Source organism: Cebus imitator, unplaced genomic scaffold (genome assembly GCF_001604975.1).
Source record: "Cebus imitator isolate Cc_AM_T3 unplaced genomic scaffold, Cebus_imitator-1.0 Scaffold158, whole genome shotgun sequence".
Lineage (NCBI taxonomy): Eukaryota > Metazoa > Chordata > Mammalia > Primates > Cebidae > Cebus > Cebus imitator.
Genome location: NW_016107473.1, coordinates 3220032 through 3359516, shown reverse-complemented (window position 1 = coordinate 3359516; position 139485 = coordinate 3220032). Strand labels below are relative to the sequence as shown.

At 40.3% G+C, this 139485-nt stretch overlaps 2 protein-coding genes and 1 pseudogene across 5 annotated transcripts in view; 1 reads left to right on the top strand and 2 right to left on the bottom strand.

The window, feature by feature from the left end:
* The first annotated feature begins 18843 nt into the window (after window positions 1-18843).
* DCT (dopachrome tautomerase) lies at window positions 18844-61868 on the top strand. 3 transcript variants are annotated; one of them, XM_037743891.1, is made up of 9 exons: window positions 18844-19308; window positions 19343-19656; window positions 29293-29592; window positions 32324-32424; window positions 33174-33340; window positions 36487-36666; window positions 39053-39188; window positions 54882-55083; window positions 59029-61868. In XM_037743891.1, exons 2-9 carry the CDS (start codon window positions 19362-19364, stop codon window positions 59205-59207), a joined length of 1560 nt encoding a protein of 519 aa, XP_037599819.1. In that variant the 5' UTR covers window positions 18844-19308; window positions 19343-19361; the 3' UTR covers window positions 59208-61868. The 3 variants fall into 3 exon arrangements, with proteins under 3 accessions (XP_037599819.1, XP_037599820.1, XP_037599821.1); XM_037743892.1 differs by lacking the exon at window positions 29293-29592 and having other exon boundaries at window positions 18845-19308; XM_037743893.1 differs by lacking the exons at window positions 18844-19308; window positions 19343-19656 and adding an exon at window positions 22520-22611.
* A 19348-nt stretch (window positions 61869-81216) lies between these two features.
* LOC108314597 lies at window positions 81217-83133 on the bottom strand (annotated as a pseudogene).
* A 13523-nt stretch (window positions 83134-96656) lies between these two features.
* GPC6 (glypican 6) overlaps window positions 96657-139485 on the bottom strand; it is a 1185705-nt gene continuing 1142876 nt past the window's right edge. For both annotated transcript variants that reach the window (XM_037743890.1, XM_017543582.2), the window contains 3 exons: window positions 118513-118649; window positions 102946-103121; window positions 96657-98553 (listed from right to left, as the gene is read on the bottom strand). In XM_037743890.1, coding sequence (XP_037599818.1) covers window positions 98351-98553; window positions 102946-103121; window positions 118513-118649 — 516 coding nt within the window. In that variant the 3' untranslated portion in view covers window positions 96657-98350. The remainder of the gene's footprint in view (window positions 98554-102945; window positions 103122-118512; window positions 118650-139485) is intronic.

The following is a 139485-nucleotide window of genomic DNA, read 5'->3' as shown; positions in this document are numbered from 1 at the left end:
TCCTTTCCTCCCTCCTTCTCCCTCTTTCTTTTTTTTCTTCCTTTCTTTCTTATATCTCTTTCTTTCTGTTTCTCTCCTGCCTCCCACTTCCCCTTTCCCTTCTTCCTCTTTCCCTTCCCTTCCTTCTTTTTTTGAGATGGGGTCTCTGCCACCCTGGCTGCAGTGCAGCGGCATGATCTTGGCCCACAGCAGCCTCCACCTCCCAGGTTCAGGTGATGTGATCCTTCTACCTCAACCTTCTGAGTAGCTGAGACTACAGGTGTGCACCATGTATATCAGCTAATTTTTTGTATTTTTAGTAGAGATGGGGTTTTGCTATGTTTCCCAGGCTTGTCTTGAACTCCTGGGCTCAAGAAACCAACCTTGGCCTCCCAAAGTGCTGGGATTACAGGCGTGAGCCACTTCACCCAGCCTAACTGTATTTTCAAAGAATTTATTTCCAAATAAAGTGACATTCACAGGTCCCAGGGCTCAGGACTCTACACATAGTTTTGGCAGGCATTATTTAAACCACCACAGTATTTCTAACAATATTTTATAATTCACATTTTTGCTGGTTAAACCAGGCTTTCCTTGCAGTGAACCTGACTTTGGGAAGGCTCACTGTGTCACAGTGAGGTGGCGACCTGGGGTGGCTGGCTCACGGTGGTTTGGAAGTCAGAGGATTTGTCTGCATGAGCAGATGTGGGCTGGAGATACAGATTTGGAGAGAGTGCAGCAAGGAGAGGAAAGGACAGCCACAGGTTGAAGGGCTAGTAGATGAGAAAGATTCATAAAGCTCTCTCTCTCTCTCTTTCTCTCTCTCTCTCTGCATAAGTACGGTGACTGCAGGATCCATGGCTGTCTTCTTCCCCATCCTTGTGAGCTTGGTGCCCAGTGCAGGGCCAGGTATACAGTGGGTGCTTAATAAACATTTGTTCAAGGAATACATCAATAAGGAAGGAAAGTAGAAAGGAGGAACAGGTGGCGAGTAGAAAAGACAACTTACTTTTTATGTACTAGATGCACTAACTTTTTTGATCAGAGAGAGGTACTATGAACAACATCCACTTTTTATAAACAATGAAAATACAGGCTCGGAGAGATGAACATGTCCAGATTGTTTTAAAACCTATAAAAGAACAATTATTTAGAAAAAGGGCAGCTAAAAATAACTGTGTGAGGATGGCAGTGGTGGAAAAGTCTGGAAGGATCGTCACCAAATGTTAATGGGGTTGTCGCAGAGTGGTACATTGTGCTACTCAGCTTTTGTTCTGCTTGCTTATCTGAATGAGTTTTTAAAAATGAAAATATATTTAAAAAGTGAAGAGCAATGTTTATTGCAGCATTATTCTAATAGCCAAGAAAAGAAAACAACCTAAGTGTCCATAAACGGTTGGATGGACGAAGAAAGTGTGGTACATATACACAATGGGATATTATTCACCCTTAAAAAACAAGGAGATTCTGTCATTTGCAACAGGATGGATGACTCTGGATAATAATATGCTAATGGAAATGAGCCAGGCTTAGACAGACAAAATTTGCATGATCTCACTTATATATGGGATCTAAAAACATACTCTTAGAAGCAGAAAGCAGAATGGTGGTGATATGGGTTTGGTTGTATCCCCACCCAAATCTCATCTTGAATTGCAGCTCCCATAATTCCCACAAGTTGTAAGCGGGACCCGGTGCAGGATAATTGAATCATGGGAGTTGTTTCTCCCATACTGTTCTCATGGTAGTAAGTCTTACGAGATCTGATGATTTTATAAGGGGATCCGCATTTTGGTTGCCTCTCATTTTCTCTCCTGTCTGCTGCCATGATCATGAGAGCTCCCCGGTCACTTTGATCTGTAAGTCCATTAAGCCTCTTTTTCTTTTTTCTTCTCTTTTGTTAACCCCATTTTGCAGATAAAGGCTCTTTTTCTTTATAAATTATCCAGTTTTAGCTATGTCTCTGACAGCGGCATGAGAACAGACTAATACAGGTGGTTGTCAGGGATGGGAAGTGAAGGAAATGGGGAGATGTTGATGAAAGTGTACAAACCTTCAGATATGCAGGATGAATAAGCTCTGGAGAGCTAGTGTATAGTCCAGGGATTATTCTTAACTGTACTGTATACTTGAAATTTGCCAAAAGAGGCTGGGTGGGGTGGCTCATGCCTATAATCTCAGCACTTTGGGAAGCTGAGGCAGGTGGATCACCTGAGGCCAGGAATTTGAGACCAGCCTGGCCAACATGGTGAAACCCTGTCTCTACTACAAATACAAAAAATAGCTGGACGTGGTGACGTATACCTGTAATCCCAGCTACTCAGGAGGCTGAGGCAGGAGAATCGCTTGAACCCAGGAGACAGAGGTTGCAGTGAGCTGAGATCACGCCATTGCACACCAGCCTGGGCAACAAGAGAGAGGCTCCATCACACACACACACACATACACACATACACATATCTCACACACACACACACACATACACACACACACACACACACACACACACACACACATCCCTCCTTTGTTCCTTTTATTGCTTTGGGAATGGAAGCACGTGTCTTTATGCTTTTAGTCTTCTTTATGCTAAATGTTTATGCTAAGTTTTAATCAGGAAGGTAAATGCACACAGCTCCTGTCTTAGTTCAGGCTGCTGTAACAAGTTACTGTAAACTGGTTGGCTTCAACAACAAGCACTGATTTCTCACAGTTCTGTCTGGAGGCTGGAAGTTGAGATCAGGGTGCTAGCTGGGTCAGGTTCCTGGTGAAGGCCCTCTTCCCAGTTTATAGAGGAAAGCTCTCTCTCTGGCCCCTTCTTATTAGGGCACTGATCCCATTCATGAGGGTTCTACCCTTGTGACCTTATTATGACCTTATTATTTCCCAAAGGCTCCACCTCCTAATACCATCCCATTGGGATTAGGGCTTCAGAATGAATTTGGAGCAAGGAGAGGGGTGCCAATATTCAGTCCATAGCAGCTTCCAAAGATTTTCTGCTTGGCTGTAATTTATTTGTTCACTTCTTTGACAATTTTAACTGTGGGATCATAGAGAAAATCTGTAAAGTCCCTCCCATTATGCTTGGTCTACCTGTTTTCCCTCACTGATGGAGTAAGCAGGGCACTTCATCTGGTGGATTGCTCATATATAGGTGACACACATATAGGTGACACACATAGGTGACCCCTGAACAACATAAGTTTGAACTGCACGGGTCCATTTATACATGGAGTTTTTTTCAAAAAAGTTACATGGAGCATGCCTGCCTCTCCTGCCTCCCTTTCCATCCCCTCTACCTCTTCCACCTCTACCACCCCTGAGACAACAAGACCAACCCTTCCTCTTCCTCCTCCTCCTCAGCCTACTCAATGTGAAGATGAGGATGAAGACCTTTATGATGGTCCACTTTTACTTAATGAATAGTAGGTATATTTCTCTTCCCTGTGATTTTTCAGTAACATTTTCTTTTCTGTAGTTTGCTGTATTGTAAGAATACAGTGCATGACACATATAAAATATGTGTTCACTGACTACGTTATTGGTACGTCTTCCAGTCAACAGTAGGTTAGTAGTTGTTAAGTTCTGGGGGAGTTAAAAGCTATACTTGGATTTTAGACTGCGTGGGGAGTTGGTGCTCCTAACACCCATGTTGTTCGAGGGTCAACTGTTATATACCTAGAAAGACAGATTTATTTTAAGGAATTGGATCACTTGATTATGGAGGCTGGCAAGTCCAAGATCTGCAGAGCAGGCTGGCAGGCTGGAGACCCCGGGAAGCGTTGCTGTTCAAGTCCGAAAGCAGTCCGCTGGCAGAACTCTCTCTCACCCAGAGGAGGTCATTCTTGGATCTATTCAGGCCTTCATCCGATTGGATGAGGCCCATGTACATTATGGAGAACAGTCTGCTTTACTTAAGGCCTATCCATTTAAATGTTAATTTCATCCAAAAAATACCCTCAAAGAAATAGCCAGAAAAATGTTTAACCAAATGTCTAGGTGCCCAGTCAAGTTGACACATAAAATTAACCACAACAGGAGATTTCCCAGAGGCTAGACTGAAGAACGTTTATGAGAAACAATTTGGTTCCACTCTTAACGTGTTTCCTGTGGGTCTGGAAAGAGGTCCAGCACTTGGGTGGGCACAGCAAGGGGCACTGAAGCCTGCAGTTTTCCTCTCTCCTCTGCTCCGGGTGTATTCACAGCTCACTAGACACCCTTTCTAGAGCCTGCAGAAGCTGCTTATCCATTGTGCTCTGAAGTCCTGGTATCCAGGAATGCATTGCTGCCTGCTGTTGTGCGTTTCCCAGGCTATCAAATGTAAACTATACCTCACATAAGTATTTTCTTCATATCTCATTTTTCTATGCCTTAGCATATCCAAATTATGTCCCTTACCACCAGCCCATACTTGAAGATCGATGACGTCTGTACGTGCCATTGTGAGTTCTTTGAGATGACTAGAAATGTTAATAATGCCAGACTCTGGCTGAGTGCGGTGGCTCATGCCTGTAATCCCAGTATTTTGGGAGGCCGAGGTGGGAGGATCACTTGAGGCCAGGAGTTGGAGACCAGCCTGGCCAACATAGTGAAATCCTGTCTCTACTAAAAATACAAAAATTAGCTGGACATGGTGGTGCATGCCTGTAATCCTACTTAGGAGGCCGAGGCAGCAGAATCACTTGAACCCAGGAGGTGGAGGTTGCAGTGAGCCAAGATCATGGGACTCTACTCCAGCCATGGTGACAATGAGACTCCATCTCAAAAAATAAAAATAAAAAATAATGCCAGAATCCATTCCAAAAACAAATACAGACTATAGCTCTTCAGCTCTGAGTTGATTAAGCTGGATCATACTTTATAAGCTTCAGAATGAGGTCAGAAGAAAGGGCTGGGTAACATCAGCATGTTGTTGACAATAAGTGAATACTGATGGCACAATGAATAGGGTAGGGAGAGGCAGAGAAGCGTCAACTGGCAATGATCAGAGGCATGCAGGCACGTTCTTCCTTTCTGGGAAGAGCCTGCTCTGTAGACTTTTATGCACCAGGCTTAACATGCAGCTTCGCCAGCCCTGCAGAGTCATCCCTTCATGAATTCTGAGGGGGTGCCATATCAAATTATTTATAACCAGATTTAAAAGAAAGCCCTCATAGTTGAAATATGAAGTTTTTGTGTTCAACTTCTTATTACTCCAAAAAGCTTATATAGTTAAAGCATGTCTCTCTCTCCCTTTGAGATAGTACATCCTCCAAAATTGTGGAGTGATTAATACAGTTGGAGAGAGGGTAAAAATTAATATTTTAATGGAAATATTGCAATATTAGTGTCATGACATCTTCCATAAAGGTATCGTGTTATATTTCTCTTTTCTCTTTGAATTTTTGCATCTTACATTTTGACAAGTGCCACCACACTCACTAAAATTTAAACTTTGATAATACATAGAATAATATATTTTGTTTAAAATTTTGGCTTAAAGATGAAATTGTGTCTTGGGTGCTCTTCTTTTGGGTGTAGAAGTAGTTGCATTCTTTCCGGAAGGCAGTTTGAGCATGTAATAAGAGCATTAAAAATAAGCATGTAACATTGGTTGTGGTGGCTCACATCTGTAATCCCAGCACTTTAAGGGTCCAAGGTAAGTGGATTGCTTGAGATCAGGAGTTCGAAACTAGCCCAGGCATCATGATGAAACCCTGTCTCCACAAAAATTACAAAAATTAGCCAGGCATGGTGGCACGCACCTGTATTCCCAGCTACTCAGGAGGCTTAGGTGGGAGGATGGCTTCAGCTTGGCAGGCAGAGGTTGCAGCAGTGAGCCAAGATCGCACCACTGCACTCACGCCTGAGTGACAGAGCCAGACCCTATCAAAACAAAACAAAACAAAACAACAGCAACAAAAAAATAAGCATGTAGTTGAACAGTTTGCTTCTTGTAATTTAACTCATGGAAAAGATCATAGAGGAGGGCAAAGATTAATTGATAAAGATGTCTGTTGCAGAATTATTAATACAAGTGACAAACTGTAAATAACACTAAATATTTGAAAACAATTAAATGAATTATGACATCTTAATTAAATGAATTATGACATCTTAATTATCTATTATACAATAAGCGTTCTATAGCCCTTCAAAATCATATGAGAAACATTCGTAATGTATTGTTAAATGGAAAAATTATGCAGAATGTAATATAATCATAATTTTGTTTCAATTATGTATATGCACAGAATAAAGATTGAATGTATAAACATCAACATGTAAGCTGTGGTTATCTCTGAGTGAAGGAATAATAATTAATTACTTTCTTCTTCCATTTCTTTAACACTTTAAAAACTTTCTATAATGCAATGAATCATTCCTTCATTGCATAGAAATATGCAATGAAGTTTTCAGGGTAAATGATAGCTTAGTGCTAGGGAAGACCTGCAGGAAGCTAGACAGTAAAGGATTAACCAAATTCCACACATTTATTTCCTAATTTTGCTGCTGAAAGGAGAATGGGTATACAGCAGGAATGAGACAAAACAGTGAAAGAAGAGGAGATCAGCAAATAATATCAATGAGGCATTTCCTGCCTGGTAAATCCCTGAAGATAGAGGAGAAACTAGTCTCAGAGAATCCCTAGTGAAACCCGTGAGGCAGATTACACCTAAAAAAGACTTAAGGAGCCCAGAGAAAATGATTAAAGGATACAGACTGGGGAATAGTGACAAAGGAATGAAAGTAACCCTCTAAGGAAACTGATTTCTGGGCTCTAGCCAGGAGCCAGGATGGCGGAGGCCAAGCACTGAAGGTGGGTGTTAAAAGCTGTGTGGCCTGCAGGGCCAGGTGGCGGTGTATGGGGACAGGAACACTAGCTGTAAGACCCTGGGGAGCCATCAGTGGACTTAACGCAGGGTTTGCAGAGTTTCTGGTCTTTTGGGATGAACTTGAGATCCAGACTTTTAGGTGGAAGCTCCTAATTTTATAGCTATTGACATCTCTAAACATTATAAAAAAATAAATAGACTTTATTCTTTAGAGCAGTTTTAGCTTTACAAAAAGTTGAGCCGAAAGTAGACAGGGTTTCCAGTTAGCCTTTTCCTGCCCCACTGTTTCCACTGTTGATGCAATTGTTAACTTAGGCCCATAGTTTACATGAGGGTTCACTCATTCTTTGTATTGTGCATTCTGTGGGATTTGACAAATGTATAATGACATGCATTCACTGCTGCAGTATCACACAGAATAGTTTCACTGCCCTAAAAACCCGCTGCATTCCACTTATTCATCTTTTCCTCCCTCCCTAAGGGCTTGGGCAGCCACTGATCTTTTCACAGTTTCCATAGCTTTCATGTTCCCAGGATATTGTGTAGTTGAAATCATATCGTATGTAGCCCTTTCAGACTGGCTTCTTTTACTTAGCAATATGCATTTTATTCCTTCCATGTCACTTTGTGTGTGTCACCATAACTTCACTGAGGTATAACTGATGTATATATAATATACGGCACATATTTCAAGCCTACCACTGGATGACTTTTTACCTAGGAATTCACCAGTGAAACCATCACCACACCCAAGGTAATGAATGTTTATCTATCATAAGTCCTCATATCCCTTGGGAATTCCTTTCTCACAGCCCTACCTGCCACCCTGTCCTCTGGCCAACACTCATCTCCTTTCTATCACGTCAGATTAGCTTGCGTTTTCTAGAATTTTATATAAATGAAATCATATCATATGTACTGTTTTGTCAGGATTTTTTCACTCAGCATAAGTCTTGAGGGGCAGGCATTTCCCTTGGATTTTGTAGAAGTCTAAACTTTGAGAAGCTGGTGAATCTCCTCAGGATGGTGCCTAATAATATGGAGTCAGAGAGTTGCCCTAATATCAAAAACTGTCTTATAAAGTATATTAGATCTGAAAATAGCCCACAGTGTTCTTTTCTGTGGGGTCATCTTGTAAAAGAGTCTCTCTTGTCCTGAGCACAGATGTGAAGCATTTTTCGCCATGGGATACAATGAATCTTCCAAGCACAATGGATGCCTTGGGTGCTGCCATTCTCTATGACTGCCATGTTTTGATTGAGCGATGGTGTCAGACTTCCTTCCTCTGTACTTTGACAGCTGCAAATTTGGAAAAAGCGCTTTCAATATCTACTTCAACAGGGGGTCAATATAGACTATGAAAACGTATTTATTTATTTATTTTTGAGATAGAGTCTTGCTCCGTCGCCCAGGCTGGAGTGCAGTGGTGTGATCTTGGCTCACTGCAACCTCCGCCTTTCAGGTTCAAGCAATTCTCTGCCTCAGCCTCCCGAGTAGCTGGGATTACAGGCACCTGCCGGCTAATTTTTGTGTTTTTAATAGAGACAGGGTTTCACCATCTTGGCCAGGCCAGTCTTGAACTTTTGACCTCGTGATCCACCCGCCTTGGCCTCTCAGAGTGCTGGGATTACAGGCGTGAGCCACTGCGCCAGGCCCAATTAGGTTTTTAAAAAGCTATAGAAGGAATATTTTCATCTGGAATGATAAACACCCCAAGATTAATTAGAATAATTTCTTGATGGTGAGATTATGAGAGATTTTCTGTGTCTTAACTGCACCTTTGGTTGGCCCGTCTTTATTGTCTTCATAACCCAATTTGCTGATAAAAATGACGGAATGTCAAAGTCCATGGCAGGACTTGAGACATGCCACTCAAACAAAAGGGTCTCATTCTGGCACTCTGGTTGGGGAGGACACAAGATGAATTGCAGGGGGATCTTTGAACATCTTGAAATTGTGTGGAAAAATTAGCATAGGTATCTTTCTGTTAAGAAAATTCATAGATTTTGTTCGCTTCTCAGATGGATTCATGACTCAGCCCTTGAGACACTCAGCACAGGTAGAACCTTAGAGTGCCCTGTGAGAGAACTTAGAGGCCCTGGGTATCATCCGTGCTTCCAAAGGATGTCATGGCCATTAACCACCAGTCTGCTTGTCCACAGTGGAGACACCTGTATAGTTTACTGCCTTTCTCCTAGAATGCCAGAGCCCCTGAGCTTTCCTGAACTCACCTGGGCTTAGAATAAAAGCATTAAATACTTAAAGTAAACGGCTTAAATGAAGCTGTAACCCCATCAGCCTTGCACAAATACAGCGTCTGGCACATAGTAAGCACTTTCAAAATATTTGTTGAGTAAATGAACCTTCATCTATAGTAACCTCCCCAAATTCACAGTCATTCCTAATAAAGGCAGGTCAGTCTTTATCTCATAGAAATACCCAGTCAGAGGTTCCATACCTTGAAGGAGAGCAGAGAAAAGAAAATGGGACAGGGAATAATAACACTAATGCTTGATCAGTGAGAAAGGGCTAAAGTATTGATTATTTAGCTCGGAGAATTGCTAGGGAGTGACTGAATGGTTTTGAAAAAGATAAAGAGATTTACTTTGGATTTGGAAGGATAGGGCTGCAGGTGATGTTTATGTTGTGATGTGCTCAATGTCACTGGGTTTGTCGTCTTTTTTAGTTCCTATGTGTTGCTTGATTGCATGATTTTAAAAGTAAGAAAGCAATTAATATATTAAGTCCCTACTATGCTCCAGGCACTAAGCTAAGGGGTAAGTATGTAATGTTTCTAGTTATTTATTCACTGGTTATTACCTTCACTTTACAGAAGAGGAAACAGAGGCTACCAGGCTTGGGTAAGAAGCCTTGTGACAGAACTGTTTTCTTGACTCCAAAGTTGTAGTCTTTTCACCATGTTGAGTTGCCAAACTCATCATCTTCTTGGGGGAAGTCAGCACAGTGCCTCATACTGAGGGACTGACAGAAACTTACCTTCTCTTATTTCCTACTCCATGCCAGGTACTATTTAAAAATTGCTTTTCTTGCCTTTTGTTATCTCATTTAAATTCCAAGAAACTGCTTCTTGAAATTTCAGTATTTCTAATTTAAGCGAATTGATGTAATATTGCTACCCTAGATGGAAGCCCTAAGCAAGGCAGAATACAATTAAGAAATCTTCATTCTGATGGAGGAGATTGATTGAAGTTGAGAATAAGCGTTGGGCTCCTCCTAGCCTTGCATTGACTAAATTACCTTTTAGTGTTAAGCCATCAGCCTGCATTAGGGCATGGTTTGGAAAAATATCCTGTGAAACTTGTAAGGTATTTTTAATATCATCAAACACATCCCCCAGTGTCATTTTATGGGAACCCAGGAAGAGATTTCTTTCAGGCTTCAGTATCCAGGAAAGCTGTGCTTCCCCATAGAAACCAGCTTATCCTGGCTTGTTGGACCATGTGAATCTTAGGGTGGTGTTTCTTTCTTTACCTTGGCCAACTATGAAGCTTAGAGCCAAATTTGCAGCCCCCACATCAAGCAACTGATTCATGCAGTATCTACTTTAATATTTCCCTTCTCTTATATTCCTGGGTTCTTATTTTATCCTTTTGCAAATTTATGTATTTCTCTAGCTTGTCTCAAATACTTTGAGAAATGAGACAGAAACACACACACACACACACACACACACACACACACACACACACACACACACTCTTCTGTATAAGTGCAAAGGTAATAAACACCCAGCCAAGTTGTTGTTTGCAAAACAGGGCTTAGAGAAGAGTACAAGAAGGATCCCTAAAAAGTTGGTATGAGTGAACACAGATATAAGGACATAAGCTAAGAAGATCTCAAATCATGACTATAATTAAACATGGCATTATTTGCGAAAGAGAAAGTCTTTGTTAGAAACTGAATAGCAGAATCCAAGAGGGGATATCTCCTGGGTGTATTGAGACCATTGGCTACCAATGGAAGCCATCGAATCAAGGACTATTATAAAGAATGTTCTGAAACCCAGTAAAGAGAGGCAGCTGTGTATCATGGAGCTTAATAGTCTGAGAGTAGAAAACTGCCTTATTAGAAAGCAATTCATTTTATCCTCTCTTTTTACAGCTGAGGCAAGACTAAGTGAAAAGGGATGTACTGCATACTTTCATTTTGCATGCCAGCACCTAGCACCAACTTGCGTATATGAAGGATTCAGTGTATGTTCAGGAAAGTGAACTGAATTAGGTACCTTGGAGAATTTGTGAATGGATGATGCATTCATAATGGTAGGCATACATAACTTTGGAGCTAGGATGCCAGTCTATGCCTTCCTGTGTCAGTCTATGTGTTCAAAGGAGGAAAAAATGGCTCAAAGCCTGGAAGGTAGATGTTTCAGAGCCATGGCTAAGATGAATACAGAGAAAACATATGCATCTTTCTTCTGCTTGCCAATAAGTTGCCTGCTCTTTTCTCCTGTGCCTCTGAATGTGAAAATCCTCCCCGTTTTTTTAGCCCCCTGCTCACCTTCCCTGTCTGATGCTTTTTGATCTATTCTTTGCTGCCATATCATGAGGAAAAGATATTTTTTTGTCCCCATGACCAAGTTGTTTCCTAAATGCTGGACATCTGTCCTGACAAGGGTTTTGCTTTCTACATTTAAGAGCCTTTCTTTTATTGGTGGTATGAATTGTTCTTCAGAGGAATTAAGGCTTAGAAATAGGATGTGTGGTCTGTTACTTCAGTTGAGTGCATTTTTACCTCTTGAATGCATTTTCTCTTCTCTTTTTTTTTTTTTTTTTTTTACAGAGTCTCACTCTGTCACCCAGGCTGGAATGCAATGGCTTGATCTCGGCTCACTGCAACCTCCACCTCTGGCATTCAAGTGGTTCTCCTGCCTCAGCTTTCCAAGTAGCTGGGACTACAGGCACGTGCCACCATGCCAGGCTAACTTTTTATTAGAGACAGAGTTTCACTGTGTTAGCCAGGATGGTCTCAATCTCCTGACCTCGTGATCCACCTGCCTCAGCTTCCCAAAGTGCTGGGATTACAGGCGTGAGCCACTGCGCCTGTCCTGAATGAATTTTTTATAGTCCATCCTTAAGTCTTTGTTTATACACCAAACACACTTTTTAATTTCAGGTTTTGCATCATTTATCTCATTTATCTTTATATTGATCTTAGTTCTTTGTTACGTACACTGTGTCCTCTAGTTCTTATTTTATCATTTTGTTTTTTATGCTTCATTCTGGTACATGAGCATTCAATCTGGATTTCTGTGTGTACCCTTACAATTTAATGACTGATTTGGGTAAGCAATAGAGCTACTCCTTCTTCAAAATACAGCTCTGTGGGAGGGAATAACTCTCTTCCTGCTCAATTCTGATCAAATCCAGGAAATACCACCTATACATTTGTAAGACGTTGTATGGGCTGAAAAAAATCTAAATATTTTTAGACAACTTTAGTACTAACACAATTGAGATTTATAGATGCACAATTGAGACTGTTCAGGGCCTAGGAGGATTTCCAAAACATATTGTCTGCCAAGCACAGTGGCTCACACCTGTAATCTCAGCACATTGGGAGGCTGAAGCAGGAGCATTATTTGAGCTCAGGAGTTTGAGACCCAGTCTGGGCAGCATGGCACAATCTATTTCTACAAAAAATACAAAAATTAGCCAGGTGTAGTGGTGCATGGCTGTAGTCCCAGCTACTCAGGAAAACTGAGATGGGAGGATTGCTTGAGCCCGAGAGGCAGAGGTTGCAGTGAGCTAAGATGTACCACTGCACTCTAGCCTGGGTGATAGAGCCAGACCTTCTGGTCTAAATATATATATATATATATATATATATATATGCACATATATGTACACACACACACACGTATATATAGTCAAGAGAAAAACATAAGGTATATAGCTATGAACTCGCTATTTTATGCTAACATTTACATGTAAAGGAGTGGGGGCAGGGAGGATGTGTGTGTGTGACTTGTCTGTGTTTTTCTGCCCATGTCTGTGTATCAATGCATAGAATAAACACAAGAAACTGGTTGAGTGCTGTCCCTGGGAATGGGGCATAATGGGGTGAGGAACAGGAGAAGAAAGAACATTTGTTTTCATTCTATACTTTTGTAGATTTTGAATTTTGAACCATCCTGTACTTAGTTTAAGAACTTATTAATAAAAAAATTCAAGCTGGCCGGGCGCGGTGGCTCACGCCTGTAATCCCAGCACTTTGGGAGGCCGAGGCGGGCAGGTCACGAGGTCAAGAGATCGAGACCATTCTCGTCATGAGGAAACCCCGTCTCTACTAAAAATACAAAAATTATCCAGGCTTGGTGGCATGCGCCTGTAGTCCCAGCTACTCGGGAGGCTGAGGCGGAAGAATCGCTTGAACCCAGGAGGTGGAGGTTGCAGTGAGCCGAGATTGCACCACTGCACTCCAGCCTGGCGACAGAGTGAGACTCCGTCTCAAAAAAAAAAAAAAAAAAAAAAAAAAAAAAAAAAAAAAAAAAAAAAAAAAAAAAAAAAAAAAAAAAATTCAAGCTAAAAAAATTTAGAATGATGAGTACTTGTGAGGATGACATTAATTACATAAAGGAGGAATTTCCTGAAAGCAGTAAAAGAGTATAACCCAGTCAAAATCCCAGCAAGTTACTCTGTAAATAAGGACAAACAGTAGAAGTTTATATGGTGAGGCAAGTAGCTTACCAGTTCTGTGATGCTGATCAAGCGGTTATTCTCTCTCAGCCCTAGATTCCTCATCTGTAAACCCAAAATGAAGATATCTACTTAATAAATTATAATTTAAGGATTAGATATGGCATTGAGTATAAGCTGCCTAGCAGAATCTGGCACACAGTAGGTACTCAGCACATTTTTATTATTTCCATTAAGTAATCCACTAAAGCCACCATCAGCCTCAAATTTCTACACTGGCAAACCATTGCTCTGACCCGTTATATTATTGTTTATTTGTCTGAAAAATTACTATCCTCTTAACCAATAGTCATATGACCTCTATTTTAATGGACAGCCAGGAAGGGTAAAAGATCCTGCCGGAGTGCTGAAAACTCCTCTTCACTGAGAAAATTTTAATTCTAGGAATGATTACTACACACACACACACACACACTCATACATATGTCTAAGCATCTAATTATAAGCACTTTCAATAATTTTTTCTGGAAACATAATGCAGTATTACTACCCAGAAATGAAGTTAACTGTTTTCTTCTTAGATTCTGCTTAATTAGTCAAATGATGGCATGCTATGTTTACAGCTATGCTATTCTGTTAGCCTTGGAACTTAGGAATTGCCATCACTAATTATGACAAATGCATATGAAGACAAGGTTCAGAGAAGCCACAGAGGAGCCTTCTTATTAATTTCAAGAGCTGACAAAAATTAATTCTATCAAATGGGAGCCCTCTTATTAATTTCAAGAGCTGACAAAATAAATTCTATCATTAACAATAAGGAAAAATATCTTTTTCAAAAATTTCTTGACCTGAATCTGGAGCTTTTACACCAAATTCATTACTTTATCATTGCTGTCAAAAACCAACTAACCATGGTGTCTGGGTCTGTCTGACATTCCCTTTGAAAATGGCTCTTCTCATTGAATCTCATCTGCACTCAGTCACTTTTCATGGACCACGTGTGCATACACATATACACACACAGACACACACACACACACACACACACGCACGCACAGCTTAAAAAAAACTTCAAGCTTTCAATTCATTTCATAAGCAATAGAAAAGATATATGTTCTTACAAATCATGGCAGACAGCTGCCTAGTAAATTTTGTTGTAATGAATTTTTCATTTCTAAAAAGTATCCTAGTATAAGAAGGGCGAGACACTGAAAAGTAGTAGAAAACAAGATAATTTCTTAGAGGTTTTGGTTTACCTTCAATTATGAAAAGTTTATAATATGTAATATTTTTGTAGTCACAAAATCTATTGAATTTATGAAAGCTAACTATTTATGCCATGAAAAGGATTTCACCTTGAGCACCAATGATTCAAAGGCCAGGCTAGAGCTCAGCAGAGGAGTATGTAATAATGGAGGGGTGAGCAACCTTCTAGTGGAGACATTTAGTCCTCGCTGCAGACCTGAAGGAATACAAAGATGTCAGTGAACATGAAAAATCAGGGTGCTTTTAGGGACTGGGAACCATAGAGAGTAAAGAGTTAAGGAGTAAAGCTTCCACAATATGAGTGCTTCAAACAATGAAAATTTATCATCTCACAGTCATGGGGCTAAAAGTCCAAGATCAAAGCATCAGCAGAGCCATGCTCCCTTTGAAGGTGATAAGGACAGATCTCTTCTAGGCCTCTCTCTCAGCTTCTGGTAGTTCCTTGGCTTGTAATATAGAACTCCAATCTTCACATGATTTTCTTCTTGTGTTCAAGGCTCTGGGTTTGAATTTCCCCTTTTATAAGGACACCAATATATTTTATTAGGGCCCCATCCAGTATGACCTCATCTTAACTAATTATACCAGCAGTAGCCCTATTCCTAAATAAGGTCACATTCTGGGTTACTCAGGGTTTGGACTTCAGCATATAAATTTGAGAGGGACACAATTTAACCGACAACAGATAATAAATGGTAAAACTGGGCATCAGAGCTCAAGTACTTATTCTCTTTTTACAACCAAGTCATCCTGAACACATCCTCAAACTTTTGGGTTTAGAAGGAGAGCTGGTATGGGTAATGTTGGTGAGGAAGAGAAACTGAGAAGTAAGGGAGTCACCATCATAAGACTTAGCTGCTTTGTGGTGACATGAAGAATTCTGCTTAATCTTATGGAAGTGCCGAATTGAGTGCAGAGGAGCCTACTTCTGTAAGGGTTAGCATTTGTCAATCAGTACCAGAGCTCCTCCTGGAATTCTACAGTTAGTCCTATGCATGGTCTCTGTGAACAATATCATCTCATAAATTTTAGATCTGGATGAGAAGTTAAAGATCATTTAGCCTAATACTCTCAAGTGAGAAAACTAAAGCCCACCCAGAATCTAGAATAACTCATTCAAGACCATAGAGCCTTGGCATCCTGTTTTATAGCGCAGTGCTCTTTTCTCTCACTGGACAACCAGGGGTGAGTAAAATACGAGATCTCTCTTAGCTGTCATGGACATGTTTTTCTCCCCTCATCTTTGTCTCAAGCATCTCATGTGCAAAACTCACTCTTAGCTCATCGTTCTCCCAACTCAACAGTTAGAGGCAGATAGAAAGTGCTCAATATTTATTGAATGAACTTATAAATGACAGCAGAGAAGCAGCAAGCCTTTAAGGATAAACTCTTCAACTGAAATATCCAGATGGCCTCTTGACTCACATGCCCCTCCTTCTCTGCAGAGGAGTCCACAGAGCTCTTTCGCTTCTTCTCAGTTGAAGGTGGTTGGATCTTCTTCTCATAGATGTTTCTTCCAAACTGCGCTCCAGCTTCCTAGCATGGCAGCAGCTCCTCTTCTTGCAGGAGATGTGGACACCTGTTTGTGCTCCAGGGCAACATGGCTGGCTATGTCTGGGGGCTGCACTCCCTGCCCGCTGTTAATATTTACATCCAATATAACTCAGTGCCTAGCACAAGTAACTGAATAAGTGCTTGCTGAAGGAATAAATGAGTGATAGACAATGACTATTGCTTGAACTATAGGATCCAAGTTAGTTGGGGATGGGAACTTATTCCAAATAATTTGCTAAAAAAACCCCAAATTTGAGATTTAATATATTCTTTTCATATTATTTACGAAAGACACATTCATTTTAGAAAAATTGAAGAACACAAAGATGTACAGAAAAGAAAATGTAAATCTCTCATATCTTAACTTGCCATAAACCAGAAACACATCATTCATAGATTTGTTGGCCACACTTTGAGTAGCACATGCAAAGCAGCTTGGATTTTACTTGAAGTGCACTGGAAAGCACACTTGGAGAGGTGGGAAAGAGGAGACTCAAAGATGACTGGTAGGATTATGGTGATGCTTTCTGCGGAGATGGAGAAGACCAGTGGAAAACATATTTGGGAGGAGACAGCAAAAGTTCTCAACTTGGTTGAGAGATATCTAAGCCTTCAAGTAGAGATGTCCAGTAGGAAGTTAGATATATGAATCTGGGGCTGACAGCTGAGGTCAAAGCCAGGGTCATATTCTCAGAAAGTCATGATAGCCTGCATTCAAGGCCTCAGACTAGCTGAGTTATCTAGCAAGTGTGGAAATGAAAAAAAAGAAGTTCTAGGACTTAGACCTGGGGCATTCTGACATGAGAATTATTGACTCCATCAGCTTTAACATCCAAGAAATTTTCTCCTAACATTTTTGGAGCCCTGAGGCTTCACCAAAACACAGAATAAAATTCCCAAGTGTCACAATGCTGGCATGGAGTGGCAGTCAGTAAATATACATGGAATAAATGAATGAGTTCCAAAATAAAGGGTTCAAAACCCCTGAGACTTTGTGATTTTAGAATGCCAAGTTTCTTCCCACCCATGATGTGTTAGGTTGAGCGATGACTTCCCCCTAAAGATATGTCCATGTCCCGGGACCTGTGAATGTGACTTTATTCAGAGAAAAGAGTCTTCTTTGCAGATGTGATTGACTTAGAAATCTTGAGATTATCCTGGATTATCTGAGTAGGCTCTACATCCAATAAAAGAGACACACATGGAGGAAAAACACAGACAGATGAGGAGAAGATCATGGGGCCGTGGCAGACATTGGAACTGCAGCTTCAAGTCAAGGATTGCCAGCAGCTTACAGAAGCTTGAAGAGGCACGGAGGACTCTAGCTTGGAGCCTCCAGGGGGAGTGTAGCTGCCTGGCGGACACACGCCTGTCCTGCCAACACCTTCATTTCAACACCGTCTGGCCTCCAGAACTGTGAGAAAATAGATTTCTGTTGTTTTCAGTCATCCAGTTTGTGGTCATTTGTTACAGAAGCTTCAGGAAACGAATACACATAGTATCTTTTAGCAGATGCTGTTGCAATATTTCTTTTGGAGCTCTGCTGTTTTCCGATTCAGTGATTCTCAACGCTGGTTGCATATTAGAATTGCCTAGATATTTTCTAAGGAAGGCTGGTGTCTGGAACATCTTCAGAGATTCTGATTCAGGAGGGCTGTCGTACAGGCTGGTATTGGTGTAGAGCCAGAACTGTCACTTAATTAGTCAAAACAACTTAACATCATGGGCTGGCACAGAGGTACAGGGGGTGGGAATACCTGTATAATTGTTTTGACCTTAGGAATTTGTTTTGAAACAACAACATGTGTCTTTACATTCAGGTATATTCTTAGAAACTGGCTGAAGCAATTTCGCATCCTTGTGGCAGTAAGTCCTGCTTCCACCATAAAACAGGTACCAAGACAGTGCTGTTTCCACTGTGAAGGAGTAAATGGATGCTCTGACACATGGCCACCATTGCTGACCTGACCACTCCCCAGAAGAACCAAGAGGCATTGCTTGCTAGACTGAAGCTCGATCATGTTTCATTTTAGTCTAATCAAAAGACTTGCTTGCAAGCCTTCATTCCAGATGGTCCCAGTGCCCTCCATACAATCAGATAATGACAATTGTGAGTTTCTAGTGGCATCCTGCTTCACATAATTTAAAAAAATGCTGCATAGAAGTGCTGAATAGGAAAAGAGTAAGTTATTATTTAGAGGGAAGAGGATTCCCAATTGTGGAACAAAGTAATTCCTTGTACCCTGGCTCTAAATAAATGTTTCTTTATTTCTGAAGTTGCGTGACCCCCCTGTCGTGTTCTTTTTTGCACGCATGTCAGAAAGCAGTCATGAGTGCATTGTAGTTTGCAGGGTGAGCTTGTCTGTAAAGGGTCTTTAACGAAGAGCTCACTGCATCTATTGACTCCCCAGGATGTCTGAAGTCACAAGTTTGGCTGGTGCACATGAGCCCAGATAAAGAAGATGGTTTTGCCTTCCTGAAACAAAGCCAGAAACTTGATCTCCTTTATTGTGCACTTTGGGTCATGTGCTAATGATGAGGGTGTCTCTAATACTAATCCCCCTAATGAAGGCTTCTCCCAGCCCTTACACAAACCCACACGGCCCCGTGGCTTGGCAAGCCAGAGAGAATAAAGGCAGCGTGGTGTTTGGCTTTTGAACTGAGTTCAAGGCAATTAAAGTCAAGAGCTAAGGAAAGGAGAGGGTTTAGAAATACCAGCATAATAAGTAGTATGACTGGGTGCTCTGTAAATTAACTCAATTAGACAAAGCCTGATTTAACGGGGGAAGATGGTGAGAAGCGCTACCCTCATTAAATTTGGTTGTTAGAGGCGCTTCTAAGGAAATTAAACCTGTTAGTTGTTTGAATCACATAAAATAGTGTGTGCATGTTCATGTACACATGTGCACACATGTAGCTTCTGTGATTATTGTGGGGTTTTTTTTTTAAGAGAAGAGAAATAGAATACAAAGAAAAAGAAAACATAGTGAACAAAAAGACAAAGAGTGGAAGATAAGGAGAAAAGTGGGATAGAGACAAGGAAAGTCAGAGAGAGAGAGAGAGGGGGCACTCTCCTAATTATAAAGCCATGAGCCCTCTTTGGTGGGGGCTTCTGCTTAGTTGCTTGGGCTGCGAAAACCTGCCAGGAGCCTGGGCTCAGTTCCCCCGAGTCTGCATGACAGTGGACAGCCTGGTGAACAAGGAGTGCTGCCCACCCCTGGGTGCAGAGTTGGCCAATGTCTGTGGCTCTCAGCAAGGCCGGGGGCAGTGCACAGAGGTGCGAGCCGACACAAGGCCCTGGAGTGGTCCCTACATCCTACGAAACCGGGATGACCGTGAGCAGTGGCCAAGAAAATTCTTCCACTGGACCTGCAAGTGCACAGGTGAGGCCCATGCTCCAAGCTTGGTGGGGAGGGCCCGAGCTGGGAAAAGAGCTTTTTCTAAGGAAGAGATGAGACTCTTGGCAGAGACTCTTAGATTAGGCTTTGAAAGACAAACCAGTGATGGTTTTGATGGGAAGTGTATCCAATAAGGCCGATGTGCTGGTTTATTCTTCACACCCTCTAGCACATCTAGTTATAAAAGCTAAATAAATATGACGTGGGCCAAGCCTGGTTATATGAACACATGCCAACATACTATTGGCTTGTTTGTTGGAAGGGGAATTTAAGAGCTTAAATGTGTCAGCTTTGAAACTAGGAGCAAGTCCTTTCAAGAGGGATTCGGTGCCCTCTCCTGAAATGGGTTTGCACTTGTTGAAAAAGGGTAGGTGAGGCTTGGTATTTAGAAGTCAGGAGTCAAAGGCAGGTGTTCTGGTCTCAGCAGTTCTCATGATTTGAACGGATCTCAAGCAGGGTGCATCTTTCTCGTTAAAGCTTATGACTGGGTTGTAACTTTGCCAAAATTGTTGAGACATGGCAAGAAGGAGCTTTCTCAGGGAGCTAGGGCAGGGATGGTTGTTCTTAGGTAATGGTGGCTTTTTGTCACTCTTCTCTGGACTTGAACTGGACATCACAAAATTTGCTCAGCGTCCTTCTTTTAGATCCTGGTTTCTCTCATTACCTGTTGCTTGGACATCTCTGCATATTTCTCATTCCTCTGGCTCTTCAGGGCTTTTTCAAATCCTCTTCAATCGTTTCTGCCTCCAGTTTCCAGCAGCCATGCCCCACGGGGATAAATGTTCAAAGCCTGGCAAGGCCACTGAAATACAAAAAACACAAGTGGCAACCTCAGCAAAGCCCTTGGACACTGGACACTGTTCTAGGCTGGGTGGCTGCAGAAGATATTTTCCTTTTAAAAATACTTTTAAACTTCTGTTCTTGCAGGATGCTAGAACATAGGAGAATATAGGTCATTGAACTTCATGAGGGGTTGAAGAGGCACTACTAAGGGAACATACAAAGGCGTGTGGTGTTGGTGTGGGAATGACATTCAATTTAGCTTTGATTTTAAATTTCAACTTTGTTTTAGGTCCAGGGAGTACATGTGCTGGTTTGTTATATGGGTATGTGGCACAGTGTGGGGGTTTGAGGTATGATTGATCCTGTCACCCAGGCGGTGTGTGTAACACCCCGTAGGTAGTTTTTCAACCTTTATGCCTTCCCTCCGTCCCCCCTCCCCTCTCTAGCAGCCCCTAGTGCCTATGCCTACTGTTGCCGGCTTTATGTCCATGAGTACCCAGACATTAGATTTATTTTTTTCACATTAAAACTTCTGGCTTTAGGCTGGGCACAGTGGCTCGTGCCTGTAATCCCAGCACTTTGAGAGGCAGAGGTGGGTGGATCACCTGCAGTCAGGGGTTTGAGACCAGCCTAGCCAACATGGTAAAACCTCATCTCTACTAAAAATACAAAAATTAGCTGGCCTGGTGGCGGGTGCTTGTAATCCCACTACTCTGGAGGCTGAGGCAGGAGAATCTCTTGAACCCAGAAGGCAGAGGTTGCAGTAAGCTGAGATTGCGCCACTGCACTCCAGCCTGGGCAACAGAGTGAGATCCATCTCAAAAAAAAAAAAAAAGCTCTGGCTTTATAATCATTTTGTAGTAATATTTTAAATTCTGTCGTTTAGAAGACCACCTAGGTCCTAGTTTTGCCCTGGGTATTAATTGTGACAAAAATTTCAATAACATGTTGCATATATATTACACAGTTTTTCTAAGCTATTTAAGCATGTGCTTCCATGGACTTTGTCTCATAAACTATGATGGTTTTTCAGATAAATGAGGAGCAGGTTGTGGTTTTCCATCACACTAACACAGTAACTTCTTTGTTCAAAACCCCAAAATACTTCCAGAACAATTATTTCTATGTCAATCAATGAAAAGGTGCTGGCCCAGCATGGCGGCTCACACCTGTAATCCCAGCACTTTGGGAGGCCAAGATGGGTGAATCACTGAAGGACAGGAGCTTGAAACCAGCCTGGCTAACATGGTGAAACCCCATCTCTGCTAAAAATATAAAAATTAGCCTGGCATAGTGGTGGGCACTTGTAATCCCAGCTATTGAGGAGGCTAAGGCAGCAGAATCACTCAAACCTAGGAGGCAGAGGTTGCAGTGAGCCAAAATTGTGCCATGCACTCCAGTGTGGGCAACAGAGTGAGACTGTGTCTCAAAAAAAAAAAAAAAAAAAAAAAAAAAGCATGGTGATGGACACCTGTAGTCCCAGCTACTCCAGAGGCTAAGGCAGGAGAATCACTTGAACCGGGGAGGCAGAGCTTGCAGTGAGACAAGATCCCACCACTGCACTCCAGCCTCGGTGATGAGAGTGAAACCTCATCTCAAATAAGAAAAAAAAGAAAGTGCCAAAAGTTTTAAAAAGCTGGAAATTTGCATTGGATAGAATCCCGAGGCAGAGGATTTTCGGAAGTCAAATGTAACTGTTGACTCTTTTTATTACCAGCTTCTTTACATGTTTTACCTGACTAGCAAGTTTGTTTGCTTGTTTGTTTGTTTGCTTGGCAGGGATAGAAAGAATAGAGGATGATAGAATAGAAGGGATCATTGCTATTTCCCTTTGCTGAGGAAAGGGAAGTAACAGGCACTTAGGATTATGTAGACCTACTTTCAAAATGGACAAAAAAGGATTCCCTGCTCTAAAAAGGCATTGGGCCAGAAATAGGGCCTGTCCTTTAATTCCAGGTTGTATGGAAATCCCATGTCCGTAAGCCAGGTCGAAGAAGCAGGGCTTCCTCCAGGGAGATGGTTTTCCTCTCCAGTCATTGTCAAGGCTGCGCCTGGCCCTGAAACCCCACCTGCAAGTTGTGGCTCACCTTCCCCTGTGATCTGCTCAGTCCAGACTCATCAGGAACATAATTTTTTCCACATCTACATTTTTTAAAGGTAACTTAAGATTTACTGTATCTATAAATACAATTTACTAGAATTTTAATGTTTTCCAGTTTTATTGAGGTGTAATTGTTACATAAAACACTGCACACAATTAATGTGCACAATCTGGTGTTCGGACATACGCATACAGTTCTGTTACCATCTCCACAATCAAGATAATAATCATATCCACCATCTCCAAAGGTTCCTCGTGGCTCTTGGTTTTTGTTTATTTTTTGTTTTTTGTGGTAAGAACACTTAACATGAGATCTACCCTCTTAACACGTCTTTAAGTGCTGAATGTTTTATTGTTAACTACAGGCGCTATGTGGTACAGCTGATCTCTGAAACTTGCTCATCTTGTATCATTATAACTTTACAACAACTCCCCACAGCCCCTTCCTCATGCCCTGGTAACCACAATTCTGTTGTGTACTTCTATATGTTTGGCTACTTTAGATGTCTCATATAATAAGACTCATACAGAGTTTGTCCTTCTGAGACTGACTTATTTCACTTAGCACAAATGTCTTCCAGGTCCATCCATGTTGTCGCAAATGGTAGAATTTTTCTCTTTTTAAAGGCTGAATAATATTCCATTGTATTATCATACCAACTTTGGATGGCTCTACTTATGTTGCTAGATGGTCTTTTTCTTTGACTTGCAGGATATGAGACTAAGTCCTTAGGTGACTGAGCTGGGAAGTTAATTTGTGTACATCATAATTACCATTCTGTGACATGATTAGCTTTGCCATGATTTGTGGGGCAATCTTTGGAATTTAAACCTAATCCTGAGCCTCCAAAAAAACCTCTACAATAGCCTGTTGACTCTTTTGCAAGAGTCCCTGGGGCACTCCTGGGGTGATCCAAAATTTCTTAAGGAGGAGATGTAAGTAAGTTTCTTGTAACAGACCATGGATGACCCTGAATGTTGTTAATTCTTTGGAAAATAAATACTTCCTAGTTTCTATAATCATGAAGCTGGCAAAGTCATTTCAGCCTAATAAATAGAAACACATACAAACCCTGGGATTTGTTTTTTAAAACCCTACATTCTATAGTGAAATTCTCTGTAGAGAGCTTCTCTATAGCCTCTGTAGGGATAAATTGAAACAAAAAAGCTACTGAGGTTAATTGTCAGGAAGAGCTGAATTTCGGGAGACTTCGAATTTGCTCTTTACCTTATAAGGCTTACCTGCCAGTTGGCTTTACAAGAATATGCCATTTCCAGCTGTGTCTTTTGGCTTTTGAGAAATGTATGCACCAAATAGTTTTTGAACAGTTGACGGTGAACTTCTTGTTTGTACAAGTGACTAAATGCCTCCATTTTCCAATCTCTGAAATGGGGATAATGATGTAACCACTTGTAAAATCCTTTTGAGTACTGTAGATGAAAGGACCTATGTAAGTGTAAAGTATTGTTATTAAAATAATAGAATCTCTGATTAAAAGGAATAGGCTATTTAGAGTTCCTTGTAAATTCACTAATCGGTGGTCTTTAAGCTTATTTAGTCTAATGGTTTTCTGGGGTTGAGCTAATGCAGTTCATGTAGGAATGTGTCATGTTTAGATGTTCTCACTCTTTTTCCATTTTTATCCTAGTCATTTGTCAGCATAAGACTTTGACTCTTTAAATTTAATTTTTACTCTAGGACATACTCTATGGTCGATAGATTGATATTATCTGGGGATCATTTTTTTCCTCTCTCTCCATTTCCCAGTAAGATAACACAGTTCTTTCTAAAATGCTCCTCTTACATTTTTTGCATTGGTAGATTAAGAAGAAAAAACTAACTCATGTTAAATTGAGGTAAGATGCTACTAGGGTATCTAAATTAAAGAAATAAACCTTTTGTGTACTGGGCTTTCATGTTGTTAAACTTTTCAGTCATCTTCAGCATTTCAACAAATTCTTTAGGTCAGGTTTGTAAGTTTAGAAATGAAAGGGACCTAACTTTAGAGCTTTGGAATATTTTCTCTGAAACATGTTGGAAAAGGAATTTTTTGACTGAATAAATTTCTGAGTCATAAATGAGCTCCAAACCAGACACAAGCTTTCTTTTTTCCCCTCTCCCATTCTTTTCACAGGTGTTGAAAGCTTTCTTATTAGAACTTATACATTGCCTTTTAGAGGCAACTCTGGTTACATGAAAGTTTCTTGTTCACTATAATTGTGAAGCATCTCTGATTTTCTGAGTCAGGATTAATCATTTTGTCACTTGTCATCCCATGGAGCTTGGTTTATTCCTCTGTTTTCACTTTTCCCATAGTTTGACTTGTGTTGAAATGTCACTGAGTACGTGTCCTTCATTTCCACTAGACTAAGGTGCTCCCTGACTTATGATGGGGTTATATCCCAATAACCCATCATAAGTTGAAAATACCATAAGTCATAAATGCATTTAATACACCTAACCTATGAACATCATAGCTTGCATAACCTACCTTAAATGTGCTCAAAACACTAGCATTAGCCTACAGTTGGGAAAAAGCATCTCACACATGGCCTGTATTATAATAAGGTGTTGAATATCTCATGTAATTTATTAAATACTGTACTGAAGGTGGAAACCAAAATGGTTACATGGGTATTCAAAGTAGAATTTCTACTGAATGCATATTGATTATGTGCTATGCTAAAGTTGAAAAATTTTATGTTGAACCATCATAAGTCAGAGGCCATCTGTATTTGTATCCACTAATGTCTTATCCCTTTTATTCAATTATTCATTGATTCTTTCACCACCCACCCACCCACCCAACATTTATTTAGCATCAATTAGGCCCTTCAGATACAGAGAGGGGGGAAAATACTGATGTGATTCTTAAGGATTGCACAGTATAGTGATATGTATGATAGATACAAAGACAAGCAATTGATATACTATTTGATAAGCGGTCTTTAATAATATTAGTAATAATAATAACACTTAATATAGAGCTCACTATATACCAGATGTGGTTCTAAGTTCTCCACATGAATGTGCTTGTTTTTCATAACATAAAAGCTATGGTAGCATAAAAGAAGATGTGTTGAATTGTTTATTTTTATTTTTATTTTTGTTTTTGAGACAGAGTCTTGCTCTGTCACCAGGTGCCAGGCTGGAGTGCAGTGGCACAATCTCGGCTCACTGCAACCTCTGTTTCCCGGGTTCAAGCAATTCTCCTGCCTTGGCCTCCCGAGTAGCTGGGACTACAGGCATGCGCCACGACACCCAGCTAATTTTTGTATTTTAGTAGAGACGGGGTTTTACCATGTTGGTCAGGATGGTCTCAATCTCTTGACCTTGTGATCCACCTGCTTCGGCCTCCCAGAGTGCTGGGATTACAGGCGTGAGCCACCGCCCACAGCCGAATTGTTGTATTTTTAAATAGACTTAGTTACTAGAGCAGTGTTAGGGTCACAGCAAAAGTGAGTCAAAAGTACAGAAATTTAACCCTCCCCTGCCCTCGCACACTCACACCTCCCTCACTATCAGGGCATGTTTAGTGTTGGCTACCTTTTAGATAGTAGGTATTCAATAAATTATTTGTTAAAGAAATACAGGAGAGAGAAAATTATTTTGTTTCTGCCAACTACAAAGAATCATGGCAAAGAAAATCGAGTAGTCTTTAGATTCATGGCATGAGCTATGAATTACGCAATTTCAACAATCAGACCCCCACATTCAAAAACAAATGTTATGCCTTTAAATGTAGGAATGTATTAAATTTATTATTACAATATTTAGGGGTGTTATTGATTAATATTTTTAAACATTGAGACTTTGTTATTTCAGATCAGTTTTGGGTTCATATCAAAACTGGGAAGAAAGTACAAAAAATTTCCATCTACCCTCTCCCCGACACTCTGCAATCTTCCACTAGCAACATCCGAAACCAGGGTTACAATCAATGAACCGATTATTATATTATCATTGCCCACATTTCTCAGCATTTTGAAGCAAGGAATCACTCTTCTACTGTAGAGAGGTGACTAGACATTTACCTCCAGTCGTCTATCAGTAGCTGGAAATTTAACTGAGTTTTAATCTGGGTCGCTGCTCTTCTGGAGACACAGCAGTGTGTTCATCCAGTTCTCAAAAAAATGTTCCATTCCTATAACAGCTGCCAGAGTAGGTGATATGTTTTAATCAAGTCTGTTTTTAAAAGTTGCCCCAGGGAAAATAGACTTCAAGGTCCATAAAACTTGAAGCATCTTGCATAGTATCTGATGGGATAGTAACCGCTTCATTAATATTTGTTAAATAAATAATTTGCATTTAATTAGTTTATCTCCAGGAATCCACATATATTTTAATGTTTAACTTAAACTATTCAAAAACATGATTTTTGGTCTTGGGAAGAGTAGAATTTTTCCCTTTCTTCAATATTTTTACTTATGTTCTCATACAGTGCTGAAACAGAAAAGTACAGATAATTGAGCTATGTCAAAGCAGGAGGGCTATATGTTACATTATAAAAAACCAAAAACCCAAATAACCAATTACAGTTAAAGAAAAATTCTTCCTACTTACATTTTAAGGAAATTTTCTTTAACCATCAAAAAAGCCACTATAGAAAAGGAAGCCTGTGCATTTTCCTTACAGAGTGCTGTTCATCATTTTGTTTTCATGCTGTTGGAAAATTTTCCCTTCCTTGAGAGATCCGAGCAACCCTCCCTTCCCTATGGACATAGTACTTTTTACTTACCCCTATTTTGGAACTTGCAGTTTATCAAAATTGTTTATAGAGGCTGCTTTGTCTGCGAATCCACAGAACAGGGAGAAAAAATGTAGGTAGCATCATCCGCTCCGTGCTCGATACCTCTGTTATTCACTCAACACACCCTTGTTTTCAGGAAGGCTCAACAGAGGCCTAGTTAATGAGTTCAGAGCCTTCCAGCTGCCTGGAGCTGAAACATGTGTAGAGATGTTTACAGTCAGTGTAAATAAATGTGAAGAAAGGGGATGTATGAAGTGTAAGGAAGTAACTGACCCGGACCCCCACCTGTGGAATCAAGAATGACCTTAGAGAGGACCAATGTGACGCTTAAAGGAGAAGCAGGTCATGCAGCAAAGAGGAATTTAGGGAGACAGTGAGGGAAAGTGTTCCAGGAAGAAGAAAGAGCAAGCAAATAGGCCTAGGGCATGAGGTAGAGGAGGAGGAGGCGGAGGAAGAGTAAGTGAGCTGGTCACCCTCTTTAAATGCTTTATATAAGGATCCCTTTAATTTTCTGGGAGATAAGCATTATTGTCCCCTTTTGTTTCATTCAATCTCTTGCTCTAATGATATTTCAATTTTACCTTTAACCTAAGGAATGAAGTGTGGGTCATACCCAAAGCAATAAGTTGCCAGGCAAAGAAGGGAAAAGTCTGGGGCAAGCTAAAATAATTTAAACTTGAGATGCTGATCAGACAGATGCCCAGAGCTTGATATGATCAGTCCTGTCCTCCAACCCTGGGCTTTGAAAAAGCAGAGAGCTTTTCGCCGCTGACAGGAAATCCTGCAGTATTTGGCACTTCCTGATACCACGGCTGCTGATTCACCCGTATGACTTGCCAGCCTCCATTCATTTTGTCTTAATGCTGTCAACTTGGTGAAATAAGTCAACTTTTTAAATGTGAGATTTCATCTAAATTCCTGAAAATCAGCTAATTTATGTATTTATTTTTTTGTTTTTTTGAGGCAGAGTCTTGCTGTGTCACCTAGGCTGGAGTGCAATGGTGTGATCTCGCTGCAGCCTCCACCTCCCGGGTTCAAGCCATTCTCCTGCCTCAGCCTCTGGAGTAGCTGGGACTACAGGCATGCACCACCACACCCAGCTAATTTTTTGTGTTTTTAGTAGAGATGGGGGTTTCACCATGTTGGCCAGGCTGGTCTCAAATTCCTGACCTCATGTGATCTGCTCGCCTTTGCCTCCCAAAGTGCTGGGATTACAGACGTGAGCCACCACACCGGGCCACGTATTTATTTTGGTTCCATCTTTAGCTTGCTGTGTTTTTTCTTCCTTCTCTAAATCAATGGACTGTTCTGTGTTATCCCTTTGTACGGGTGTGGAGCAGGCGCAGGAGGAGACACCTCTGCGATCCTGGGAGGAAGGAGTGTGTGCATGAGTCTGCTAGGGCTGCCATAGCAAAGTCCTACAAAGCGGGCAGCTTAAACACTGAAATTCACTCTCGCACAATTCTGGAGGCTGGATGGCTGAGATCAAGGAGTTGTTTCCTCTGAGGCCTCTCTCCTTGGCTTGCAGATGGCTGTGTTCTCCCAGTGCCTTCATGTGGTCGTCCTTCTAAAACTGTGTCCAAATTTCCTCTTCTTTTGAGGACACCAGTCATACTGGATTAGGGCCCACCCTAATGACCTCATTTACCCTTAATTATCTCTTTAAAGACACTATCTCCAAATATAGTCGCATAGGAGATATACTGGGGGTTAGGACTTGGGGGGCGCAGCTTAGCTCATTGCAGTGTGCAACACATTTCATGTCCCGTTTCTTTGCTGGGCATGTTTCTAGGAAACTCTCTAGTGCTTAGTCTACTTGAATATAAAAACATTTAAGAGGAGACCATGGGAAGAAAATTGACTTTCTTTGCCTTCACGTAAGCACCTTCATTTTCCCTTCCATTCAAATTTCAGAGTGCAAATTCAGAAATTTCTTCCAAACAGCATAACCCCACTTCCTTTCCATCTTTCTGTTTTGTAAACTAGGAAACTTTGCCGGCTATAACTGTGGAGACTGCAAGTTTGGCTGGACCGGCCCCAACTGCGATCAGAAGAAACCAGCAGTGATTCGGCAGGACATCCATTCCCTGATGCCTCAGGAGAGAGAACAGTTCTTGGGCGCCCTAGATCTCGCAAAGAAGACCATACACCCTGACTACGTGATCACCACACAGCACTGGCTGGGCCTGCTCGGGCCTGATGGGACCCAGCCGCAGTTTGCCAACTGCAGTGTTTATGATTTTTTCGTGTGGCTCCATTATTATTCTGTTAGAGATACATTATTAGGTGGGTTTTTTCCCTGGCAGAAGGTATATTATTACAGGTTTGTGATTGGGTTGAGGGTATGGCAGCAGGAAGTAATTTCATGCAAGTTAATTAACAAGAAAGCAACCTCAAGGCAGCCTTAGGTTTGTGAAAGTCGTAGAATTATCAAATACTGCCTGGAGTTAGAAAGAAGCAGTTTCTTTCTGCGCATTGGCTGCGGACACTTTAAATGTTCTCTTCTCTACTGTAGGTTCTTGGTTCAAAGTGTAAACTGTGCTCTATGAAGCTGTTAATCATCAAAGGTGTGAGTCGGTGAGATGGAGGCAAATTCCTTTTGATTTTAGAAGAAAATATTTGCAAATCTGGCCTTGGAAGCCCTCTCTGACCTTTTCTCCAAATTAGGGGAATTAACTGAGCATGTGCCAAGGCACATGAAGCTTCTTTGTGTAGAATTAGTGTGTTCATGTTGGAAGTAAGTATCTTGTTAAACTCACATGGTAGATAAACTTTGGATATATTTTAGACAGCCTATCACATGATAGACTTTTCAGATCATTTATGGTACTCCTCTATGGCCCGGAACCCCCAAATTTTTGGAGTTGTATTGTCAAGGAAAAGCACAAGCTTAGCCACAGCCATGTGGAGTTTCTGCTGCTTAGCTCTTTGCAACACAGTCATGTTGGATGCTTGGGAAAATGGTGACCTGCCCTTCCATGTCTTAAATATTGGGGCCTGGGTAAGACTTGGAATGAGGGGGTTGTCTGTTACAAACTTCATGGATCTGCCAGGTACAGTGGCTTACGCCTGTAATCCCAGCACTTTAGGAGGCTGAGGCAGGTGGATCACCTGAGGTCAGGAGTTCAAGACCAGCCTGACCAACATGGCGAACCCCGTCTCTACTAAAAATACAAAAAATTAGCTGGGTGTGGTGGTAGGCATCTATAATCCTAGCTACTTGGGAGGCTGAGGCAGGAGAATCGCTTGAACCTGGGAGGTGGAGGTTGCAGTGAGCCGAGATCATGCCATTTACTCTAGCCTGGGCAAGGAGAGCGAAACTCCATCTCAAAAACAAACAAACAAACAAACAAACAAACAAACAGAAACATCATGGATCAAGTAGGTTCAGCTTTGTCCTTAGTTATTTTTCAGTCGAAAGAAAGCCATAGACAGCAATGTATTCCAGGAGGGCTTGAATCCATCCTAGATTCTTCTCATAACAGTCGTTGAATGCCTGGCTGTATGTGCACCTGTCCCCATTTTTGGGGTCCCTCACTGGGGTCAGGATGAATGAAGACATCAAGCTCACTTTGAAGAGCTAGATTCTGATTTGGACGTACTCGTCCTTGTGCTCATCAGTGTTCCCCTTCACTTGATGCCCTCTTGTTGTCGGGTTCTGAGAACTTGAATCCTTGCTCTGGATTAAACATGAAAAAGGGCTGTGTGGCTAACATCAGCGACAGCAGCTCTTTTCTCAGTGTGAGTGTTTTAAAACTTGCCTTCAGGTAAGCATCCGTCTTTCTTTATCGATAGACGAGGAGGCTCTTTTGGCTATCAACCTTTATAGTTTTCCTGTCGTCACTCTGAGGAATTTTTGCTTTATGAGAGGGTAGTCTCTCAAGAGGAAAAGAAAATGATAGTTTCCAGTCATAGCTAGGGATTGAATTTATATTCATGTCTGTTCAGCTCTCTGAAGTTATTGTAGGTATTTTGAACAAGAACTAAAGTTAGCTAAAGTTTCTACATAACCATCAAAGCTGTTATGAAAAAGGGAAGAAGGATGGACCAGGCAACAAGGAGGTCATTAAATCGTCCAGAGCTTTTCACTGAAATTGGCAGTTCCGGTGGCCAGCCTACTTGGCTTGAATGGATTTTTCTGCCTTCTAGTCTCAGCGACAATGCTTGTCAGCTGGCAGTTATAACAGACTGTTGGGTGGGGCAAAATACATGAAAGCTCTTTTTGGTTACATAAATGCTGCATTAGGACTAAGCGCAGTTGAAGTTATAATATTATTAACTAATCCCTCTCTTTTAAATTTATACATTTGTGAAGCATAGGTTAGCAAATAACTTTTAAAAATACATTTCATTTAGGTCTTAATAATCTTTTTTTAATTTTTATTTTTAAAAATTTATTTATTTTACTTTAGGTGCATACTATATCTGGCATTTCTCCCCATGTTATCCCTCCCCACCCCCCCTCCCTCCCCATCCCTCCTCCCTCTCCATCCCCCGATGTCTCTCCCCGTCCCCACCTCAACTGCCCCCAGTGTGTGATGCTCCTCTCCCTGAGTCCACATGTTCTTGTTGTTCGACACCCACCTATGAGTGAGAACATATGGTATTGGGCTTTCTGTTCTTGTGTCAGTTTGTTGAGTATGATGGTTTCCAGGTTCATCCATGTCCCTACAAAGGACACGAACTTTTGGATAGTCTATTTCACCTGAATGGATTGTTGCTTACAATTAAATATGTGTCAGGGGCTCCCAACACTGAAAGTCACCTGAATTTCCCAGATCTCTGCTAGAAATCAACCTTTTGAGAGATAATGGAGGGTTTATCCTAAAAGTACTATTACTTCTGAAATTCCTTTGTCATTCATGTCATTACTGTTGCTTTTGGAGAGATAAATAACAACAAACTTTTTTTCTTACTACTATGAAACATCATGGACTCTACAGATACAGCCCAGGTAAGGTTTAACATTTTAAAAATTCTCTTCTGTCATCTCTAATATGTTTCCCAATTGTTTCAGGACCAGGACGCCCCTACAAGGCCATAGATTTCTCACATCGAGGACCTGCTTTTGTTACCTGGCACCGGTACCATTTGCTGTGTCTGGAAAGAGATCTCCAGGTAGGTCAAAACTATGCATTTAGTACTTTTAATATTTTTTAAAATTTATTGTATATATTTAAGGCATACAATATGAATTTTGATATACTTATCTTGACATACATACAAGATTAAGTAGAGTGATTACTACACTAAAGCAAGGTAACATACCTAGCATCACGTAGAGATATCTTTTTTTGTGTGTGTGGTAAGAGTACCTAAAGTCTCCTCTCTTGGAAAATTACCAATATACAATACAACCTTAACTATAGTGTCAGACCTCTAGACTTATTTATCCCACATAACTGCACCTTTGCACCTTTCAGCCTGTATCTTCCCATTTCTCCCAGCCCTTTGTAACTACTAGGTGACTGTCTTTCTATGTATTCATTGTTTCTTTTTATTTTTTCTTCTTTTCTTTAGATTCAACAAATAAGTGAGATCATGCAGTGTTCTTCTTTCTGTGTCTGGCTTATTTCACATGGTATACTATCTTCTAGATTCACCCATGTTGTTACAAATGTGATCATCTCCTTTTTAAAGGCTGAATAATATTCCATTATATACAGTATATGTGTGTGCGTGTGTGTATGTGTGTGTAGATATTATATACACATGCTGATCTATGTCACAATTTCTTCATTTATCCATCTGGTACTCCTAATCTTGGCAGACATTTGGTTGAGACACATATCAGTCTTTGCCTTGTATACATTCTTGTTGTACCTGATAGCATGGATTAAATGACTAGGCCTTCCCTTTGCTTTTAGCGACTCATTGGCAATGAGTCTTTTGCTTTGCCCTACTGGAACTTTGCCACTGGGAGGAATGAGTGTGATGTGTGTACAGACCAGCTGTTTGGGGCAGCAAGACCAGATGATCCGACTCTGATTAGTCAGAACTCAAGATTCTCCAGCTGGGAAACGGTCTGTGATAGGTAATGGCTCCCGTACCTGCAATGATATCCAGAGACAGTCTTTTCTGATGTCTGAGAGGTGAAGTCACTTTATACTTCTGTTTATTATGCATGTGGAGCTCTATTTACATGTTTCTGGAAACAGTTTTCCTGTTGGAGGTGGGATTTCAAAAATTCTAAACTCTTTAAAAAATATATATATATATATATATATATCAGAATCACATTTGTGAATTGATTATACTTGGCCATCATTTTGAGATCAGGTTAGCGCAAATGTAATTGCGGGTTTTGCCATTAAAAGTAATAGCAAAAACTGAAATTACTTTTGCACCAGCCTAATCAAATTAAGAGTAGTTCCTGCATTCAGTCAACATTTTCTAAGCACCAATCATATCCTACATGATGTGGTACTGCTGGGAATACAAAGATGAATGAAATAAAACCTCCCTTTTGAATATTATCTTGTATTAGTTAACAAAGATAGATGTCTTGTAAGTAAATTACAATTAAGTGTGAGAAGTACTGTAATAAAGGGAAAAGACTACATACACAGGTCAGTGGCCTGGACTGTAGCCCACAAAGAGTTCTGTCCTCAAAGACTCTTTGAATTTGTTTCTCTTTCCCAGAACACATTTCAGCAAAAGATTTCCCAAGAGGCTCCTCACCTTCCTTTATTCATTTTTTTCCTTTAAAATCCCCATGTTTTTAACCCCACTGCTCTGCCTTGCCTCCCACGTCCTTAGAATGCTCCAGGGCACAGAGCTCTGGCTCCCTCAGTCCCCAGGCTTCACTGCCACCACCCTGAGCCTGGGCAGGTGTGCGTTTTGAGGGGCCCATGCCCAGCTAGCAGGAACTTCGTCTTTCACATGCTGTACATTTCCTGCAGTGCTCAGAACAGTGCTCCATGAGTAGGGACATCATCAGCCCATTTTCCGTGTCTGAGCTTCATCCCATCAAGTGCCATTTACTGCGATACCTTGGGATATTAGTGGATGTATGTGAAAAGAGATTTCTGTCATCAAGTAAATTTAGAGAAGACAGAGTTAATTTTTTTTTTTTAATTTTTGGAATGTCTTCAAGCCTTCCTTAGATAAATGTGTTATTCTTTTTCAAGGGGAGCCTAAACTTACCTGACCCTGGAACTCTTACTTCACGGAACATCCCTTTGGAATCCGCTTTAGGAAATGCTGCCTGGGAGGCCTTGGAGACCTTTCTTTGCTTAGTGTTTAGGTCCTGGCCTCTTTCATCCCTGTGGATGTGCTGATTCTATTCTCACATACTCAGTGCTACCACTAATTCATTAAAACCCTCACAATAACATCTTTCAATTTTGATCTCTACTGGTGAAATAATGGTCTGCATTTTGGGACACTGAGGCAGGAGGATCACTTGAGGCTAGGATTCCAGACCAGCCTGGGCAATGTAGTAAAACCCTGTCTCTACATAAAGTTTAAAAAGTTAGCCCAGCTGGGCACGGTGGCTCACACCTGTAATCCCACCACTTTGGGAAGCCGAGGTGAGTGGATCACCTGAGGTCAAGGATTCAAGACCAGCCTGACCAACATGGTGAAACCTTGTCTCTACTAAAAATACAAAAATTAGCTGGTCGTGGTGGCATGTGGCTATAGTCCCAACTAATTGGGAGGCTGAGACAGCATTGCTTGAACCCAGAAGGCGGAGCTTGCAGTGCGCCATTGCACTCCTGCCTGGGCTACAGAGCGAGACTCGATCTCAAAAAAGAAAAGTTAGCCAGTTGTGGTGATGCCAACCTGTAGTCCCAGCTACTGGGGAGGCTGAGGCAAGAGGATTGCTTAAGCCCAGGAGTTCAAGTCTGCAGTCAACTGTGATCGTGCCACTGCACTCTAGCCTATAAAGCAGGGTAAGACCCTATCTCTAAATAAAAAAAGAAAAAACAAATAAAATAAAGAAATATATTCTGGGCAGGGCACGGTGGTTCATACCTGTAATCCTAGTACTTTGGGAGACTGAGGTGGGTGGATTGCTTGAGCTCAGGAGTTCAAGACCAGCCTAAGCAACATGGTGAAACCCTGTCTCTACTAAAATACAAAAAATTAGCCAGGCCTGGTGGCATGCACCTGTAGTCAGCTATTCAGGAGGCTGAGGCAGAAGAATTGCTAGAACCCGGGAAAGGGAGGCCACAGTGAGCTGAGATCATGTCATTGCACTCCAGCCTCGGCGGCAGAGTGAGATTCTGTCTCTAAAAAAAAAAAGAAATACTATTCTGATGGTGGAATCCAGGCCACAGCTGGCATGTGGGACATAATGTTTTACGGACATGGGACCTTCTGAGTCCCACGCTGAGCACATAGCTATTGATATTCTGCTACCTTGGAATGTTTTCCAACACAGCATTTCTCCTAATATCTCCCCTTTGTGTACTTTCATCTACTTTGAATTTGACCTCCCCTGTTTGCCCAAAATGCTTTCGTAACTTTATATATCACTTCTGTCAAAACTGGCTTAGCTCAGCATGAGATGAACCCCCCTTTTCTCCCTTCAATTACTCAGCTTTCAAATGCACACAATAGGAGTCATCTTGTCTTACAAACCCCCTCACTGTCTTTCCGATAGAATGGTAATGATTATTCATATTTATGCCCATATCTATATTTTGTGCATCTACATTTTTGAAACTTCTCAACCCATAATGACTTTCAGGCATAGTACTTTTACCACATACTATTAACTCTGGTAAAGTAATTATAATAAAATTTGATCATGATTGTGACCCTGATTGGTTTGCTTGACCCAAATTTATAATACCATCCATGAGTTAAGACATATTATTATTATTATTATTATTATTATTATTTATTTTTTTTCTTGAGACAGGGTCTCACTCTGTCACCAAGGCTGGAGTGCAGAGGCATGATCTCCATTCACTGTAGCCTCTGCATCCTGGGTTCAAGCGATTCTTCTGCCTCAGCCTCCCAAGTAGCTGGGACTACAGGCACCTGCCACCATGCCCAGCTGATTTTTGTATTTTTAGTAGAGATGGGGTTTTGCCCTATTGGCCAAGCTGGTCTTGAACTTCTGGCCTTAAGGGATCCACCTGCCTCGGCCTCCCAAAGTGCTGGGATTACAGGTGTGAGCCACCGTGCCCAGCCAAGACATATTATTTTAAATCTTATTACAAATCTTAGCTTGGATGACTACAACCAGCGAGTCACCTTGTGCAATGGAACCTATGAAGGTTTGCTGAGAAGAAATCAAATGAGAAGAAATGGCGAGAAATTGCCAACCTTAAAAGACATACGAGATTGCCTGTCTCTCCAGAAGTTTGACAATCCTCCCTTCTTCCAGAACTCTACCTTCAGCTTCAGGTGGGTGCTGAGCTCTGCTGGACCTGCATTTGCACGACAAGTTTTCATGCCTGTGGCTATAATGATCTGGAAGGAAACCCAGGTTTTGGGGGTTATTTGCAAAGCTAAGTGAGGGAGAAAGGCTTGATAAGAGAAGCTAGCAAGAAATTGGTGTGTGGAAAGTCTTTACCCATCTACCATGACTAACAATGTGGTTTTAATACCTTCTAACTTAGTTGTTCAAAACCATCTTTTGTATTTCTGTATTTATAGGTCCTGTCTTCAGAACCAGGGTACTTCATTAAATATAGGTTTTTTTTTTTTTTGAGACAGAGTCTTGCTCTGTCACCAGGCTGGAGTGCAGTGGCGTGATCTCAGCTCACCGAAACCTCTGCCTCCCTGTTTCAAGTGGTTCTCCTGCCTCAGCCTCCCGAGTGGCTGGGACTACAGGCACACACCACCACACCCAGCTAATTTTTAAATTTTTAGTAGAGATGGGGTTTCACCATGTTAACAAGGATGGTCTCGATCTCTTGACCTTGTGATCCTCCTGCCTCAGCCTCCCAAAGTGTTGGGATGACAGGCATGAGCCACCGTGCCTGGCCAATACAGTGTTTTTTCAATGCCCATGGTCTTTCTCTTTTATTTCTTATTTTTCAAAATGTTGATATTAGAAATTTATCAGCCGCAGACCTTAATAGTGGGGTCTGAGATCTCAGAAGAGTATTGCTGACTAAATTCAACTCAAATTATAGCACAGCAATGACATTACAATACTTAACATTTAAAAACCAACTATTAATCTTCCACTACAAGTTGGGCATACTGCTTATGCCTGTAATCCTAGAGCTTTGAGAGGCCAATGCAGGAAGACTGCTTGAGGCCAGGATTTTGAGGCTACTGGAAAACACAGCAAGACCCTGTCTCTACAAAAAATAAAAATAAAAAAATAGCTGGGTGTGGTTGTATGTACTGTAGAGATAGGCCTAGAATTTAAGCACATCTGACATTTACTAAAGAAAAACACATATTTCATGCCCTGCTCCCAGAGTTTCTGATTCAGTAGGTGTAGGTTGTGTCTTAACCATCTGCATTTCTAACCAAATCCCAAACAATCCCAGTTATGGTGGTCTGAGCATGGCATTTTGAGAACAACTCCCCTACCTCAAACATATAGGGACTGCAATCTATTTCAACAGCACTTTTGTCATGACAAAAAACTAATGCATGTTCCTTTTCAAAACGGCATCAAATGTTACCTTTTGCACACCGTTGACCCTACTCTGAAGGCTGTGTCCGGCCCCAGCAGACTCTGAGCCATGCTACACTTAGCACAACCTCTACATTTGAGTGCAGCCTACCTTGCCCTGGCCCCATATGAATTGTGTAATTTATACACAGTTAAAAGAGAGAGAGAATCCAGTTTTGGAGATCATTAATCTATCTACCACTCTTCTTTTGGACCCATCTTTGTTTAAAATCTTATCTATATGCCGGGCGTGGTGGCTCACGCCTGTAAATCCCAGCACTTTGAGAGGCCGAGGTGGGCGGATCATGAGGTCAAGAGATCGAAACCATCCTGGCCAATATGGTGAAATCCCGTCTCTACTTAAAAAATACAAAAATTAGCCGGGTGCAGTGGCACGCGCCTGTGGTCCCAGTTAATCGGGAGGCTGAGGCGGAATAATCGCTTGAACCCAGGAGGCGGAGGTTGCAGTGAGCCGAGATTGCACCACTGCACTCCAGCCTGGCCACTGAGCAAGACTCCATCTCAAAAAATAAATAAATAAAATCTTACTTATACATATATTTCTCATAATTCTTAAAGTCTTTTTATGGTGGTAGAAAATTTTTTCTTTTTTCTTTTTTTTAGAGGCAGGGTCTCACTGTGTCACCCAGGCTAGAGTGCAGTGGTGCAATCATGACTAACTGTAACCTCAAATTCCTGGGCTCAAGTGATCCTCCTACCTCGGCCTCCTGAGTAGTTGGACCTCCAGTCAAGCTGAAGGTCTATTTGGTTGAGAAATATAAATATCAGATTATATGCTAAATTTAAAAAAGATTATTGATCACAGACTATGTGCTGGGCATGGTACTGAACCCTGGCAATAAATATCTGAAGAAAACACAGAGCCTGCTCTCCAAGGGCATGAGAGACGGGTATGAAGGATGCCATACAGTACACAAAAGAGGTATAATTCAGAAATAGCATTGATGAAGAGTTCTCTCCCCTTACAGAGGATTATCATTAAGAGTTGGGGCTAATTCTATGTTGATTTGCTATGATAGAGCTTCCCATATCCCTACTCAACCTCAAATTAGAAAACTACCATCTAGACTGAAAACAACAAAAAAGAGACCTTTATCAGTCATTGCCTGTTGTCATTGACACACTTGTTTCTCCCAGGAATGCCTTGGAAGGGTTTGATAAAGCAGATGGGACTCTGGATTCTCAAGTGATGAGCCTTCATAATTTGGTGCATTCCTTCCTGAACGGGACAAACGCTTTGCCACATTCAGCCGCCAATGATCCCATCTTTGTGGTATGTTCAAAGACTCAAAATGCATGAAAATTTTCTAGATAATACATCAGATTTATTTTTTTCCATATGATTAAGGGTTGGTGGTGTTTTATTCTCTGTGTGAACAATGTGATGTGTGCAAATGTAAATTAATTTCAATCTATACCCTAGGGATGGTCAGATAGCATTTGAAGGCCCTAATCAGAACGCATACTTCAGGGATGGTTCACTTTTGGATGATCTTAAACAAGAGTTTACAATCCACTGGAGAATTCCTATAATAGCCTAATAATAAATAATTTTTCACTGGCTAAATGAATGTTGTTGAGGTGCATTAGTCCACACAAACCACCTTCAATGTGTTACCTGTAGGAAAGAGAGGTTCTCTTATCCAGAAAAGGGGAGGAGTATGGAGAAGGGGTGCTGGACATTTAAACCTCCTCTGCCAACTTGAGTGAGGTTTACTTGAGAAAGAAGAAAAGTAGCCCCTGACATCCAAGAGCTGGCCTAGGGCTGTCGACGAGGCCTTTATGTCCCCCTGTTGGACATAAACAATCTCACCGAACATCGACAGCAGACAAGGCCACTCTGTGACCATGACTATCAGGACAAAAACAAGATAACTCCATAACCGTGTCTGAGCACAGACAAATTATGCACGTTGTCCAAGCCACAGGATGCATGACATCCCCTTTCACGGCCAATATGAGCAAAAAATGACAAATGCCTTTATCGATGGCATTAATACAGAAATCCACATTTGAGGCCACTTAATTTGTTAATCTGAGTCATACCTCTGACATGTAATAATACAGACAGTAAATAGGATTGCTGTTGACTGCAGGAGCTCACAGTTGTTTAAATTTCAGTGTGATGAATGCCTTTGGTATATCAGTCTGATTTCTGTCTCACTTTAAAACAAAAGAAGAAAACTGCCAGGCAGGGTGACTCCTGACTGTAATCCCAGCACTCTGGGAGGCTGAGGCAGGAGAATCACTTGGGCCTAGGAGTTCAAAACCAGCCTGGGCAACATTGTGAGACCTTGTCTCTGACAAAAAAACTTTAGAAATTAGCTGGGCATGGTAGCATGCACCTGTGGTCCCAGTTACTTGGGAGGCTGTGGTGGGAGGATCACTTGAGCCTGGGAGGTTGAGGCTGCAGTGAGCCATGATTGTGTCACTGCACCCCAGCCTGGACAACAGGGCGAGACCTTGTCTCAAAAACAAAAACAAAACTGAACAAAATTTGACAACGGGATTGTAAAATTTACAATTCTGAGCCTTTTTTTTTTTGGAGGCAGAGTCTTGCTCTGTTGCTCAGACTGGAGTGCAATGGTATGATTTTGGCTCACTGCAACCTCTGCCTCCTTAGTTCAAGTGATTCTTCTGCCTCAACCTCCCGAGTAGCTGGGACTACAGGTGTGAGCCACTACACCTGGCTAATTTTTATAATTTTAGTAGAGATGGGGCTTCACCATATTGGCCAGGATGGTCTAGAACTCCTAGCCTCATGATCTACACGCCTCAGCCTCCCAAAGTGCTGGGATTACAGGTATGAGCCACTGTGCCTGGCCTTTAGTTTTTAAAGTAGATTCACCCCCGGTGAACTTTTCTAAGACAAACAAAATGGGACAGTATGAGTCAAAGCCACATTGTTCAGCTACCCTAGCCAGTGCTATCTAGCCTGTGACTTCTAGGAACACAGTATAGTTGAATACATTGGTCTGTTACTCCTTGTAGGGAGAGAATGGAGGACTGTGGAAAGTCTCAGCCAGTGGGTGTTGAAAAAGACAGAAAGGATTTGGGCTTGTACTAGGTGGTTTAGGGAGGACTTTCAGAAGCTTTGCTCTAAATTGGATGTTGTCAGCAAGCAGGATCACTCTATGATTGGGTATCTTGATAGAGTAATTCATATCTCGATATGGGGCAGACTAGACTGAAGTTAATATAACGGGTATAACAGCAGCAAATGCTCATATGAGCCGGGAAAGGGGATGTCATGCACTTGTGGCTTGGACAACATTCCTAATTTGTCTCTGCTCACACAGACTTATGGAATTGTCTTGTTTTTGCCCTGATGCGTCATGGTCACAGGGTGGCCTTGTCTGCTGTCGATCTTCTGTGAGATTGTTTATGTCCAACAGGGGAACATCAAGTCCTGGTTGGTAGCACCAGGCCAGCTCTTGGATGTGAGGGGCTGCTTTTCTAAGTACAGCTCAATGAAGTTGGTGTAGGAGATTTAGACACATAAACATTCATGTTTCAGCGGCCGATCCCCAACAATGCTTCTGCTTTACAGATACTTAACTCACTATCATCTATTTTAACCCCGTCTGTCTTCTGAATTGTATGCCTTGAATAGATAGTTTTGGAGCAATTATGAGAAGAAATTTCACCTCTTCTCCTTTTTTATTTTGCCAGTGTTTTGAGTTTATATTATTATTCAGTTAGATTGTATGGTATCCAAAGACTCTCTGTTTTTTCCAGAATTTTCCTCACCTTAATGTTAATCTTAGCAATGTGTCTTAGTCTGCCCAGGTTGGCATAATGAAAGACCACAGATTAGATGGCTTAAACAACAGAAATTTATATCTCACAGTTCTAGAGACTGGGAAGTCTAAGACCAAGGTGTCCACTGAGTTGGTTCCTGGTGAAGACTCTTCCTGAGCCTTCTAGCTGTGTCCTCACATAGTGGAGGTAGAGAGCATAAACTCTCTGGTGCCTCTTTTTATGAGAACACAAATCCAGGGCCCTACCATTCTGACCTCATTAAACCTTAATTACCTCCTTCTAGGCCCCATCTCCAAATACAGTCACACTGTGGGTTAGGGCTTCAACATATGGATTTTGGGGGAACACAGTTTAGTCCATATATAGCATTTATACTGCATCTTCAAACCATCAGTTTAGAGAAGTTTGTTTTTCTTTTCTTTTCTTTTTCTGAGACAGCGTCTCACTCTGTTCGCCTAGGCTGGAATGCAGTAGTGCAATTTTGGCTCAACACAACCTCTGCCTCCTGAGTTTAAGTGATTCCCCTGCCTCAGCCTCCCAAGTAGCTGGGATATCAGGCATGTGCCCCTGCGTCTCGCTAATTTTTGTATTTTGAGTAGAGATGGGGTTTCACCATGTTGGCCAGGTTAGTCTTGAACTCCTGACCTCAAGTGATCCTCTGGCCTCAGCTTCCCAAAGTGCTGGGATTACAGGCGTGAGCCACTGTGTCCAGCCAGAGGTTTGTTTTTCTACACTTTTGTGGGGCTTCATGACATAGGAAAAGAGTACTGGATTACAAGTCAATCGGTTTTATCTGGTACAAACCAGGGCAATCTTGGGTATGTAATTGAACCATGTGGAGCTTCTGCTTCCCATTGTGCAAAGTGTGGGTCTCCTGACCTGATCTGGTGGTGATCATAGATCACTGCAGCCTCATACTTCTGGGTTCAAGTGATCCTCCTGACTCAGCCTCCCAGGTAGCTAGGACCATAGCCACATACCCCAATGCTCAGCTTTTTTTATTTTTATTTTTGAGGGGATGAGGTCTTACTATGTTGCCTAGGCCGGTCTCAGAACTCATAGCCTCAAGCAGTCCTCCCACCTTGGCCTCCCAAAGCATTGGGTGAGCCACCATACCCGGACCGCAGTAGGGATATCTCTTCAGTCATATTTCTCTTTCTGCTTTAGGGTAGCAGCTCACATTGTGACTTGATGGAAGAGAAATCTCATGACTTAACATGGTTCAGAGAGATAAGACGTTTAATCATCTTTGTCTTCATTGCTTTTAATGTACTTAATGTTAAAATTTTATTTTTCTTTAGTAGTATGTATCATATACGTATTAACAAACAAAAAGCCACAGCCTTTCTTTAAAGGCACAGAATGAACAATGTTTGGCACTAGTTCCAGAACTCATAGTTACTTTAGGCTATTTTCAAAGAGTTACATGCTGAAGCCAATTCAGCCTTAAATGATTTTTCACATATTGAGATCCAGGTTAAAGCATTTCAGTTAACAGAGTTATAGCTTCTGGAATTTCAAATTCACGAGGCAATTCATGCAAATATACTGTACATGACATTTATTAAAATTATTTTTTTGTGAAATCTCTTCAAGCAATGGAGCTACAAAACTGTATGTGATCACAATAATGAGCAAAAGAAGGCAGAACATTAAAGTGCAGGAAAAACTCTGAAGCAATCTCTAGTAATTCCTAAGGTAATTGAAGCAAATGCACACATTTATCATGGAAAATAAGATTAGGCCAGAGAAATGCTAAGTGCTGTCTTCAATATTAAATTTAGATATAATCCAGAAAAGAAAAAAAAGAAAGGAAACCAACAGACTGTAAAGTTATTTAAATGCTAAGAAAGAAACTGTGTTACATAGTGGTAATTTTCTTCCCAATTCCTAAAGATGCTATTCTTAAGAGTATACTTGGATGTTATCCTTTTTGAAAGTACATTTGGTGAGTTCTAAGTTCCTTCAATTCCTCTGTGGCTGGGGGGTCCATAGGTTCCATGATTAATACAGAGCAGCTAATGCCTATTTTCCACCTTGTACGTTGACATTCTAAATGTAATAAAACATACAATGGTTTTATTACTAATCACTGTAAAAAATAGGTTCATTAATTTAGAAATATGTATCAGGAGAAAATAAATTTCTAAAATCACCCGTAGTTGATAAACTACCCTAAGTTAACCCTGTAAGAGCTCTTCTGAGGCTGTTGGGGTTCAGGGGTTCAGGGGAGCCCTCAGCTCCCCTGAGAGGACGTTTCTCCAAGCTTCTTGGTCTCCCACTCTCTCAAGAATGAGAGAGGGGAACACAGCAGGTGAGCTTGTAAAGTAAATACTGGACTCCAAAAGTGTTTGTAAGGAAGTGACTTATTTAGGTAGAGAAAGATAAAAAAGGAGAGGAAGAAAGAAAGCTTCCACAAGAGAGAAAGAGTATGTGGAAGGGGATCCAAACCTGGAGTCCGAAGGGTTGTGGAAGAAGAGGACTTTTCACCTGGGAGGAACTCCCACCTTCTCTAAGACCCCTGACCAATGAAAGGAGTTCCTTAGAACTTCTGCTGGAGTGATTGACTTTTGGTTGCGAAAATTAAAGCAGAGACCATTAAATCTCCCAGATGGAAAGAGATGGGAGAGGGGCATGGTGCTGGGAAGTTCCTGCCCTTAAAACTACGCCCCCTTGTGGACCCAGAAAAAGAACACATTCCCTCAAGTCTGCTGTTCCAGGCTGCAACAAAGTTAGTGAAATCAGAAGCTCAAAATTACGAGTATAAACAATTCTGAGTTAGAGTGAATTTAGTTGAAATAAAAAAAAGAAGGACAGGTGTATTAGTCTGTTTTCATGCTGCTGGTAACGACATACCCAAGGCTGAGTAATTTATAAAGAAAAAGAGGTTTAATGAACTCACAGTACCACATGGCTGGGGAGTCCTCATGATCATGGTGGAAGGTGAAAGGCACATCTTACGTGGTGGCAGACAAGAAGGAACTTGTGCAGGAAAACTCTCATTTATAAAACCATCAGATCTCATGAGAATGATTCACTATCATGAGAACAGCACAGAAAAGACCCACACCCATGATTCAGTTACATTTCACTGAGTCCCTCCCACAACATGTGGGATTGTGGGACCTAAAATTCAAGATGAGATTTGGGTGGGGACACAGCCAAACCATATCAATAGGGCATTGCTTTTTTCTTCACAAAAGTGAAGCATTTAAAGATAAATCCATTTTGCTTTTCTTTGAATAAGAAAAATCATAATTAGACTAAGATTTTTTAAAATTAAAATAACATTGTTTTGTGTGAAATTTTTATTTTTAGTGGTTTTATGATTTTTAGATCATTTGTAATTACAGAAATATTGGTGAAAAAAGTTTTTAAATGCCTGTAATTCCATCTCAATTTTTCTTTTTGTTTCTTTTCATATTCTTGCATGTTTTATACAGTTGCAATTATAGTTGTCCCTCAATATCTTGAGGGCATTAGTTCTAGGACCCCTCCATGTGTACCAAAATTTGTGGCTACTCAAGTCCCTTATATAAAATTTGCATATAAGATATGAACATCCTTTTGTATATTCTAAATCATGTCTAGATTACTTATAATTGGATACAGAAGGCCATCTGTATAGGCACCTATTACATATAATATTTCATTATCACTTAATTTATTTAATTTTTAGGTTGTTGCATAGTTTTCTGATTTTTTTATCTTAAAATCTTAGTGCATATAAAAGGTTCAAAACACAAAATGTATAAAATGAGGTCCATATTATCACTACCATCTTCCAGCAACAATAACCATTTTTTTCAAATTTCCAGATATATTTTATAAATACACAAATATGTTAATATATTTATCTACATGTTAGCATATTACAGACTCCTCTGTCCCTTTGCCTTCCCCCCACTTTTTAAAAAAATGTATTCCATTTCAGTTCACAAAGGGCTTTCTTATTTGTTTTTTATAGCTTTATTGCATTCTGTTGCATGGATTTATCCTGAAATGTGTTATTTTAAATTTAAATTTAAGATTTTAAACATTTTCTATTGATGGATATTTAGGTGATTTCTGATCTTTTGCTTTGCAATGCTATAACAAATGTCCTTGAACATGCAAGGTAAGTAAAGAGAATAGAATCCCTGGCTTAAAGGGTAAAACAATGCATTTGAAATTTGATAAATGTTACAGAATTGCCTCTAGAAGATTGCACAATATTCTCTCCTAATACCTGTGTATCACCTTCGTGTCAGAAACACAGTTCCCCCATCATTCCCTCTCATTATGCTCTTTGTCTGTGTCATCACGCTTTTTTATCTCTGTCAACCTGATAGGTGAGAAGGCATTTCAGTGAGTTTTAATTTGCATTTCTTTTGTTATAAGCAAAGTCCAGTCCAGGTACAGTGGCTCACACCTGTAACCCCAGCACTTTGGGAGGCCCAGGTGGGTGGATAACCTGAGGTCAGGAGTTCAAGACCAGCCTGGCCAACATGGTGAAACCTCATTTCTACTGATAATACAAAAATTAGCTGGGTGTGGTGGTGGGCGTCTGTAGTCCCAGCTATTTGGGAGGCTGAGACAGGAGAATTGCTGGAACCCAGGACGTAGAGGTTGTAGTGAGCCAAGATTGTGCCATTGTGCTCCAGCCTGGGCAACTGAGCAAAACTGAGTCTCAAAAAAAAAAAAAAAAAAGTGAAGTCCGGCATCTTTTCATACATTAAAAAAAATCCATTTGCATCTCCTTTTCTGTGATCTGTCTGTTCATAACTTTTGTTTGTGATCATGAGTTCTGAAAAAAGAAAAACGTAACCATAAAGATTCCAAAAAAGTTAGAATTAGTGAAAGTAATTTGTTCTCTGTGTACGTGAGTAACAAAATACAACATTCTCTTTTAATATTTTATTTTCCTGGAAAACCTAACAATCTGATCATAAAGATGTATTTTGTAGGTTTTATTAGTTTATGGAAAATGAATGTGATCACTGAAAACATATTTGGCCTCTAGAACAGTACCTGGTTCTTAGGCGATTCTCCATACATTTTGTGAGGACAGTGTCCTACTATTGTACATCTATTCTGTGATGGCCCCTATGCAAGATGTCATGCAAAGCTCGCCTTTTAAATGAACAAAACCGTGTATCGTAAACTACTCTCCTTGTTTTAAACGCAGGGAAAATAAAGTTTAGAGAGGCTAAAAAATGTGTCAAGTTCACACCAGCCAGTAAGTGACTGAGTAGAGATTTATAAAAATAGTTTCCAGCTGGGTGTGGTGGCTCATGCCTGTAATTCCATCACTTTGAGAGGCTAAGGCGGGTGGATCACAAGGTCAGGAGTTTGAGACTAGCCTCACCAACATGGTGAAACCATGTCTCTACTGAAAATATGAAAATTACCTGCATGTAGTGGCGGGCACGTGTAATCCCAGCTACTCAGGAGGCTGAGGCAGGAGAATCATTTGAAAACGGGAGATGGAGGTTGCAGTGAGCTGAGACTGTGCCACTGCACTCCAGCCTGGGTGACAGAGTGAGACTCCGTCTCAAAAAAAGAAAAGAAACGAAAAGTTTCCTATTTCAAAAATCTCCCCGTGTTCAATCTTTCAACTACAATTTTGTCTTTTGTCAGTTTAGATAATTCTTAACTCAATCTCTTCACAATTGCTTTAATTATAACTGAGGAAATTAAGTCCTGTTAGATTATATTAATAGGAATTAACACTAATTGGGGAAGGGCAGATCTGAATAATTTTGCATTGGCTTTGAAATGATAGAGTCATTGGTTTTATCATAAACGTGTTTATGCTTTTTAAATGCCACATTTACTTATTTAATATAGTTTTTAAATAGCAGGTATACAGTTACTACCTCCTAAGTGGCATAACATCTTTATGAGTTTTATAAGAGTTGCGGTATCAGGGAGGGCATCTGGACCCCTCTCTGGTTCCCCAGGGTGGCAGGATTTCTATGGACTAGGCTTGGGGCTGGCTTGTTTTCTTTAATTTCACAGGTGCTAAATGTCACCTGAATGGGTTCTCTTCAACTCTAGACTTTATATAAGGATAAATGCATACTCTACTGAGAAGAACTAAACCTACAAATTATATCCAACTCATTCTTGTTAAAGTATGAATATAATGACAAATCACAACTTACATACAAATATAAGCTGGTTCTAGCATTGAACTGAATTCCTCTCGCCTAGCGTTTTCATGATTCTGTAGCCACGAATGGCCTGGGAGGTAGCTTATTCTCTATCTAGAATCTCTTCTAGCATCACCTTGGTTCTGTCTCTCCAACCTGTAATGTCAGCTTATGATGCATGTTGAACTGGTCAATTCTTTTAAAGTTGACCTAGCAGAATCTTCCTGTAGTCCTCTGCATCTGTTCAGAGTTTAATTCTTGAAGAATAAGCTTTTTTCCTCAAGGGTTTAGAATTGGCATTTCTAATTCTCTTGATATTTCTTTTTGTATGCATGCTGTTAGAGCTTGTATATTGGGTACATTTTTACACACATATAATATACAAGGCTATTATGCAAGTCTGTGTAGGAGGGTGTGTTCCTTCTATAACTCCTCCAAAATGCCTGAGAAATACTTTGTTTTGCCTGCTCAGGGTGCTAAAAAGAATGCGTAAGGAAATGTAGGGAGAGAAAATTATAGCAAAATGGAAAACACGCACCACCCTTGCTGCACCCTACCTGGAAGATGCTATTATTGCTCCAATGTCTTTTTTTTTTTTTCTTCTGTGACTGGGTCCTAGTCCATTCAGGCTGCCCAAACAAAAATACCAGAGACTGTGTGGCTTAAACAACATTCATTTCTCACAGTTCTGGAGGCTGGGAAGTTGGAGATCAAGGCACTAGCAGATTCAGTGTGTGGTGAGGAGCTTCTTCCTGGCTCACAAAGGCCATTATCTTGCTTGTCTTCACATGGCTGAAGGGAGAAGGAGCTCTCTGGATCTCTTTGGTAAGGGCACTAATTCCATTCATGAGAACCCCATCCTCATGGCTTAATTATTCCCCAAAGGCACCATTTCCTATTATCATCACATTGGGGGTAGGATTTCAAAATATAAATTTGTCGGGGGGACACACACATTGAGTCCATAGGAGACTGTTTCTTGTCTGTCACTGAAATATTCTCTCTGTGTAGTACCCAACTCATTGTGGCAGAGCTTAAATAATTAAATAGAGGCTTGGGTGTTGTTTAACCATTTCATGTCTATTACATATGGCCTATTTAGGGCAATGTGAAACCAATGTCCCAATTATGTGTGTTTTCAAATCCTTGGTAGAACAAGACAATTATAAATATTTCCCTAAAATAGCAAGCATGATGAAATATGTTTTTAGAAATTACTATTAAGAATTCTCTCATTTAAAAATTCTGACCCAACTTTTTAAAGTATGCCTTCTACTTTAAGTTTTAGATTAGAGTTCCTGTATGGACCCGTGTGTGTTTGTATCTGTCATGTGGCTTTTAAGTGATCACATTTGAATTGTCACTTAGTTCTGACTCTCAGAGGACCAGAGCAATAGCATGTCACTAGAATAAGATCCAGTCTGATGACAAAGGATGCTTTCTGGGCAGTAACACATGAACTCAAGCGGTGAAAGCTACACTGTGCTGGTCTTTAATGATGTACACGCATCTTAGAAGCCAGCCTCATATTTCCATGGTTCCTTTCTCCAGACGCAGAAGCTTTTCTTATTTCATCAGTGTGGTAGGAATCCGAATTTATAGTCACCTAAGCTAAGGCCCTTTGATAGTAACTCTATCCTCCAATGAGCTGGAAAAAAGAAAGCACACTTTCTTGTATTTTATTTTCTTTATGTCCACAGGTGCAATATAAGTTGATTGATTACTTTCTTCTGCACAGGTTACATTAAAATTTTTTACCTTGAAAGCCTATGTAATCACATTTTTTTTCAATATGGCCTCTACTTTGAAATTTAGTGTTTTTTCCCCCCTTTCTGTACCTATCCTCATTTTGTTGGAAAAAGATAGGTTTATATATCATAATTTGGAACCTCATTTCTGAAGTACTCAATTTCTAACACAAAAATGTGGCTATGTAGCCCTCAAGCAGATGAAAGGAACCAATGATACACATTTATTTATTTATTGAGATGGAGTCTCACTCTGTGGTCCAGGCTGGAGTGCAGTGGCATGATCTCGGCTCACCACAACCTTCACCTCCAGGGTTCAAGTGATTCTCCTGCCTCAGCCTCCTGAATAGCTGGGATCACAGGTGCATCCCACCACGCCCTGCTAATGCTTTGTATTTTTAGTAGAGATTGGTTTTCACCATATTGGCTAGGCTGGTCTCAAACTCCTGAACTCAGGTGACCCACCTGCCTCAGTCTCACGAAGTGCTGGGATTACAGGTGTGGGCCAACATAAGTGGTCCAATGATACACTTTCACTTAACTTCTGCTTTTGCTTCCTACCCTCAAATGACATTTGACCCTTTACAGAGATATTAACTGAGCTCATTTTAAACTTGTATCTAACAAAGATACACTTAATTTCTCAAGAGCAATTCAAGATATCTTATTGAGGAATGATGCCCACAATTTTAACAAAACTACTTTTTCCTTTTAGCTTGTAGACATGTTATTGCTTGCAGCATTTTGTTCATTGTATTCTTTGCATTTTCTCAGCACAAACTTTAAAAAAACTTACATTTTATAAATTGGGCACCCTGCATATAGTTCTTACTGGAGCTTTGTTGTTGTCAAGACAGGATCTAGGTCTGTCACTCAGGTTGGAGTGCAGTGGCACAATCATAGCTCACTGCAGCCTTGACTTCCAGGGCTCAAATGATCCTCCCATGTGAGCCTCCCAAGTAGCTGGGACCACAGGCGCACACTACCATGCCTAGCTAATTTTTAAATTTTTGTAAAAATGGGGTCTCTCTCTGTTGCCCAGGCTGGTCTCAAACTCCTGGGTTCACGTGATTCTCTTGCCTCAGCTTCCCAAAGTGCTGGGATTACAGGCATGAGCCACAGTGTCCAGCCTGACTACAGTATTTATTGTATGTTTTATAGCCCTCTTGAGATCTACAATTTCAATTTCTCCTTATTATTTTCCCCTATTTAAAAAAAACTCTCCAGATTATTAATTGCTTTAGAATCTTGTCTTCTCCTTTATTATTTACAGATTTCCCTGGGTGAATTCTGATGCTTTCTGTAAGTTATTTGCCCTTACAGCACTGAATCTGCATCTTCATTATGTCCTGATAGCCTCTTGTCTCTGTCATCACAATTTGATCTCTGACTTGAACTTAAGACAGTATCTAAAAGTTCATAGTTTAGTATTCATAGATCAGACTATACTGTTTCTGCATTGTTAAGATTTGAGAATATGTCTTCGAAATCAATTTTTCTTACCCTAGTTGGTTCTGAAGGTTGTACTACAGTGTGGTGGTATAGAGCAGGGGTCCCCAACCCCTGGGCTGTGGACCCGTACTGGACTGGGGCTTCTTAGGAACTGGGCCACACAGCAGGTGGATGGTAGGTGATTGAACATTATGGCTTGACCTCTGCCTCCTGTTAGATCATCAGCATTAGATTCTCATAAGGGAATCTAACCCTATTGTGAACTGTGCCTGAGAGGGATCTAGGTTGCAAATCCTATGGTGCCAATCCTATTGTGAACTGTACCTGGGAGGGATTTAAGTTGCACACTCCTTACGAGATTCTAACTAATGCCTGATGATCTAAGGTGGAAAAATTTCATCCTAAAACCATCTCCCTGCCCACTTCCTGCCCCTTGGTCTGTGAGAGTTGTCTTCCACAAAAACCAGTCGCTGGTGCCAAGAAGGTTGGGGAGCGCTGGTGTATGTGGATTAAGAACTCTCACTTTAGAACCAGACTTCCTGGGTTCAAATTCTTACTCTACCATATATTAGCTGTGTGACCTTAGGTAAGTTGCTTAACACTTTTGTGCCTTATATTCCCCATCTATAAAATGGGGTAATAATGTTATAGGCTGAATTGTAACCCCCCACACACAAAAATTTATATGTCAAAATCCTACTAGCCAATAACTCAGAATGTTACCTTATTTGGAAATAGGATCGCTGCAGATATAGTTTGTTAAATTAAAATGTCCCACTGGAGTAGGGTATGTCCCTACTCTAGTGTGGGTTATGTCCCTATAAAAAGGGAAAATGTGGACATAGACACCTGTATGCAGGGAGAACACTACATGAGGGTGAAGATGGAGATCTACAAGGCAAAGAATGCCAAAGATTGTGCCTGAAAGCGTAGGAGTGAGCCTGGAACAGATTTCCCCTCACAGCGCTTAGAAGGAACCAAACCCACTGACATCTTGGTCTTGGACTTCCAGCTGCCTAGAAGTGAGACACACTGTCTCCAGCCGTAAGACAAATGCCTGTTGTCTAAGCCACCCAGTCTGTAGCACTTTGTTACAGTAGCCTGAGCAAACAAATAATATCCACCAAATCAAGGTGTCTGAGGATTCAATATGTCATTATGGGTGATAGTATTTGACATTGAGCAAACACTAATAAATATTCACTAATTTACTTATCAGAAAGTGCTAGCCATGTGCCACATGGATTCCTAAATGCCCAGCTCTTCATTGGCTGTATGTATAGTGTGTGTGATTTCAGAGGTGCTTCCAGGCCATACCCACCCGCAAAATGCAAGTTCCTTCATTTTTCTTCCATAAGACCTTGTCCCAAGTTAATAATAGTACTGATGGTATAGTCATAGTGATAACAACCACTGAATAACCATTTCCTACAAGAAAGGCACTGTGTGCTCGGTGCCTAATGTATATTATCTTCTCCACCTTCCCACTGCCATGTTATTGTTGTCCACTGTTGAGGTTTACAGACCTCTGTGATCCTGGATTATCAGCTCCACAGGCTGTGTTTCATTCATCTCAAGCTGCATCACTACCCTCCTTTCACCACCCCTGCCTTCTCATTGTCTGTCTGGGTCTCTTAGCTTCCCTCCAACCCAGGGGGGTAGCAGTGTGGAGAAGTCTCAGCCTGACATTCCATCTGTTCTCCTTCCTGGAACCCAGAGGGGGCCAGGAGAACGGGGTGGCATCCCTAGTCTCCCCAATACTGAGGAAGAATGGGGCCCTTCCCATTTTACCCCTTCCTTTCTCCCTTGCCTCCGGAAATGGGCCACTTCTGCGTGGGGCAGTGGGTCCCAGTTCGGCTCACACTGAGAATGTAAGAACTACAAACAAAATGTCTCTTAAAGTTTGTGTCTCAAAACAAGAGAAGGGGAACAAGGAACTCCCTTCCCTACATATGCTGGTAACCATGAGCCTGTGAGGCTGTACTCAGCCTTTTTTCCTTTATTGTGCTTATCCACTGCTGCATAACAGATCACCCAAACACTCAGTGGCTTGAAGGTGACCATTTCATTTCTCACCATTTCCGTGGGTCAGGAATTTTGGAAGGGCTTGACTGGGCAGTGCTAGCTTAGCATCTTTCAGTGCAGTTGTAGTCAGATGGTGACAGGTGTTGGAGCAGCTGTGGACTGGCCCACCATCTGTCTTTCTTCCTGAAATCTTGAGCCTCCCCGTTATGGTCACTCTATATAAGTTGGTTTGGGCTTCCTCATGACATGGCTGCCTTAGGATAGCTGGACTGCTTATTTGATGGTTCAGGGCTCAGACACAAGATAGGAGCCACAACACACTTTATGATTTAACCTTAAAAGTCACAAAAGGTCACTTCTGCTGCATTTTATTGATTATATAAGAGTCAGAAACTCACCAAGTTTCAAGGGAATGCCAGTTGAAGCCAACCTTCGATGAGGGAGTGGCAAGATTCCAGAAATGCATCGAAACTAACATTGTGTGGCCTTCTTTGGAAAATATATTTTGGTACATCCCTAGACACTCTGTTTATTTGCACAAACTGTTTATGTAAATAAAGCTGCATGACACTGTCATCAGCCTACACATACCTAGTAAACATTGACTCCGTTCAGGTTGTATGCTAAACCTGAGACTTCAAAGGTGAAAAGTCCTTATCTGAGACCTTAAGGAGTTAGGGACTTGTTAGGGGAAATAGATATATAAACAACAAGTTATAGTATCATTTGATCAGTAAATGAGGTACAGGGTACAGTGGTGAATGGAGGAATGAATACATTGAATGAGTATTTACTGAAATAAGTACCTCCTTTTCTCCATGTGAGACACCCTGGGGTGACAAGCTCTGGAGATCCAGGGAGAATGAAAAAAAGACACTGCCCCTGAGCTCTTTGAATTTACTGTCCAGGAAGGAACGACGAACTCTAACCGCTGGCATTAAGGTGGGGCTGAACTCTCACTTGTGTATCATGTTACAAAATCAAGGCTATCAATGTGGAAATTTTACTGTTAATATTTTAAAACATATAGTAATTGGTAGATTTTAAAAGGACTTTAATGGCTTCCTTGAGAAAATGGAAATGAGCGCTTTGTGCATTACATTTTTAGATTTTCTTTTGCTGGCATAACACCAAGAATCCAAGTGAGAGGTTATGAAATGAGTAGATAGAAGAGTATTCCTGGTGAGAAAAATTTACTGTTCCTTATAGTATAATATTGATGCAGATTGAGTATCACTTATCTGAAATGCTTGGGACCAAAAGTGTTTGGGATTTTGAATTTTTTCGGATTTTGGAATACTAGCATTATACCAGTTAAGCATCTCAAATCCAAAAAAATCCAAAATGCTCCAATGAGCATTTCCCTTGAGTATCATGTTGGCATTCAAAAAGTTTCAGATTTGGGGGCATTTCAGATTTAAAATTTTCAGATTCAGGATACTTGACCTGTGAACACAACCTTGTCTTTTTCTCCTGTTAAACCAAATACTCTCAATACTAGAACATGTATCTTATCATGCTTGCCTTTTTCTGAATTTCATAATTAACACATATATGTTGAAGGCCTCAAGCTTTCAATCTGCAGCCAATGTTAAATTCAACATGAACTTTCATTTCATTTGCTCATTTGACAAAGGGGTTTGTCATCCTGCTTGGAGAGATAGGTCCATACATCGTTGAAAACTTAACTAAAAAATGCTAATGTCTATACCATTGAGGCTGGATTGGGTATACAGAAGATCCCATGTCAAGATGAAGTCATTCACTTTAGAGAAAGCTCCAGTCAGGTTGGTGTGATTGGAACAGACAGATTCATGTTAAACGCTATGCTCCACTATCTTGCAGGTTCTTCATTCCTTTACTGATGCCATCTTTGATGAGTGGATGAAAAGATTCAATCCTTCTACGGATGCCTGGCCTCAGGAGCTAGCACCTATTGGTCACAATCGGATGTACAACATGGTTCCTTTCTTCCCACCAGTGACTAATGAGGAACTGTTTTTAACCGCAGACCAACTTGGCTACATCTATGCCATTGAGCTGCCAGGTAACTAACACAACTTTTAAATGGGTGATTCATTCATCTTCTAAAGGAGCTAGCTTTCTTTCTTTTTAATGTAAACCATGACCTTTAACTGAAGGTTTCAGGTCTAGTTAAGTTTGTTGACCATTTTTCTAGCATATATGTATTTAGCCTAACAAACCTTTAAACTACCAATTAAACATTAGAGGCCAGGCACAGTGGCTCATGCCTATAATCCCAGCACTTTGGGAGGCTGAGGTGGGCATGTCGCCTGAGGTCAGGAGTTTGAGACCAGCCTGACCAACATGGAGAAACCCCATCTCTACTAAAAATACAGGCATGGTGGCACATGCCTGTAATCCCAGCTACTTGGGAGGCTGGGGCAGGAGAATCTCTTGAACACAGGAGGTAGAGGTTGTGGTGAGCCAAGATCACGCCATTACACTACAGCGTGGGCAACAAGAGCAAAACTCTGTCTAAAAAAATATCAGAAAGGGACTAATGAACTCACTCTTGTTTTAGAAAACTGAAAGTTTTTAATAGGTCTTATTGCACAGAGGAATTATATACTCTTACACCTGACTTGATAATTCTCTCTGAATTGATTGGATTAATAAAAAACCACCCTATGGTTGTTTGAAATTTCTAACCAATGAAGTAAAAATGAACTAGCCGCATTGTACAGAAACTAGCTGGATTTAGAGATTATTCCTTGAGGGCAGGACTGGGATTGGGGTGAGGAAAGTACAACATTTTCCTTGAGGACAAAATTCAAGGGGAGGCCAGAAAACTCAGTAATGAAGGTAAGTAATAATATAATATTTTAGAAAATCAAAATTAATGCAAAAAATTAACAATGAATAATAATACACCATCAAAATTTTAAATAAAGGCAGATTTTGTTTGTTTTGTGCACCCACATCATCTTCTAAGTGAATCAGTCATTTCCAGTTTAGCCTTTACTACCCCTGATGGACAGGTTTGTGAGGGTTGTCCTTGACTGGCCCACTAGCAGATTGGTCTACATGGGACTCTATGTGTATGTTTCATTAGTTACTGTCCTTAAAGTCATGTTTTAAGGTTGTGGATTTTTTAAATTAACTTTTCCCACTTGGTTCAACATATAGGAGGATATTTTGATAAGTATATACAGGGCACATATTTTTCTTTTTGGCCCAGGCCCCAATATGGCTCCACAATGCCATTTAAAGAATCTTAGGGGCCTGGCAACATACTGACATCTGTCTCTACTAAAATTCAAATAACATTAGCCAGGCATGGAGGTGCATGCCTGTAATTTCAGCTACTCAGGAGGTTGAGGTAGGAGAATCACTTGAGCCCAGGCTGTAGAGGCTACAGTGATCCCTGTTTATGCCACTGCAATCCAGTCTGAGCAATAGAGTGAGACCCTGTTTCAAAAAATAATAATAATTTTAAAAAAACTTAATTAATCAAGAAGCTGAAAATCACACAGCCTATCTACCCAAAGCCTCAGCCTAAAAAGCAATCAAGATGATTTCAGAGCTCAATCTCTCTCTCTCTCTGACCTGAGTCTTTCAAGTCTGGTTGTAGTGGGATGCTGGAACAGAGGATGACCTCGAATTAGGAGCCTAGGTACAGAGGGCCTTAGATGCCAGGCAGAAACCCCAATAAGATACCACCTCACACCCACTGGAATGACTACTATCAAAAAATAGAAAGTAACAAGCGTTGCTGAGGCTGTAGAGAAGTTGGAATCCTTGTGCATTGCTGGTGAGAATGTAAAATGGTGCAGCCGCTATGGAAAACAGTATGGGGATTCTTAAAAACAAATTGAACAAAGAATTACCATATGACCTAGCAATTACACTTCCAGGTATACCTAAAAGAGCTGAAAGCAAGGTCTAGAAGAAATATTTGCACACCCACGTTCAAAGCAGCATTATTCACAATAGCCAAAAGGTAGAAGCAACCCAAGCGTCCGTCAGTGGATGAATAAAGAAAATGTGGCATATACATACAATGGAATATTATTCAGTCTCAAAAAGGAAGGAAATTCTGATACATGCCACAACATGGATGAATCTTGAGGATATTAAGCTAAGTTTAATAAGCCAGACATAAAAGGACAAATATTGCATGGCTCCACTTATATGAGACTATGAGATAATCAAATTTATAGAGGCAGAAGACGGTGGTTACCAGGGGTTGGGAGGGGAAAATAGGGAGTTACTGTTTGGTGGGCACAACGTATCAGTTTTGCAAGGTGAAAAAATTTGGGGAATGGATGGTGGTGTGATGGTTGCACAATAATGTGAATGTACTTAATGCTACTGAACTGCATATTTTAAAATGGTCGAGGTGGCCAAATTTATGTTACACGTATGTTACCACAATTTCTAAAACATAATTTTTTAAAAAGCTAGGCAGAGGGCCGGTGGCTCATGCCTGTAATCCAAGCACTTTGGGAGGCCGAGGAGGGTAGATTATAAGGTCAAGAGATTGGGACGATTCCGGCCAATGTGGTGAAACCCCATCTCTACTAAAGATACAGACATTAGCTGGGCATGGTGGCACACGCCTGTGGTCCCAGCTCCTCAGGAGGCTGAGGCAAGAGAATTGCTTGAGCCTGGGTGGCAGAGGTTGCAGTGAGCCAAGATCGCGCCATTGCCCTCCAGCCTGGTGACAGAGTGAGACTTTGTCTCCAAAAAAAAACAAAACAAAACAAAAAAAAAACAAAAAAAGGTAGGCAGAAGATTTGGACAATAGCAAAAGGCAACCATTTCTGGGTCTTGAACAGAAATGACAGAATAAAAATATCTGTGTTTTAAGAAGATGAAGTTGGCAATAGGTGCTGCTGGATCGAAGCTGGAGGAGAAAGATTAAAATCCTCTTGGAGGAATCCCATCGGGACAGGTCAGGACGTCCTGTGGGATTGGAGAAAAAGTACTAGAAAGAGAATCTTATATTTAGGTGAGTGTAAGGTATAGAACAAATTCAGAGGAGCTGAATTTAAGAACAGTTGGCCAAAGAGAAGAGAATTTTTAAATAAATGACAAATAGGCATACATATACTAAACATGAAATTCGGCCAGGTGTGGTGGCTCACACCTGTAATCCCAGCACTTTGGGAGGCCAAGGCAGGTGAATCACCTGTGGTCAGGAGTTTGAGACCAGCTGGCCAATGTGGCGAAACCCTGTCTCTACTAAAAGTACAAAAATTAGCTGGGCATGGTGGAAGGTGCCTGTAATCCCAGATACTCAGGAGGCTGAAGCAGGAGAATCACTTGAACCCAGGAGGCAGAGGTTGCAGTGAGCCGAGATCGCACCACTACGTTCCAGCCTGGGCGATGGAGCGAAACCCTATCTCAAATCAAAACAAAACAAACAAAACAAAAAATGAACTTCACTAATTTTGGGGAAGAGTGCTTATAAAATATATTTGAGTAGACTGGATTTATCATGTGGGAGATTTAGATTTTATTCACAACTATTTGAATGGGTATAAATATCACCTGCATTGGTTATCGAACGTCTCCTGTTGTAATAACGAGTCTGATCCCTCTCACAGGTTTATCATCCTGTAAAAAAGGTAGAGACAATAGCAGAATTTCTCCATCGGAGGGTTGTGTATTTTGCAGTTGCCCAGATGCCATTTTAGCATGCAATTTTACAAATGAGTTTCTAACTCACAAAAGTAGTTACATTCTTCCTTTGAGGGTTTCCTCCGCATAAGCATTTATTGTAACAAATTTTTAAAATGCAATAAGCTGTATTTAAGTAATGGGATGCCATTTCTGACTACCCCAAGAAAAACAATTGTGGATATGATAAATGGTGAGAAAGGAGAGATAAATTTTAGTCTAGCAAGAATAGTTTTGCTTTATCAACAAAAAAGCATGAGAAAGGCAAACGTGCCTACTGTTTTTCTCTTCTGAAAGTATTCAGCTGATGAAAATCCTGACTGTAGACCCTTCTCTTCTGCTTTAGTTTCAGTTGAAGAAACTCCAGGTTGGCCCACAACCCTCTCAGTGGTCATGGGAACGCTGGTGGCTTTGGTTGGTCTTTTTGGGCTGCTGGCTTTTCTTCAATATAGAAGACTTCGAAAAGGATATACACCCCTAATGGAGACACACTTAAGCAGCAAGAGATACACAGAAGAAGCCTAGGGTGCCCTCATCTCTTACCCAAGAGAAGAGGCTGGCCAAGCCATAGTTCTGACCCTGACAATAAAGGAACGAATCCTCACTGTTCCTTTTTGAGTTGAAGATCTTTGACATAAGTTCTTCTACAGTGATAATGACCTCATTCAGAAGATGCTTAACTATAGTTTCCACTTTGCTTGTTGTTTAACAAACCCAAACTAAAGTGCTTGGTACTACCTCTATCTTCAAGTAAAGGTAGACCTGACAATTTGTGGTATCTGATAATAATCCCCCATACTGATTAAGTCTCCTCCTGTCGTGACAGCATTTTAAAAGACAAACAAAAAATCCCAAAGCATTGATCCAGGGAAGTCATTTACATTTGCAGGTTGGTGCAATTTGAGACCTGGCCAAGACCATGCATCAATCTTTCTTAGCCTGTGTCTTTATTGGTGATGGCATGAAGGTGGGAGGTGGGAGGTGTTAGATGAATCTCTAGGATCTCTTAATTATAAACATCTCTGCTTCTAGGCACCTTCCTGATTATGTTCCTTGGGCTTCTGTTTCTTCTTTTCTCTATCTTTTCCTTTCCAGCTTGGAAGATGAGAATTAGCCTTGTTTTCTATATAGGATGAAGAATGACTAAATGAAGGATTAACTCTGCTCTACAGTGTAAATTTGATTTTACGGATTTTACTTAAAATCTGCAGTTTTAAACAGTAGACCTATATTACAGGATTCAATAGCTGGATACACATTGATTCTATAGTGATAAATAGAGAAGATAATAAAATTATAGAGCTTCCTGGTGACTTGATATACTATTCTAAACATACTAACAAATATAGAATTACTCTTTCCAAGAAAGGCTGACTGAAGGCTGGCAAGGCTATAAACCTGAACATGAGACAATCTGACTTGAGTCCCATTACTCTGAGGTCTCTTTGGCTAATTCTGAACCAATTTCTTTGCTAGGTAGCCTCAGATGAAAAATAATTCCTACATAATGCACTTGGCATATTTTTAAGCACTGGTGTTAGATTCATTAATGCTGCAGTATACTCACAGTTACTTATGAATGCTGATCAATTAAGTCTTATCATTTGAAAGCAAACCATCCGTACAAAACATGACAATTCAGAATTAAGCGGTTATGTTCTGCTATACAATCATCAGATTATGAGAAATAAGAATAAGGCAATCTTTACTACGATGTTCAGACTTATCATGATGGGTCCCACTTCAGAGAAGTTAATGGCTCTTGAGATTTTCAGACAAATTCCATCTGCCCATATCTGCTATCTGTGCATCAGGAGTGAGACTGAAGTTCTAGGGCATGGTTTGTCTGTAGGGGCCTCTCTCTACTGGAATGAATGTCCGTAAAGAATGGGTGTTAAGAGGGCCCTGGAGCTGCCTTCTACATAAGGGAGGTCCAGAGGTTGCAAGATTCACCAAGAACCAGTTTACCCCTGCAATAGGATTGCTGAAGCCAGAGAAATGGACAAAGCCCAATTGGAACTGAATCTGAGTTTGAATCTCATAAAGTTACAGGTGTATCTGAGAGCATGCTCAGTGGTGAAGATCAAGATAGCCCGGAGTCCTTCTTGGGGGTAAAGCCCTGCTTGGGCTTTTTAGCCACAGCCATACGCATACCTCCCAATTCCTGTCATAAACAGTATTCATGGAAAATACAGCACTGTATCTTTCACACGCTCCGTTCTAGAAGGTTTATGTTCTGAGCTCAGGGTAGTTGGGGAACACATTTTAAAATCTTGCTTTTAAACCGAAAGAGAAATATTTTAAAATGAAGATATAATTGTGCATGGTACATCACTTTTCCTGAAAAGTGATGTATAAATCAATTATGTGTTAAAAGCACCAGGAGAAATTACTTTTCATAGGTAAACAATTATGAATAATTATATAAAGCAAATAACCACCTCCAGCTTATCTTTCAGGTATGCCAGAATTCTCATATATCATATTCTCATAAGATTTGGTTAAAGCAAGATCTATCTTAGGTAGAAAAAAGTAGTAATCAATTATACTTAGCTACTTTTATCTATAGTGTGGGCAACTTTTTACTATTGTGTTTTATAATGTCTTCCTAAGATAAATAATTTCCTAAGGTTGTAGTTCATGTAGGACAAATACAATTTTCTAGCATTTTCTGACCTTTCAATAAATCAATTAGGAACGCATTTTAACAAATATTAAGGTAGGATAAACCAACAGAATAAAAAGCTGGTATTTACATTGAATATAATGCAAATAAACTCAGAAAATGTCACCAAATACTTTGGGCTATATTTCTGAATGATGAGGGAAGAATTCAACCTTGAAGAAAATGAACAGGTCGCTTTATGCTCACATCTTCAGTATTAGAAAAACTGCATGTATGATTTTAATAGATATGCTTTTTATAAAGCTAACACTCAGAAATGGGATAAAATGCAATAACATTTTTCCTTTGTGCATTAAATGTCCTTCTAATCCTAAAATTCTTAGATGTTAATTTGTGCATTAAATTCCCTTCTAATTCTAAAATTCTTTGACATTGTATCTTGCTTAGGATTTAACATTATTAATTATAATACTTTTAATGATTAGTTTTAATCTTATGTTATTAAGAAGTAGAAAACTTATTAAAAAAGAAAGTAAAAATAAATGATGTTTTGCAGATTATTGTTTGTCTTTTGAGGGTTATTGTTTTTTAATTTGTGTGCATTAATTCCCATCTTTTGGGCACTCAATGTGTATATTAAAATATATATACATGTAAAACACATAATAACAACCTCAGTCTGAAAAATAATCTCTTAAACTGACATGCTATTTTCTGCTGAGTTTCCAAACAATTGCTGTTTTCTGAATCTGTATTGAACAGGTAGAAAGGATAGCCGGTCTTTCCCCAGGTGAAGTTACTTTTGATATCCCCACAGTTTAGTGACTAATCCTGGCATGGAAGCTGGTGGCTACTTCACGTGACCAACCAGGGAAGAGAGATCCTGCAGCAGCTAACTTGGTGATCCCCCAGATAAGCCTTCAAGATGAGACCCCCAGAACAAGGAAGTTAAAACCAATGTGGTAACGGTTATGTGAGGTTTGCTTCTACAACTAGACTTGGAAGTTCAAGATCAGGTCGTACGCCCCTCTGTACAACTACACAGTCATTATATCAAAGCATCTTGCCTTAAATACTCAGAGAATGTTGGTGGTTGATATACATGCATAAATGAACCAGTTCACCCCCAAGAGGAGGTAATTCCTTTCTCTAATGCAATGGCAAAATCTAAGGTTGAAACTCTTTCTGTATCTGTAGCATTTTACTTATCCCGAGTACTTTATAAATATTCTTTGAATGAATAAATGAATGAATAAACTAATCTCATAGTAGAACTTCTCATTCAGAGCTTCTGACACCTGTTTTAAGATGTACTGCATAAAACATAAGATCCCTGCCATGAAGTTACCATACAACCTATCCTTCAGATTCTGAATTGCACATATGCTAGGTAGAATTATACTCTATGCACCTAACACAAGGAGACATTCTTCAGGTATATTTTCTTTCTAGATGCATCTTCTTCCTAACATTGGTAAGCCTTCATTCTACCATTTATAGGGACAGGGACAGAAAAGGTTTTCAGCCACCTCTCCTCTAAGCCCTCACACATACCATTTTAGGGTTCTCCACTGTCTGTATCCTAAAAGCTTTGTTTCAGTAGAAGGAGTTAGCAGGCAAATTATTTAGTCAGGCAAACCAATGCCTCTCTCATACTGATGGACTCAAGCAGCAATTGCTTTAGAAACTCTCCAAAGATGACAATACTTTGACTCTAGCTGTAACAGCAGTTCAAGCTGAAAAAATCCCTTATGGATTTAGTTCTGCTTTGACAGGTCATTTAATGAAATCTCGAGAACCATACACAAGAATATTGTAAACTATAAGTTAGTTTTCTAAAACAAATAAAGTTAAAAGGTTTCTATTCAATACCTGCATGCTATATATAATTTTCACCACAGCTACATCTGTTTGGGTAGAAACCATTAACCCACTGCCCCATCAACTTTAGTCAGACTTCTTAAATCTAATATGACTGAATTTTGTCCTTCTTTTAGCCATTTTCTGCTCTTTTGGCAGTTTATAAACAAACTAAAATTATCACAGTGCCTCCCAGGCATAATTCTTCTGGTTGTAATAATGCTAAGTAGAGATGCTAGCGCTTGGCCTTCTTTATTAAAACAACAGATTTCACTGCCAGAGGTATGCACCCTGATTACTCATTCACTTTGTATGTGTTTGAGGGTTTCTGAATTTGCAATTAGCCCAATGACCAATCTTGATTACTAGGGGAGTGGAATTAGGCTTACAATAAAGCAAAACCTGCCCTCTTGTGTTTTATTAGAAAATTGCACAATGTAGTAAAGTTCTCAGAGCTGCTTTCCTCTACCATGGTTGATTTCCTATCCATAGTGGAAAAAAAGGTGGGAAGGTTTGCCATGAATTCAGAAATCAAAACAGTTAAAGTACAATATTTAGAAAGAAATAGTTTCCTACATAGGTTCTCACAATTCCCCTTTTAATCTATTTTGAAATATTAAATGTTTACCAGTAAGCCAGAAAAGTTTGGGGGAACATTTCAGGCCATTGGGCAAAACGCTTTTAGGCGTGGCAAACACACACAGAATATAATTTAGTTAAATGTTATTTAGATGATCAGGTTGCAGCTGGAAATTGGGGGAATTTATTTTCTCTGTTAAAAACTGTCATCAAGAAGAAAATTTGGGAAAAGTTTGTAAAACAAATGTTGATCAATGTATTAAAACTACGTATAAATATTTGAACTCAGGTGTGGGTGTGAGCAGTGTCTAAAGATGTCCTTCAGTGTGGAAAATTTGCTTTTCAAAACTGTAAACCCACAGTGGCTTTATATTGGGTGATTGAAAAAGAAACTCAAATGATAAAGGAGACAGGGTCTCTTTCTAGTTTTTGTAAACCTTTCCCCTCTAGGGAAATACACAGGTAAAGATTAAAGAGAAACACAGGCACGTGTCATTTATTTGCTTATTCTGGCTAGTTTTGTTTGTCAGAAAATTGGGGCTCCAATTATACATCTATGTCCATCTGCTATTATTTTCTGGTGGTTCTCTCTGGAAGAAGATTACAGACCTGATGATAGTCGCTGTTTTTATGGAGAGAAAGGAAAGGGAAAAACATAAGTGAAGAAATTGAAGAGTTTTATTTGAAACACATCAAATGATGGCAGAAGATGCAGTCTCCCCTTGAGAAGAACCATTAGCTTAATTCCTATTGATACATTATATAGCACACTTTACTGAAGACCTATTTTCCAATGTAGTAAATGTATTATCATTAAAAAAATTTTTTTTTTGAAACAGAGTCTCACTCTGTTGCCCAGGCTGGAGTGCAGTGATGCAATCTTGACTCCCTACAGCCTCCACCTCCTGGGTTCAAGCAATTTTTCAGCCTCAGCGTCCTGAGCAGCTGGGACTACAGGCGTGCACCACCACGCTGGGCTAACTTTTGTATTTTAAGTAGAGATGGGGTTTCGCCATGTTGGCCAGGCTGGTGGCCAACTCTCGACCTTAGATGATCCACCTGCCTCGACTTCTCAAAATGCTGGAAATACAGGTTTTGAGCCACTGTGCTCGGGCCACATATTATTATTTAATAGTACTACTTAAGGTTTCCAGTATTTTTATTTGCTTTTTCAAATAGCAAGCTTTGTCTTGATTATTGCCACTATTCAGTTTTTCCTAACTAAAATTATTTTTGTATTTTGAGTCTTGCATTTCGCATCAAGGAGGTGTGTACAGCAGAAAAACATATGCGTCAGTGCTCTAAGTCATTAGACTTATTTATATGAGCAAATGACTGGTCTTGAAAACAGAAACATAATCTCAATAATTATCCGTGCAGTTAGCTCTCACTTCTTTTTCTCTTCTCCAACTGTGACAAGCACACAACTTTCAGCGTTTCCTAGCTTGACAAGTCTGATTTGAGCTGCCCCTTTTCTTTTCATTTTAGGCATTTTACAATTCCGAGACACGTAGCAAAATTTTTATAAACTCAAGGTCGCATATCTCTTCTCCTCACTGATGTCCTCTTATCAAGATGCAGGCTTCTTTGTGTTTTTAACATTTTTACTTGAGATATTTCCAACCCTTTGATTCTGTGCTGACTTTAAATCGTTTGCTGTCAGCTACCCGAGTGCCGACCTGGTGCGTCGCGGCTGCCGCTCAGTCTGCGGAGCTCTTGACAGCATTATCAGGCCTCTCCAAGAATCAAAGGGCTCTTGCAATCCAGTAACATGCAAATTTGTTCTTTATCTGCTTCGGTGTGTCACGGCGCACATTTTGCAGCTTAGCGGCACAAAAGCAGGCGTGATAAATCCTTCTGAAGTTGACTGTGTGAGTAATGGGTGTAAATTCATTGTTTTTAAGCAACAGCTACTCACAACATGCAATTATGATGAACTCACCTTGCAACTAGATGGCTGCCTTAGAGTTGGGTTTCCCCTTGCTAGAGAGATGATACAATTGAGTGGCTTTTATCACAGGGCACTCCACTCACCTTTGATGTGGTTGTCAGCAGGTAACCCCCCTGCTACTCTCTGGGTTTGCCCAGGCTTCTGGGTGTCTGCTAACTACACAGTCCCAGGAGAAAACAAAGCTTCCTCTAGGCGTGGCAGCTGCTTTCCTGTTTATGCCTGTCAGCTTTCCTGATAGAACTTGTTCCTTTCTTCTGAACACTGAAAATGCCGCAAGAAAATATTAATATCAAAGTTGGAACCACCAATAAGTGACTTGACTTCCCTGCATGAAACCTCTGGAAGTTTAAGATAAGGGTTCTTGGCTCCCAGGAGTAACATGGTCTTTGTTGAGCCCGGCGACGAATTAGTTTCAATACACTCTGGCACAATTTTCTCTGTAGACACGAGCACCGAGTCTGTGGTTGGAGATGGCTCTCATGGGCTATTTTCAATGGCAAAGGGGCACCTTCGGAATAAAATATGAACAGGCCTCAGCTGACGTGGAAGTGATACATGTTAGGAGAGTTTTTTCTTTTTCCTTTTCATTAATTTCTTTTTTTGTGGTAAGAGAAATGTAACATAAAATTTGCCATCTGAACCTTTTTAAAGTGTAAAATGATGTGGCATTCAGTGCATTTACAATATTGTACAACCATTACCAACATATTTCCAGAACTTTTTCATCATCCCAAATAGAAACTCTGTATGTACTGTTAAAAGCAAACTTCAGACAAATTACAGTTGTTGGAATTTGAGCAAAAGAATGATTTGTAAATCAGGCAGCCCCTTGAATCACAGCAGACTCAGAGAGACTCCAGGGATGCCTCGTGGTCAGAACAAATTTATAGGCAAAAAAAGGAAAGTGATGTACAAGGATCGGAAGCGAGATCCAGGGACAGCTAGATTGGTTACAGGTTGGTGTTGGCCTTATTTGAACACAGTTTGAACACTCCGAGGTCTATGAGTGGTTGAAGTATGGCCGCTAGCATAGGCCAACACTCAGCTCTGGTTACAGACGCATACTCCCAAGTTAGCTTTTCAATCTTGTCTTCCTATTAAGCTAGGTTAGGTTTGTCCACAAGGACTCAAACATAGAAGTACAGAGTCCTTCTCGGGCCACATTTAGTTGACTTTAACAGTACCTATTAAATGGTAACTCCCTCCCCACACCTCTTCCCACCAGCCTCTGGCAACCTCCAACAAGGCTTTGGAAGTTTCTCTCATCTCGATTCTGAGATCCTCAGCTCTGTGATTTGGACGGGAATCTAAATGTCTTAAACCAATTATTCTATTCCAGACTCTTGGCTGTGGTGTCTCAGCCATGAATCTAAAACTGAAAGCTAAATAATGAAAGGCATCTTTGCTGAGGGTTCTGAGAAATGAAGCCCAAAGACCAGATCTCACCCCTGAGTCACACGATGTGAAGATGTGAGAGCGGGAATGGTAGCAGCCATCTTACCTGCTAAAGAGTTTGAAGTGGCCACTTTTTAAAAAATTTAATTTAGGCCAGTTTGAGTTGGGGGCTTCTCTTACAAGATAAAGAATCTTAACTAATGAACTCATCTTCAGGGAACGTAAAAAGAAAATGAAGAAACAGAAACATTGGCTTGCTTATTTATTTGTAGCCACCATATTCCATGTCTTTACTGAGTAAAAAAAAATTTTTCTTTGTTCTTTAACGATTGCAAGAAACAGAGTGATGTAGCAATTCATAGTGCAGGATGCCTGCAACTGACAGAAACAGGAGCTTGTAGTAGTTCAGCATGGCCTCTTGAGGCAGACAGAGAACAGGCATTTAAATTCTAGTTCAATCATGTATTTACCACTGCAATCTTTCTTTAACTTGTATTTTCTAACTGCTCTGGACTTTAGTTTCCTTGTCTGCAAAAGGATGTTAAAAATGCCCCTCTTGTTCCATTTACACACACACAGAAGCTGTTGCTAGAATATATTGAGTTAATCCACGTAACTTCTTCAGAACAGCGCCTGTCAGATGCGGTGGTTTAAACAACTGACATTTATTTCTCACAGTTTGAAGGCTGGAAATCCAAGATCAAGATGTTGGTGGGGTTGGTTTCTCCTGAGACTTTTCTTCTTAGCCTGCAGGTAGTCACACTTCTGCTGCCTCTTCAGTCTCTCCTCTGTGCATCTGCACACGCCTGGCGTCTTTCTGTGTGTCCAACTTTCCTCTTCTCATAAGAACACTGGCCAGATTGGATTAGGACCCACCCTAACAGCCTCATTTTAACTTACTCACCTCTTTAAAGGTCCTGGCTCCAAATATGGCTTTTTTTCCTGAGCTGCTGAGGGTTGGGACTTTAACATATGAATTTTGGGGGACACAATTCAGCTTGAAACAGAGAAGTTGCACAATGAACATTTAGTTTTTTTGTTGTTGAAGTTTTAGATCTGGGGTTCACGTGCTTGTTTGTTACATGAATATTACATGCATAATGGTGAGGACTCACCTTCTAGTGTACTTATCACCCAAATATTGAACCCAATGGGTAACTTTTCAACCCTCCCTCCCCTTAAACTCTCCCTGCTTTTGGATTCCCAGTATGTTATCTCCTTCTTCATGTCCATGTGTGCCCATTGTTGAGCTCCCACTTATAAGTGAGAATAGATGATATTTGATCTTCTGCTTCTGAGTTCACTTAAGATAATAGTCTCCAGCTCCACCCATGTTGCTGCAAAGGACATGCCTTCATTAATTTTTATGGCTGCATAGTATTCCATGGTGTATACGTACCACCTTTTCTTTATCCAATCAATCACTGGTGGACACTTATTTGGTTCCTTGACTTTGCTATTGTGAATAGTGCGGTGATAAACATGTGAGTGCAGTTGTCTTTTTTATAGGCTTTCTTTTCCTTTGGGTAGATGCCAAGTAGTGAGATTGCTGGGTTGAATAGTAGTTCTATTTTTAACTTTGAGATATTCTCACACTTTATGTTTTCCATAGAGAGTGAACTAATTTACATTTCCATCAACAGTGTATAAACTTTCCCTTTTCTCCACATCCATGCCAAGATCGTTGTTGTTTGTTTTTTTAATAATAGCCATTCTGCTGTAGTCCCAGCACTTTGGGAGGCCAAGGTGGGTGGATCACTTGAGGTTCAAGACCAGCCTGGCCAACATAGTGAAACTCCTTCTGTACTAAAACAAATAAAAAAAAATTAGCCGTTCATGGTGGGGCAGCACCTGTAATCCCAGGTACTCGGGAGACTGAGGGAGGAGAATTGCTTGACCCTGGGAGGCAGAGGTTGTTGTGAGCTGAGATGGCGCCACTGCATTCCAGCCTGGGTAATAGAGCGAGACTCCATCTCAAAAAAAAAAAAAAAAAAAATAGCCATTCTGATTGGTGTAAGATGATACCTTAGTATGGTTTTCATTTGTGTTTCTCTAATGATCAGTGATGTTGAGCATTTTCTCATGTGTTTATTGGCTACTTGCATTTTTGTTTTATAAATATTGGTATTATTTGTGAAATCTTTTTGGAATACCTGGTAGGTAAATCTAGTGCAGCAGGTTAAATTTCACGGATCAAGACAAGAAATCCTGGCTTCAGAACTCAAATATAGGCTCTTCAGAGTAAAGCAAAGTGGGACTTGGCTCTGTAAGCTTGTTGCTCTTTCTTTCATGGCAGAAGAACCTATGTGATTTCTTGGTGCTCAGGTGGGTCACTGAGGTACAGATGGTTCCAGTTGGCATCAAGATCTCTTACCATTGAATGAGAAATAAAGAAAACAAAGAGAATGACAGAGGGGGAAGCACTTCAAGGAGAGCCAACCATACTGCTAAGCCCCAAAGGGCACCATTGCCTTTTCCACTTGGTGGAGAGAGAACTGGAATGTAAATGGTGTGTGAAATGTTAAATGTGAGTGAACTTTAAGCAATCGACATGGTGCTTCTGCTTCATTACCAATTTGATTTTTTCTACTAGTGAAGCCAGAGAAAATGTTCCCAGTTTCCAATTCTTTCTCAGAGATGAACAACTTTAATGGCCAGCTCAGGTTGGACTTATCACAGGTATACTTCGGGACATCAGAACCTCCCCTTTTCTTGGTTTGCCTCTTGGGCTTAGCTTTGGAGTGGAAGAGAGGCAGAAGGGGTTTGGGTGATCAGGAGGAAAAGAGCTGACTAGCTCCTTACCTCTCAATCTAGAGCTTGAGCTATTTACTGCCTTGTAAGACAGGCAAGAGAAATGAAGAGTCTTCTCCCTGCTCAGCATGAGTCCAAATCCTTGGAGGCTTTGATTTAAAATTTTAACCTTCCAGAGGTCGTTTATTTGTCTTTGTATATTTTGTTGTCTTTCACACATTTGACTGTTGTAGTAGAAAATACTCTTTCAGAAATTATGCATTGACACTTTGAGCCTGCCTTACAAATTGCACATTGGATTTGCATATGTCATTGAACAAATAAAAACTGTGAGACGCACCGCACTGGGTGTTGCCTGTCAGGCAGCAGCTCAGTTTCAACAGAATTTTTAGATTTTTCTCTCCTGCAGTATTTGTACACCTATTTGAATATTTAATTTAATGTTCAAATTAATATGAGTGATAAATTTCACAAATAACACATGTAGGACAAAGATGGAAATCAATTGGGGGTAGATTCAGTTTCATTGGGATGCAAGGTGCTCATCTATGGATTTAATTGTGAAGAAAAAGAAAGAATAAAAAGAAATGCAAAGTCCTAAAAGTATATCCTCAGAAATCACATCAAAATGGTGAGGTGTTATTAGAAATTTTTGTAATCATTTTAAATGCTCTGCAAATACATATTTATTGCTGAATTTTTATTTCCAACTTCTTTGGCTATTCACCGTGATTAAATTAGAATCAGCTGCTGTCAGATACATGCTATTTGGCCAAGGCTAATTTTAATCTGCAATTCTAATCTGAACTACTTTTTTCTTTAGGTCATAAAACATAACAATAATGTCTATTTATTTAAACCAAGGAAATAAACTATTACACATTCCCCCCTGATCCCACTGGAGTTTTTATACTTACCGGGCAAAATTTAAAGAAACAAATGCAGATATAATTTGGCTCTTTTACCCCTCACCACTGTTACAATTTCAATACTTAACACATGAAAATCATGTTTCGAACCCTGATTAAAAAGGCTTTCCACCCCCACCTCTCGAAAAGTAACAGGCATGACTGAGATATCACCTTGGGGTCCAAATATGATCACAACTCTTTTTTTTCCAGTTAACTGCTGCGTGACCAGCTTGCTATATTAGTGAGAAATCTAGAATATCTTTCTCAGCTTTCCCCTCTTGAATTACTCAAAATTGCCTGAGGCTTGTGTAGTCGTCAGTCTGATCTCCACCCCTAGGAAGGGAGCGCTGGTGATTTATTAATCTGCTCTTGCTGTTACTTCTCATTAGCCCACGGTGTGGATTTTGAAAGCTGGTTGTAAACAGTTCAGCAGGTGACGCTGGTCCACTATGTTCTGCAAGGACCATGCGCTGTACACCCAGTTGTCTGCTACCGCCTTCTCGGGGTGCTGGACCTTCTCGATGTGCAAGGTGTGGCCCCCTCTGGTGCCAGCTGTTGGGTTCTACTCTTTCAGTGCCACATTCAGGCCTCTTCCAGGATACCAGTTACCCCAGGGTTTGGCACCTCTTGTTTCTGAACTCACTGATCCCTTTCCTGTGGAGAAAGGGGTGTGTTTTCTCTTTGGGCCTGAGAGCTTTTTCTTTACAAATCTTAGAACTCAAAGTACTTGATTACACTTCTTTTCTGGGTGAATGGCATTGCCTGTTCTTATTTCCAGGAGAGGCCAAACAAGATTTTTTTTTTTTTTTGAGATAGAATCTCACTCTGTCACCCAGGCTGGTGTGCAGTGACATGATTCGGCTCACTGCAGTCTCTGCCTCCTGGGTTCAAGCTATTCTCCTGCCTCAGCCTCCCAAGTAGCACGATGCCAGGCTAATTTTTATATTTTTAGTAGGGACAGGGTTTGACCATGTTGGCCAGGCTGGTTTTGAACTCCTGATCTCAAGTGATCCACCCGCCTTGGCTTCCCAAAGTGCTGGGATTACAGGCATGAGCCATCGTAGGCAGCCCCAAAAAAGATTTTTTTATGGGATCCTACATCCACTCCCAAAGGGACCCACGTTCAGTGACTCATCTTCCTTAGGATGCCCCAGGTGATGTTCAGGCATGTGTTTCTTTGGAGCAAAAAAATAAATCAACCCACACAACAAAATAAATTTAGTCTCTGATGGAGCATCTGGGTTTGTAAGTCAACCCAAATTTTGGATCCCAAATCTCTTCCAGAATTGTTATAACTTTCTGAATTCTGTAAATATTGGTTATTGACTTTCCAGCAAAATGTCTTTGATTACTACAGACTTTCTTTTCTGAAGGGTTATTTGTACCATTTTTTCAATCTCTCATTTTCAATTAAAGTGAAAATATTCCACAGGGATGGAAGATGGAGGTAAAGAAGTATCTTTTTTTCTTGTTCCTACCTTCTTACTTGCTTTTTAAAAAATCTTGTTCAACATAAACAGAAGTGATATTAATCACTTAAGCTTGTCCCTATATAGACTGTAGGAAATTTTGTGACTCCTTCTGTTTCCGCCTGTCCATTTTCTTTTCTCCAATTTTCTGATCAGAAAGAAATAATTGTCGGTTATGGAAAAGTAAAGAGACATTAACTGTTATTCACTACTGTTATTCACTGTGTTAGTGGGTAATTTAGTTAGTGATCTATAGTTAACCACTTTATATGGTACATATACGCCTCTGCTTGGGGGCATAAGTGTCATGGCAAAGTAGGCATAAAAAATGGTTTTTATTGCTAGCTGATATTTATATCAGAATAAGAACTAAATCTCGCCAGATTTTCAATAAGAAGACGTCAGATTGTATAATAAATGGAGCTTGGATAAATGGCTAGCCATTTAAAAAATTATAAAGCTGGCCTCCTAACTTTATTCCTTTCACCAAAATAAATTACAGATGGATTAAAATTTGAATTTAAGAAAGGAAATTATGAGAGGACTAGAACAAAATATAAGTCAATGTCTTTTAATGTAATGATAGGAAAGGCTGTTTCTAAGGACCACACCAAATTAGGAGTCATAAAGTAAAAGAGCTACAGATTTGACACCATTCCAGTGTGAAACATTTATGTTTTGAGCATTTATCACGTGTCAGGCACTATTCTAGAAATTTAGGATACAAAATCATGAACAAAACAAAACAAAAAAAACAATTTCTTTATGCTCTACTAGGCTCCGGAGGAGGGGTGAGACAGGCAGTTAACACACAGACTATGTAATACGCAATATGCCTAGAGAGAAACGTTGCAGAATGGTGCTAAGGAGTGCTCCATATGCTCAACTTCTTCACTCTGTCTTCCCTCTGGGGTGTCTAAAGGACAGTTTATGTCTAACATGTCCAAAGCCGAGCCTGGATAGTCCACTCCCAATTCTGATCCTCTCTGCATTGTCCCATTTCACGGAATGGCAACTCCATCCTTTCACTGGTCAAGCTAAAGTCCTTGGAGTTATCCTTGGCTTCTCTCTTTTCCTCACACTGCATGTCTAGACAGTGGGCAAGTCCAGTCAGTTCTACCTTTATGTAGCCCCATGTGGGGTGTGGATCACCCCTTATCTTCTCCAAGCCCCATCACCTCTCTTCTGGACAACTGTAATTGATTCCTACGCAGGTCCCGCCTCTGCCCTTGTCCTCACACAGCCTCCCACAGCAGCAGAAGTCATCCTGTTACTTCCCGTTAAAACCCCCCAGTCATGCCCCCCTCTCACTTTTCAAAGGAAAGCCAAAACCTAACAATGACCTAAAAGACCCATGTGATCCACCTCTCTTCTTCCCTTTCTGAATTGATTCCTACAGCTCCCACTGCCTTGCTCTCTCTCTGACTGTCATGCCAGTTTCCTAGCTGTTCCTCAATAGCATGTTGTGTCTCAGGGCCTTTGCACATACTAGTGTCTCTCTCTAACTTTTCTCTCTGACACAGGCATGCTTGCTCTTTGACTTCTCTCATGCTTTTACCCAAAAGCTACCTTCTTGTTTCGGTCTTTCCTGACCACCCTGTGTACAATTTCAACTCCCCACGTTGGCACTTCATATCCCTCCCTCTGATTTGTTTTTCCCTTTGGCACTTAACATTATCTAACGTCCTATCCCTTTCCTTATTCATCTTGTTTATTGCCTGTCTCCCACATATAAAGTAAGCATCATGAATACAGTGCCCAGAACAGTTCCTGGCAAACAGAAATCACTTATTATATCATATATTGGTTGGATAATTGAATAAATAAGTAACAGGTTAAGTTATTTTATTTAATAACCTGTAGGGAGTTAAAGATGCAAACTGGCACCCCAGAGGAAGTTCACAGCTGGAACTACTAGTTTGGGAACTCATTTATCACCAAATTGTTAAGGTGGAGGTGATAAAATCAGCAACATGGTCCTAGAGGTCAGCAAGATGGAAAGGATTAAATAGCAAGGAGGAGGGAAAGACATTGTGGGCCCGGAGTCAGGAGACCGGGGACATCTAATCTCAAGTTTCCCATTTGCCAGCAGCTGGATCTTGGGTAAGCAAGCTGACCTCGCAGTGCTTTATTTTGTCCATCTGTAAAATTAGGGAAGGAGGTGTTGTGATTAAATGATCTTCAAGACTCCAGCTTATGCAAAGAAACTCCATAATACAACAGAAAGAACACAGAACACTGAACTAAAAGGCAGAAATCTAAGTCTAAATTCTTTTTCTAAGCAGGGATTGACATAGTAACATGTATGAAAACACTAAAAAAGGTGCTGGCATGTAGAAAGGGTTCAGTGATCATTCACTGAATATGAACTAATGTTTGTGAATCTGAAGTTCATGTTTTTTGATGATAAAGAGGAATGGAGGACCTTTTCGTTTCCATGAGATTTTTGCCTTACTTGTCCTCAGAAGCTTTGGCTGACAAAGGTAAATAAAATGGAAAACGGAGAACAATTAAAAACAATAAAAGGACAACAACAAAGCAGAAGGAACACAGGAATCAGTAATACCAGTTCCTGACACAGTTTAGTTACAAAGTTGGACAGTGAATCTAGCTCTGAGTTTCTTAGCAGCTAAATTAAACCTAGAATTCCATCATCTTCTATAATCAACAGCAGAGCCTCCTTCAAGGACACACACGTAGTCATTGGTAGGGAAATTTCTTGCATGTGACATATAGTTGGTCATGTCATTATTTCATTACAGAAGGAACACTGATAACCTTGGGCAGTTTCTTTATTCATGTTTGGTAATTTCTTGTGAACCCAAACACCACAAAGATGGAGTAAAGCGTTTTGTTTCTTGTTTGCTTGTTTTTGGATTCAGAGGGTGAGAAAATAAAAGCGGTTTTAATACGTAATAATATTATTAGCTGGGCACACACCACCATGCCCAGCTAATTTTTAACTTTTTAGCAGCAATGACGTCTTGATAGCCTTGGCTTCAAAGAGTGTAGAGAAAAGCATAAGATCAAAAGTAACCTTAGTTCTCCTTAGCTTTTGGGAACGCTTATATTTTTGAACAAAGAACAGTCTCTTCTGTTTAGCCCTTAATTTATATTTTCAAACAAATTAACTAGATTTTCCCCTATTCATGTTAAATTATGAGAATTTCATTTGTCCTAGTATGAAAACAGAAAAAGTTTTCTTAAGGTATAAAGGTAATACACAACTTGAATGCTTTAAACAGGTTGAGCATCCCAAATCTAAAAATCCAAAATCTGAACTACTCTAAAATCTGAAACTTTTTGAGTGCTGACATGATACTACCTGTGGAAAATTCCACACCTGACCTCATATGACAGTTTACAACCAAAACGCAGGTGCACAACACATTGTTTGTTTAGCAACCCCAAGAAAAAAAGACCTCCCATCCCCCTTCAGAGGTAATATATCTTTTTTGAACGTACCCAGATTCCCCCATGGAAGCACACCTACAAATGGTAGTAAAATGGTTCAGCATACACAAACTTTGTTTCATGTATAAAAATATTAAACATACTGTATAAAATCATCATTGAACATGCAGATGATGTGTTTAAGGTGTCTATAGGATATAAATGAGTATCATGTTTAGACTTGGGTCCCCTCCATGAGATATTTCATTATGTATATGCAAATTTTCCAAAATTAGAAAACATCTGAAATCTGAAACAATTCTGGTCCAAAGCCTTTTTTTTCTTTTCTTTTTTCTTTCTTTCTTTCTTTCTTTCTTTCTTTCTTTCTTTCTTTCTTTCTTTCTTTCTTTCTTTCTTTNTGAGGCAGGGTCTCGCTCTGTCACCTAGGCTAGAGTACAGTGACAAAATCATGGCTCACTGCAGCTTCAACTTTTTGGCCCAAATGATCCTCCCACCTCAGCCTCCTGAGTAGGTGGGACTACAGGCACACACCACCATGACTGGCTAATGTGTTTTTTAATTTTTAGTAGAGATGAGGTCTTGCTATGTTGCCTAAGCTTGTCTTGAACTCCTGAGTTCAAAGGATCCTCCTGCCTCAACCTTCCAGAGTGCTGGAATTACAGATGTGAGCCCTGGTTCCTGACCCCAAGCATTTTGAATAAGGGATACTCAACCCATATACAGAAATGAGTGCTCTCCTCCATTTTTGTCCTTGAAAATATTTAACACAACCTCTCTTTTCCCTTCATACACTATCATATAATTTTTTTTAACTCTGAAAGATATTATGATTATGTTTTAACCATTAATGAAAGATGTGGTGGGTTCTTACTAGACTCTTGATTTAGGACTTTATTGTGCCTGCAGGGAAAGAAAGCAAGATTTGAAGAAAAGATAAAACGGGGATGAAAGTTAAATGACCCAAAAGTCAACTTCAACTTTATAAAATTCTGTACACATGTATTGGTTATTGATGCTGTGTAACAAATGGACACAAACTTGAAGGTGCAAAACCACAAACATCTATTATCTCATAGTTTCTGTGGGTCTGAAGTCCAGGCACAGCATAGCTAGATTTCCTGCTCAGGATCTCACAAGGCTGCAATGAAGGCAATAGCTAGGGCTGATGTCTCATCAGAGGCTGGACTGGGGAAGGGTCTGCTTCCCAGTCACATGGTTATTGGCACCATTCAATAACCAGTGTCCTGTTTGACTGAAGGCCTCAGTTACTTGCTGGTTTTCTTCTGGATGCCACTGGACCTTTCTGATATTTTTGCTTGTTTCTTTAAAGGTAGCAAAGGGGAGAAACTTTTGGCAAGATAGGTATCACAATCTTAGGTAACATAATTTCATAATTCACATACCTCATAATTCACATACCCTTTACCTTTGCTATTTTCTATTGGTTAATGATATGGTTTCACTTGAGGCATTCTTCCCTGATATGATTGGGCTTTGTGTCCTCACCCAAATCTCACCTTGAATTGTAATTTTCGTAATAGCCTCATGTCAAGGATGGGAACAGGTGGAGGCAATTGCATCATGGGAGCTGCCTCCTCCATACTGTTCTCATAAGTGAGTGAGTCTCATGAGATCTGATGGTTTTAAAAGCATATGGCATTTCTTCTTCTTGCATTCATTCTCTCTCCTGCCACCCTGTGAAGAGGTGCCTTCCACCGTGCTTGTAAGTTTCCTGAGGCCTCCCCAGCCACACAGAATTGTGAGTCAATGAAACCTCTTTTTTTTTTTTTTTATCAATTACCCAGTCTCAGGTGTTTCTTCACAGCAGTGTGAGAATGGACTAATACAGTTAGAAGTAAGTGACAGGTGCCATGCACACTCAAGTGGAAGGAACCACACATGTGTGTGAAACTGGGATGTAGGGACCGTGGGTACCACCTTAGAGTCTGTTTGCCACAAGACACAACTATGTGTAGTAATCTATTTCAAATTTAAAAAGCACAAATGATTTCAGAAAGACAATCAAATCTGCAAAGCCAGATCATCAATTAATAACCATGCCTGGCCTCCGCTTTCTTACTCTTCCTCCCATCCACCCTTCAGAGCCTTCTGCCAGCATTATCTTCCATTTGGTTGTTCTCCTCTCACTACCTGCACTCACAGTTTCTGGAAATTGCTTCCTCTCATTTTCTCAAGTTTAAACTCTCATTCTCACCTTCAGAGTTTAAATAACAGCACCTCACATGAAATCTCCTATCCTCCCTCATTGTGAAAGGCACTCGTGTGACTGCTTCTAAAAAAAGGCTCTTTCCTTCCTCCTCTTGTTCTGTTTACCACCCTGACCCAACTTCAATCTTTCTGCTTTGAGCAGTTTTCACTTTATACATTGGAAATCTTCTCTTTTCTTCAAATCATTCCCTACAGGCACCATTGATTTTGAAACACCTGCTGATGCTCATCTCTTTCTAAAGATGTATGTATTTTTTCAGAGCTCATCTGATCTGTGTGACATCTCACTCAGATCCAGATCTCAGATTTCTTCTTTTTTTTTCTTTTTTTTTTTTTTTGTACATGAGATCATCTCAGTGTCCTTTTAAGTGACTTCCTGCAATTTTCTCAGCTAGTTCTAGGTCCAGAGCTTCCTTTTTGATAACTGGTACCAATCCAGGCTGAATGACCACATTCACTATTGCAAGGGCTTGTTATTCTCTGGGAAGTAGTTCCTTGTTTCAAGACTACACTTTCTAGGTTAGTGGGTGTCTTCCACAAGTAATTCTAGAAGCCACACGTGGGTTCTGGATGCATGGCCCAGCCTGGGCTGGATATCAGAGCCATCTTCATTGGTGTGTGACTTGTACTGTTTCACAGGGTCTCATACTCAGAAGGGCCCTGGGCTTGCTTCAATGCTCTATTGTCATTATCTTGAAATTCTTGTTAATTTTATCTTTGAACTTGTACTTTGTATGTAACATATGATGGGACAATGCAACATGTATATGAACCGAAGATAGGTGCAAAATATATATGTCTGCTGTTCCTTGTCACACCACTTTCACATGTAGCATTTGTAATGTTCCATGAGAACAAAATTCCAGGGAACCTATGATGTGTGGGAGTTCAGCGAGACTCAAAGTTAGTATTAGTAAACATGTCACAGCTATGACTGGGTGAGTAGGGGTGCTGACACACAGAGGGACCATATTTCCATTTGAATGAGAATTTGCTTCAAATGCAGTAAGAAGGCAATTCTAAGTAAGATACATGACTAAGGAAATTTATCATATATTTCCTTACTTGTATTACTTCCGTATTAGTCAACCACCTACCCTGAAAATGACGACATGAAAAGAAAAGAAAAAATAGAACAACCCATAGTTATTTTTCCTTTCAGTTCTTCCTTCCTCATCAGTAGGCTTAAAGATAGAGCATGTTGGTAGAATCTGTGAGTATCAAGATGTGAAATAAAATTTCTTGAGTTAATAGTGTGTAGCATTTTCACTGCTTTGATAAGAACAAAATACATATGCATGTATAAAATATGAAATACAGATTGTGCAATTTCAGGGATTTCTGTTAAATGCACATGTATTTTCTTTTACAACTGGCAGTGCTAGATAAGAAAATGAACAATAAAATGTGTTCTAATATTTTCATTTTCTTAGAACAGAATTAAATTGCAAGTTAAAAAAAGTGCATGGCAAATTGAGGAAGAGAGACCACAGAAGAAACGAAAGGGTTTGTATTTTAGCACCTATAACTGTGCTTTTTTCCTATATAAGGCATCCCATGTTTTCATTTTCAGTGGACTGGTAAATTATGTAGCTGTGCCTGCTGGGGCTGCCGACCAAGATAGGAGTGAAATTCCCTCTTTTCTACAAAGGCATATGTAACATCAATGGAATTCCTAGGCCATCGAAAGTCTAGAAGAAGGCTTCCAAGTATTCTTTAGGATATAGCTCATATCACCACCTCTCACTCCTTAGAATGGAGTTAAAGGCACACCAAGATATTAATTTTCTCAGTCCTCAGGGATTTAAGCAGGGTCAAAGCTGATCAAAAAGCCACATATACAGAGGGAAACATTGTGTTAGAGAGTTCTAGTTGTGGTTGAGATCAAAAGACTTTTTTTGGATCTACACTCTAAGATGCTAAAGAGGAAACCAGAGAAGACATCTCCATTAAAATGGATGTGACTTAACATCAGACCAGTGCAACTATTACCAGTTTTGGTTAGAGTCAACTGAGTAGAATAGCACATACAACAATCTTGATTACACAGTAGATTCTCATTATTTATGGAAATTATGCTCTGTAATGTTGTAGTGAAAACTGAGCCATTGCCCCTAGCGGGAAATGCAGGGTTCCTACAAGCCTCTGGTCATAACATTTTAATCAATTGATCAACATATAACTTTATTTGTGTTCTGTTTTTTTTCATGGCTTTCTCTTTCTTTACTGGGCACTTTGTAGATGTCATGCAGGTCTAAAAGTCACTCTGTTAAGCTGGGCGCAATGACTCACACCTGTAATCCCAGCATTTTGGGAGGCCAAAGAGGGTGGATCACAAGGTCACGAGTTCAAGACCAGCCTGGCCAACATAGTGAAACCCTGTCTCTACTAAAAATACAAAAAATTAGCTTGGTGTGGTGGCGCACCCCTGTAGTCCCAGCTGCTCAGGAGGTTGAGGCAGGAGAATCACTTGATCCCGGGAGGCAGAGGTTGCAGTGAGCCCAGATGGCACCACTACACTCCAGCCTGGCAACCCAGCAAGACTCCGTCTCAAAAACAAAACAAACAAAAAATAACAACCCTGCATGTTCTCATTCATAAGTGGGTGTTGAACAAGGAGAACACATGGACACAGGGAGGGTAACATCACACACGGGGGCCTGTCAGGGGGTGGGGGACTGGCAGAGAGATAGCAGGGGGGTGGGGGGCTAGGGGAGGGCTAGCTTTAGAAGAAATACCTAATGCAGATGATGGGGTGATGGATACAGCAAACCACCATGGCACATGTATACCTATATAACAAACCTGCACATTCTGCACATGTACCCCAGAACTTAAAGTGTAACAATAACAAAAAAGTTACATTGTTAAACAATTAATTAAAAACTGACCAGGATGAAGGTCCTGGTCCAGACCTCCAAACCAGAAGCCAAAAGGAATGGGAGCCGTGGGCTGGGGGGTATTCCTCCAACATCACCAAAACCCAGAAAACGAGGATCCTAAGCTCCTCTGCAGGCCAAATCCAGGGCTTGGGCCCTTGGGCTAAACCACAGGCGCCTCTGACTGCATCACACTCAGAGTAAGGTAACCAGCAAGGGGCTGGAAGGAACGGCCAGCCGAGTCCAGACATGGACAGACGTAACTGGAAGGAGGACAGGAAACAGACAGGTACTGTCCAGCTGTAGATAAGAGAATGCAGTTAAGGCAGGTTGAGGGGCAGGGGAGAGGCTGGGGAGCCATATTATAGCAATACAGGAGTGTAGCCCCAGGATCCTGCTCTGAGTGACTGGTTCGGGTAGCAGCTGTTAGTTCCCAGATGGAGCTCCTGACCTGAACCCAGGTAGACGGCTTACATGTTGTGGGTCCTCTTGGTGAGCTTGGGCTCCTCATCCATCAGCTTGGACTTGAGGTGGTCCTTGTAAGCCAGGATGTCTTCAGTCCTCTTGGTGATTGTCTGCTTCGCACAGGCCCAAATTTCCTGTGCAACTTGCTGAATGAGTCTGAAGTCATTGTTGACCAGCATCATACCACCCTCAAACTCATTGATGAAATTTGCCAGGGCATTGATGGTCTCAAAATCCAGATGATTGGTGGGCTCATCCAGGAAGAGCATGTGGGCGTTCTGCCGGGCCAGCCAGGTCAGACATGCTCGGCACTTCTGCCCATCTGACAAGTTTCAGATTGGGCTCACCTGTTGTTTCCCAGTGAAATCACATTGCCCAATGATCTTCCTCATTTCTTCTTGCTCCTTGATCTCTGGGTAGCACTTCATCATGTACTCCAAAGGCAAGAGGTCTAAGTCCAGCTGCTCTTGTAAATGCTGATGGTAACACCCTATCTTGACATGAGTGTTTTTGGATCATGCCATCTGTGGGCAGTAGCTCTCCAGTTAGCGGCTTCAGAAGAGCTGACTTCCCTGCTCCATTGTCCCTACCAGAGCCGCTCGTGTGTCAAGGTCAAGTCCAAATTCTAGATTATTGTAGGTGCAAGACCCATCTTTTGTATACTTGAAGTTCACATTTTGCACCATAATGAATGGGTGGAGGGATCTTGCCACATAGTGGGAAATAAAATGACAGTGTCTTGTTACTCACAATAAAATGACAGTGTCTTGTTATCAGTCCTGATGCCATCATTTTCTTTTCCTTGCTTTGGGCCTGCCGGGCCAACTTGGCACTGCCATGACCAAACCTCACATTTTAGTTCTTCATGTGTGCAATCTGATCTTGCTCCCAGTGAAATCTCTTCATCTGGTTCTCCTACAGCTCTAGCCGCGTCTTCACATACTGATCATAATTACTCGTATAATACTTCGGTTTTTTGTGGAGCGTGTGAATGATGTTGGTCCAGACTCCATCCAGAAAATCCTGGGAATGGGAGAGGAGGACCAAGATGTGCTTAAAAGTGTTTAGTTCTTCTTCCAACTACATGCAAGCATCTGGGTCCACGTGGTTGGTGGACTCATCCAGGAGCAGCATGAAGCGCCGAATAAAGAGGGCTCTGGCAAAGGCAACCCTCATCCTCCAGACCCCACTGAAGTCTTTTAGCTACTTGTGCCACAAGGCAGGTGCAAAATCCAATCCATGCAAGATCCGCAAGGCCCTCATCTGTGCCTTGCTGGCATCCAGCTCTTCCAGGCGCTCGTAGAGCCCCATGAGCTTCTTACACTCCGCAACCTCATGAACCAGAAGCTCTGCCTCCCTCTCCAGTATGGCCTGCTCTGTTTTGACTTCCATCAAACACTGCAAAGGTGTCTTGTCATTAGGGGACATCTCTCCAGTTAGATGGTAGATGTCCATGTGCTCAGGGATGGGCACTTCATATTTCCCAATAGCAGGGATCCCCACAGATATTCCAATTCCATTTAAGCCAATGAGGCCATAACGACGGTCTGAGTTTAATTCCAGTTTGGTGTCATTGAGCAGCTCTTGACCATCAGGTGAGTGAGAGGTTGATAATATGGTCATCAGCACTGTTGGGGTGGGAGGCCAGGCCACAAGTGAGGCTCGAGCAGCAGCTTCCTTCATCTCAAAGTCCTCTAGCTCCTTGGTCAGCAAATTCACTTCTGTGGTCTCTCTGCCACTGGCCTCAGTTTTCTCATCTGCCACCTGTGGTTCCGTGAGGGCATCTCCACTTTCTTCATGTCCTTTCCTGGGTTGCTGTCAAGCTTTGGCAGCCTCCTTCTTTTTGGCTGCCTTCTTCTTGGCCAGATTGGAGGGCATGATGATGACACACAGAGGTAGGTTACTGTTCTTTCAGGGAGCTGGGCCTCTGTTGCAACCTAATTGTGCTGTATTGTTGATTCATTAACTTTTAACTTACCGCCACAAACACTGTAACATGCCTGAGTGAAGCCTCTCTAACACACACATGTTCTCTGTAAGACACCTCACGGTCTCCTTGGCTTTAGGAACAGTACACAGCACTTCAGCAGTATATTTTGTGGGGGAGGAGGACATTGTAAACAGCAAAATCAACAGAAAGCACAAAAATGAGAAAAAGATAGCATTAAACAGTGTGAAAAGAACACTAGTTTTAGTATGAGAGTTGAAATGAGCAGGCAGAGCATCACTTTGTTGAAGCTCAGCTAGAATGTGGACATCAAATGACTTAAATATTTCACTGTTCTCTGCATATGCATGTCTGCAAATCACTGTGAAAATGAATTTTAGTGAGTAGGTGAGTTAGTAAATATGAAATAGATAAGTAATGAATTACAAAAACACCAGTACTATATTTAATTCCTATATTTAACAAAGTCTTTCAAACCACCAGATTTTGGCCTCTTTGTGGAGAAAAATATCAAATGAAAGTGAAATGGTAAATAATATGAAGTGAGTTGGTGGCATGGCACACTTATTCCATATAATTCCTATAAGCATAAGTAAGGAACAGCAAACTTTTCCTCTATCATCTTAGGCTCAGTGGCTGGGCCTGTGAACTAAACTGATAAAAGTCTGATTAAAATAAGAAAAAAAACCCAGAGTCTATTTACACATGGAATATGTAGGACACGAGGGAGAACTCACTGATGAGTAACTCAAAGGGATGGTTAGAACTGGGAGCTTATATACCATCCTAACAGACAGTGATAAATTGTGGAGACCTCACTAAAAAAAGGGGGATTGGGGCTCCTAGGGGAGGTAAACTGTGGGAAGGTGACTAAAAATATATAGTAGATAAGAGTTGTTTGGCAAGATTGTTATGCAAATAACAATTTTCTCTTCTTTCTGTTAAGAAAGATGTGAATGCCTTTACAAATAAAAATTTATGTCACTTTTACAATGGGAAATTTATGCCTTGCTTTTAGACAAAACTGGGGAGGAAGAAAAATCCCTCTTATGTCTGATGTTTCTTGATTGTCTTCGGTTCAGAATAATTCTTATCTGAAAGTGGCATATTTTGGGGTGGCACATTCTGATCACCTTTAGATAAAATTTACAATTATCATGGCAGAACAGATAAGCATGTCTTTGTTGTTGTTGCTTTTGCTGTTATAATAACTGTTAACAGATCATTGAATACAATGATGCAAACTAAGATGTGGGTAAATTTTTCACAGAGGTGAGAAGTATATACAACAGTGTAAAAGACTATTCCAGAGTTAATTCTTATTTTTTGTCTTGGATTTTAATAAACGCAGCAGGAAAAAATCTCCTGGGTCAATGGTCAGAATAGATAGAATGTTTACCTGAGATGCTTATCTGTTAAGCTCTCAGGATTTGCTAGTAAGTAGTTAGTAGGGACTCTAAGTCCTAGTTTGAAAATGGGGATTAGCAAGTAGCTTAAGTGTTTAGGTACTCATGTTCATGGTGATTTTAAGAAAGGGGTTACAAACTGGTTTTGGCGGAGGAGATTTTTGCTCTTAGACCTGTTTTCTTTACCAGTGATGTACTGAATGAATGTCTTGGAATTGCACAGGAATCCCTTTAGGTGGAGCTGGCTCATGCTGCTTAGTCGCACCCAGCACTTTCCTTATTGCCTCACACTTTGCAGTTGCTGTAGTTGCATTACCTGCTTGGTCAAGAAGACAGTGCTGCAGACCATGCTCAGAAGCTACTAGGCTAAGTAATAACTGCACAGTAGCAAGACCCCTTTGCCCTACACTGGCGCCTTGCATCACTCTTTCCTCCTCTCTGCCAAAGGGAGAAATTTGCTTTATAAATTTGCACACAAAAAAAGGTGGTGTGTATGTGTGTGTGTGTGTGTGTGTGTGTGTTTCCCTGCATCACTCACAGTCTTCACTCTCTCTTGAGTTTGAGTTTTTTCCCACATCATTTGGATCTCCCTAATTTGAACTAAGGAAAGGCTTCTTACTAATAGCAATCAGGCACATTCACGGGGAAGTCAGATGCCTGAGGATTTAGGGGTCCTTAACTCTTTTCCCTTTTTCATGCTTTACAACTATGAGTAAGTCAGTGCAGACCACCCATCACCATTTCTTATTGCTTAATTAAGAAACATCTCAGAATTTTCTCCCTATTAGTTTCAGGCAGATTAGAAGGAAAAAATATTTTAACAGATGCTAAAGCGTCTTTCCAATGATTTGAAGATTAGCAGAATGCCTTTTATAGAGCTCCCAAAATGTTCCTTGACTGATTCTGCCAGAATTGAAAAAAATTTAGTGGCTGAGTACTTAATGAAAAGCCAAGATGCTTTGACAAAGAATTCCTGGGCAACTATTACTATAGCTCCAAAGAGTTATTGCAAATTAAATTTTATTCTTGTCCTTTATGATCTATATCTGATGTTACATCTCAGGTGTAACATTATGACTGAAATATTCTTGTCTTACACTGTTGTTAATAAAAGCACCCATTCATTAATATATGTGTACCAGCAGGAAATAAGACATGGCGTGCTGCAGTTGAAAAGCCAGATATTGTATTGTCAACTTTGCAGGCAAAAGGCAGGGTAAATACAATTAGAGTTCGGGGACAGGGTCATTACTGTCTCCATCTGGTAACACATTCTTTATCTGAACTCAACCGTCTTATGGGTTTTAAGTGCTTATGGGGCATCTTGCTAGGCAACCTAATAGAGGATTACTTTTTAAATGTTACCTTGAAAGCTTTTCAGGACTGCCTTTGTCTAATAACACAATATCACATCTGGCACGATTGCCGTCGCTGTAAAGCAAAATCTTTTAACAGTGTGTATTAAGTGCTTCCCAAAGATTCATAATCACCAACATGAGTTGGTGTTAATAGAGAGTTATTAGTCAGCTCAGTCTTCAATATTTGTGGAAAAGCAGGCTCAGCAAGAAATGCATAATGAACGTAAAGCAAATACAAAACACAACATCCCTGCGGTCTGACTCCTTTCCTCGATGGATGGGAACATCACATTTCACAGTCTAGCTGCTTGGTAATTTCTGAACACCGTCTCTAAAATATTTGGCATGAAATATCATGAGCTAAACAAGCACGAAGAACACAGCAGCTAAAGGGAGCCTTATGGGGAGAAATGGTATTTACTTTAATGACCATGGCTTAGAAAATTGCCATATTCCATACTGGGTTAATAAAGGCTTAGGGCAAAGTGGAGAGTGAATGGCAGCCAGGCTGGCTGAGAGCATGGAGGAAATGTCAAGCACCTTCTCATTGTCACTAGAACATCAGAACTCTCTACTCTCCTCTGCTCCTTCCCTGAGCCTCAGAGCCCAGAGCAGGGCTGGGTAAGAAAAAAATTGTGATCAGGGTAATTCAGCATCTGGGAAGGTATTTTCTGACAGTTCTGCAGATAATGGAGTGCTGTACACAGGGTAATAAGCAGAGAGAGTATGATTATAAACTATAATTCAGTCAAGAGGTTAGATGATCTCATAAACAGTCAGCACAAAGTCACTGTGGTTTGTCTTGATATTATCAGGACCTTAAGATTGAAAAAGAACTTTGCTGCTCAATATTTTGTCGTGTTTGTTCCTTTGGTGCATGGAATGCGGGTGAAACCAGGTCTCCATTTGCTCAATTATCCTAACACATATATATTTATGTGCATATACATACGGCTTTATGTATATCCTCTCAGAGCTATGCATTCTCCCCAGACCCCAGGGCACATACAGGAAACACAATTTTTAAAATCTTGGCAGAGTGAAAGCATGTATAAAAATGAGATGATCATTGATTATTTTTCATGCACTTTGTTTACAGTGGAGCCCACACTAGATCATTATTTCCAAAATGTAACCTCTCTCCTTCCTTTATGCTACTGCAAAGCAGGGAATACTTGTCTCTATTCATTCTGAACAGGGAACCTCTTCAGGTAACCACAGTGTATCTTCAGCTTTGGCGACGTCAACATTTTCCTATCTGCTAATTTCTAACTATGTGGGACCTTGAGATAGTCATTTAACTTACTTGTGCTTCAATTTTCTTACCTGTCTGATTAGGACAACAATAGTACCTACTTTTTTTTTTAGAATGTTTTATTTTTAGAATAAGGTGAATTAATACATGGCAAGGGTTTAGAATAGTTCCTAGGCATTCTTATTACTAGTGTTGCTTTTGTTATTAAAATTTGGTAGGTGGTGTTATTTTCTCCTTGAGCAGAGAGAGTACGTCTTGATCAATTATATATCTTTCCAAACATATAACATAGTGCAGGGCACAATAATATATGAATTGCATTTAGATCTTTGACCAGATTTTAAAAGTCCTGGGTAATATTTAAAATCCTGGTAGAAATCCTTGTCTTTACCCTGTAGACAATGCAAGTGTACACATTTGTGCCCAACTGATCTTTAAAGAATACCTTTAGTATTCTTGCAAAAGAAAGTCTATAGTATCCTTTGAAGGGCTGAGTGATTTAATCAAAGGATATGTTCCTTTTTTCCAGTGGCTGTCAATCTAAGAAGTACCTTTTTATATGTCGGGTATCAGTAGGTGGTACTTTTTATATCACACTTTGTTTTCTTTGGAATGCATCCTCTCAGATGTTAAGTGGAACAGCACAAGGATCTCATAAATCCAATGTAGGAATCATGGGAAGGTATTGCAAGTAGCTTATTAGGAGTAATAACTGAATTAGTAAAATATGTGAATGACTTTCTGTAAGTTGGAGTGGATTCATTATTAGTTTTATGGTAATTTCATACCCGTCACTTCCTTGCATTCTGGTATGCTCATCCGAGTGGGAGATAAAGGGGTGGGGTTACATTTAGTGCAATTTAATGTAAAAAAAAATTATTGGTACTACGTGATGTGAATATCATGTGTCCGGTGGTATGGATGGCCAACCCAGAAACAGCGTTCAAGAAATTGATCATATATGTGAGACAAAACCAAAAGAAAATGTTAGCAGATCATTTTCAAGTTATCGACAACTTAGAACAATTTAGCTGAAGCTATGGTGGGACTGCTAAGATTGGCAGGTAAAGAAAACAAGCCTCCAATTACAGCCCTCTAGCAGTAGCAAATGGAGCCAAAATACAGCTTCTGGGGTGGCACCCATTTTCAGTGGTTTTGTTCACTGACATATCCACAGAATTGCTGAAAGCAGAAGGGGTCAATCACTCGGGATCAAGGTCCAAGTGGGGCTTATTTTGAGATGAAAGCAGGCTAGCATTCAGAGCTGGGCATTTGTGAACTGGGATTATCTAGCATACTTGGCAGCGTCAAAGTTGTTTTGAATTTTTGATTCTGATTCCAGATGTTTTTCAATATAACAAGTAGGCAGGGAGATTTAATAGGAAAGTCACCGGTGAATAGCATTACCCATTACTTTCTTCAGCGGGGTGGGTGTTTTGAAAAATTATTAGGTGTCATATACATTAGAGTGTAAATTGATTATGTGAATAATCATTATTTATGCCTAGGGTGACCGTACAATTTATCATTCATGTCAGGGACACCGTGGAGAGTGAAAGGGGTGCTGTTAATAATAACGTGGGGACGACAGACCTAATGGGGACTGTCTGAGACAATTTGGGACATGTGGACTTTGTCTTTACATGTAGTGAGTAAAGAAGAGTATTCATTCAACATACCAGAGTTCCTATGTGATTTCTTTTTAAGTTTTCCATTAAGTGCCATTATTTTATATTACTGTAGAGAGCCTTCCCTTTCTATGACAGGAGACTTTTACAGTAGAGATTCAGAAATGGTCAAACGAATAGAGGAAACTTATCATATGAGTCAGTAGTACTGGATTTTGGTTTTTCCCTCTTTTTTCATTTTGCTCCTCCTGCCCCCACCCCCGTGCCATTCCACAGCACTCCTTACTTATTCATGAGGTACAAACAGGGGAAAGATCAAAAGCTTGCCCCAGAGGAAGGAAGATTTCAGATGTGGAGAAATCTCTGTTATCCTTCCCTAAAGAGAGCCCTTCTGCTTGCCGATTTCTCCTGGCTCATGCTCTCTGTCCAATAACACATTACTCAATGTAAAGTTTTTCCTTTTCCATAAAAAAAACCTCTTAAGCTCACACACAAGCACAGTCACAGAACCCAGGCTCAGCTGTATAAAAATAGCCTTCATGAGCTAATTCGTATGTTCAAACAGACAAAACCAATACAATCATTCCTGTGTCACTAACAAGATTTTCATAAAACTGTTTGAGTGAAATTTCTTGGCCTTAATATAATTTTGGGAATTCTTTTTTTTTTTTTTTTTTTTTTTTTTTTTTTTTTTTTTTTTTTTTTTTTTTTTTTTTTTTTACCACAGGAACTCAGTATATAATAGCTCACAATATATGATTCAGAAGTGGAGACGAATCAGAGACTGTTGGGGTATCACTCTACCAGGCTCAGCGTGAGAACTAGTGACTGGGTCCCTGCAGCTGAACTACTGGGCTGGCTCCATAACCTAGTAAGAGATTGATAGGAATAAGAATGATATACATTCAAGTTCTCACAGTTTGGGTGGGCTGGAGGTAAGGGAGAGAAGAAGAAGAAAGGGAGCAAATAAACCAAAATAAAGTGAGAAGATCTTGGCTCCACTGTGTAGCTTCTCTGATCTGTGCCATAAGGACAGTAGCTCCTGCCTACTTCATGGAGATGTAGTGAAGATTATGAAAGAAAATGAATTTGAAAGCTCCCTTTAGGATGAAATGCTTTATGCAAATATAAGGCAAGTTATATCAAGAAACAGAAATAGGCCAGGCACAGTGCCTCATGCCTGTAATCCCAGCACTTCAGGAGGCCTAGGCGGGTGGATCACGAGGTCAAGAGATCGAGACCATCCTGGCCAACATGGTGAAACCCTGTCTATTCTAAAAATAAAAAAATTAGCTGGGCACAGTGCCGCGTGCCTGTAATCACAGCTACTCAGGAGGCTGAGGTAGAATTACTTGAACCCGGGAGGCAGAGGTTTCAGTGAGCTGATATCACGCCACTGCGCTCCAGCCTGGCGACAAAGTGAGACTCTATCTTAAAAAAAAAAAAAAGAAACAGTAATCAACAGAGCTTTGTTACAAACTTCTTCCTAATGTGATCATCACTTTTCTGAAATGTCTAGCACAGGGGTCCTCAACTCACTGGCCATAGACTGGTACTAGTTAATCTGTGGCCTGTTAGAAACCTGGCCGCACAGCAGGAGGTGAGTGGCAGGTGAGTGAGCATTACCACCTGAGCTCTGCCTTCTGTCAGATCAGCGGTGGCATTAGATTCTCACAGGAGCGCAAATCCTATTGTGAACTGCACAAGTGAGGGATTTAGGCTGCACACTCCTTATGAGAATCTAATGCCTGATGATCTGTCACTGTCTCCCATCACCCCCAGATGGGACTGTCTCCTTGCAGGAAAACAAGCTCAGGGCTCTCAGGTTCTACATTATGGTGAGTATAATTATTTCATTATATATTACAATGTAATAATAGAAATAAAGTGCACAATAAATGTAACGCACGTGAATAATCCTGAAACCATTACCACTCTAACCCTGGTTTGTGGAAAAATTGTCTTCCATGAAACTAGTCCCTGGTGCCAAAAAGGCTGGGGACTGCTCATGCAGAGAACCCTTTAAAGACAGACAGAAGCTGTGCTCAATATCCCTGATTCTCTCAGGCAAGGACAGCAATGGCCCATGCCTTTTAAGGAAGCATGAGGTGGAAAGCAACAATGAAAGTAGCTTTAATTCCAGGAATCAGAAAGGCACAGGGGTCCCTATGCTGCAGTCTTTATTTTAACTAAGAAAGCCCTTATGAGGACTTTGACTGGGCTGGGTGTTTGATGTCATGGTAATTTGTAAGATGTTTTTAATAGTCAATTTAGTGTACAAAGCAGCCAAACAAGTTATCTGAGTTGGCTAATTGTTGAGCTGTTCTGATTTATATTTTAGGTCCACTCGACCATCAGAATAGATAAATTAGAGACAAGGCTAATATCCAGGAGAGTCATTGGAAGTTGGGCTAAGCTTTGTGAATTTGACATCTAAGTTGCTTCCTGTGAATATGATGTCTAAGCCAAGTTGACAAACAAGGGAACGTGGGCTTACGCGTGTTTCTGTCCTAGGGATCATACTTTGCTTCAAGGTGGCTGCAAACTCAAAAGTATATAAGAACCTAGAATCCCCAGTTGTTTATTTATTTAGGACTTTAATTTTGAAAAAAATTTAAGAACTGAAGCAACTAAATGCCACTTCATCTCAGAATTAAAATTTTACATATATCCTTTATGCCAATAGAAATCTCTGGATTCCTGTTTTCACACTTGTTGCCAATTTGCACACTTGTTAATACTCAGAGCATGCTTGGATAATTGAATTGAATTTGAATTGACAGAAACAAACTTATTCTTATATATTGATACCTTTATTTTTCTGTCCAGTTCTTCAGACCTGGTTTCATATCAGCATCTTCTTAGTGTGACAGGGCGTGTTACTAATTTCACTGTGTCTCATTTTATTCCATATAAAATGGGCATTATTCTCTTTATATCATGGAGATGCTATAAAGATGAAATACAGCTGGGCACGGTGGCTCACGCCTGTAATCCTAGCACTTTGGGAGGCTAAGGTGGGTGGATCACCTGAGGTCAGGAGTTCGAGACTAGCCTGGCCAACATGGTGAAACCCTGTCTCTACTAAAAATACAAAAAAAATTGGCCGAGTGTGGTGGTGGGCACCTGTAATCCCAGCTACTCGGGAGGCTGAGACAGGAGAATTGATTGAACCCAGGAGGCAGAGTTTGCAGTGAGCTGAGATCATGTCATTGCACTCCAGCCTGGGTGACAGAGCAAGACTCCACCTAAAAAAAAATGCTGAAATACATAGAGATCTTGGCATAGTTCCTTGCAAAAACATGCTTTAAAATGTTAGTGAGTGTGACCTGCAGGCTGCTGTGTCCCACTAGGGCTCTGGCTTCACCAGGGGATAAAACCTTAGCTTTGGCCATTAGGCTTAACATGGCTGACCCAATTTTAGCATCTTTCTCTTGCACCCAGGATCCCGTCTGGCACGGGATAATTTCTCATTACATATCTTTTGAGAAAAATGGGTAATTGCCAAAGTCAGTTCTTCAACCATCTCACCACTCAGCACCTCACTGCAGTCACGCTGAAGTACAGGTCATTCCTGGACTGAGATCTCTGCATTTGCACTTTCTCTACCCGGAAGTTTCTACCCCCAGGTCTGCTCTTGCTTGTCTCCTGCCATTCATCATAGCTCCATTGCCCCAGGCTCTCCTGGACCACTAACCTCAAGGAGAATTTCCTTCCTGGTCGCTATCCCATTTCCTGTTTTATTCCTTCATGGCACCTTTCACTTTCTGAATCTTCTTGTTCAATTATTGGCTTACATGTTGTCTGTCTCTTCCTCACTACAGGGAGAGGGTGGAAATTTTAGTGTCTTGCTGTTGCACCCAGAATCGTGTTTGGCATGGGATGATTTCTCATTATGTATCTTTTGAAAAAGTGAGTAATTGCTAAGGTCAGTAATATTTTCAATTAAAAAAAAAATCCACAGATGCTTGTTCTTATTGAAAGGAAGATGCCTTTATTCAAGGTAAATATTCTTCTGCTCTCTTGAATCCGGTTTGTAATCCTTCTTTCTCCACTCCAAACTTAAACAATTCACAGGGTAAAAGTTCCATTTTTCCATTTTCTTGTTTTGCTTTATGCTTTAAGGTGTACATGAGCTCCTTAAGCAGGCTGTAAAGGCAGGCATCTAATTCCTCCTGGCTTTGCCGCATGCCCTATTTATAAGCCAGCAAAATATGTTTGGCCACATGTTTACACCAGCAAATAAATGTGTCTACGGATGGAAATGTGTCTGCACTAAATCAGTCGTCAACATCTACTTAAACAGACTTAAATTTGTGGTTGCATTTTTCTAGCTCTCAAGATACAAAAACACTTTATCCCTCATTGCCACTATTTACAAGTTGGATTTTTAAAATCAATGTAATTTTGTTACCACACTTGTGCATGTACTTTAACTATATCCCTGGCCACTTATCCAAAGGGCAAATTAAAATAAATATTGTTACCTGACAAAAGTGTCTGGTTTCATTTATTTTCCCAAAACCACTTGGACGTTTTTCCTTCCCAATATATTGGTTTGTGTTATTTCCAAATAAAGTTTGTTATATTTTGATCTTGTAGATGCCAAAGGAATCCTAACATTCCTTAATTTTTTTGTAATAGTCACTTTTCTCAATAAAAACCAAAATAGTAATAATGTGAGCTAAATCACAGTATTTCTTACAGTTAAATGCTGTATTCTTGGTACCTTTATTTATATGGGTTCCTTTATTTATAAGATCATTCTTGAAATAAATTATTTATCTGTAATAATTATGGTTAACTGCATTAAGGAATAAATAATTTCAACTGGTGGTTTTTCACAGCCAGTGATAAATCCCCTAGAGCAGGGTTTGTACAAGAGTAAGAGTTCAATAAATATTTGTGAAATAAATCTTTAGCAGGTTATACAATATTTAGCATGCCTGAGAGCATGGAAACATTTCAGAAGTATAAAAATCAATGCAATTGGATAAATTTGGAAATTATTAGTCTTTTTACATTTGATCTTATTTTCTCACTTCGTTTATAAAGTATCGACATCCATTTCCAAGTCACTATATTTGCCCTCTGAGAAGAAATCAGTATAAAAGAATAGAGCTACAGTATTTTCCATACACATTTGGGATGCTCTCAATGTTCTAACATTCAAATAGTTCCTGATTTCAGATGCTGAGTGTACTTAGGTGAGTGGCACTGTTTTAATATATGGGGTTTGTTGTTTTTAAATATTGAGGCTTCTAAAAATAAATCGAACACAAAAAATTCCATAGCTCTGAAATTTAGACTATGACAATAATTAAGAAAATGCAGAAAGGGCACTGGTAGATTTTTAAAAACTATTTTAATACAAGATTAATAGCAATTTTCTATCCAAATCAGAAATGAAAAAATCTTAACCCAAATAATATTCATTTGACAGTCACATAAAATTTTAGGTTTGATTGGTGCACACATTTATCCTGCATATATATTATGTATATGCACACAGAGACCTCACTATTATGCCATTCTTAGGGGTCTTTTCATGAAAGTACCTCATTACAAGGCAGTGTCAAAAGTTCCAGTAACTACTCAACTTTGAAAGAAGTTCAAAATGCCCCATGCTAAGCTGAGTCCGTGCCATAGCAAACCATGATATAGCAAGTCTCCAGAATGTGTACAAATCAATACTCTTGTTTGTATAAGTTGGTCTAAAACTAAACACTGGCTAATGTCTCCAACAAGGAGGAACACATTGCAAATTTGTAAGTTATGGTTTCCTTTACTCTTCTGTTGGCAAAGCTAAATTGTGTTTTTAAATAAAAGTCAGGTCTGTTAGTAAGTAAATGAAAATGTGTTTAAATTTCTACAAGTTTTGGATAAGTCAAAACTTGAATTTGCTAATGCTTCTATGTTTAATTAAATCACTGGATAGTTAACTTTGCAAAAAGAAGTAATAAAAGAATCACATCTTAGGAATATGTTAAGTTTCATTCCTCCTTAGGGACTTTAGTTGGTGTTCAGTCTCCAGCCAAAACATGTAGGTAATGGCAAAAGAATTAAAGAAGGCTAATGTCTGCAGCAGGGAATATAAATTAAAAATCAGCGTTCTGCCTCCAATAATATTTTCAATGCGCTTGCTTTAAAGAATGTTACTTTTATAATTATTACTACTTGTCAATGAATAATAGTGTTTTTCAGTGTAGACAAAATAGTATTTTCTATCCCTTACATTTAAAGCAGGTGATACAAGTTACTTAATGCTATCTAGGTAAGTCATTGTAAGGGAGTCAGATTTCTAGTACTAATGTTCTACGATGGCTATAATCAAAGTACCAACTTGGCCTTCATGAAAATGACAGAAAGTTGTCATGGTTGTCCTTCAATATAGAACCATAAACAGAGCTCTCATTGGTAAATTTGTAATTCATTCTTCTCTGCTAAAGACTTTAGCCTCTGTTTAGCTTTTGTTGTGACACATACAAAGTATAATATATACCAATTACAGACGTGTATTTCTGTTAGAAAAATACATATTATAACTAAAGAACATGTAAATAGAGGCACTTCAATAAGCTAAGTGTTTGCAGTTATGAGCATCACCCACCAATTTCTAGTGTCGGATTTCAGTGAGCCCATTCCTCTCTAGTCATAACGAAAGTTATGGTATGGTTACGGAATTTAGGGAACATCAGAGCAAATGAGGGGCAGGTCATAAAAAATAAAGGAGCCTCATTGCATCCCCTATCACTGTGCTGAAATGAGAAAAATTAATCTGAAGGGTAAATTCCAAATACTTAACTGAAATGGGGTAACCAGGTTAAATGAAATCCTTTAGAGCCAAAAACATTTCTTGTGTTAAATCAGTCTGAAAATCATATGACATTGTAGTAGGATGATAAAAACTAGGAAGTACAACTTGAATGATATTTTGACCACATCCATGCAGGGTGCTAACACTGTGGCATCATTAACTGATAAGTCATTTCAGCTCTCTGCCTGGCTCATTATGCATCGCTATATCTCATCAATATGAATCATATTGATAACGAAGGTGCTGAAACAAATGAAGCAGGCATTTATATATTTTCTGTGTGTTTAGTTGCTTATAGAACATGAGTTCACATTCATTAATATTATGTGTATTCATACACATGCACAAAACGTTTTGGGGGTGAAAGCACAGGAAAAACAAGGCATCTTGATCTATTTCATAAAAGAGAATGCAGAAATATTTTTAAAAGGAAAGAGTTGGAGTTTAAAGCCATAAAAACAAGTTATTACTCAAATAGTCTGGAAAACCAAGGTTGATTTAATTTGTATTGCACCTTAATTATTGGAGAAAGACAATACTGATTTCTCAACATACAATGAAATGAGCAACGTAAATTACTGGTCCTTCATAAAGATGTCTTACGTGAAATTCGTGGTAGGAAGCCGAAATGTGGGCAGTGAAACAGATGGTTTTCTAGAAGTATGTAATGGCGAACTATATTGTTAATTTCATAAAGGTTTAAATGAAAGAATGCCACAAAGTCTCTCGTAATCCTACATTTTATATTTCATTAGGCATAAAGTAGCAATAGATGCTTGTAAATACTTTCTGTCTTGCAAAAGTGCTCAAATATACTTAATACTATTGTGCCGCATGTGTTCTACTTAAATGTGATGACTAAATCAATAACTAATTTTAATTTTGATGAGAACAGAGATTGAAAAATACCATTTACGTGTCAATACTGTCGATGAGTTAATTAAAATGTGACTGGCATATAATGGTGTCTTGAAACATTACTTTTCCCTACTCCAGATGCATCATAAAACCAAGAAACATATGGATAGCCAACTGTATTCATAAAGCCACAGTTTGCTTTATTTTGCTTCTCTCTGTCAGGGGGAGCATAGGGCCTGGCTTTGGCATACTTGGTGAATAGATTAGGCTGTGGCTCTGAATTGACCTATTGAGTTAGGTAATGTATCCAAGTGCCAAGCAGGAATCCTAGGCTGGAGGTGTTTTACATGAAAGCAATGGTTTCTCATGAATAACATTCTTCACACATACAGTTTCCATCACTGGTAAAGCCCTGCACACTCATGGCTCATCTCATGAGCTTGGTGTAGTCTGGAGCACCCAGGCTGAAGCACACTCATGCAAAAGGGTGTGCCCTGTGCCCTGGCAAACTTTTAATAAATGGACAGTTAGATACGTAAAAAGTTCTCTTTCTTGATTCTTGGTGCTCACAGATCACTGAGGAATCCCTTCTTTGAGCAGCACAAAACAAGAAGAGCTGGTTGACAAAACATTTTCTTACAAAGGTGTGTCAACCCTGAGCTTGGAATTAAGAAGTTAAAATCTGTGATTTATATATATATAGATATAAAAATAGATGATCATACTAAGACTAAAAAAGTGAAAGAAATCTCCATGTCAGTACTATATATATATTTTTTGTCTTGACTTTTTTTTCTGTTGTGAGTTATTTTGTAAGAGAATGCCCTTGTTATGCAGAAACCAACTGACACAAAGTAAATAGTTAAAAATGAAAACTCAGGAATGGATCTAATTGTGTATCAATTCACTAAAAAAAAAAACAAAACTCTTGTTTTGGGAGGGGTAATGAGCACAGGGGCAGAAACGTCTAGTTAATGTCAAACCTGTGGCAAAAGCAGGGATTGTATCAAGATTATTTTCAATTGAGACGCTTGAGGAGGATGAATTGATGGGGGTATCCACTAGTAACTGGAGATGAAGGGGGAAATCTGTGCCAATTGGATACAGTGGACAGACATTAAGGGAATTAAGAAAAATAGTGCCATTACTAAATTGAAAGTGGGCAGAGTGAGAGAGAGGTGCTGAGTTGTAGTAATTTTTGTTCTCATATTAAAGACGAGATTCTAAATTTAGTATCAGTACCTCCAAATTAATTTGGTATTGTTTGGCTAGGGTGCAAGATGATACCTCCAAGACAACAGTGCATTTTCACTCCATTTAGAGCAAACTTCAAGCTTTCTTCCCATAAGCATTTTGTAAACCTGGATTTGTCACAAAAAAGCTTACACTGGGAGTTGGCTGTCAATGCTGAAGTGATAATATTAAAGTTCATTTATTTTTGTCTGTTTGCTTCTTTGTTGAAAATGCAGCTGTCTTGGGGTTTGGCCTGACTTTACAAGGAAAATTATTTTCTTTCTTCCTTTTTTATTTTAAATGGGAAAAAAATCCTCACAACGTGAGATTCCTTTACTTCTGCAGCATAAAAGCAAATGAAGGTAAGAAAATCTCCTGGTACGAAAGATTTGAGTAAGAATTCTCTCTAGAATAAACAAGGTCCCCACAGATAGCTGAAGGAAAGAGGAAGCAGTTCAGTCTGGCACCCGGTACTCTTTGGGAAAACAAAAAGGGAGGCAGATTGCAGTACTGCTCTCTTCTCATAGAAAACGGTAAGTTTTTCTGGCATGGTCCATTGTCCAAGAGTGTAAGAAAAGAAGTGAGTTGGCCATTCAAATAGCTAAAATGCAGTTTCATCTGACCAAAAACCCAGGATTATCTGCACAGTCTCTGCAGTGCCAGAACAATGCAAGCGAGAGACCAGGAGAGCAGGGAGTGGCCACGCTGGGCTGCAGAAGAGTCCACCTCTCTCCGGTCGGGATCCACTGCAGGGGCCTCTGTGGTGACAAACTCAAACTCCGTGGGACACACGTCGTCCATGCACCCACTGCCACTCCCTGAGCCACTGGATTCATCACCTAGTGTGGAAAGATTGAAAAAGAAAGTTAGACCACTGATAGGGTTAGGCTTTGTGGCCACACCCAAATCCCATCTCGAATTGTAATCCCCATAATCCCCACGTGTCTGGGGAGAGGATGGGGTGCAGGCAATTCAATCCTGGGGGCTGGTTCCCCCATGCTGTTCTCGTGATAGTGAGTTCTCACGAGATCTGACAGTTTTATAAGGGGCTCTTCCCCCTTGGCTTGGCATTTCTCTTTCCTGCTAGCTTGTGAAGAAGGTGGCTTGCTTTCCCTTCCCCTTCCACCATGATTGTAATTTTCCTGGGGCCTCCCCAGCTGTGCTGCACTGTGAGTCAATTAATCACTTTCTTTTATAAACTACCCAGTCTCGGGCAGTTCTTTATCGCAGTATGAAAACGGACTAATACAACCGCCAACCAGGAAAGACTAGCAACAACTTGGTCAGCAGATATGGGAGCACGTGGTGGGAAGCAAAGTCTCCCCATCCATGGTCCCCCACCCTACCCAACAGGATTGTTTTCAATAGGCAGGGGTGTGCTGAGTGGGTGGGCCGTACAGAAATAGAGGTGTTTGAAGAACAGTAACAATGGATATCTGGGCACATAAGAAACGTGAGCACCCCAGACTCAAGGAGAGGCCATACCTACCATGTTGGCCTTAGAAAGACATTTCTTCTGGCCAGTACTTGAGTTTAAGAAATTCCATTCTTTGCTCTTTTTATACTCAGAGCCATTGCTCTATGAAGATATCATGCTTTTTAAAGGATTTTAAAAGAAAAATACAGAAGAGGAAAACAAGTTCTATGCATAGGAAATGAGAGGAGCAGTAGCAATAGCAGTGGGAGGCCTCTATTAATATTACTTTTGGCCATATTTCCCCACCTGTGTTCTCCTGAGAGCAAGGATGGGCTCCATCTCAGTCAGTCTCTCCCTTTAAACCAGGAGTTGACAGACTATGACCTGCTGCTTGCTTGCTTTTGTATGGTCCATAGCCCCAAAATGGTTTATTTACATAAAAAATATATTTTATAGCTATCCATAAAATTCTATCTATCTATCTATCTATCTATCTATCTATCTATCTACCTACCTACCTATCTATGTGTGTATGAATGACAGGGTCTGGTTCAGTTGCCCAGGATGGAGTGCAGTGATATCATCATAACTCACTACAGCCCCAAACTCCTGGGCATAAGTGACCTTTCTGTCTTAGCTGCCCGCGTAGCTGGGACTACTGGCATGTGCCACTGTACCTGGTGGTTTTATAGTTTTAAGTGTTTGCAAAAAATCAAGTGAAGAATAATACTTTATAATATGTAAAAAGTGTATGTGAAATTCACATTTCAGTGTCCATATATGAAGTTTTATTAGAACCCAGCTACCCCCGTTCACATACATATTATCTATCACGTTAGACCAGCAATGTGGGATAGTTGTGGCAGAGATGATGTGGCTCTCAAAGTTTAAGATATTTAATATATGGCCCTTTACAGAAACAGTTGGCCATTCTCTGCTTGAAACCAATGCCCAGGGGTCCCCAGAGTATGTTGACCCAGGTGGCATTGTCCCTTCCTGCCCAACTTGCTTTCTTCCCTATTCCTGCTTCTTGTGGCTTGATTCCTTCTTGTTTGACTAACCCTGTCACTCAAACCTGGCCCAGATCAGGCTATCAATTACTAGCTATATGAAAGTACTTATCACTGCTTGGAGGTATATTATTTATGTGCCTGTTTACTTGCTTACTGTTTATATCCTTCTCAAGAGTGAAAACTGAGGACACAAATTTTGAGAGGGTAGAGATTTGGTAAATCCAGTTCATTTCTGTACCTCTAAGGCCTTCAGTGGCCCCTGGCATACAGCAAGTGCTCAGCAAATACTTTTGGAATAAATAAATGTGCTTTGGGCAATTACTCAACTTTTGCCAGTTTCCTCAAACAAATACAATTGACAACATTGACGTTGCAGAGAGTCTGTGACGACAAATCACGAGAGTGCTCAAAGACACCAAACCCAGTGCTGCCAGTGATGCCTGATGGAAAAAACATGGTTCCTACAGCAAAGGCGACCTAGAATGTATCCTGCCTTTGTTATTTAAATGCACCAGGGTAAGCCAGTTAGACTCATTGAGGCTTTGTTTCCTCACCTGTAAAAATGAGAGTGGTAACATCTATCTGTTATGGGGAATGATGTTCCTGGAAGGACTGAGGAAACTGGACGCTTTTAAGGATATTAGCTATTTCTCTCACTTGCTCAGTGATTTCTAACCAATATCCTTAAACCCCTCTCTGCTGGTCTGAAATGGTGATGCCCTGTTGAGCTGCTCCCGAGAAACCAGGGCCAGCTTTAGCTGCTGGATGCTACTTAAGTAAAGCTGGGGCAATGTAGGGACTCCTCTAATGTCCTCTTGAATGAGAAAGACACAGTTAAAAAATGAGCACAGTTTCTTTTTTTAATGGGACATCTAAATACCAGATAAGATCACTTCAATGCACTGTACTAGGTTTTTAACATTTTCTCTGATTTATCTTTAGTGGCCGTTCCAAGGGGAAAATTCCCGTTAATTAAATTCAGAGATACCAGAATTGCTAAGGGAATTGTTCTGAACACTGGTGTCATGAACAAGAAGTAATACAACCTTTACAGAGATATTATTAAAATGATTTAGAATGTTAAAAAATGTGGGAAGCAAATATGACAGGAGATTTTGGCTGGAAAAAATAATGGCCCCATCTCTTTCCGAAAAGGAATCACAAATGAAAATATTAAGGGGTGGGATGAGTAACTTAAAAAAATGTCCAAAGCAATAAGGATGGTGATGGTTATAAGATGTGATAATGGTTCGTACAACAGACAGTAACCTAAAATAGAGGGCCACATTTGATGCTTGGGTTAGAACTCAGAGATCCTCTAATTTGTTGATTTTATTTTCTTTTGAGGGGAAATGGAGCAAGATCTTTGCCTCCTGGCTATTCCCTGAGCTTTGCGGCTTGATATGTGTGTAACCTCAATAGGTCAGAGAGGAATGGGAAGCAACAAAGCCAAGCCAACTAATTCTTATGTATCTTGCATTATTCATTCCAATATTCACTCTCTAGATAATACAGCATTTTATTTAATGGAGAAGACAATGGATAAAATGAGAGGTATAAGGCTAAGCGCTAACAAGAGTGAAGACACAATGACTAAAACGTGTAATGTTCTCTTCTGAAGAGGAAAGGAGGGGTTTAGCAAAAGGAGGAGAGATGATGGGATTTTTCTGAGGAATTTTACAGCAATAATGTCCATTGGGTTGGTAATTATTCCTTGTTTAGAAAAAATTTTTTTGAGTTCTTTAAAATGGAATAAAGCACAAAAATTTTCTATAGGGGATAACTTGGTAGGTTGATGGCTAAGACTGAGATGATTTGAGGTCTTCTTTCTGTAAGTTGTTTCTTCCTATCTCATTAATCCAAGCACACAAACATCATCTTATGCTTCAAGGATGAAATTACAGAATCACTGGAAACTTCACATCTTATGTTCAAGAATTCTTGTCCTGGGAACTCTCTTTGTAAGGATAATACTTTAAAAAACCACAAACAACAATAGAAAATGTTCCTTTGTAGTTATTCATCTTAAAACCACTCGGACAAAACCCCTGTATAGTTAGTTTCATGTCAATGTTCACTTAATAGTCTTCCAAATCACTTTTGATGCGTCTTTGATCCTTAGTGAAATAGTCACATGTAATATTGCACTGGCATTTTACGATTTCTCTCAATATTTCACACACAAATGTCTATAGATTGCATATGTGCACAGCTGGATAGAGAAGGAAATGATGTAGCTGAACCTGCTCACTACCCACCAGACACTATCATAGCTCCACAAATGATGCTCCCAAAAACCTCTCAAGCAGGGATGCTTCCCATTCTATAGAGGAGGAACCTGAGACTCAACAAGTAATTTATAGAGACTCTAATTATTAAGGAATAAGGCATTCTGTCTCAGGCTTGTCTAAGCAATCTGCCAAACTTTCTTCTTTTGTGGGGAACAGGGCAGAAGTTTGGGGCAGATGTGAATACTGATGAGGACAGAAGAAAGTGAAAAAATTACTTTGCAGTGTTGTCATGAATGAATCCACTGGTAGATGAAACTCAATTTCAGCTTTGGTATGGCTGAATGTAATCCATTGTAATTATTTCTTGTGCTGTGGAATTTATGATTTTATTCATATTCTATGTTTTGTGGATCAGAGCTCTCTGTCCAAAATACTATAACAAGCATTACAGGCTAAGGAAGAATGAAAAAAAATGAAAAGGGCATATTGCTCTAGAAGAAAGTCAGGGTATCATCTTCTAAAACGATTCTTTACTCTGGAAGTTCCTGGTGCTGGGAAGGCTTTTCTTACTTGTGTCCTGGAAATTGACATCATTGCCATTGTAGGCATTTTTCAGTTTGTTGGTCATCACACGGAGAGCCATGATCTGCTGTCTGATGAAAGTGTCCGGCCGAGTGATGTCCACCTCCACCTCAGGATTGTTGATCTGGTTGGTAAGCCCATCATTCATGATCTCAGGTAAGTATCTGCAAGGCAGAGAGGGAGAGAACAGCTCAGGGAGATGCCACAGAAACTGCAGAACCAGATGCTGCCATGAAAAACCAGATGACTGTCTCTAACAGTCAGCCAAGACACCTGGCAAAACTGGATGTAGTTCCTAGAAAAGAATGCCAAATAGTAAAAACACGGAATACATTTTCTCAGATGGAGATGTGGCTAAAATAGCCTCAGACTAGTTTTTTTTAAATGGCAGTTAATTCTTAGGTAGGTTTGCCTACAAATAAATGTGAAATTGGGGACCTATAAGAAACCACTTGTATTAGTCCATTCTCACACTGCTAATAAAGACATACCTGAGACTGGGTAATTTAGAAAGAAAAAGAGGTTAAAGAGACTCACAGTTCCACACAGTTGGGGCGATCTCACAATCATGGTGGAAGGTGGAGGAGCAAAGGCGTATCTTAAATGGCGGCAGGCAAGAGAAGTGCTAAGCAAAAGGGGAAAAAGCCCCTTATAAAACCATCAGATCTTGTGAGAACTCACTATCATGAGAACAACAGCATGGGATAACAGCTCCCGTGATTCGATTACCTCCCACCAGATCCCTCCCATGTCTCCTGGGGTTTATGGGAACTATAATTCAAGATGGGATTTGGGAAGGGACACAGTCAAACCACACCACCACTCTTTCACATTAATCACTCTTTCCTCCCTCCACCCCAAATGTCAGCTTAGGTTAAGGATTCAATACCTTCCTCAGTTCTGCTAATTTTGGCAATAAGAACTGAACTTATAAATTATGTATGATTCAAGAGAGTTCTCTGTGAGGATGCCCATTCTCAACTGCAGAGGCCCTACCTCAGATCTTAATCAAAAGAAATTCTGGATGTAAAAAACTGCTTTGGGGACATTTTAGGAGTCAGCAGTGATTACTGGAATGACTGAAGTATATATTAGGGTTTTTATTTTATAATAGAATCTTGAATTTCATTAGGTAGATTTCCCAATGTTCGGTAAAATAGAAGGGTAAAATCAAATGATTCTGAATTTCACATTTCTTTCACTTGTACCAATATGTCAAAATTGTCAGCCCTTCAATGTGAGCTGCCTGAGCTGCCTAGGGGTATTTATGTAAGTGGAGGCTAAAGATCTTGGAAACGTGCTTGGGGCCCTCTCTGGCTCCTTCTTACTCTCACGATCTGTCCATCTTCCAGTTCTCTTCCTCTTGTTCTCATGGAGTTTCTTATACCTGCTTCTATTTTCCCATTTCCATGTTCCTCACTGGAGTGCAGACACCCACTGCAGCCTCAGAGTGACCCCTCCCACCCTTCTTTCCTCTCTGGCGCATCCTGCACATGCTGTATGATTAATTTTCAAAAAATACTGCTTTTATCATATCACTCTTCTGTTTAAAAACTTTTGAGGATAGTAGCTAATGTCCGATGAGCACTTACTAACTACCAGGCACCGTACTCAACATTTGACACACATCTTTAAATTTGGCCCAACAGCAAATCTAGAAGATAAGGAGTATTTTATCCTTGTTTGATGAAACAGTAAATGGAGGCTTTGTGAGAATAAGCAAACGTGCAAAGTTACAGAGCTACCAGCTGGCAAAACCATGACTTACACCCAGTCTAGCTCTGGAGCCCCAGTGCCCTAACACTGCCGCAAACTGCCTGGAGGATCATCAGCTAGAATTCACGTTATGGCTCAGCAATCAAAGGGTCTCCACCCACTTCTACTTTCTCATACTCTCTCCAGGGTCCTTCCTTGTCTTACAGAGTTGACTCCCTATAGCCATCCTATGTCTTCCTGTCCCACAGGTTTTCCTTAACTTCCATAATGCAGTTTCTTATTTAAATACCAAATACCCTTAAAGACCCAGGTCTATCCTCACTTTCTCCTCAAGATATTTGCCAGCTTTCAGGGACTTACCTACCCTTTTGTAAGGCTGCCAGGTTTGGTTGGGTATTTTGTGCACTGCACAAAGTCACCCCTTGGAGCTGCAGGTGTGAATTGGTGCTGAAATCCAGCCTCACTTCTGTGGTCACCGAGCTATGCCCCTGCAGGGCACCATACACCAAAAGCAGTGCCTTTTTGTTTTCTTTTTGATACTCTTTTTATTTTAGAAAACTTCGATAAGTATAAAAGTAGAGACAGTAACATGATGAACCCCCATGCACCCATCTGGGTGCCTTTTTCTAATTCCTACCAAGGTGCTATATTTGTCTGTGTCCTGGTAAGAAATAGATGGTACTCTCAAAGGGGTAATAAAGAGAGTTTAAAGAAGAGGCTATTTATAAAGGTGTGAACGAGTTAAAGGAAACCAGCCCAGAGAGGTGAAGCACCCTGGGGCTGGCCACAGGAGAGGGGGCCCCAGGGGGTGAGGGGAAGAAGCTGTTAGCAGAATGAACAAGAACTGATACCACAGAGAGGCACCCAATGACACAGTAACTGCCGAACCAAGGTCTATCAGGGATGGGGCCGGAGAAGGATGCTCTGATCCCTGTAGGCTTTCCTCTTTGACCTCCAGCTGCTGCCTCCCATTGGCTGAACCAACTGGAAGCTGGTGGGCAAGGGAGCCCAGATGATACAGCTTGTAGAGATCCTTCAGGGCTGGGGCTATAGTGGAGGGATGAAGAGCAGGTCTGATGGGGAATCAGGACATCTAGCTCTGGCCCTCTACAGGCTGAGGGCAGCCCTACCTAATTGCCATTACTGTTATTCTTCTACTTGCTCTACTGTTGTTACCTGAAAGCTCAAAAAATATCCTTTCCTCTATTTTATTATTCCTATTTACATATTCTTGTATAATATCCATATACTTGAAATTCTTCCCCTTCCTGCAAGTGATTTTCCAAGTTCTGGAAACCAAAAGCTCTATCCCCTAACCTCTAAAAGAACTACACAGAGAAACTTTGGTATTTAAGCTATTTTTCATGTATTGAATCTTATGATTGATGTATTTGTATTATGAATTGGTTTACTCATTTTAAATCAGAGATCCCATGAATAAACTCCATGCCTTCATCCATATCTTGAACAAAATCGACTTCACAATGCTCACTAAATAATGAATAATAAAACACACAGAGTGCATTGTAAATTCTTTTCCATGAAGCTCCAAGTATTTACTGCTCTAAAAAATTGCCTCATAGAAATTTTTAAAAGCCATGGACCCATATCTCTTTCTTTTTGCCATAAAGCATAACTTCTGTCCTGCCTTTTAATATTTCTGGTATATAAATAAATTCCTGTTTGATCCTGAGAGTGTTTTCCTGATGTAACTTCTAAAATATGCCATTGGACTGACTATTACTGACAGGCAATTATATGAGCCAGGCTCCGTGAGCTCTACCTAATTATTACAGCCTATTCGAATAAACAATAGCAGGTGCATCCCATCTTTTGCTGACACCAGAGCTGAGAGGTGATAGTCAATTCTGGTGTTGCTCCTCTACATTTTGGAAAATGATTCCTGCAGCTGTACCTATGCTGAGTCAGAGGCGAGCTTTGTTTCTTTCAGATGCTGTGTGCACTGCATGGTTAGCCGAGACTCATTTATCAGAATCTCACTGCAATAGCTTACATGGGAATGCTACCCCTGGGAGTCTGAACATCCAGGAACAATAAGGGACTGCCAAGTAAACCCAGCCTCTAACTGTGCCTACTGATGCTCAGCTGCTTACAATAAAAACAAGTAACAGTGCATCGTGTCCTCAGGAACCTTTCTCCTTTTGGTGTATTCAAAGGGTGACTTTGGAGACATTGTGAAAACTTAAACCTAAAACAGCTGAAAATAAAAATGGCCATTTTGTCACTCCAGAGGTAGATCTTGAATCTAAATCTATGACTGTCCGTTGCACAACCCAAAGGGTCCGTGAAATCCCCAGTTAGCATGAGGACCTCATGAGCCCATTTATTTCTTGCCTCTCACATTTTGTTTCTTTACATAACACTCCTGTCCTGCAAGAACAGACACCTCTTTGAGCTCACAATGTTCTTCCTTTTTATTGGATTTTGCACAGCTTTTTGACATGACAGAATCCTGTTTTTGCACCATCATATCCTTGGGAGACAGAAGGAGAATCTTGGCACAGAGAGCCCAGGTTCCAGGGCAGGATGCATGTTTACTTGGTCCATCCAGCCTTGGGAGAAGCCACAAGTGAGGACAACCTAGAGAGTTGAGCAGGGATGTCATGGTTTGCCAATGCTTCCTGCTATGGGCAAGTAGTGGCCTCCATGAACAGCCAGGCACAGTTTCCTCATTTTGGTTGATTTCTGTTCTGCAAGAACACAGCTAGGAACTAAATCTTTGGCAGTTTTACAGAATTATTTTTCTTTGCATCTAACTGCATATTGTAAATGTGGATGTCCTTGATTACGTTCAAACATTATAATTGATTAGGGTGGAAGAGTCCTATGGAAATTTGAGGGGTGAGAAGGTTGATACATCCAGCCCTGTGGGTATCTGCAGGCCCTCACTGATAGAGTTCACAGTTTTTGTCACCTGAGAGATACTAAACTCGACCATCCCCACAGAAGTTTTCCACCAGCCAACCACAGCCCCTGCTATTTTCAACATTCTACATCACTCCTGACAGTTAAACCAATGCTTCCAGAAAGACCCTGTTGGTAGAAGAATATGCTTAGTATTTCTCATCATCATGTTAATGCTGGTAGCTGTTTTGATGTAAGGCACTGCATATGGGCCACATGACTCTTAAGATTTAATGAAATTTGAAAGTCAATAGGTCTGAGAAGTGAGGCATTAGCAAGCAAGGTTAGCCGGGTGGTGCTTAATGGGAGTGTCATGAATCCAAGTAGGAGCTAAGGCAGAAATGGGGAGCTTAGGTGCTGACCTAGGCTTCTTCTCAGGTGCACGATTCTTCCTTGACTGCTACTGCCTCAAGGTACAATGAGAAGGGTAAAGTCAAAGCAATTTCAATACTGTTTGTTGCCACAAATGAGCTCTACTCAATACATATCTCTATAGCAATTTCAAATTATAAGCTACCTATTCAGTCACGTTAAGCAGGCTTAAGAATTTTACTCTTCTAAAATAGATGTAAATCCCCATGTACAATGCCAAAATTCAAGGCCCCCTAATTTTTTCTTCAGTCTGCTTGTTAGCAAAACTTCATCTCATCTGAAACAAAGTCAATTATAGTCCTCATTTAGCTGACTTAGTGTGAGTTTTAATACATTTTGCTGCAGAAATATTAACATGTTTGATTATGGATTGCAGCCCCAGACCCCACTGGAAGTAGGATGTAATATACAGCATATTCACTGTGGTCATTTTCTAAAATCTAAAAAGTTGTGGATTCTGAAACACATGTGGTCCCAAGGGTCTCAAATAAGGGACTGCAAGCCTGTGGTAACAGTAACCTCTTCTAGAAGATTTCTTAAAATCTAAGTTTTAAACATATTTTATGATTCCACTTATATAAGGTACCTAGAATAGGCAATTAGGATGGCTATAATTTAAAATAAATGAACAAAAAATAACAAGTGTTGGTAAAGGTGTGGAGACATTGGAACACTGTGCACTGCTCTTGGGAATGTGAAATGGTGTAGTTGCTGTAGAAAACAGTATGGCAGTTCCTCAAAAAGTTAAAAATAGAATTACCATATGATCCAGCAATTGCATTTTTGGATATATATATATACCCCCAAAGTACCAAGAATCAGTGTTCATAGTGCCATTATTTTATATATATATGTGTGTGTGTGTGTGTGTGTATATATATATATATATATATGTACACATAATATATATTATTATAGCTCCTACTTGGATTCATGACACCCCCACTAAGCACCACTGGGTTAACTTTCCTTGCTAGTGCCTCACTTCTCAGATGTACTGGCTTTCAAATCTCATTATTATATATATGAAGAATGGTACTGTGAAGAGAGGTATACAAATATCTTTGGGCTATCCCAAACAATTAAAGGAAAGGACCTGAGCAGATATTTGTGTACCTCTGTTCATAGTACCATTACGCAAAGAATTAAAGGCACAGATATTTGTATCTCTGTTCACAGTACTATTATCCATAATAACTAAAAGGTGAAAGGTGTCCACCTTTTGTTTATGGCTAAGTAAACAAAATGTGGTATATATATATAGTGGAAGTATAATTCAGCCTTAAAAAGGAAGAAAATTCTGTGATACCACATGGATGAACCTTGAGGACATTATAGTAAGTGAAATAAGACAGTTACAAAAGGACACATATTTTATGATTCCACTTATATGAAGTACCTAGAATAGGCAATTTCAGAGAGACAGAAAGTAGAATGGTGGTCAGCAGGTCCTGGGGGGTAGAGGGGAGGGAAGAGGGAATTTATGTTTAATGGGTACAGAGTTTCCGTTGAGGAAGATAATAAAGTTCTGTGGATGGATGGTGGTGATGGTTGCACAACTACATGACTGCACTTAATGCCACAGAACTATTCATTGTACTGTGGCAAAAATGGTAAATTTTATGCTTGGTACATTTCACCACAATTTTAAAAACTCAAGTTTTAGTTATAACTTTACTAAAGTTCTTGCTAAGAATTACTCTTTTCCCTTTCCATTTTTCTTGGATGGAATGTTGGATTATTCAACACAAATTGTGACCTTCTGCTTTAAGTGTATTTATAAATTCATGAAGACCGTTAAGCCAGGGTTGTGGGAGGCATCAGGGACTTCATGAGATGTGACATTGAGATATGGTCAAGGGCATAAGGGTGATATATGACTGGGTCACCTGTGATCTCTCTGGGACCCAGCAGTGTGACCATGGACAAGTCATTTAGCTACTTCATATAATTATTTACTATGCAATTCTAATGTACTCTTAGAAAAATTAAGTTGTTAACATGGCTCCCCATATTGCCAAACTGAATTCTTAGGAGTGGCTGACAGCAGCAGACTCTGAAGTTTTAAAGCCTGCATTCTGTTCAGAAGAATTTGCTGTGGCTCTTTTCCAGTTGGAGAATGTGAGGCAGGAAATGGTTTGGGGAAGCTTTTGGAGAACACATAGCTCATTGATTGCTGCAGTAAGCAGGAGTGAAATTCTTTGACTTCGCCTCTTAATTCATTGGCAGGAACTCCCCAAACCCATTATTAGTAGACCCGGAGTTAGTAAACTACAGAGCGGATAGGAAAAAAGAGACACATGAGCCAGTTTTAAAAGATGCCGAGCTGTGAACAAGCATGTTCCCTTCTTTCTATTTGCAGCAAGCTGTGCCTAAATTTTTTTGTTTTCCTCCACAGAGGTTCACACAGCTTCCTGTCTGCCAGGACAGTCAGGAAGACTTTACGGGGTCCTCTCTCTTCAAGTGTGCCTGAAGAAGGGAAGTGGGCATTTTAGAATGCCTGGCTTGACAGTCACCAGTTCCTTACTAAGACAGAATTCCCACTGATATGGTTTAGATTTGTGTTCAAATCTCATGTCAGATTTTAGTCTTCAGTGTTGGAGGTGGGTCATGGTGGGAGGTGATTGGATCATGGGGGTGGATTTCTGCTTTGGTGCTGTTCTCATGACAGAGTTCTCACTAGAGCTGGTTGTTTAAAAGTGTGTGGCACCTCCCACTTCCGTCTCTTCCTCCTGCTCCAGACATGTAAGGCATGCCTGCTTCCCCTCACCTTCCACCATGATTGTAAGTTTCCTGAGGCCTCCCCAGACATGCTTCCTAGACAGCCTGTGGAACCATGAGCCAATTAAACCTCTTTTCCTTATAAATTACCCAGTCTCAGCTATTTCTTTATATCAGTGTGAGAATGGATGAATACGACCCCTTTCCAAGGTGTTTGGCTTGGTATATATTGGATATTTTACAGTTCTTTAAAATACAGCTAGAATGCTTTGGGACACACCCCACAATTAGGATAAAAAAGTATTGTCCTCCAGACTGCCAAGCCACTATCTTTGACAGATTTGCCATCATCATGCATCATTCCATCTCCTTCCGTCTGTTCAGACTTACCCAGTCATGAGTTGTTATTTTCTTTGGTTAGTCAATCTACACTCTGTGGTGAGACCGACTGATCTATTTTCTAGATTTTTCTACTTTTCTTATTTCTTACAATTTACTGTGTTTACCTTCTGGCTTCGGGAAGGATTTCCTTGGGGACACAATATTTCTGTCAGGATCAGGTGCCTTGAAAAACAGCAGAGACTCCCTGCAAAAGCCATGTTTCCAATGGGTCCAATTAATTTTGTCCCTCAGTCAACTCCCTGATAGCCTCCTCCCAGAAGGCATTTTAAAGAAAGGACACAGTGACAGCTCAACACTGCCTTACAAGGAGCAACATCAGAAAGCTGTTTCGCCAGTTTATGGGGGAGAGGGCGGAGTCTGGAAATGACTGACTCAAGACCTCTGAAGACTCTGAAATAATTTACATCCTATCAGATAACATGTGTGCCGGTGAGACTTGGGTCTCAGACTGGGTTCCATTTTTCCTGTCCTGTCTCATTGACTGCCATACTCTCCTTTTCTTTTTAATCCCTCTGAGTTTGGAAAAGGGTATGCATGAAGAGAAAACAATGCTACAAGAAGTTAGAGATGATGCAGTTTAATACGGCTGTGTTCTAAATAAGTAAGAATCTGCCTCTACATGAGCAAAAAGTAAGGGCCTATTTGAACACCATTAGGGCTTTATTTTTTCTTTTGCTGCTGCCTGACAAAGTTCTAACCTGTATATGCTAACCATACAAAAGTTTTATTTCCTTCCAAGTCTATGTTTTCCTGCCTCCTATCTAATCATTCTTTTCTAGCTTCTGTACAGACAGCTCATTCCGGCCACCAGCTGCCCAGAACGCCCTTCTCAGGGATGACTGATGACTGTAAATGTCCTCCTAGGGTCTCTCAGTTCACCCCAGGAACTTTGGGAGGCCTATATTTGTAAGCTGTACCATGAGTCTTTAATTTTTTTCCCTTTGGCCTTCTAGATTATTATCGATTTTCCTCTGTAACTTACTAGCTTCCTTTCAGTTCCTGTTTGTCTGAGTTGAGTCAGAATGTTGCTGTGTCTTCTCCCATTTACTCCTGAGAAGTTGCTTAGGTAAGTGAAAAATGGAAGGAGTAGAAGTTACACTTGCAAACTCACTCTCCTGCTGGTCACCGAAGACAACTGGGCTGCCTTTCTCAAGTAACAGACACTGCCATGAACTCTAAAAAAATCTTTTTTTTTAGCTCTTCTGAGAAGTAGGATGTGATTCTGAGCACAATGTTTGCGTGCCACCAAAATTCACATGTTGAAGCCCTAATCTCCAGTGTGATGGTATGGTGTCCCTCAGCCAGCTCCTCAATAGCCTCCTCCCAGAAGGCATTTTAAAGAAAGGACACAGTGACAGCTCAACACTGCCTTACAAGGAGCAACATCGGAAAGCTGTTTCACGTTTTATGTGGGACAGGCCCCCATAGGAGGTAGGGCCTTTGGGCCTTTGGGAAGTAATTGGGGTTGAATGAGATCATGAGGGTAGATGATTTCTTACACTAGTTCCCTTATAAGAGAAATGAACCAGGACTACTCTATCTCTAAGGATACGGTAAGGAGGCCATTGTCTATAAGCCAGGAAGAGAACCCAAACTGCTGACACCCTGATCTTGGACTTCCCAGCCTCTAGAACTATGAGAAATAAATTTCTGTTGTTTAGGCTATCATATCTATGGTATTTTTTGAGCTAAGACACTATTTGAATCAAATGCTGACCAAGGATTCTAAGTATTCATCCTAGCTACTCATCAAAATGGCACTATCAAAGGCCAGAGTTTTGTGTGGATGATATCCTGTATTGTGAATGCTGTGCTATATTTCTAACTTAAAATTCTCTCCTGGTGCACTTGTGAAACCTATGCAATTCATTATTGAGAAGACTTCAACCTTGTCTATAACCTGGCTATCATTAGTGGGTGATGTTACAGTTGAACCATGTGAACTCTTAGCTCATATTGCTATTGTTATTTTTAATATAAGAAAAGGAAAGGAAACATCAAGGATATCAGTGAAGAAAAGAAACCCCAAAATTGCAACACGCTCCCTGAAGCTCGTATGTAGACTGAAAAAGGTAATATCTTACATGTAAAACACCAGATACAACACATGGTTGCCAATTAAATGTGAATTGCAGGTAAACAACGAATCCTTTTTTTTTAGTGTAAGTGTGTTCCATTGGTTGTCTGTTATCTTTATGCGCTAGATCTGGCAATCCTGCCTTTGAGACTTGCTACTCCAAATGTAGTCCCTGGACCAGCAATAACTGGATCACCTAAAAGCTTTTTAGAAATGCTGAATCTCATTCAGGTTCTACCCCAGACTTACTGTCTTAGCTTGGGCTTCCATAACAAAATCCCACACACTGGGCAGTTTAAACAATGCACATTTATTTCTTGCAATTCTTGGGACCATAGTCTTCAGGACCAGGGTGCTGGCATATCCTGTGTCTGATAAGGGCTCTCTTCCTGAATTGCTGATGGCTGCCATCTTGTTGTGTCCTCACATGGCAGAGAGAGAGAGACAGAGAGAGAGAGAGAGAGAGACTCTCATGTCTCTTCTTACAAGGGTACTAATCCCATTAATGAGGGCTCCACCCTCAAGACCTAATTATCTCCCAAAGGCTTCACCTCCAAACATCATCACACAAGGGGTGAGGATTTCAACTATGAATTTTGGGGGGACACAAACATTCAATCCATAGCACTTACTGAATCAGAATCTGCATTTTAACAAGATCTCCAAGAGTTTAGCCTGCACCCTAAAGTTTGAGAAGCACTGTTAGGATTACAAACTATTTTACTGAGATTATCTCATTGATCTTCATATTGTCTCAGGAGGTTGGCAAGAGAAGAGGAAGCAGGGAAGACATTCCCTTAACCACTTTGTTTAACCCGGTTTTTGTTTTCAAAATGAAGATTTAAATGCTGATAGGGTCACTGTGATTGGGCACACTTGCAATTTCCTCCCATCAAAGGGCAGAGTCTCCTTTTACCCCACCTCCTGCTTCCAGACCTGTTTAGCTACAGACACAGAGTGAGATCTGTCAAAGATGGGTGAGGGTGGAGCAAGTGGGGGAAGCAGGGGGATGTGAGTGAGTTCAAACCTTAGAGGAGCCACTGCTTACCCACCCTTAACCATGCTCTCAACACTGCAGATTGCACCTTGCAGATTGCCACAGCAGCCACATCTCTGTGTATCCTGTTCTATTTGAAGTCATCATCAATTTCAACTGGTGGCATTAACTTAATAACAGCTTTTTTAAAAATAAGATAATCACTGGAGTAAATGGACATATTTACTCTAAGAGTCATTTTGATACCAGAAATGTTAAAATTTGAAATAGGTATGTTTCTGAGTCAAGGAAGTATGATAGAAAGCTATGGAGCAAGATTCAGAAAGTAATCAAGAAAAATAAGGGTGATGGGAGACAGGCCGGATCAAACACTTAGGACACAAGGCTGCAGGAGCGGGTACAAACAAAAACGTGTGGCTGAAGGAGTCTGACGGATAAAACAGAAAGAGAGGAAGAAATGTCTGGTTTATTGGAGACCTCATCGCACAGGCTTGAGTTTATAAACTTCAGGCATGACAGTCCCCATCAGTTCTAATACACATCTCTGCTTCATATCTATTAACAGTTGATGGATTTTTTTTTATTTTTATGTTTTTAGAGATAGAGTCTCACTCTGTTGTTCAGGCTGGAGCTCAGTGGCACAATAATAGCTTACTGCAGCCTCAAACTCCTGGGCTCAGGTGATCCTCCTGCCTCAGCCTCCTGAGTAGCTAAGACTACTACAGGCACCTGCCACCATGCCCAGCTACTACATTATTTTTTGTAGAGACAGGGTCTCACTATATTGCCCAGGCTGGTCTTAAACTCTTGAGCTCAAGTGAGCCTCCTGCCTCAGCTTCCCAAAGTGTTGGGATTACAGGTGTGAGTCATTGCACCTAGCCAGATTTTCTACAAATAAAGTTTCTAGTTCTTTCATTTCACATAGGTGATAAGAGTAACTTTTTCTTCTCTTTCATTTTTTTGAAAAATCATTCCTTAACAATTAAAAAGGCCTGTCGTTTTAAAACTCATAATTCAAAAATGGGAAAAAATAAGTTATTATCCACATTATAATGGATTCTCACACTTACAAAATAGTTTAGTAAATTTCTTTAAGTGAAAAATTTCTCTGATGTTTTTCTAGATGAATTAATATTTGGATAAGAAGAAAGCTTCAATTAAATTCAATTCAACAAGTCTTTATTGGTGATCTATTTACTGTGCTAGTATATAAAAATATAATATTAGAAATCCCTGCTAGTGGAAGAATTAAAAAAAAAAGAACTAAAGGAAATCAGGTAATTGTAATTGTCCAATGGGTACATAATTTGAGTCATAAATAGTTGACAGTCTCATGTTTTAATAATATACTTATGCATAATAAATATATATTTTATTGGGTTAAATTCTGTAGTATTCCCACAAGTGATTTCATTGCATTAAACTAGATCATTTCTCCACCTGCATAAAATCTTCCAGTGTCTTCCTGTTAATCTCAGCATAAAATTTAAATCTTGTGCCTGAGGACGGATCCAGGTTTTTCTCTACCAGTGTGGTCCCTTCCTAAACCTGGAGTCCAACAGTAGGGTACTGATGTTCCCAAATTCACTGTGCTCACCCCAATCACTGTACCTTTTCATGCAGTGATCCCATTGTCATCTTTTTTTTTTTTTTTTTTTTTTTTTTTTGAGACAGAGTCTCACTCTATCACCCAGGCTGGAGTGCAGTGGCACGATCTTCAATCATTGCAACCTCTTCCTCCCAGGTTCAAGCGATTCTCCTGCCTTAGCTTCCCAATTAGCTGGGACTACAGGCACGCACCACCACGTCCAGCTAATTTTTGTATTTTTAGTAGAGACGGGGTTTCACCATGTTGGCTAGGCTGGTCTTGAACTCCTGACCTCAGGTAATCTGCCTGTCTCAGCCTCCCATTACCATCTTACAGCACTTAATCTACAGGGCCTTGCACAATGCCTAGGACAGAGGGAGTGCTTAATCATATGGCTGGTGGACTGGTGGACTGACTGAATGTATGCTATAGAACCACTCAAGATTTTATAGAGCTTAGGATCTGTCTCATTTGTTCTCCTAACTTGGAGAGGACAGTATTTTGCTGTTGTTTGTTTAAGAGGCTTTTGCTATGTATTGCTATGAAAAAAAATACTGCGCTAAGATTTGGGAGATTCCCAGCTTTCAGCCCTGTTAATTGGGTAACAGTGGACTAATTATTTATCCTGTCTGGATTCTTCATCTGCACAATGAGGAACTTGTCTGAACCATCCTGATCTCCTTCAGCTCTAACTTCAGTGGTCTTTATCTTCCCTATTCATATTCTTGGTAGTGTTTAGTTTCTTCCTCTAGCCTCACCCATGGCCTTTTTAAAAAAAAATATTTTCTTTTTGTAAGAAATTACATATGCACTAATATCAGCAACCTGTGTGATCATCCAAGAGAATAGCGGTTCGAAACCCAGGCTTTATGTTAGCCAAGGCTGAAAGGTAAACACAGATGGGAAACAGCGAAGCTCAAAAAACCAAGCATTTTATTCATTAGGCCATCTGGCCATCCTTCACAGTGTCTCTCTGTATAGTCATCGGGAAAATACACACTAGAAGCTGTTAATTCATAGATGAATTTCCTGGCCAAAGATCTCCCAGCTAAAAAGCCCACTGGTAAAATGCTAAGTATTTTTTAGTGGCATGTTGTTAATATCATGACTAATTTCCTTCTCATGATCTATGTTTTGATATTGATATTTTGAGCAATTTGAAATGGTTGCAGCTCTTTTTTTGTAGGTACCTTGCTTTCACCTTGCTAAATTCTTCTTGGTATGGTTAATAATATCATTAGCAATCGATATGGTTAGGCTCTGTGTCCCCACCCAAATCCCTTCTGGAATTGTAATCCCCATAATCCCTATGTGTTAAGAAAAGGATCTTGGATCATGGGGGTTGTTTCCCCCATGCTGTTATCATGATAGTGAGTGAGTTCTCATGAGATCTGACACTTTTATAAGGGGCTCTTCCTCTTCACTTGCACTTCTCTCTCCTGCCGCCTTGTGAGGAAGGTGCCTGCTTCCCCTTTGTCTTCTGCCATGATTGTAAGTTTCCTGAGACTTCCCCAGCTGTAGGTAACTGAATCAGTCAAGCCTCTTTCCTTTATAAATTACCCATTCTCAGGGAAGTTCTTTACAGCAGTGTGAGAATGGATTAATATAGCAATAGATGCTAAAAACATGCAACTGAGCAGCATAAGAAATAAAAGCTAATGTGCACCTCCCTTACACCTCCTGCTTAACTTCTGCAGTTTCTTCTGAACTTCATAGCCACACACTTTATATTAATAGCCAAAGATTTACATTTATTTTTGTAGAGACAGGGTGTCACAATGTTACTCAGGCTGGTTTCAAACTTGAGCTCAAGCTATCTTCCAACCTGGGCCTCCCAAAGTGCTGGGATTACAGGCATGAGCCACTGCACCCGGCCAACCACATACCTTCTTGTTTCCTTTTGATCACAGCTGCTTCATATGCTTGAAACTGCTCAATAAAGCCCCAGAACATACTCCCCTCTTAGACTCTCCACCCACTGGTCAATTCCCAAAGATTCCTTGAGACTAATTTACCAGCTGCTTTACCCACCTGCAACCTCACTGCTAAGTGCTCTGGCAGTGCCTGCCAACTCCCAACAGGTCCTCCCATCCAGCCTTTTCACCCTATGAATGTCCAGGCCAAGCCCATTTCTGAGCTGAATCAACAAATTCAGAAATTCCATGTCAAGTCCCCACAGCACTGGTCAGCAGAGCAGGATGATGAAAACAGCTGTCTCTTGTCAGCAGGTTCTGATGGGACTTCCCAAGGTGTGACACCTATTCAAACCCTTTCTCAGTGTCCCTCAGATATTTTCTGTTACCTTGCCAATAAACACTTCAATTATTTTTCCAACAAGGGTGAAAAAAAAAACCAATTGAATTTTCATTTCCTGTTTAACTTGTGATTGAAAAAAAGAGCCCTGGAAATTTAGCTATGGATAAAAATAGCTTCAGTGTCTTAAAGCCATTAAGTGAACCTGAAAAAGCTTTTTGGGATCACAGGGTATCTGAAACCTGGCATCTGTCACCGTTCCCCTGTCCTCATCCAGAGGCAAGGCATTTCGAACAAGGATTCCACGGTTAATCGCACCTTGAGAGAAAGTGCTCCCAGGTGCCCATCAAACCTGTCACTCTCAACAGCTGTTGCTAAGTGATGACTTGTCCCTCCACCCCCTGTTGCTTTTTGCATAAACAGGTCTGCTGAGTTGTGCCAGGAGCATCTTCCAAGGCTGGGTGTGCTGCTCCCCCTTCCATGTGCACATCGAGTCACCCTCACCTGGCTTTGCTGTGCCCGTTCCAGCATTCCTCTTCGTTGGACGTACCCGCTGTCACGCTCTCGTCCTTGCAGATGGTGTAGGGTAATGCCGACCAGACCTTTTTAGAGAGCTTCAATTTCTCTTTTATGTCTGTGACCTGATCAAGAAACCAAGGAAAGCAAGTGAGTGTTCTGCTCAGGCTTTTCCCATTTCTACACAAGGATGCATGCAGGCGAAAGTTACAGAACCTGTGATGTGACCAGCATGAACTCTAATGGTTTTAAGAGAGAGACACCACACTGCAGAGTTTATTGCCTGGGAAAGCCTCCTTTCCTCTCTCTCAGTCCTCCTCTAGCTGAGAGTTCTCTGGTAACTGATAACTTTTTGTTTTCCATCTTTTCTGTCCTTCAATCCTTTGAATTAAAAACTTATGAAGCATTGTGCCTGGCTTCAGGTCCCTCTCCTGCTGAGAGTCCCTAATGTGAACACCCCAAGTATAGTCTCTAGAATTCATTTGCTTGCACATCAGACAAACGTACCAAAACAAACGCACCAAGAGATAAATACTTTTCTCAATGGACTACTTGTTTCTGCAAAAAATAAATATTGCCACTAATTCAGCTGCTGGTACTTCTGCTCTAGTGCAGATGACAGGCACTTAATAGCACAGACATGGGTGGTAAGCAATAAAGCAAACTCTCTTAAAAATCTCTAGAACTGAAAGAGAAGTCATTCTGAATAGGGGCAAGTGTAAAATTCACAGCCCTGTGGACGGATGGCCAGGAAAAGCTTAGAGCCAACATGTGAAGTGTCTTCAGGCTGAACACTGACTTTTTACTTGCAGAAAGGGTAGGGAGAGAAATTTAATGTCATCTGGCTTCATAATGAGCCCTGGGAAAGTCCAGAGATGACTGGAATGCATCTGCTGTGAATTGAATTCTTTTTCTCCCTTTAACATGCTGAAGTCCTAACCCTTGGCACCTCAGAATGTGACTTTATTTTGAGATGGGGTCATTACAGAGCTAAAGAAGTTAAAGTGAAGTCATTTGGGTGGGCCCTCTCTCAGTATGACGTGTCCGTACAAAAAGGGGAAATATGAGCACAGAGACACACACAGAGGGAAGATAATATACAGAGACACACGAAGAAGATGCCCATTTACAAGCCAAGGAGAGAGGCCTAGAACGCATCCTTTCCTCCCAGCCCTCAGAAGGAAACAACGCTGACACCTCAGTTTCAGACTGCCAGCCCCCAAACTCTGAGACAGTAAATGTCTGTTTTTTTAAGCAACATACTTCGTTATGATGGCCTTAGCAAACTAATATAGATGCAAAAAAAAAAAAAAAAAAAAAGCCGAGTCAACATATGTTGGGGAATGGGATATTTACAGAATCTCAAAGCACCTGATAACACAGATTACTTATTAATTACAAAAGGAAAACGTAATTTTACAGTGTGGAAAGCTGGTAGGCTGCCACCTTCACCAGGTGATCAAGGCAAGGGGACAAATTGGTCACGTGTTCCTCCCGATGTGATGCGCCAAGATGGACACATCACTTAGGCAGCCCCAAATTCATAATCTGAACCTAATCATGGGGACACATCAGACAAACCAAAACTGAGGAGCATTCTAGAAACCAGCTGCCCGCTACTCATCCAACATGTCTATCATAAAAGACAAGAAAAAGGTGAAGAGTTCTTCCCAATGAAGAATAAGAGATGTGATAGCCAAATGTAGCACAGAATTCTGGACTGAATGCTAGGTCAGAAGGATAATTGCCAATAAAAGACATTATTGGAAGAGTGGGCAAAATCTGTATGCTGCTTCTCTATTAGATACTAGTATTATGTCAGTGTTAAATTTCCTGAATATAAAATCATACTGTGGTAATGCAGGAGAATGCCATATTCTTTGGAGATACACACTGGAGGATTTAAAATGAAAGGGGTAAAATTTCCACAAGTTGCTCTATAACAGCTCAGTAATAATCAAGAATAACAATAAATACACAGATGTATAAAGAAAAAGAAAAAAGGTAAATTGGCAACTTTTTAATAACTGGCAAATCTAGATGAAGAGTATAAAATTTTTCAAAAAATGCAATTTTCAGTAAGTTGGAATTTTTTCAAAATAAAAATGTGAAAAACAATTTCTCACATTTTATTTGGTATGCATAATGTCCACTTTGGTGTCCCTAGCCTCCTCTAAAGGTGTCTCCAGCACAGACTACTCATTCTCACTCTTTTCAAAACAAACCTCAGAGAAACAAATACATATTATATATTTATATCTGGTTCAGAAAATGACCACTACCTTCAGGACTGAAATACTGTCTGGTTTATTCTGTCCCATAATAAAACAAACTAAGAATGAGCATTCTCTTTCTGTGTATTTTGTACTAAAATCCTACCTCCAGGCTATGGGAATCTAAACCAGATACACAGATTTTGCGACTCAGAGAAAGAACAAAATTGCATAGCGTCCCACAGGTGTCTCCCTTTCAATATGTGCAGAATTTAATTGCGGATGCTGCTCTACTCATTCTTTAAATTGTTCTCATTGTTTCCTTCAGGATGCATTCTTGTGTCCCCAAGTTAGATTTAGATTCAACTTTCTGTACTGCACAGTGTCCTCTTGATGAGTCTAAGTACTGATCACTCCAAACTCTAATAATTGACTTATTTTTCAGATTCTCTTTTAGACAACATGCTTCTTGTTGCCAGAAATGGGTTGTAATTTATCTTTATCCACAGTGTCCAGTATGGGTCAAGTGACTAACCATCCAAATTTGTCACAACTTAAGGGATTCCAGGATGATGAGTTTTCAGCCTTAAAATGGGAACGTCCCAGGTAAACCAGGATGAGTTGGTCATGCAGATCTCAGCACACAACAGGTGCTCAATAAGTATTCTTTGAGATAATGGGTTGAATAGTCCCATTCTATTACAAGATCATAGGCTGTATGGTTAACATGAATTAGCTGGGGTCACAATTCTGTGTGTTCACCCTCCCAAAAGGGGTGGGAGGAAGCTGTGGGGTGGCATTTGGCTAAGTGAGGAGCCCATCACGATGATGGGGACATGGGTTTTCTCTCATTGTTCACCCCAGCACATTTATAATCAGAGTATGTTCCCTCTGGCATTTCAGTAGCTGTGTGTTTTCATTGTGCAATTGAAGGAGATAACATCAAAGGAGCAGTGAGAAATGTAAATGCTGTTTTAACATTCTGCACGGAAACACTGGCCAATTCACCTGCAGAAGGTGACGGTGAGGTGGACCGCTGAAAAAATGGACACTATTAGCCCCTGGAAAAGAACAAGCCTTGGATTCTAAATGCAACTGAATGATTGCAGTTTATTTTCCCATATCATAAAGGCCTTTCAACTTGCACATCATTTAGAAATATTTTTCTCATTTTATTTATTTATTTTTCTGAATAATATATGTAAATGCTCTGCTGTAGCTCCAGGACCTGAGGTTTTTGTTTGTCAGTTTGTTTTGTTTTGTTTTGTTTTTTCCTGGAAACTTTTTTTTTTCCTGGAAACTTAAATGCATACACCTATGAATGAAGCTTTATGTTAACGATCACTTTTGTACAAATATATTAGTGACAATGACAGTGAGCCTTAATTCATTAATAACGCAACGGATGGAAACAAAGACTTGGGATAAAATACAAAATTTATAACAATTTCCTTTCTCTGATTCCTGAATGAGCTATTCTAGGACAAATGAACTCTCACCAATACTTGCGAATGGTATTTACCATTGCTCCAATATTGTATTAGTGATGTTGTAATATTAAATACTGTTACTATTTAAGTATTATTTTTTGTCAATATCAATATCTATGCTATTGATAGATACTGGAAGTTAAACAACAGCTCCTACTATGTCTCAGGAATCTGATCCAGACATATACTGTTGGGGTTCACAGGGAAAATATGAGCCCTCTTTTAGGGTTTATCTGGAGTTGATTCTGTTTTCTGATAATTGCAACTCTTGACATCAGTAGAGACAAATGCTCTTAGTTTAAGACCTGTCAAAGGGCCCATGAATACTTGACTCCATTAGGAAGAGAGGGCACCCTTCTCATATCTGCCATGACAGCACTGTAAAATTAGGCAAAAGAGGGAGGAAGTTGACAAGGTGGAACGATTGCTAAAAACAAAGAGATTAGCAAAACCAATGAGCAGAAAGAACCATCCAAGTACTCTTGAGTCTTGCTTTGTCTCCAGGCTGGAGTGCAGTGGCACGATCTTGGCTCACTGCAGTGTCTCCCTCCTGGGTTCAAGCAATTCTGCCTGAGCCTCCCAAGTAGCTGGGATTATAAGTGTGTGCCACCACGCCTAGCTAATTTTTGTGTTTTTAGTAAAAACAGCGTTTCACCACGTTGCCCAGGATGGTCTCGATCTCCTGACCTCATGATCCACCCCCCTTGGTTTCCCAAAGTGCTGGGATTACAGGTGTGAACCACCACACTCAGCCCCAAGTACTCTTATATGACAAGTTTACCTAAGAAGTCATCTTGTTCCAAATATTTTACCTGAATCCCATCAAGTTTCTGACTTAAAAAATCAGTTTACAGGAAATACTGGCAGTAGAGGAGAAAATTAAGTAACACCATAAATCATCAGACATATCCAGTGATGAGATATTATATAAGACTACTGACCTTAATGCTTCAAAAACAGGGCAATTGAAAGAAGAAATCAAGAAAGGAAGCCAGCCAGCAAGCAAGAAACAAAGAAAGAGAAAGAAAGAAATACCTAAAGAAAGAAAGAAAAAGAGAGAAGGAAAGAAAAAGGAAGGAAGGAAGGACTGAACGTACAAAGGAAGGAAGGAAGTGAGGAAGGAAGGAAGGGAGGGAAACTGACTTCTGGGTTTGGAGGTAGAGACTGAGGGACCCAGCTGTAAGTAAGAGGTTTCATAATTTTGAATGTAGAATAAATAGCAGCTGATATTATTGAATTACTGCTAATTTTCCTAAGTGTGATCATGATGTGGTTGTATAGGAGACTGTACTTGCTTTTAAGAGATTCATGCTGAGATACTTAGGAATAACATGTTACTGCATCTTTTACTGACTCGAAAATAGCAAAATAGTCAACCATTATTGAATCTGTATGAGGGCTATATGGATGTTAATTTTACTATTTTTTCCCTATAATTTCAGTATTGAAAAAGTAAAAATAATGAAAAGTTCAGAAAGAGGTAAGACTTTGTTGTCAGGGCACATGGCTTTTAAGAGACTTCCTGGGTTCAGTATAGGGCAGTAAGTGATTCAAAGAAATGGGGATTAACTGTGAGCTTTCATTGAGCTGAAACACTCACGCACATTTGATCTTCACCACTCTGAGGGTGCTGAAATACTATCATTATGCCCTTTGTACAGCTGGGAAACAGGCCTTAGAGAGGCTAAAAAACTTGCCACACATCTAGTAAATGGTAGAGATGAGATTCAAATTCAAATGCAGACTCTGGAATCATGACTCCTAACCACTAGGCTTACTATGGTCATAGTTGATAACCTTGGTTTTCGAAGTATGTGTGTTGGGCTGCTAGCATCTCTGGGGTGTGCAAGAGATTCAATGTGATTCAGGATGAGAATTCCCATTTCTGTTTTTAAGTATAAAAATACAAAAGGAATTAAGCTTTTATTTAATATTTAATCTACAGATTGATATTTCAATCAGTCCATATAGGGATGGCCATTTCTCGATTATCCTAGGGACAGAGTAAGACTTTCATAGTGGGGAGGGGCAATATTGGTACCTCCACCACCATTAACTTGCTGCTGGTGTATTGATCCAGCATATGTACTGGCTAAAGCATTTATGGATTAGATTAATGAGTTTTAACTAACTCATTCAATGGAGTGGAAGCTTAAATAGCTTTTAAAAAGAAATTTTGGATGTCTTTCATTTCAAATAAAGCCAGCACAAGTAAATAATACAATGTTCCTTTTACTCTTGATCCATCTGCGACATTACAAAATAGAAATAAAAAAGCCTATCTTTTTCTCATTTTTCAAGTTTTTGTTTTTACGTAAGTTTCATGAGGTACAGAATGTGTTAATTCAGTGGTGCTTATGTTATGATTTATGGCATTCTGGTTGTGTATCCTCTGGAATTTTTTGCTGATGGAGGTGCAAGACAAAAATTATTTGCAGATCACCAGTCTATAGCACAGGAACTCATGTAGTATATTTTAAATCAGTGACTTAGCAAGTAAAAATTCAGTAACATTCAATGAAATCAGTTTAACGAGACAGGAAAATGTAGTACAGTTTAGAAAAAGTTCCAAAACATTGGTTACAAAAGAAAAAAGGCTTTCGTGGCTAGTATCCCTTCATTAAACACTTCTAACGTGCCTTTTATAAGATAGGTTTTATAGTAGACTCTGGGAATGCAAAATATAACTTGCACACAGTTGCTATCCTTGAAGGGTTTGTAGCACTTTCTTGTGGGGGGTAACAGGCACAAAGCAAACATTATAGTCCCAGCTAAGCAAAGGGAGCACTGATATTCATTTGTCTGCAAATTCCCTTTGTGGGAACGCCACCATATTCCTTCTCAAGCAAATAAGGCTTTGCTGCTATTTGTTCTTTTGTGGCTGCCGAACTCTTGTCATGGGAAAGATTAGAAGCAGAATCATTAATAATTTCCATCCAGGGATCAAAAACCAAAATAATGCATCACATCCTCCCAAGTTTTCACCTCCAAGAACGGGATGATTTTGTCCATGTAAAAGCCATGGCTTTTAGCCACCACTCTGATTTTCAGCTACTCATTTGCTAAAGAACAGCTGTACTTTCTTGGCTCCCAGGGAATAACTGCTCCACAGCGAGACTCAGTAAACAGAGCTTTGTGTGTACCAGTGCTTAATAAATATTTGTCAAATGAATAAATACACGAACAGCATTGCTGATGATCTGCTAAGGGAAGTAAGATTTCAGAAATGATTGATTACCTGCCAGCACTGCTTTCCAAATGTTACTTTAGAGAGTAAAGGAGGCATGGGCAAATCCATTCAGGCATTTTGCTGGGGGGAACCAACCTCATTTTCGTTGACCTGATTACCCCCAGAGCAAGAAAGCGATCTCAGATGATCCCTCCAATTCTCTAATTAGGATTCCAGTCTCCTGTTGTCTTAAATGTCATTCCAGTTGTAATTTACACAGGTAAGATGGACACCTGGGGGACCTCAAAAACAATCTTGGCTTAAGGCAAAGGCATGAGAATTTAACTAAAAATGGAATAAATCCCATCTGAAATGGTCTTTGCAATCCTCATAAACACATTCCACCCACCACCTTCCCTTACTTTTCTAAGCAGGTGACCTGTTGAATTCTGAGTTCTTGTGTTTTTGTGAACTCCATTATTGCTTTTGTATCCCATGTGAATTCTCTGATGAGACATATTTGACTTTCTTCTTTAAGAGACATTGCCTCTGGCTGTCTATCCACCCATGGGAGGCCCCAAGTCCATCTACCATGGACCCTTTATTTCCTCTAGATCTTACCTGAGCAGCCACGGTGAGAGGCCCCACCTGCTCTCTTCCCTCAATCGTCCCTGGACGCAAATCCACCTCATAGGTACCTGTTGTGTGCACTTGGACCAACACCCTATTTTTTCCTGACTTCAGAAAGATTCCAGTGTGCCTATTTCATCACTAAGAAAACATAATGTAACTGGATGTCAATAATATATACCATATCTTTAGAAAAATATGATAAATATTTAAAGGGCTACACATTAAATAATAAATATCGAAGGAGAAAAACCAATGTGAATATTTTACAGGCTGGAGGTCATTTGTTATCTTTGGAAAACAATCTGTTTAAAGAAATGAAGGTATGCTGGTTTTTGCTCATGGACAAGGCCATTTTACTTGGTCAAGTTAAGTGAAATTCACCATACACAAAACAATTTTTGCAACCTAAGAGTTTACTATAATCCAGTTTTGGAGACAGTGACCTCATCCAGCTTTACTCTAGAGGAGAATGGTCTTTTCTGACAGCACCAAGTCATTTGATTCACTGTGTGAGCCTGCGTCAGAATTCAAGTCATGCATACTCCTTCAGTAATCAAACAAGGTCTGTGAATGTACCTGTTCACAGCTTCTCTCGCTCCCTCGGAAACACATGCACTCTGGAGGAGAGTATTTCAAGTTCCTAAGTCTCAGATAGAATCCTATTTTTTTCTGACGTGGCCAAATATCTATAAACACAATCTCCCTCCCTCATATTCTTAGAGGAAATAATCCATATCTTCTGATAATGGCTTTTAGCACTGTCTTCACTAGAACATCAGTTTTCCATTTATTCTGAGTTTGTGAAACTCTTTGGTGTGATTTTTCATGTCTCAGATTGGCCTTTCTATAATGTAATGTTTGGTTAGGTTTTGTAATGCTTGGTGGAGAAAATGCTTGTACTAATAACATCTTTTCTTTTAGGAAACTTCTACCTAAGTCTTGGGGATGATCGCAGGGTTCTGTTGAAGGCAGTTTGTCAGGGAACCTAAAGTCGACTTTGACCACACCCTGCACTTTATGGAGTCCTCAAGACTCTATTCAACCTAAAACCACTCCAACATTTTTGTATCTATCACATGTTCCCAGGGAGTCCAATTATAACTTCTAGTCTGTTTCCACATGACATATATTTTCGCTGGTGGTATGGTACTTTTTTTTTTTTTTTTTTGAGACGGAGTCTGGCACTCTTTCCAGGCTGGAGTGCAGTGGTGCAATCTCGGCTTGCTGCAGCCTCCACCTCCCACGTTCAAGTGATTCTCCTGACTCAGCCTCCCAAGTAGCTAGGACTACAGGCACATGCCACCACGCCCAGCTAAGTTTTGCATTTTTAGTAGAGACAGGGTTTCACCATATTGATCAGAATGGTCTCAATCTTTTGACCTTGTGATCCACCCACTTCGGCCTCCCAAAGTGCTAAGATTATAGGCATGAGCCACTGCGCCCGGCCGGTACTTTAAACATTACTCCTAAGGTGACAAACACATGTTTTGTAGGAAAGACTAAGAAGGAAATAAATAAAAAATTTAAAAAGTAGGAAATGAATCTTTGAAAGTTTGAAAACACAATGCTTAGTTTTGTTGTGTTTCACGGGGAATTGGGAATGGGTTAAAAATTCAGTGTGAGTAATCCTTTCTGGTTTTAGGCTTGGAGTTTCTTCTTGAGGTGATCACACCACATTAAGGGCATGCATGACCCTGAAAAGACAGATGCGATCCTTTTCAGACAAAATGCTGGTCCTTAAATTGGGATAAATGTGGGAGACACCAGACATATCTTCCTACTGCTGTTCAGGTTGGATTTTTGCAGCAGATTTTAAGAAAACAACAACAAACTTTCTAATCTTTGTGTTTGTAGCTAATGTCATGATTGTGCCTCATTGCCTATGGTATTACATTTTAGGCATGTAAGTGCAGTAGGCATCCCACACGTCCTCGAGAGATGGCACAGTCTGACATTGAACTAACAGCTATTGAATTCAACAGTGAAAAGAAAAGCATATGAAGTCATTTGTTCTTCAGGAATCAAAGTATTACTTTGCACCAAGGTACCTAAAATGTAGCACTATTTACTTTTCAAAACTGAGAAATAGCAATGATTTCAAGGAGCAGTTTTGTTGTTGAATCATGGAATTTAGAGGCTTAGCAGAGCTCTCACAGTCAGTCCAATACTTCTAGAGCATTCTTGACAGACTCATCTAGACTGTATTTAAATGTTTCTAATGACAGATATCAATGAAAGAGGACGTGGGATTTGCTACTTCATCTAAGCCAACTCATCTCTCCTTGGTAGGCAGTTCTGGGTCTCTATGGACAGGGCTTGAGCACACAGTACAAACACATTCTTATTCTTCCTCCTCACTTGGCATTGAGACTGAGCCCTCAACTTTTCTTTCTTGCCTGGCTTTGTTCCTTTGCAAGCTCTAACTGGTTTCAAATTCTGAGAAAGGATTCTACTTTTCTCTGCCTGTCCCCTGGTAAATGCTCCTTTTGGTTCATTTCTGACCATAGGTCTGTTCCATGTGCTCTCTCACTCTCTGCTTTGGAAAACAGCTCTGTCTTCCTTGGTGGCTAGCTTTGGCCCCTATCATTTCTCAGGCATTATTTTTGCTGAATAGAGGCAGGCATCCCCAAGGAACTTGCCACGATTTAGAGCATGAATTGTGACAAGTGCTGATTCTAAATTGGGTCATTAGATATGCAGTTTTTATAAAGCTGTATCGGAAGATCTCAGGTGTGCTTTGAAAAGGAGAGAATGAATTCAGTATTTCTAGCAGTTACATAAGGCATATTGAAGCATTTTGGATATTTTATTTTAAACCTGATCTCTCCTCCTACCATTGTCTATTCTATCATCATTGTGGAATGAAACCTTTTGGAAGTGCATTGTGGTTTGGAAGGCAGATTTCCTCCACATTTCCCCAATTTTCTGATATAGCTAACAAGACCACAGTAGTGATATAGGACTGACTCCTTTGTATAGGACTAACCTGGAAATCAGCACTGATTTGGAAAACTGCCAGAGAGCACTCCAATACCTCATAACCACAATTTTGCCAATGCAAAAAAAAATTTAATGTTCTGAACACTTAGTTTTGCTGAAAACTTCAGATTCGTTGCCAACTCTTACTTCAAATATACAGCCCTTTCATAAGGTCTTTGATGATGCTTAGGAAACCCATACAGAATTTTCATCTCTATTTCTACCTGTGATTGGCATAACATAGTGATTCAGTTAAGCTCACAGCTACCTGAAGTTACTTGGAAAATATTGAAATTTCATCTTCAGGGAATGAAATCCAGGACAAGTAAGTCTGCTAATTAAAAAAGGGGGAGGAGGCATAGCATAGCATTTCACTTCAAGTTTAGGCATCCCTGAATATTTTAGAATCCATTATTTAATTCCAATGGTTTGGGGGTTTTATTCTTCCACAGCGAAGCTGAGAAATAGATGTATATTCTGGTCTCTTTCTTCGAAGCCTACAGACATTTGGAAGTTACCAGGAAACAAGAAACACCTTTTGTTCATCCAAGAGTGGTGTCATTGAGCATGATATCTTACTTAAGTAAGATATTGCAAACATGATTCCATCCAACAGCGAGAGTACCCACAAAGATGTACACACACTGGAAAAGTAATTTAGATGCAGCATAGGAAAATATTCAGCAAGTGGTAGGTGGAAATCAGATTTATCTAAATTCTAAAGCCATTTAGGGTAGAGATGGGTTGCCATAAATCTTTTATGGAATAGGCATGTCTTTTGGGCATGTGTGATTTGATTTATACTTAACTACATAGACTTGCATTGTGTGGTGCATAATAAATGCTACTTTTACATTTCTTGTGTTATATTTATGATATAATGCAATGATCTGCCTTTTTCCTTCCTGGGTTTAACTCGGAACTGATTTGAGTTCAATTACCAAAGACTTTGGCCTAAGGGAATTCTAGGAAGAGTAGGATGAAATACTAATAATTATCTCTAAGAACGTAAACCGCAGCACCCAAGGCTGTCTATGAACCTTACTCAAACATTGGAGGGAGAGGAGTGTGATTTAGTTGAAAGTCTTTCTATGGGTTTCAACGTGACTGCCTTTTTTTCTAGGGCTCCTCCCTTCACACCCAGAGTCACTTAGGACCCCCCCAGAATATGTGCTCACAGAGATCCTTTGTGTGTGTGTGTGTGTGTGTGTGTGTGTGTGTGTGTGTGTGATGGAGTTTCGCTCTTGTTGCCCAGGCTGGAATGCAATGGCTTGATCTTGGCTCACTGCAACCTCCGCCTCCTGGGTTCAAGCCAGTCTCCTGCCTCAGCCTCCCAAGTAGCTGGGATTGCAGGCATGCACCACCATGCCTGGCTAATTTTGTATTTTTAGTAGAGATGGGGTTTCTCCATGTTGGTCATGCTGGTCTCAAACTCCCATCTTCAGGTGATCCGCTGCCTTGACCTCCCTAAGCTGGGATTACAGGCGTGAACCACCACACTTGGCCTCTTTGGTTTTACCTACCATAAAGATTTGCCCATCCCTCGTGGTCATGGCCTTCCCTCCCAGATGGCAGGTGACATAGGGGAAGGGCCTCTGTCCTTCGTGATCACCAGGTCCTAGCAGATGTGGTGCTCCATCTCCCAGTACAATGCCTGGTTTTGGTTGTACTCAATAGATAGCAGATGAACAATCAGCAGAGTGGCAGAAGGGCAAGTTCAAATTCTGGGTGTTCAAGCGAAATTGTAAATGAAATATAAATTCTACATGACCTTCCTTGCAAAATAAATGTTGCCATAGGGAGGGGCATCTTCCTTATAAGCTTCCCTATTTTATAGATAATCGGTTCCTTAGGGTCTGTTTATAGTCACTCCAACTACACACCCCCACCCCCACACACCCACACACATGCAGGCACACACATTTGTTTCATATCTACAATGCACTGGGACTTTTTAAGGTCCTGGGTATACAGTGATTTAAAGAACATGGTCCTGCCTTCAACTAACCACCCAGTGGAGGAAAGATACATACACATAAATGAGCATTAAAAATGGCTCACATGTTTAAGGATGTGAGAAGTATAATCAATATTTTACAATAAAGTAGAAAGTGGGAACTTTAGTTCATACATTGCTAGGGCACTCAGAACTAGAATTACTTACTGAGTACAAATGTCACCATGGGGACATATGGCATTGGGGACTGAGCTACATTATGTCTTGTAAATCAAGTTCTTACCCCTGTGAGGCAAATTACCTGTTCCTGAGAGCCATCTGGTTACCTTAAAGATCCAATTTACCCCATGGGGCACCAACCAGGGGGTGCCATTTACTCCTCTTATGATTAGACCCAAGTGACATAATTTTGCTTGACTTTCACCTTTACATCATAAGCATCCAATAACTTAAATGGGTCCTCTTAGTCTCCTACAAGCGGCAGAGGTGTCACTTTAGCTCCAGTGGAAGAGAAAACAACTTGTAAAATGGCAAAATGGCCATCCTCTTCAAAAAAGCAATGAGAGTCTAAAGGCAGCAATATCTAATAGAAATATAACGTGAGCCACAAATGAGCTACATGTGTAATTTAAAATTTTCTAGTTGCCACATTTAAAAACAAGTAGGTTGAAGCAATTTCAATGTTGTGTTTTAACACAACATATCCAAAATTTTGTTTCAATATATAGTGAACACGAAACATTTAAATGAGATATCGTATATTTTAAATTCTTTTTTTGGTACTAAGTCTTTAAGGCTAGCTTGTATTTTATACTTAATTCATTCCACTGGACATCTCCAGTGCTGGATAGTCACACATGGCTGGTGTCTGCCATGTTAGATGGCACAGGTCTCAAAATCTGGTATGGGTTTTTCACTTTGAGCACATCTCAGTTCTGTCTACAGTACATCCCTCATAGTCAATAGCCATGTGTGGCTGGTGGCTACCGTATTGAGAGCATGGTCTAAGGTCCTTCCTAAGCACATCAGGAGAGGGGGCCAGTTGCTACTGAGAGAGGTTTAGCATGGTTCTGAGGCTAGGGATTGCTGTTTGAATGAGCCAAAGGCGGGCTATTAGCTTAACATTAGAGTGTCCAGTATCTTCTGAACTTTTGAGTAGGTTGCATTTCAAATCAACAGAACTCATTTTTATCCTTTTTCTCTGACCTCACTCTCCTGCCCCTACTCCGTACTGCTAGTCAATTGTCCAAAGTACAGTAGGAAAGACCTGAATCAAAGTTAGGTTACAGTAGAAGTCTGTTTGAATCCAGCCTATGCATAGAATTGCTTCAGTTTATATAAATGGGAACATGCTCCATTCAGCTTTGTGACATTCATCACAATTTTGCCTATGGACAGATTTTTTTGGATTGCATTCATTTATTTTTACTGAAGTTTAATAATCATCTAGAAAAGCACACAAATTATATATCATCAGTTTGATGAATTTCTCCCAAGACACTCATGTAATAAGATACCAGATATGTGGTGGTTTTAATAAAGGAAAATATTTTTAAAAGTTTTTGTTGAATCTAATAAGAACACATGGACAGAGGAGAATGTTACATCAGGGCCTGTCAAGGGGTGGGGGGCAAGGGGAAGGAGAGCATTAGGACAAATATGTAACACATGTGGGGCTTAAAACCTAGATAATGGGCTAATAGGTACAGCAAGCCACCATGGCACATGTATCCCTAATAACAAATCTGCGCATCCTGCAAATGTATTCCAGACTTAAAATAAAAGTTTTTGTTAAATCTGATTTTTTTCACAGGATTTCATTCTCTTGAAAATTAATTGTATCAAGTCAGGAATATGCAGGTATTAACGGCTACCAAAGAGCAGAGTTTATTATTGATTTACTGTAACTTGAGATTATACATTGCATCTAGGCTCTGGGCATGTGCCTACACTTTAAAGACAAAAGGCTATCAAAAGGTTGATACAATGGCTTGCTCACAGCAGCCTGCCATCACCCTCTTTTCCTTCAAGGTGGTCCAGCCTCAGCTGTAGGCATTTAGAGGCCACCTTCACTATGACCACCAGATGGCAGTGTTGTCCAATCTTTGCCCGCTTTTCATGGCCTTCCCAGTTTTATCCCAGAGAATAAAATTGTAGATTGTTCCACCGCATATAAAACTGACAACCCTGTTATTTTAAACTTGAAACTGACAGGTTGTTATTTTAATGAGGCCTACCAGAGCCAAGGTTAACCAAAGCTTTATTTCCCTACAAAATGTTAAGGCCACACTTCTAAAAGGGGGGCTGTGAAATTTTATGTTATTGATACTTTCTCTGACTGTACAAGTTTTAAGATATTTTTTGACAAATAAAGCTACATGTTGAATATAGACATATGTTTATGTATAATAGCCAAATTCTGCATTACAATTGCTTCAAATTTCTCCCCATAGGTCCTTTTACTCTAAGTTAGATTCCCCCGACACAAAATTCTTTGTATCCATTTCAGTATATTTCGAAGCAAAAGTATATATTCTTAGCACTTCGACTCTCCAGCTTAATGAATTAAAGGGAAATTTATAGCTTATTTCAATCTCATTAATATTCCAAAATGAAATCAAGTGTAGTATTTAATTATTTATTTCTATGAAATAAGCTTAGATCCAGAACAGTAAAACTTAGAAAGGATTTTTAATAATAGGTACTTCTACAATATGTGATGGCTAATGGCATTATAATTTATTTCTTTTCCTTTGAAATGTCTTTTTATGTTCCTCAAGGAAGGATTTAAAGTCAGTCACTAACTGTGCCAATATCAAAAACATTAGAAACTACCTTTTCCCAAGTGATTTTGCTAACATTTTTTGCACCCTTTAATCTGTTCCAAACAATAATTTTAAACATCTAACTAATCTTCCTGTCTGAATTTATGAAGTAGATCCTGCTAATACTCAGTCCATTTCTACATTTACAAAATTTACTTAGAATGATTATTGTCGCATTGACCGTACTCACTGGCCAAAGGCTTGTCCACAAAAGGACTTTATAAACTCAGGAGGAGCCTGGATTTCCAAAAGTGGGTATTGAATAAATGCCTTTCATGTTCAGTTATTATTCATTAGTGGCAATGTCAGTTCACTTCAAAAAACATCTAATGCAAACCTACTGTCTATAAAGAACTGTGCCTGGCAGACAAAGTTTATAAAACCCAGTTAGAAGCAGTCCCTATCCTCAGGATCAGCCAGGTAATTTGTAGAGCCCTGAGCAAAGTTAAAATGCAGGGATCCCTGTTTAAATATTATTAGGAATTGCAACATGGCAACCATAGAGAGTCAGGTAATTTTTTTTTTCTTTTTTGAGATGGAGTCTTGCTTTGTCACCAGGCTGGAGTGCAGTGGCACGATCTCAGCTCACTGCACCCTCTGACTCCTGGGTACAAGTGATTCTCCCGCTTCAGCCTCCCAAGTAACTGGGATTACAGGCATGCACCACCACGCCCAGGTAATTTTTGTATTTTTAGTAGAGACAGGGTTTTACCATGTTGGTCCAGATGGTCTTGATCTCCTGACCTTGTGATTCGCCTGCCTCGGCCTCCCAAAGTGCTGGGATTACAGGCGTAAGCCACGGTGCCCAGCTGAGCATCAGGTAACTATGCCTTGTGCAACTATGCAGGTGGGATGCCCATGAGGCCTGCTTGTCTTCAAGAAGCTATGACCTAGTTGGGTTTTCCTGATGTGTATAACAAGGAGTGAGACAGATGCTGATAATAATTATGATAACAAAAGAGATGGCTACCATACCTATTAGATGCTCAGCAACAAAATCCACAATTGCCTCCAATTTGTAAAAAATGTTGAAAGGTAGCTATTGATGTCTCAACTTTACAGATGCAATAACTGAGAACTGCATTTCTACGGCGACATTCTTGTTGGGTGAGATGTCATCAAATTCTCACTAAGCGGCTGGCCCCACGTTAAACCCATCACTCTATCTCATTGTTTAATCGTCACAACCTCACATGAACAGTGAAGACATGGAGGCAGTGAAGAGTGAAATCACTTGGCCTTGATCACATAGTTCAAGGAATAGGGACTGGTTTTGAACCTTGGCAGTGGGGCCCCAGAGCCTGCAGTCTCAAATTAACCCTCACAACAGAGCTGGTGAGCTGGAAAGTGTTCATGCATTCGAAAAGCCCTGTGCCTGTTGGTAGGTCTCATGCATTTCAAAAAAGATGGAAAAGATATTTGTGGGGAGGGGCACAGAACTCTGGAAATATTTGTACTCTTCCCTGAATTACCAGTCCATGCTAATTTCCTAGACCTTCTCCAACACCATCGTGAATCTAGCAGCCCTACAAACAATGTCCTAAATGTTGGCCTTTTTCTAATGCCGCTATGGTTTGAGTAGCTTTTCCTAATTTTCCGGGCCATTCTAACAATGCCTATGGCCAGAGCCCTCCAAACAAATGCAAGACTGCACATTTTTTCAGGCTAACATTTTAAATCAGCCCATCTTCCTTTAGGAGGCCCAAAGACAGATGAATCAAATGCTATTTGCCCAATTATGCTTCTGGTTATGCATAACAGTGGGTTATACTGTCCCTGAATCAATCAATCATCAATCAATCATCTATCATTGATCAGTCATCTATCATCTATCTTAACTATCAGTGGAAACAATTTTCAGGTGGTGCTAAGAACATTCTCGATGCACAATATCATAAAAATATACCATTTCTCTAATAGGCAAGTGTGAAAAAATGAAAGTCCTAAAAACTCCTCCTGGCTTTAAAATGGAAAAAGAGTTCCCCTTCCGGAGTTTTTATTCATAAAACACTAAAGACTGACTCCTCCCCTGGGTTTCCATGACAAAGGGAGAGTTTTCCCACAGGGCTACATATGTAGGCTGGAAAGCCAGCCCTACATATTTAATGATCTGTATCTAACAACATTGCATTAGAAATCCTCTCCTTGAGACTATTTCTCTTATGAAATGAAAAGTAGTAAAGAAAACAAAATTTTCACTACCTTGCCATAGGAACCCATGGGGACTTGAAAGAGCTTTGCATTTTCCTATTATATTGTACTTGGGAATAAGGTTGAGAAGCCAGACAGTAAATCCGATTCAACCAAATCCAAAGCACTTGGAGGAACCACCTTTTTATTGCGGATAAGTATAAAAACAGTGCTGGAAGCACACTGGAATCTTAAAGATCAAACGCCAGGGGCTTGCTGTTAACAGATTTGGTAGCTAAGCAGTGGTACTTAGAGAATAGCCTTTATCTCTTCAAAAACTCCTTTTACATTCAGCGAAAGGAGCTCTGAATGTAAATAATTAGAATGATTGTGTCAAGTTAGCCTCAATATTAGGTTGCTTTTCTATTCCTCCTTTGAAGAGTGTTATGTTACATTCCTGATGCGTTGGAAAGTCATAGTTATAACCTATTACCATGCTGGCAGACGAGGCTGCACTGTGAGTCTTTCTGAACAAGGATGGAATCCTAACCTGTCAATTTTTCCCCTAGATTAATAAATATAACATTCACTGATTTGATTTTTTGTATTTTCCTCATTAGAAGCTACTTCTGAATTTTTATACTATACCATGGTGATCCATAAATCACAAATTCCGATATACTTCATTCTCTTCATTCTTTTTCTTATAATTAAAGGAAAGTTTAGCAGCCTTTTGAAAATAGGTTTCATTTCTTATTTTTTGACATTATTTCCTATGTGGAAAACGGACCTTCTTTTTCAAGCCAAATCAACATTTAAAAAAGGCCTAGTGCATTTTCAATTTGCTTATCTTGTCCTCAAAAAGGTAGGAGGGTTTTTCAAAGGGTTTTCCAAAGATAATTGAAAGTGGGGTGTTATTTATGCAAGAGCCTAAATGAGATTTGCCACTGAATTCCCCTCCTCCATTATTTATATGGTCGAGAGGAAAGGCTGAACTTCAAAGGAGCGAGAACTTACGTCCAGAACTTGCTTTGATTATTATAGGTCTGAAAAGGTGACCCCACAACAGGAAGAGACACTTAGAAATCTCCTCTCCTTTGCTTGACATTTTAAAAACAGTTTTCCCTGAAAACAGAGCCATTCGAACACGCTTTCCCAAAACATGATTAAAAAGAGGATTTCAGGAAAAACATGCTGAGTGCCCTGGGAAATCATGGAAACTCTGTAGTCATCTTTACAAGGAAAAGAACTTTTCCTTATCAAAATGGTTAAGGCATAGCGGTCCTGGGGTCACCATGCCAAGGTGTTCACTCGGCGTGCTGTCAGTACAGACACAGGTACTAGCCCTGCAGCCTGGAGATTTACACTCTTAGCTAGCATCCCCCGACTCATCCTGACACATGGGAAATTTGAAAACTCAGACCAATGGAGTTAGAGTGGACAGTGGGATCTCTCCAGGGCACGCTCAACCCTGTGTCTTTTTATTTTCTTTCCCTGAAATATCTTTTACTTTTCAGATTTAGTCTAGGTTTTTATATCCATCTTTTCACTTCTTCTAAGCCGATAGGTCAGGCTCTCATGACCGATGAACCTAATGGCAGTAATTTAAGAAAATCTATCTTCTTTTCTTTACTTAATTTTTTGAATGTGTAGTACTGCTGCCATAACTTAATTCATGGTCCTTTCTCCTCCCTTCCCCCCCTCCTCCCCCTCCCCCCTTCCCTTCCCCTTCTCCTCCCCCTTCCCCCTTCACCTCCCCTCTCCTCCCCTCCCCTTCCCTTCCCGGGTTCAAGCATTCTCCCTTCTCAGTGTCCTGAGTAGCTGGATCTACAGGCGCATGCCACCATGCTCAGCTAATTTTTGTATTTTTAGTAGAGAAGGGGTTTCACCATATTGGTCAGGCTGGTCTTGAACTCCTGACGTCAAGGTGATCCACTCTCCTTTGCCTCCCAAAGTGCCATGGTGCTTTCTCTTAAAAATCAATGGCAATGGCTGTATTACTGTGTGTGTTCATGTATTCGGTCAACAAACATTCATTAAGAGTCTTCTCTGTGCAAGATACTACATTAGGCATTGGGGCTACAAAGATGAAAAGGACACAGTTTCTACCTTCAAGGAGCTTTCTCTTCTGGGGAGGTATAAACATAAGAACAGACAGTAGTACAACGTGATGTCAACATCGACAAGAATTGAGTTGAGAAGGATAGAAGCTGAGTGTAGAGTGGGTTTTTTCAAGAGCAGAAACCAGTGACCCAAAGTGTATTAAATTGAGATCAAATGGGAAAAGGTAAGGGCACTTAAAGCACAGTGAAGAGGATAGGGCGTAAGGGGTTAAATCAGGGCCAGTGAAAATAGACACATGGTGGTGGTACCTTAGGGCTGTGATCACCTAATGAGAAAACCAATCAATTTCTAGGGAGGATACAAGGAGTGAGGGAGATATTCTCAAGGCCTGGTACCATCAGATGGCCAAGAGGGCGGCAGCAGCTTCAGATGGGTAAGCATTACCCGCAGAGCATCAGATGGTCCAGAGTTACAGAGCAGGGGCCCTGGGTCTGCCAAATAGTGGCTCTACAGAGAGGCTCCCACAGGGGTCTCTCTGAGCTGATCTTGAAGAATGAGCTGGGGTTGGGGCTACCAATCAGATGCAGCCCATGTTCAAAGGCTCATGTGGACCAAGCCCACTCAGGCTTTGGAAAGCAGTTAGTTTGGTGTAACTGAAAGGTAAAGTGCATGTGATGGAGAGGCAGGAGTTGGGGCCAGAGAAATGGGCCAGTAGATCCTACAGGGTTTTATGATCTACTGTGAGCAGTTTAGTCTTTTTCTGGAGAATAATTGAAGGGTGCTAGAATAGCCCAGGTGGGCTCCAGAAGGATACACAGGTATGGTGTGGGGAAAGCCGGGTGGGGTGGGCAATGGTCAGGATTGATGACAGAGGGCAGAAGGGTGGTGCCTTGTTCACATCTAGCATGGATGCTTAACTGGTAACTCCATGACACATTTTCCATTTTAAGTGCATTATTTTGTTTTTACCTTTTCTTTTCTTTCTTTTTTTTTTTTTTGTTTTTTGAGACAGGGTCTCACTCTGTTGTCTAGACTACAGTCCAGGGGTGCAATCACAGCTCATTGCAGCTTCGAACTCCTAGGCTGAAACAACCCTCCTGCCTCAACCTTCCAAGTAGCTTGGATTACAGATGCATGCCACCATGCCCAGCTACACTTTTCATTTTAATTATACTCTACTTCTTACAGTCACCCATTTCCCTCTCCATGTGCCTTCTGCCAGCTCAAGCCTTTGTTCATGCTACTTCTGAGAAGTAACTTTCTCCACCAGGAGTGATCAGTCTGTTCTCTCAGCCTATCCACAGCTCCTTCATCCTTTCAGGCAGATCATACAGACAAAGTAAATTAGAGAAGCGGGCTGAGTTTGTTCATTCATTCATCAAACATCTACTCTTTTCCAGGTACTTGCCTAGGTACCAGGGATATAAGAGTTAACAAAAGAAGGCAAAAACCCCTTCCTCCATGGAGCCTATATTTGCCTTACAGGATTCGAATAACAAAT

What these genes read in the sequence shown, in the direction of transcription:
- DCT (XM_037743891.1), top strand. Translation starts at nt 19,362, where the DNA reads ATGAGCCCTCTTTGGTGGGGGCTTCTGCTTAGTTGCTTGGGCTGCGAA. An exon ending in AACTCTACCTTCAGCTTCAG is followed by an intron (nt 36,667 to 39,052) that starts GTGGGTGCTGAG and finishes TGTTTCTCCCAG; the next exon opens with GAATGCCTTGGAAGGGTTTG. An exon ending in CTATGCCATTGAGCTGCCAG is followed by an intron (nt 55,084 to 59,028) that starts GTAACTAACACA and finishes CTTCTGCTTTAG; the next exon opens with TTTCAGTTGAAGAAACTCCA.